Raw genomic sequence first — 144,179 nt, 5'->3', positions numbered from 1 at the left:
AGAAGATCCTTAATATAATTGAGGCCCTTTCATTAATTTTTGGTTTTGTTGCAATTGCTTTTGGTGTCTTTGTCATGAGATCTTTGCCAGGGCTAATGTCCAGAATGGTATTTATTCAGTTTACTTCTAATGTTTTAATAGTTTTAGGTTTTACATTTAAGTCTTTCATCCATCTTGAGTTGAATTTTGTATATAGTAAAAGGAAGGGGTCCAATTTCAAACTTCTGCATATGGCCAGGCAATTATTTCAGCACCATTTATTGAATAAGATATATTTTCCACATTGCTTATTTTTGTTGAATTCATGAAAGAGCAGATATTTGTGGGTGTGTGGCTTTGTTTCTGGGTTCTCTAACCTGTTCCATTGGTCTCTTTGTCCATTTGGGGCCAATATCATGCTGTTTTGGGTTACTATCACCTTGTAGTATAGTTTGAAGTTGGGTAGTGTGATGTCTCTGTCTTTGTTCTTTTTGCTTAGGATGGCTTTGGTGATTCTGGCTCTTTTTGGATTCCATCTGAATCTTAGAATAGTTTTTTCTAATTTGGTAAGAAATAACATCTGTAGTTTGATAGAAATAGCACTAAATCTGTAAATTGCTTTGGGCAGTATGGCCATTTTAACAATATCAATTCTTCCTACCCATAAGCATGGAATATTTTTAGATTTGTTTGTATTTTCTCTGATGTCCAGCAAAATTTTATAGATCTTGTTGTAGGTCTTTTACCTCCCTGGTAAGCTATATTCCTAGGTATTTATATATGGTGTGTGTGTGTCTGTGTGTGTGTGTGTGTGTGTGTGTGTGTGTGTATTGTAGATGGGACTGCATTATTGATTCAGCTTTTAGCTTGGAAGTTATTGGTGTATATGAATGTTATTGATTTTTCTACATTGATTTTGTATCCTGAAACTTTGCTGAAGTCATTTGTTGGATTCAGGAGCTTTTTGCAGAGACTATGGGGTTTTTTAGGTATAAAATTACATCATATACAAAGAGAGATAACTTGAATCTCTCCCATTCTATTTGCATATATTTTATTACTTTTTCATGTTTGATTGCTCTGCCTAAGATTTTTCATACCATGTTAAATAGGGGTGGTGAGAGTAGACATTCTTCTCTTGTTCCAGTTCTCCAGGGGAATACTTCTAGTTTTTGCCCATCCAGTACAATGTTGGCTGTGGGTTTGTGATAGATGGCTCTTATTATTTTGAGGCACATTCTTTTGATTTCTACTTTGTTGAGGGTTTTTTAACATTAAGGGATGTTGAGTTTTAACAAAATATATTTTTTGCATTTGTTAAGATGATCATGTGTGGGTTTTTTAGTGGTTTATGTGATGATCTGATTAATCCCATCATTGATTTAATGTGATAATAAAGTTATCTTTTTTCCTAGGATGCAAGGTTTATTCAACATGCACCAATCAATAAATGTAATTTGATTCATCACATTTATTGATTGGTGCATGTTGAATGAACCTTCCAACCCAGGAATAAAGCCAACTTGTTTGTGGTAAATTAGCTTTCTGATGTGCTGCTGGATTCAGTTTGCTATTATTTTATTGAGTATTTTTGCATCTATATTCGATAAGGATATTGTTCTGAAGTTTTCTTATGGGATTTTCTTCGTTGTGTCTCTGCCAGGTTTTGGTATAAGAATAATGTTGGCCTAATGGAATGAGTTATGCAGGAGACCCTCCTCCTCAACTTTTTGAAATAGTAACAGTGGAATTGATACCAGATCTTCTTTAAACATCTGATAGACTTCATCTGTGAACCCCTCTGGTCCAGTGTCTTTAGTGGTTGGAGGCTTTTTATTATAGAATCAATTTTGGAACTAATTATTGGTCTGTTCAAGGTTTCTATTTCTTCCTGGCAAAACCTTGGGGAGATTCTGTTTCCAGGAATTTAGCTATCTCTTTTAGATTTCTAGTTTGTATGCATTCAGGTGTTCATACTAGTCTCTGGGTTTTTTTTTTTTTAATGTATTTCTGTGGGGCCAGTGATTTCTGCTTTTGTTTATTTGTATCTTCTTTCCTTTTTTAAATTAGACTAGCTAATTGTATATAAATCTTATTTATTCTTTCAAAGAACCAAATTTTGGTTTTGTTTATATTTTGTGTGGATTTTTTGCATCTTAATTGCATTTAGTTCATCTCTAGTTATTTATTTTCTTCTGCTAGCTTCATAGTTGGTTTGCTCTTGTTTCTCTAGTTCCTCTAGGTGTGATGTTAGGTTGTTAGTTTGAGATCTTTCTAATTTGTTGATGTGGGTATTGAGTGCTATAAACTTTCCTCTTAATAAACTTAAGTTTATTATTATTAACTGCTTAATAAAGCAGTTAACTGTTTTAACTGTGTCCCAGAGATTCTGATCTTTGTTTTTATTAGTTTCAAAAAATTTCTTGATTTATACCGTAATTTTATTATTTACCCAAAAGTCATTCATGAGCCAGTTGTTTAACTTTTATGTAATAGTATAGTTTTGAGATATCTTCTTAGTATTTACTTCTATTTTTATTGTGCTGTGGTCCTAGACTGTGATAGGTATAATTTTAGTTTTGTTGAATATTTTGTGAATTATTTTATGGCCAATCATATGGTCAATTTTAGAGTATACTGCAAGTGCAGACGCAAAGAATATATATTCCGTTGTTGTTGAGTGGACTGTTATGTAGATGTTTGTTATGTCAATTTGCTGAAATGTTGAGTTTAGGTCCTGAATATCTTTGTTAGTTTTTCTGCTTCAAGGCATTCAAGTTCTTCTGTTTACTGTTTGTTTGGTTTTTTTTCCCCAAACCAGGAAACAACAGCAGGGCAATGAGTTAGTTCTAGTGCCCTATTTTAGTTCTGGTACTCACTATAAATCTTTCTAGAAATAAATAGCAGATTAGACTCTAAGTTCTGATACTAAGCAGTGAAGGTGCAATGTCACCAAAGAACACTTGAAAAAACTGGAAGAGGTGGCTGTCTCCTTAGATGTACGGCGTCCATATAAAGATGCAAGGAATACGAAAACTTGGGGAAATATGACACCATCAAATCTCCAGCATTGGAACCAGAAGAATTGAAGATCTATGAAATGTGAGACAGATAATTCAGAATCATCCTCTTTAAAAAGTTCATGGAGTCACAAGAAAATACAGACAGAAAACTAAGTAAAATTGAGAAAACAATCCAGGAACAATAAGAAATTTGCCCAAGTAAACGAGTTCAACCACTTTGGAACACAGTGTGGCGATTCCTCAGGGATCTAGAACTAGAAATACCATTTGACCCAGCCATCCCATTACTGGGTATGTACCCAAAGGATTATAAGTCATGCTGCTATAAAGACACATGCACACGTATGTTTATTGCAGCACTATTCACAATAGCAAAGTCTTGGAACCAAGCCAAATGTCCATCAATGATAGACTGGATTAAGAAAACATGGCACATATACATAATGGAATACTATGCAGCCATTAAAAATGATAAGTTCATGTCCTTTGTAGGGACATGGATGAAGCTGGAAACCATCATTCTCAGCAAACTATCACAAGGACAAAAAAACAAACACCGCGTGTTCTCACTCATAGGTGGGAATTGAACAATGAGAACACTTGGACACAGGAAGGGGAATATCACACACTGGGGCATGTTGTGGGGTTGGGGGAGGGGGGAGGGATAGCATTAGGAGATATACCTAACGGAAATGACAAGTTAATGGGTGCAGCACACCAACATGGCACATGTATACATATGTAACAAACCTGCACGTTGTGCACATGTACCCTAGAACTTAAAGTATAATAATAAAAAAATAAAATAAATGAATAAATAAAAATAATTCAAGAGAACAGTGAAAAAAAGAAAAAGAAATTTGCCCAATAACTAAGTGCAATTTTCAAAAACCAAATAAAAATTTTAGGAATAAAAAATGCAATAACTGAACAGAAAGATTCATTAGAATTTCAACAGATGACTTGATAAAACAGAGAAAATAATTAACAAGCCTCAAAGTAAAATATAAAATTAATCAGAGGGGAAAAAAGAAAAAACATATAAAATAGAGTTAAGAAAACCTACAAGACTCATGGGACGCCATCAAGCAAACTGATAGGGTTTGGCTTTTGTCCCCAGCCAAATCTCATCTTGAATTGTAATCCCCAAATCCCCACATGTCATGGGAGGGATCTGGTGGGAAGTAATTGAATCATGGGGGTGGTTTTCACCATGCTATTCTTGTAATAGCGAGTGAGTTTTCACGAGATCTGATGGTTTTTTAACCAGCTTACCCCTTTGCTTGGCTTGCATTCTTCTCTCTTCTGACACCATGTGAAAAAGGATGTGTTTGCTTCCCCTTCTGCAATGATTGTAAGTTTCTTGAGGCTTCTCTAGCCATGCAGACCTGTGAGTTAATTAGACCTTTTTCCTTTATATATTACCTAGTCTCAGGTATGTCCTTATAGCAGCATGAGAATGAACTAATACAATAAATTGGTACTGGTACCACAGAGAGTGGGGTGCTGCTGTAAAAATACAGGAAAATGTGGCAGCGACTTTGGAACTGGGTAACAGGCTCTGCCTCTGTTGGAACAGTTTGGAGGCCTCAGAAGAAGACAGGAAAATGTGGTAAAGTTTAGAACTTCCTAGAGACTTGTTGAATGGCTTTGACCAAAATGCCAATACTGATAGGAACAATCAAGTCCAGGCTGAGGTGATCTAGGATGCAAATGAGAAACTTGTTGAGAGCTGGAGTAATGGTGACTCTTGCTATGCAAAGAGACTGGTGGCATTTTGACCCTACCCTAGAGATCCATGGAACTTTGAACTTGAGAGAGATAATTTAGGTGAATTCTGGTGAAAATTTCTAAGTGGCATAGCATTCAAGAGGAAGTAGAGCGTTAAAGTTTGGAAAATTTAAAGCCTTATAATTTGATAGAAAACAAGACCACATTTTCTGGGGTTAAATTCAAGCCAGCTGCAGACATTTTTATAAGTAATGAGGAGCTGAATGCTAATTACCGAGACAATGGGGAAAATGTCTCAAGGCATGTCAGGGACCTTTACAGCAACCCCTCCCATCACAGGCCCAGAGACTTAGAAGGGAAAAATGATTTTGTGGGCAGGCCCAGGATTCCCCAGCTCTATGCAGCCTTGGGACATGGTGCCCTGCATCCCAGCTGCTTCAGCTCCAGATGTGGCTAAAAGGGGCCAACATACAGCTCAGGTTGTTGCTTCAGAGGGTGCAAGCTCCAAGACTTGGCAGCTTACATGTGGTGTTGGGCCTGCAGGCACACAGAAGTCAAGAATTGAGGTTTGGAAACCTCCACTGTCCTCCAGAGCCCCAAATAGTAGATCCACTGACAGCTTGTACTGTGCCCCTGGAAAAGCCACAGACACTCAATGCCAGCACATGAAAGCAGCTGAGAGAGGAGCTATACTCTGTAAAGCCAAAACGGTGGCACTGCCCAAGGCCATGGGAACCCACCTCTTGCATCAGTGTAACATGGATGTGAGCCATGGAGACAAAGGAGATCATTTTGGAACTTTAAGATTTACTGACTACCCTTTTGGATTTCAGAATTTCATGGGGCATCTAGCCCCTTTGTTTTGTCCAATTTCTTCCATTTGGATCAGGTGTATTTACCCAATGCCTGTAACCTCATTGTGTCTAGGAAGTAACTAAGTAGCTTTTGATTTTTTTTTTCTTTTTTTTTTTTTTAGAAGGAGTCTCACTCTGTCACCAGGCTGGAGTGCAGTGGTGCGATCTCGGCTCACTGCAACCTCCCACTCCCTGGTTCAAGTGATTCTCCTGCCTCACCCTCCCGAGTAGCTGGGATTACAGGCATGTACCACCATGCCCAGCTAATTTTTGTACTTTTAGTAGAGATGGAGTTTCACCACGTTGGCCAGGATGGTCTCCATCTCCTGACCTTGTGATCCACCCACCTTGGCCTCTCAAAGTGCTGGGATTACAGTCATGTGCCACCACGCCCAGTCAGTTGCTTTTGATTTTATAGGCTCATAGGTGGAAGGGACTTGCTCTGTCTCAGATGAGACTTTGGACTTGGAATTTTTGGTTAATGCTGGAATGGGCTAAGATTTTGGAGGAGTGCTACAAATGGCATGGTTGTGTTTTGAAATGTGAAGACATGAGATTAGCGATGGGCCGGGGTCAGAATATGGTTTGGCTGTGTCCCCACCCAGATCTCATCTTGATTCATAATTTCATAATTCCCACGTGTCATGGGAGGGATCTGGTAGAAGGTAATTTAATCATGGGGACAGTTTCCCCATGCTGTTCTCATGATAGTAAGTTCTCACGAGATCCGATGGTTTTATAAGGGGATTCCCCCTTTGCTTGGCTCTCATTCTTTTCTTTCCTGCTGCCATGTGAAGAAGGACATATTTGCTTCCCATTCTGCCATGATTGCAAGTTTTCTGAAGCCTCACCAGCCATACAGAACTGTTTCCTTTATAAATTACCTAGTCCCAAGTATATCCTTATAGCAGCATGAGAATGGACCAATACACAGAATAACCTTCACATAATACAAATTTCTGAATGAGATGAGACAGAAAAGCATATTTAAGGAAATAATCGCTGAATGTTTCCCAAATCTGGATAAAGATGACACTATTCGGGTACAGAAGGCTCGGAGGTCACCAATTAAATTCAACCCACACACAAATCTCCAGGACACATTATAATCAAATTAGCAAAAAATTAAAGACAAAAAAGAATACTTGAAGGAGCAAAGCAAAGGAACATCACATTTAATGGAACTCCAACAGAGTTTTCAGTGGATTTCTCAGAAGAAACCCAGTAGCTGAGAAGAAACTGTAATGTTATATTCAAAATATTAAAGAAAAAAAGTCAATCAAAAATACTGTAGCCAGCAAAGCTAACCTTCATACACAGACAGATAAAGCCTTTCCAAGACAAACAAAAGCTGAGGGAATTCCTCAATACCAGACATGCCTTAGAAGAAAATGCTAAAGGGAGTTCTTTAATCTGAAATAAATGGACACTAACATTTAGCAAGAAAACAACTGAAGGTATTAGATTTACTGACAAAAGAAAGAAGAAAGAAAAATTCAGAATATCTTAATATTGCAATTGGGTAAGTAAATCATATATATTTAAAGTATGAAGACTGAAAGAAAAACCCATCAAAATCAATAACTATACCAATTAGTCAAGAGAGAGGCAATATAAAAAGATATAAATTGAAATATCCATAAGTCAAAATGTTGGGGAGATAATGTTATAATGTACAGTTTGATTTTATTACTTTGATTTGTGATCAAAATTAAGCTGTTATCAGTTAAAAATAACCTGTTATAACTATATTTTTTGTAAGCCTTATGTAACCACAAATCAAAAACTTCTAACAGATACACTTAAAATAAATAACATGAAATCAAAACATATGACTAGATAACATTGCTTAACACTAAGGAAGGTAGTAAGAGAGAAAAATAAAAGAAAGGATTTAAAAAACAAGTAACATAGTAGCAGTAGTACACCCTTACTTATCAATAACAACCTTGATTCTAAATCAAAGTTTGCTTGGATTAAATTTTCTAATTAACAGACAGAGTGACTGAATGAAAGTGAAAGACCAAATTAATGCTGTATTCAAGAAACTCGTAACACCAATAAAGATATGCATAAGCTGAAAGTGTAGAGATGTAAAAAGATATTGCATGCAAATTCAAACCAAAATAATCAGGCATAGCTATACTTAGAAAAAAGAGACTTTAAGTCAAGAATGGTAAAAAGAAAAGAAAAAGAATTCCATTACACAATTATAAAGAGATCAATATAGCAAGATAATATCACAATAGCTACAGAATACACATTTTTCTTAGCAGTACAATGAAACATTCTCCAAGACAGACCATATGTTCAGTGACAAAATAAGTCCTATCAAATTTGTTTTTTCTGAGATGAAGTCTCACTCTAATTATGACTCACTGCAGTCCTGAACTCCTGGACTCAAGCGAGCTTCCTGCTTCAGTTCACAAGTAGCTGGGACTGCAGCATGCAGCACTACATGTGACTAATATATATTTTTAAATTTTTTGTACAGATGGGATCTCTCTTCGTTGCCCAGGCTGGTCTCAAGCTTCTGACCTCAAGTGATTCTCCTAACTTGGCATCCCAAACTGTTGGGATTACAAGCATGAACCACCACACCCAGCCCAAATTTCAAAGAACATTCCATCCAGTAGCTGCAGAATACACATTTTTCTTAACAGCACAATGGAACATACTCCAAGACAGATCAGATGTTCAGTCACAAAATAAGTCCTATTACATTTGTTTTTTTTGTTCATTTGTTTTGTTTTGTTTTGTTTGAGATGAGATCTCACTCTGTTGTCCAGGCTGGAGCACAGTGGCATGATTATGGCTCATGGCAGTCCTGAATTACTGGGCTGGGATTACAAGCATGAGCTGCCACACCCAGCTCAAATTCTTTAAACATTGGAATTATGTCAAGTATCTGTTCTGACCACAATGGAATAAAACCAAAAATCAATAACAGAAGGAACGTTGGAAACTGTACAAATTCATAAAAATTAAATAACATGCTCCTGAACAATAAATGTGTCAATAAATAAATTAAAAATGAAATATAAAATTCTTTGAGACAAATGAAAGTGGAAATACAACATATCAAAACCTATGGGATAGAGCAAAAGTGATTCTAAGAGGAAAGTTTATAGCAAACAGAAACCTATATCAAAAAAGTAGAAAGACTTCAAATAAACAACATAACAATGCACTTCAAAGGATGAGAAAAGCAAGAATAAACCAAACCAAACCCAAAATTAGCAGAAGGAAAGCAAGTCTCAATGGAACATATCTGTAGTCTCAGCTACTCAGGAGCCTGAGGCAGGAAGATTGTGAGTTCAAGCTAAGCCTAGGCAAAATAGCAAGAAACTGACTCAAAAAAAAAAAAAAAAAAAAAAAAAACAGATATCAGGATAGATATATAAATAAAATAGAGACAAAAAAAGGTAAATAAAACAAAGTTTATTTTTTAAAAGATAAACAAAATTGAAAACTTTTAGGTAGACTATGGAAAAAAAGAATAAATAAAATTAGACCCAAAAAAGGAGATATTACAACTGATACCCAGAAATACAAAGGATTTTTAGAGACTACTATGAACAACTATACACCAATGAATTGGAAAATCTAGAAAAAATGGACAAATTTCTGTATACCTACAACCTACCAAGACTCAATTATAAAATAGAGAAAATCTGAATAGACCAATAGTGAGAAACAAGATTGGAATAGGAATAAAACATCTCTTCTCAGAGTAAAATACAGGAACTGATGGCTTCTGTATTAGTCTGTTTTCACACTGCTCTAAAGAACTACCTGAGACTGGGTAATTTATAAAGAAGAGTTTTAATTGAATCACAGTTCTGCATGACTGGGGATGCCTCAGGAAACTTACAATCATGGTGGAAGTCATAGGGGAAGCAAGGCACATCTTACATGGTGGCAGGAGAGAGAAAGAAATGGGGGAGCTACGATACACTTTTAAACCATCAGATCTCATGAGAACTCACTCACTATCATGAAAGTATCATGAGAAAAACTGCTGCCATAATCTAATCACCTCCCACCAGGTCCCTCCTTTGATATGTGGGGATTACAATTCAAGAAGAGATTTGTGGTGGGGACAGACAACCAAACTATATGAGTCATTCATGAATGCTATCAAACATTTAAAGAACTAATATAAATTCTACTCAAACTATTTCAAAAAATTGAAGGAAGAGGAGAGAATATTTGCAAACTTATTGTACGAGGCCAATATTACCCTCATACCAAAACCAGATAAGGACACAACAACAACAACAACAAAAACTATGGGGAAAAATCTCTGATGAACATAAATGCAAAAATCATCAACAGAATACTAGCGAACTGAATTCAACAATACATTAAAAAGATCATTTCATCATAATCAAGTGGGGTACATCCCAGGGATGCAATATGTTTCAACAAATGCAAATCAATTAATGAGATACATCACATTAACTAATTAAAACCCAAAAACTATGTGATCATTTCAATAGATGCTGAAAATGTGTCCAATAAAACTCAACATATTTTTATGATAAAAACTCTCAACAGATTGCGTATAGAAGGAACATACCTCAAAACAATAAATGCCATATGTTACAAACCCACAGCTAACATCATATTGAATGGGGAAAAATGGAAAGCCTTTAAGATATGGAAAAAAATAAGGATGCCCACTTTTACCACTTTCATTCAACATTGTGTGGGAAGTCTTAGCCAGAGCAATTGGGGAAGAGAAAGAAATAGAGGCATCCAAGTTGGAAAGAAAGAAGTCAAATTATCCTTATTTGCAGATGACATGATCCTATATTTAGAAAAACCTAAAGACTCCATCAAAAAAAAGTTAGAATTAATAAACAAATTCAGTAAACATTCAGGATACAAAATCAACATACAAATATCAGCAGCATTTCTATATCCCAACAGTAAACAATCTGAAAAACAAATCATGAAAGCAATTCCATTTATAATACTACAAAAATAAAATTAAATACCAAGGAATAAACTTAACCAAAGAAATGAAAGAAATCTACAATAAAAAACTATAAAACAATAATGAAAAAAATTCAAGAGAACATAAAAAAGTGAAAAGATAAACTATGCTCATTGTTTAAAAGAATTAATATTGTTTAAATGTGCATAGTGCCCAAAGCAATCTACAGGTTTCATGCAATTCGTATTAAAATACAAATGGTATTTTTCACAGATGTAGGAAACAAATCCTAAAATTTTAATGGAACCAAAAAGATCCTGAATAGCCAGAGGAAATCTTAGCAAAAAGAACAAATCTGGAGGAATCACACTACCAGACTTGAAATATACTACAGAGCTATAGTAACCAAAACAGCATGGTATTGGTACAGAAACAGACATATTGACGAATGGAGCAACATAGAGAACCTGGAAATAAATCCACAAATTTACAGCCAACTCATTTTCAACAAAGGCATCAAGAACATACATTGGGGAAAGGATAGTCTCTTTAATAAATGGTAGTGGGAAACTAGCTAAATATCTATATGCAGAAAAATGTAACTAGATCCCTATTTCTCACCATTTACACAAATCAAATCAAAATGGATTAAAGACTTGAAACTCCTGGAAGAAAACATTAAGAAAGTATTTTAGGCAGTGGTCTGTTAAAAGACTATGTAAGTAAGGCTTCAAAAACACAGACAACAAAAGCAAAAATAGACAAATGGAATTACATCAAGTCAAAAAATGTCTATACAGCAAATGAAACAACTAACAGAATGAAGAGACAACCTACAGAATAGAAGAAAATATCTGCAAACTATTCTTCTGACTAGGCATTAATAAGAAGAATATATAACAAATTCAAACAACTCAATAGCAACAAAAATAAATAATCCAATAAAAATATGGTCAAGTAATCCGAATAGACATTTCACAAAAGAAAACATATATATTGCCAATGGGTATATGAAAAATGCTCAACATTACTAATCAACAGAGAAATGAAAATCAAAACCACAATGAGATGTTGTCTCACACATGTTAGAATGGCTGTTATCAAAAAGACAAGAGAAAAAGTACAAACAAGGATGTAGAATAAAGAAAACCTTATACACAATTGATGGGAAAGTAGATTGGTGCAGTCATTATAGAAATAAAATGGACACACTTACAAAAATTAAAAATAAAATTACTATATGATCTAGCAACTCCACTTCTTGGTACATATCCAAGAAATGGAAGACAGAACTGCAAAAAGATATCTGCATTCCCCTGTTCTTTGCAGCATTATTCAGAGTAGCCAAGACATGGAAACAGCCTCAATGTCTTTTGATGAATGAATATATAAATAAATGTGGTAAATATACACAATGGAATGTTATTTAGCCTTTCAAAGGAAGAATATAGTGCCATTTGCAACAGCATGGATGGACATGTAGGACATTATGCTAAGTGAAATAAGCAAGATACAAAAAAAAATACAGCAAAATCTCACTTACATGTAGAATCTAAAATAGTCAAACTCATAATAGCATAGAGAAGAGTAGTAGTTTCCAGGGTCTGGGTGCAGAGAGAGGAAATGGGATAATGTTGATCAAAATGTACAAAGTTCCAGTTATGTAAGATTAGTAAGTTCTGGAGACCTAATGCACAGCATGATGACAATAGTTAATACGGTATTGTATATTTGAAATTTTCTAAAAGAATAGATCTTAAATTAAATCTTGGCACACACAAATACACACACACATATGGTAATTGTAGAGGTGACAGACACATTAATTAACTGGATTTTGGTGTTCATTTCACATTATATCTGTATATCAAAGCATCAAGTTGTACACCTTAAATATATACAACTTTTTATATGTCAGTGATATCTCCATAGAGCTTTTTTTTTTAAAAAAAGAATTTATTGGTCTATATGTTGATATTTGTTTAAAATGGATAAGTGGTACAAAGGGGTTCAGTACACAATTATCCAGATTTTTGGTATATGCTTAACATTTTTCATAATAAGAAGATTGTTTGGAGATTTGCTTGGGATAGGAAAAGCATAGACCAAGATTTTAATAATATATCTTCTGGAATGTAAAATTGAGTAAGTTCATCTTCATTTCAGAGGCATATGCATTGCGGGAATTTATTTCAATAAATGTTATCAATTTTATAATTCAAAAAATGACAGATACACTTTAAATGTTGCCTATAATAGCGGGCTCCCTATAGGATGTGAGTTATTAGACTATAATTAAGGCTTTCTAACCCTGAGGACACACTAAATTAATGAGGGCAACTTTCATATAACAGCAGTTCAAGTCCCCCCGACTTTCAAAGATTAATTTAATCGCTCTGGATGGAACTCAGACATGGCATTTTTTTAAGTCCCGGAGGTGTTCCTTACATGGAACATAGACTGGGAATCATTGGTTTGTGTTGTCAGTCACCAGCTCCTCATTGTACATTACAATCATGTGAAAAGCTTTGGAAAATCTCCATTCCCTGGCCTCAAAACAGAGCAGTGTCATGAGAAAGTTTGGAGTTCCTCCAGGAAAACTTTTGGTTTCCTGTGATTAAATGACTCAAATACTTTGCCTTCCAAATTTTTGCAATCTCACTTCCTGCAATGCATTCATTACTGTTTCCTGTGCTCCAGTTTAGATAAGGGATGATCCTTATTCCTGAACTTTCCTTCAGTTAGAATGTAGGACGACACATGGCCTGAGGGACAGAGGCCGCAAGAAGAAACAAGGTAAAATAGAGGACATGGGTGCAGAATTTAAAGCCCGAGTAAAACTAGGAAAAATAGCAAATGTAATGAGAGCTATTATTCCTGATCATTTACTATGTGCCAACACAGTTCTAAGTATGTTACATGTATTATGTTATTTCAACATATCAACAGTCTACAATGTAGGTATTTTTGTTATATCCATTTTAGAGATTAAAACACCAATGCATAAAGAAAGAAAAGTACTCATGATGGGGGTTGGACAGAGCTAGCAGTCTGGCTCTCGAATCCTCAGTCAAACTCTGAAGTTTGGCACCAGATCCTGCTTTCTTAACCACTAGACTACTATCTAGAGCAGAATCTGCAATGTCAGAACTGTACTCATAATAATATTAGCATGCTATTTGCCTTTTTCATTCTCATAAGTATACAGTGGAATTTTTCACTGTATATTTAGAAGGTTGACATAATTCAGTGAACCAATATATTCCCCATATCCAATGCACAATGTTACAAAATCACACTTGAGTGAAAGATGGATTCAAAGTGCGAGATAGACCAATGGATTTTATTGAAACAAAGTACAAAAGTTCATTGATAAGAGTTGCAGATTCCACACTGCAATGAATCTTTAAGAATTTAGCATGCATTGAATTTTGATGTGAGATTAAAGAATATCCACAATTAATTGAAACAGCTATGGAAATGTTCTTTTCAATGTATTTAATTGTATGAGGATATTTAACTTTTTTATCAAAAATATTCCCAGATATTATGCTGCATAGAGATAACAGAAGATTTTTAACTTGGAGTTTCTTCTTTGGCCTTTAAAATAGCCAATGATAAAGATAAACATATTTTACTACTCTGTTTATTCCAGGAGTACTTACTCTGAAAGTCTTGGAAATATATAAATCCTTCATCCTTTGTGATGATAAAACATAATTTATGCTGCATTCTTTAAGGGTTATACTTTATTCCTACCCTTTGCTAGATTCCCTGTTAATGGGCTGATTGTGTGCTGCAGGTTCCTATGTGGAAGCCCTAAATTCCAGTATCTCAGAATGTGACTGCATTTGAAGATAGTGCCTTAAAAAAGGTGATTAATTTAAAATGAAGCCAGTAGAGTGGGCTCTAATCCAGTCTGACTGCTGAACTTATAAGAAGAGAAAATTTGGATGCAGAGATGAGGAGAGAGGCCTCAGAAGAAACCAAACCTGCCAAATCCTTGATCTTTGCTCCCAATCTCACCCATCACTGTAAGAAAAGAAATTCTGTTACTTAAGCCACCCAGTCTGTGGTATTTTGTTATGGCAGCCCTAGCAAATTAATATGCCAACCTAAAATATTTGATTGATATAAAATGTCTTATTTTCTAAAGAAAATTTGTGTGTGGTGGCGGGAGGGGTGCGGGGTGTACTTTCCACACTAGTATTCATGGCAGCTTTTATACTAGCATTTAATATCTCACAAGTTTACAACATATTTTTATAAACACCCGGGTTCCCCATATCAGCTTAAAAGTTAAGATATTACAAATACAAATGAAGTGTTGAACGGCTTTGACCAAAATGCTGATAGTGATATGAATAATGAAGTCCAGGCTGAGGTGGTCTCAGATGGAAATGAGAAACTTGTTGGGAACTGAGGTGAAGGTCACTCTTGCTATGCAAAGAGACTGGCGATATTTTTCCCCTGCCCTAGAGATTTTTGGAACTTTGAACTTGAGAGAGATGATTTAGGGTATCTGGTGGAAGAAATTTCTAAGTGGCAAAGCATTCAAGAGAAAGCAGAGTATAAAAGTTTGGAAAATTTGAAACCTGATGATGTGATAGAAAAAAAAAAACAAAAAACGTTTTCTGGGGAGAAATTCAAGCTGGCTGCAGAAATTTGCGTAAGTAACAAAGAGCCAAATGTTAACCACCAAGATGATGGGTAAAATGTCTCCAGGGTATGTAAGAGACCTTTATGGCAACCCCTCCCATCACAGGCCCAGAGGCCTCGGAGTAAAAAATTGTTTCTTGGGCTGGGCCCAGGGCCCCCCTACTCTATGCAGCCTAGGCACATGGTTCCCTGCATCCCAGCTGCTTCAGCTCCAGCTGTGGATAAAAGGGGCCAATATACAGCTCAGGCCATTGCTTCAGCAGGTGCAAGTCCCAGACTTTGGTGGCATACATGTGGTGCTGGGCCTGCAGGTACACAGAAGTCAAGAATTGAGATTTGGGTAACCTAGATTTCAGAGGGTGTGTGGAAATGCCTGAATGTCCAGGCAGAAGTTTGCTACAGAGGCAGGACCCTCATGGAGAACCTCTGCTATGGCAGTGTGCAAGGGAAAGGTAGGGTCAGAGTCCCCACGTAGAGTTCCCACTGGAGCACTGCCTATTGGAGCTGTGAGAAGAGGGCCACTGTCCTCCAGACCCCAGAATGGTAGATCCACTGATAGCTTGCACCATGCACCTGGAAAAGCTACAGTCAATGCCAGCCCATGAAAGCAGTTGAGAGGAAGCCTGTACCGTGCAAAGCAACAGGGGTAGAGCTGCCCAAGGCCATGGAAGTCCACCTCTTACATCAGTGTTACTTGGATGAGAGACATGGAGTCTAAAGAAATCATTTTGAAACTTTCAGGTTTAATGACTGCCCTATTGGATTTCAGACTTGCATAGGGCTGCAGCCTTTTTGTTTTTACCAATCTCTCCCATTTGGAACAGATATATTTACCCAATGCCTGTAACCATTGTATCTAGGAAGTAATTAACTTACTCTTGATTTTACAGGCTCATAGGCCAAAGGGACTTGCTTTGTCTCAGATGAGACTTTGGACTTGGACTTTTGAGTTAATGCTGGAATGAGTTAAGGCTTTGGGGGACTGTTGGAAAGGCATGATTGTGTTTTGAAATGTGAAGACACGAGGTTTGGGAGGGTCCAGGGGCTGAATGATATGGTTTGACTATGTCCCCACCCAAATCTCATCTTGAATTGTAGTTCCCATAATCCCCACATGTCTTGGGAGGTACCCAGTGGGAGGTAATTTAATTATTGAGGTGATTACCCTCATGCTGTTCTTGTCATAGTGACTGAGTTCTCACAAGATCTGATGGCGTTATAAGTGGCTTTCCCCCACCTTTGCTCAGCACTTCTCCTTCCTGCCATTACGTGAAAAACTACGTGTTTGCTTCCCATTCTGCCATTGTTGTAAGTTTTCTGAGGCATCCCCAGCCATGCAGAACTGTGAGTCAATCAAACCTGTTTCCTTTATAAATTACCCAGTCTCGGGTAGTTCTTTATAGCAGCATGAGAACAGACTAATACAAATGTCCTGGAGTTTTTCCCAATGTTTTCTTGCAGCAGTTTCATAGTTTGAGGTGTTAGATTCAAGTGTTTACTCCATTTTGACTTTACTTTTGTATATGGTGGGAGATACGTGTCTAGTTTCATTTTTCTGCTATGAATATTCAGTTTTCCCAGCACCATTTATTGAAGGGATTATCTTTTCCCCAGTGTATATTCTTGGCAACTTTGTCAAAAATTAATTCACTGCAGGTGTGAAGATTTGCTTCTTGGTTCTTTATTGTGTTACATAAGTCTATGTATCTGTTTTTATGCCTCTACTGTGCTGTTTTGGTTACTATAACTCTGTAGTATAATTTGAAATCAGGTGATGTGATTCCTCCAATTTTTTTCTTTTTGCTCAAGATAGCTTTGGCTATTCTGGGTCTTTTGTCATTTCTGTAAACTTCAGGATTTCTTTTTTATATTTCTGTGAAGAATGTCATTGGTATTTTGATAGAGATTACATTGAATCTGTAGATTGGGGTAGTATGAACATTTTAACAATATTTATTTTTCCAATTCATCAACATAAAATATTTTCGCATTTTTTCGTGTTTCTCTTCAGTTTCTTTCATCAGTGTTTTAGAGTTTTCATTGTGGAGGTCTTTTACTCCTTTGGTTAAGTTAACTCCTAGGTATTTAATTTTACATGTGGCTATTGTATATAGGATTACTTTTTGATTTCTTTTTCACATTGTTCCCTGTTGCCATATAGAAATGCTACTGATTTTTGCACTTTGATTTTGTATCCTGCAACTTTACTCAGTTTGTTTATCAGTTCTAATAATTTTCCTGTGAAGTCTTATAGGTTTTTTCCTAAAATAAGATCATATCTGCAAACAAGGATAATTTGATCTTCCTTTCCATTTAGGATGCCCTTCCTGTCTTTATGTTGTCTGAATGCTCTAGCTAGGACTTTTATTGACTCTCTGGCCATTCAGAAGCATAGTTTAAAATTTCCATGTATTTGTATAGTTTCCAAAATTTCTCTTGCTATTAATTTCTAGTTTTATTCCATGGTGATCAGAGAAGATGCTTGATATTATTTCATGTTTTTAAACGTTTTAAGACTTGCTTTGTGACCTAGTATATCATCTATCCTTGAAAATGATCCATGTGCTGAGGAAAATAATGTGTATTCTACAGGTCTTGGATGAAATGTTCCATAAATATCTATTAGATTCATTTGGTCTATAGTGCAGATCAAGTCTGATGTTTCTTTGTTGATTTTTTGTCTGGAAGATCTGTTCAATGTTAAATGTAAAATGTCTTCAGCTATTATTTTTTGGGGGCCTATCTTTCTCTTTAGCTCTAAAAATATTTCCTTTATATATCTGGGTGTTCCCATGTTGAGTGCATATATATTTAAAATTGTTATATCCTCTTACTGAATTGACCCCTTTGTCATTATATAGTGATGTTCTTTGTATCTTCTTAAATTTTTTGTCTTGAAATCTATTTTGTCTGATATATGTATAGTGACTCCTGCTTTCTTTTGGTTTCCATTGACATGGAATATCTTTTTCCATCCCTTTATTTTCAGTCTATGTGTGTCTTTATAGGTGAAGTGCTTTTCCTGTAGGCAACAGATAAATAGGTCTTGTTTTTTCCATGCATTTAGCCAGTCTGTATCTTTTGTTTAAAGAGTTTAGTCCATTTACATTGCAGTTATTCTTGATAAGAAGTACTCCTGCCATTTTGTTATTTGTTTTCTGGTTGTTGTGTGGTCTTCTCTTCCTTCTGTCTTTCCTTCGTGTCTTCCTTTAGTGAAGGTAATTTTCTCTGGTAACATGATTTAGTTTCTTCCTCTTTATTTTTCCTGTATCCATTGTATGTTTTTTGGCTTTAGGTTACCATGAGACTTGCAAATACTCTCTTATAACCCATTATTTTAATCTGATAACAACTTAATATTATTTGCATAAACAAACAAGTAAAAAGAAAACTAATAAAAACTCTATGCCTTAACTTTATTCCCCAACTTTTTAACTTTTCATTATTTATATTCATATCTTATTGTACTGACTATGTCTTGAAAAATGGTTGTAGCTGTTTATTACTATTTGTTCATGGTTTAGTCCTTCTACTTAGGATAAAAGTAGTTTATACACCACAGTTACAGTGTTATAATATGCTGTATTTTTCTGTGTACTTACTATCACTAATGAGTTTTGTAACTTCAGGTGATTATTTATTGCTCATTAATATTCTTTTCTTTCTGTTTGAAATATTCCCTTTAGCATTTCTTGTAGGACAGGTCTGGCATTGATGAAATCCCTCAGCTTTTTGTCTGGGAAAGTTTTTATTTCTCCTTCATGTTTGAAGGATGTTTTCACTGGATAAACTATTCTGGGGTAAAAGTTATTTTATTTTAGTACTTTAAATATGTCATGCCACTCTCTCCTGGCCTGTAAGGTTCCCACTGAAAAGTCTGTTGTCAGACATATTGGAGCACCATCATTTGTTATTTTTTTCTTCACTCTTGCTGTTTTTAGAACCCTTTCTTTATCCTTTACCTTTGGGAGTTTGATTATTAAATGCCTTGAGGTAGTCTTCTTCGAGTTTATTCTGCTTGGTGTTCTATAACCTTGTACTTGGATATTGATATCTTTCTCCATGTTTGGGAAGCTCTCTGTTATTATCACTTTAAAGCAACTTTCCACCCCTGTCTCTTTCTCTACTTCCTCTTTTAATCCAATAACTCTTAGATTTGCCCTTTTGAAGCTATTTTTTAGAAGCTGCAGGCAAACTTCATTGGTTTTCATTATTTTTTCTTTTGTCTCTGACTGTGTGTTTTCAGATAGCCTGTCTTCAAGCTCACTATTTTTTCTGCTTGATCCATTCTGCTAATAAAGGAATCTGAAGCATTTTTCAGTATGCCAGTTGTATTTTTCAGATCTAGAATTTATGATTGATTCTATTTCATTGTTTCAATCTCTTTGTTAAATTTATGTGATGGAATTCTGAATTCCTTCTCTATGTAATATTGAATTTCTTTGAGTTTCCTCAACACAGCTATTTTGAAATCTCTGTCTAAAAGGTGTCATATCTCTGTTTGTCCAAAATTGGTCCCTGGCAGCTTATTGAGTTCATTTGGTGAGGTCATGCTTTCCTGGGTGATGCTGATGCTAGTAGATGTTCTTCGGTGTCTGAGCATTGATGTTAGGTATTTACTGTAGCCTGCTCTATATGGGCTTATTTGTAGCCATCTTTCTTGGGAAGGCTTTCCAGATATTTAAAAGAACTTGGGTGTTACGATGTAAGCTTTATCTTTAGGGAACACCACAAGCCCAGTAAAGTTGTGGTTCTTGCTGACTTGTGGAAGTACCACCCTGATGGTCTAGGAGATCCAGAAGAATTCCCTGGAAAATCAGGTAGAGACTCTTGTTCTCTTCTATTACTTTCTCCCAAACATATAGAGTCTCTACCTCTGTTCTGAGCCACCTAAGGCTGGGGATGGAGCGACACAAGCACTCCTGTGACCACCACTACTATGACTGTGCTGGGTCAGACTTGATGCCAGCACAGTGCTGGGCCTCACCCAAGGTCTGCTAAACTACTCTCTGACTAGGGCTCCACAATCCACAGGTGGGAATGTCAGTCAGGCCTGTGTTCTTCCCTTCAGGGCTGTGAGGTCCCCCAGGCTCTGGTTAGATTCAGAAGTGCTGGCCAGGAGTCAGGGACTATAGTCAAAATCCATATATGTAAGTCTACCTGGTGTTCTATTGTATTGCAGCCAAGCTGGCACTGAAACCACAAGACGCAGTCCTTCACACACTTCCCTTCCTTTTCCAAAGGCAGAAGAGACTTACCCCATAGCCACTGTGCTAACCCAGGCCCAGGACTACTGCCAGCCTACCACTAATGTTCTTTTAAGCCCCAAAGACTCTTAAGTCAGCTTGTCTTAAATGCTGCCTGGCCTGGGACTCATTCTTCAGGACAGTGGACTCCTCTCTGGCCCATGGCTGGCCAGAAATGCCATCCAAGGGTCAAGTCCTGGAATTGGGGACCCCAAGTGCCCACTTGGCACTCTACCCCTCTGTGGCTGTGCTGGCACCTAAGGTGGAAAAAAAACCCCAAAAAACCTTTACTTTTTTTTTCTGCTTTTCTCAAGCAGAAGGAGTTTTTCCTCATAGCCACCACAGCTAGTAATGTGTGAGTCTCACCTGAAGCCAGCAAGTCTCAGAGGCTCACCCAAGGCCCTCGATGTAATACCTGGGCACAGCTACTGGTTATTCAGCATCCAAGGACCCTTCAGTTAGTAGGTGATTAATGCTGCCAGGACTGGGTCCTTTCCTTCATTGCAGTGGGTTCCCTTCTGGCCAGAGTGTGTCTACAAATGTTGTCTAGGAGCTAGGGCCTGGAATCCGGGCTCATGACTCTGACTGGTACCCTATCCTGCTGTGGCTGGGCTGGTATCCTAGATGCAAGACAAAGCCCTCCCCACTCTCTCCTCTGTTCTCCTCAAGCAGAAGGAAGGGGACTGTTTTGGAGCCATGAGCTGTGCAGCCTGGGGTCAGGGGAGGGGTGATGCCAGCACTCCCTTGGCTGCCCAAGCTGGTTAGTCACATGTCCCCTCAATGCAGTCTCTCTGGGCCTAGTTCAGCACTGGGACTCACCTAAGAGTTGCAGTCCTTATGGCCTAGACTACCTTTCAAGTTTACTTGGAGGCACAGAGTGCTATAGTCCTTGGTGGTGAGGTCTGTGAGCACTCAAGTTCAGACCATTGTGACTGGTAATTCCCATCTGACTAGGGCTGGTTTAAATGCTCCCTCCATGGGCCAGCATCAGCTGAGTTTAGTCTGGTTTTCCTTTCTGCTCTAACAAGACAACACTGAGTTCAATGCCTCACATTGCCATGTTCTCCCTCACCTAGAGCACAGAGATGCTCTCTGCACCACACCACTGCTGCCATGGGTAGGGGAAGAGGGTAGCACTGGAGATTTGGGGCTTTTTTCCTATCTCTTCAGTGCCTCTTTCAGCTATATGAAGTTAAAAACAGATACTCTGAATGCTCACCTGACTTTTGGTTCTTATGAAGGTGTTGTTAACTTGGTGTCCTTGCAGCGGGGATGATCTGTGGAGTTTTCTATTTTGCCATGTTGTTCTGCCTCTCCTGAGGCATATTTCTATATCATTGAATATTTAAGCTTTTAGTAGAAAAAGTTGGGAAAAAAATTAGAGGAATTGATTCATGGAACATGTTTTGTTTTAAAGTTATGTCCCATATAAACAGAGTCTAAAACATTAATATTTTACAAACAGTATTGGTATGCAGGTGAGATCTCTATTGTATAAGAGTTATTCATTTTCCTCAGGAGTTAAAAATATTAAATGAATTATTCACAAGAATGTAGAATGTGTTTGGGTAATGAAGGCTCCACCCTTATGAATGGATTAATGCCATTCTGAAAGGACTTGATTCTCCCAGCCTTTAGAAATGGAAGAAACAAATTTCTGATTATTATAAATTACCTTGTCTCAGGTATTTTATTATAGCAGTACAAATGGCCTGAGACAGGGGCAGAACCCAAGAAGGGTGTGTCCTAGATTTCATATCAGTTCAAGGTTAAGAATGTAGTGAGAATCGATGATGACTTCCATATATACATTCCTTGGAAAGCTGAACAAAATGAGTGAAAACTCTATACCATCATTCTCGTCGAACTGAGGTCCAGCAAAAAAAAAAAAAAAAAAAAAAAAAAAAAAAAAAAAAAGAATGTAGTGAGAGTATGGCCAATCTGGAGTAAGGTCTCAGTTACAGCTAAATCTATGCAAGCCCTGCTCCTACAGACCCTGCAACTGAGGCATCAACCACACCCTGCTGGTGTTATTATGGAAAATCTTTGAGAACTGAGGCCAAGAGTATTTAGAGCTGTAGCCAAATATGAACTAATTGTTTCTCCTTGGGAGGAGTTTGTTCCATGGATTAAGGGAGAAACAGCAAAGAAGGAATTTGCGATACGTCAAGTTTTTTGACCTGCATACTCAAAAGAGTTTGTAAGCTTCTTGTTTCTCCTGCTGCTGACTCAAGTCAGAACCAGTGTAGTTAATAAATCATGTCATGCATGTTCATTCTAGCCTGTTCCACCAAGTGGGAAAAAGGAGACCTGGGAAAAGATGGAAGTTTATTTCCTGGTAACTGTGATTAGAGCAGCCATAGCAGCCTTTAATTAGATTGCTTTCCTTGTCCTTTCTGTTTACCAGGAGCTTCAGTCACCTATAGGTTAGGTGGAAGGGGAACAGAAGGTCTTAGTTAATGCAGATCATTAAAGAGAAAAAAATAACTTGATTCTGATTTGGATAAATTGTGTTCATTGGGTCAATTTCCAATTTGAGGCTCAATAGTAAGTATATATACCCCGAAGATCTCATGTCTCAAGCAGCTCTGGCTGATTTCCTGCTTGTTTTTTAATTCACTATTATGTATACAATATCACCCTCTGCTTTCTTGAGAAAATAATGTCAGGCTCCCACAGAGAAACTCCTCATGTGGGTAGGAGCCAAATTGGAATAAAGTACCCCCCATGCTAAATCTCCCATCTGTGTGCTTGTATATCTTTGAGAGCTTTGTTTTAGGACTCATATTAATTAGTGAACTGAACCAGTTAACTCAGGCTCATGACTTATCTGCCACCTGAGACTATGAAAGTAAGAAAAATGCACAGGGCAGTGTAAGACATCAGGAAGTGATGGGGGAAGGCAGAGGAACTGACAGTGATGCCCAGTCTAATGTCTCTCAAAAACAATCAGACAAACAAACTACTTTGCTGGCCAAATCCTAAATTGTAGTTTGGCGTGATTAGACACAAAAGTCTCCATTTGCAGCCATATACAAATAGTGTTGTCTTCCCTATGTACTATTTTTTAGAGGCAAACATCTTCTTAATACAAATTAAGAACTTAAAACAATTTATTATAAGCAGAAGTATTTCATCGTGATCAAATTGGGAACTATGAAAACACTCAATTAGAGTTACATTCCAGCTCTGCCAATTATTAGCTCTGTACGTCATCTTTCTCTTACCAGGTCCATGTTTTGGGCAAGTTGTTTAAACTCCCTATACCGAGTTTTTCCATCTGTAAAATGGAAAAACTACTTACCTATATAAATTGTGAGAATTAAAAATTTATTATGTGTAAGGTGCTTAGAATTACACCTGGCATATAGAGAGCAAGCACTACAAATGTATTATTATTATATTACTTTTTCTTTTTAAATGAAAGTCTATTGTTAACTTGATATTTGAGATTTATATCAGACCTATATGATTCAATTTTTCAGAAGCTATTCAATTGCATTGCCTTTTAAAAAAATACTTAAAACATAATTCTATTTCAATTTTGAATTAACAGAAATAGAACAAACATATTCATTACAACTAACCCTTAAGCTAAGGATCTCCCACCGCAGTGATTGTCAAACTTAATTGTACATCAGAATCACCTGGAGCATTGTTCAACTACAAATTGCTGGGCCCATCCTCAGAGTTTCTCATGCAATATGCTGAGGGTAGAGCCCAAAATATTGTATTTCTAAGTATTTCAAATATAATATTAATGCTGCTGCTCTGAGGACCACTCTTGAAAACCATTGTCTTAGTAAATGAAATCTACTGTTTGTTGGGGAAATAATTTTGGAAATTTAAACAGTAAATTTATTCTGTGTATGCATGTCCATATATAAAGTGATTATTTAAAAGATGTGTAAAATTAATAATATGTAATTTGCTATATAGTTACAAGGTAAGATTTACCTTTACGTAAATAAAAATTATGTAAATACAAATATGTAGGAGGTTTAATATCCATGTAACACTTTTAATTACATGTTGAGTGATTTTAAAGCAACCAACAGAAAAATGATTCAACAAGCAGTTACAAATTGTCTTGAAACAGATGAAAAATAGTGAAACAGAAATAGAATTTAGTTAAAGGAAACAAATCAAAATGATAGATCTGAAAAATAACGTAAGATAAATTTTTAAAGCTTGCTAGATTGGCTCAGTCGTAGAATGCAGATGGCAGAGAATAGAATCGTTAAGTTCCAATCTGAATACTGATTTACAGATAGGAAGCAGTTATTCCAATCTGAATAAGAGAGAGAAAATAGACTGAAAAAAACAAATGAATAGAGCCTCAAGGACCTGTAGAATAATAAACCATCCAACATTTATGTCATTAGAGAGGAGAAAGAGAGGTAGGTTGAAAAAGCATTAAAAAATAATGATGTTTAAAACTTTCCAAATCTGGCAAAATATATAAGCCCACAGATTCAAAACACTGACATGTGTCTACATGGAAAATCCCAAGAAATCTACAGACCAAATAAACAAAACTTCTAAAACTAGTAAATGAGGTTAGCCAGGCCACATGACACATATCAAGGCATGAAAATCAATAGCATTTCTACTAACAATGAGAATGTAGAAAACAAATTTTAAAGTGCCGTAACATTTATAATCACTCCAAAGAAAATTAAATACTTAGGTATTCATTAAAAAGTCTTAATTTTAGGTAGAATTGTTTCTCTCATTCACTTAAACATGCACAGAATCTGTACGCTGAAAATTATAAAATTCTGGTTAGAGGAATGAAGGAATAAAGGAATGAAGGAAGATAGAAATATGATAATAATTCTTTCCAAACTGATTTCTAAGTTTAATGTAATTCCTGTAAAATCCTCAAAATTGTTTTCTGTAGACCTAGAGCTTATCAGAAAATTTACTTATCATAGAATTATCATAAAATTTATTCTAGGGGCACAGGCCCTAGAATAATTTTAAAAAATGAAAAAAAAAATTAAGAGAGATCTCAGTATACCCAACAGTAACATCTAAAAGTTACAATAATGAGCACTGTGTGATATTGATAGAGGCATAGACATAGAGGTCAATGGGAAAGAGTAGAAAAATAGACCTGCACAAACTTGTTCAACTGATTTTTGACAAAGGTACAAAAGCAATTTGATGAAGGAAAAATTGACTTTTCAACAAACGGTGTGGAAGTAATCAGACATCCAAGGCAAAATTATACATGGCTTAACCTCACACTTTACACAAAAAAGTTATATGCAAACACGTCAGATATATAAGTGTAAAACATAAAATTATAACAATTTTAGAAAAAAATAGGAGAAAATCTTCATGATCTAGGATTAAGCAAAGACTTTGTAAACTTGATAACAAAATCACAATACATAAAAGGAAAAATAATTTGACCTCAACAAAATTTAAAACTTTTTTTTACTCTGCAAAAGGTCCTCTGATGTGAATGAAAAGATAAGCTACAGATTAGGAGAAAATAATTGCCAATTGCATGTAAAAAGTACCCAGAATACAGAGATTATGGTCAAAATTCAATACCCAAACAAAGAACAACTGTGCATCTAGACTTCTTTATCAAGTGAAAATATGCTTAAACATTGAAGGTAATATAAAGATAATTTGAGGTAAATTAAAATAAAGAATTTGCCACCACCGTACCTGGACTACAAGTAATGCTAAAGAAAGCTTTTCAGGCTGAAGCAAAATTAGACCAACTGCAAACTTGTATGCCTATGAAGAAATAAAGACTTTTTTTCTATCTTAATTCCTTTTAATTTTTAAGGCAAAAATTATAGTACAATTATAAACAACAGGGTTTATAACATGTAAAGATGTGATATACATAAAAACTATAACACAATGATTGTACGTAGAGTAAATGGACCCATATATTTCAGTCTTTCTACTTTTATAATAACTGGTATAATACTACCTCTAATATGCTGTAAAACATTAAGGATTTATACTATAATCCAGAAAAAAAACCCACTAAAAATTATGTAAGCAGTACTGTAGAACAAATGGACTCAATAAATATTTACGTAACATTTCTTCCAAAGGCTGCAGTATACAGATTCTTCTCCTCAGCATATGGATTATTCTCAAGGATAGACTACATGTTACATCACAAAACAGATCTTAAAACATTCAAAAAATTGAAATAATATCAAGCATCTTCTCTGAACACAATGCAATAAAACTAGAAATCGAAGAATACTGGAAACTATACAAACACGGGAAGATTAAATATGCTCCTGAATGACCAGTGGGTCAATGAATAAATTAAAAAGAAAACTGAAAAATTTCTTCAAACAAATAATAATGGAAACATACTATTCCAAACCTATGGGATACAGCAAAAGTAGTACCAAGAGGGAAATTTATAGCTATAAGTGACGACATAAAAAAGAAGAAAAACTTGATAAATAATGATACATGTTAAAGAACTAGAAAAGCAAGAGCAAACTGATCATAAAATTAGTAGAAGAAAATAAATAATAAAGATTAGAGCAGAAATAAATGAATTTGAAATAAATAAAACAATACAAAATATCAGTGAAACAAAAAAATTGTTTTTTTGAAAATATCAACAAAATTCACAAACCTTTTATAAGACTAATGAAGAAAATAAGGGAGAAGACCAAAATAAATAAAATAAGAGATGAAAAGGGAGACATTACATTTGATACTGCAGAAATACAAAGGATAATTGGTGGCTATTAAGAGCGACTATATGCCAATAAATTGGAAAATGTGCAAGATATGGATACATTTCTAGACACATGCAACACACCAAGATTGAACCATGAAGAAATCCAAAACCTGAACAAACCAATAACAATTAATGAGATTAAAGCCATTAAATTAAAAAGTCTCTCAATAAAGAAAAGCCTGAGACCCAACTGGTTCACTGCTGAATTCTACCAAACATTTAAAGACGAACTAATACCAATCCTACCCAAACTATTTTTTAAAAAAGAGGATAAAAAAATACTTCCAAATTCATTTACAAGGCCATTGTTACCTTAATATTAAAACCAGACAGACATACCAAAAAAAGAAAACTATAGGCTAATATATCTGATGAATATTAATACAAAAGTTCTCAATAAAATACTAGCAAACCACATTGAACAATCCATTATAAAGATCGTTCATCATGACCAAGTGGGATTTATCCCAGTGATGTAAGAATGGTTCAACAAAAAAAAAATCAATCAACATGATACATCATATCAGTAGAATGAAGGAAAAAAGCCATATGATAATTTAAGTAGATGCTGAAAAGCATTTGATAAAATTCAACATCCCTTCATCATAAAAACCCTCAAAAAACTAGGTATAGAAGTGACATACCTCAACATAAAAAAAAAAAAAAAAACTGTATGACAGACCCACAGCTAGTATCATACTGACTGGGGGAAAACTGAAAACATTTCCTCTAAGCTCTTAGAAGATCTGAACGTTATTAATGAACCTAAGCTAATAGATATTTATAGAACACCACACCCAAGAACTATAGAATACATGTTATTTTCAGTTACAAACGGTATGTTCACTAAGATAAACCACATACTAGGCATTAAAACAAGTTTTCATAAATTTAAAAGAATTTGAATCAAGAGGGAGGTTCCAAGATGGCCAAATAGGTACAGCTCCAGTCTGCAGCTCCCAGCATGAGCAACACAGAAGACGGGTGATTTCTGCATTGCCAACTGAGGTACTGGGTTCATCTCACCAGGACTTGTCAGACAGTGGGTGCAGCCCACAGAGCAGGGCAGGGCATGACCTCACCCAGAAAGTGCAAGGGGTCAGGGAATTGCCTTTCCTAGTAAAGGGAAGCCATGACAGATGGTACCTGGAAAATCGGGACACTCCCACCCTAATACTGCATTTTTCCAACAGCCTTAGAAAATGGCACACCAGGAGATTATATCCCACGCATGGTTCAGAGGGTCCCATGCCCACGGAGCCTCACTCACTGCTAGCACAGCAGTCTGAGATGGAACTGCAAGGCGGCAGGAGGCTGGGGGAGGGGCGGCAGCGAGGCTGGGGGAGGGGCGTCAGCCATTGCTGAGACTTGAGTAGGTAAACAAAGCAGCCAGGAAGCTCCAACTGGGTGGAACCCAGTGCAGCTCAAGGAGGCCTGCCTGCCTCTGTAGATGCCACCTCTGAGTCAGGGCATAGCTGAACAAAATGCAGCAGAAACTTCTGCAAACTTAAACATCCCTGTCTGACAGCTCGGAAGAGAGTAGTGGTTCTCCTAGCACAGAGTTTGAGATCTGAGAACGGACAGACTGCCTCCTCAAATGGGTCCCTGACCCCCGAATAGCCTAATTGGGAGACACCTCCCAGTAGGGACTGACTGACACGTCATACCGCCGGGTGCCCCTCTGAGAAGAAACTTCCAGAGGAAGGATCAGGCAGCAACATCTGCCGTTTTGCAATATATGCTGTTCTGCAGCCTCTGCTGGTGATACCTAGGCAAACAGCCTCTGGAGTGGACCTCCAGCAAACTCCGACAGACCTGCAGCTGAGGGTCCTGACTGTTAGAAGGAAAACTAACAAACAGAAAGGACATCCACACCAAAACCCCATCTGTACGTCACCATTATCAAAGACCAAAGGTAGATAAAACCACAAAGATGGGGAGAAAGCAGAGCAGAAAAGCTGAAAATTCTAAAAATCGGAACACCTCTTCACCTCCAAAGGAACGCAGCTCCTCGCCAGCAATGGAACAAAGCTGGATGGAGAATGACTTTCACAAGTTGGGAGAAGAAGGCTTCAGATGATCAGTAATAACAAACTTCTCCGAGCTAAAGGAGGCTGTTCGAACCCATCGGAAAGAAACTAAATCCTTGAAAAAAGATTAGACGAATGGCTAACTAGAATAAACAGCATAGAGAAGTCCTTAAATGACCTGATGGGCTGAAAACCATGGCACAAGAACTATGTGACTCATGCACAAGCTTCAGTAGCCAATTTGATCAAGTGGAAGAAAAGGTATCAGTGATTGAAGATCAAATGAATGAAATGAAGCAAGAAGAGAAGTTTAGAGAAAAAAAGAGTAAAAAGAAATGAACAATGCCTCCAAGAAATATGGGACTATGTGAAAAGACCAAATCTACATCTAATTGGTGTACCTGAAAGTGACGGGGAGAATGGAACCAAGTTGAAAAACACTCTGCAGGATATTATCCAGGAGAACTTCCCCAACTTAGCAAGGCAGGCCAGCATTCAAATTCAGGAAATACAGAGAATTCCACAAAGATACTCCTCGAGAAGAGCAACTCCAAGACACATAGCTGTCAGATTCACCAAAGTTGAAATGAAGGAACAAAAGTTAAGGGCAGCCAGAGAGAAAGGTCAGGTTACCCACAAAGGGAAGCCCATCAGACTAACAGCAGATCTCTCGGCAGAAATTCTACAAGCCAGAAGAGAGTGGGGGCCAATATTCAACATTCTTAAAGAAAAGAATTTTCAACCCAGTAGTTCATATCCAGCCAAATTAAGCTTCATAAGTGAAGGAGAAATAAAATCCTTTACAGACAAGAAAATGCTGAGAGATTTTGTCACCACCAGGCCTGCCTTACAAGAGCTCCTGAAGGAGGCACTAAACATGGAAAGGAACATCTGGTACCTGCCACTGCAAAAACATGCCAAATTGTAAAGACCATCAATGCTAGGAAGAAACTGCATCAACTAACGAGCAAAATAACCAGCTAACATCATAATGACAGGATCAAATTCACACATAACAATATTAACCCTAAATGTAAATTGGCTAAATGCTCCAATGAAAAGACACAGACTGGCAAATTTGATAGAGAGTCAAGACCCATCAGTGTGCTGTATTCAGGAAACCCATCTCATGTGCAGGGACACACATAGGCTCAAAATAAAGGGATGGAGGAAGGTCTACCAAGCAAATGGAAAGCAAAACAAAGCATGGGTTGGAATCCTACTCTCTGATAAAACAGACTTTAAACAAACAAAGATCAAAAGAGACAAAGAAGGCCATTATTAATGGTAAAGGGATCAATTCAACAAGAAGAGCTAACTATCCTAAATATATATGAACCCAATACAGGAGCACCCAGATGCATAGAGCAAGTCCTTGGAGACCTACAAAGAGACTTAGACTCCCACACAATAATAGTGGGAGACTTTAACACCTCACTGTCAACATTAGACAGATCAACGAGACAGAAAGTTAACAAGGATACCCAGGAATTGAACTCAGCTCTGCACCAAGCAGACCTAATAGACATCTACAGGACGCTCCACCCCAAATCAACAGAATACACATTCTTCTCAGCACCACACCGCGCTTATTCCAAAATTGACCACATAGTTGGAAGTAAAGCACTCCTCAGCAAATGTAAAAGAACAGAAATTATAACAAACTGTCTCTCAGACCACAGTGCAATCAAACTAGAACTCAGGATTAAGAAACACTCAAAACTGCTCAACTACATGGAAACTGAACAACCTGCTCCTGAATGACTACTGGGTACATAACGAAATGAAGGCAGAAATAAAGATGTTCTTTCAAACCAATGAGATCAAAGACACAACATACCAGAATCTCTGGGACACATTCAAAGCAGTGTGTAGAGGGAAATTTATAGCACTAAATGCCCACCAGAGAAAGCAGAAAAGATCTAAAATTGATACCCTAACATCACAATTAAAAGAACTAGAGAAGCAAGAGCAAACACATTCAAAAGCTAGCAGAAGGCAAGAAATCATAAGATCAGAGCAGAACTGAGGGAGATAGAGACACAAAAAAACCCTTCAAAAAATCAATGAATCCAGGAGCTGGTTTTTTGAAAAGATCAACAAAATTGATAGACTGCTAGCAAGACTAATGAAGAAGAAAAGAGAGAAGAATCAAATAGACACAATAAAAAATGATAAAGGGGATATCACGACTGATCCCACAGAAATAAAAACTACCATCAGAGAATACTGTAAACACCTCTGCGCAAATAAACTAGAAAATCTAGAAGAAATAGATTAATTCCTGGACACATACACCCTCCTAAGACTAAACCAGGAAGAAGTTGAATCCCTGAATAGAACGATAATAGGTTATGAAATTGAGGCAATAAGTAATAGCCTACCAACCAAAAAAAGTCCAGGACCAGATGGATTCACAGCCAAAGTCTACCACAGGTACAAAGAGGAGCTGGTACCATTCCTTCTGAAACTATTCCAGTCAGTAGAGAAAGAGGGAATACTCTCTAACTCATTTTATGAGGCCAACATCATCCTGATTCCAAAGCCTGGCAGAGACACAACAAAAAAAGAGAATTTTAGACCAATATCCCTGATGAACATCGATGCAAAAATCCTCAATAAAATACTGGCAAACCGAATCCAGCAGCACATCAAAAAGCTTATCCACCATGATCAAGTCAGCTTCATCCCTGGGATGCAAGGCTGGTTCAACATATGCAAATCAATAAACATAATCCATCATATAAACAAAACCAAAGACAAAAACCACATGATTATCTCAATAGATGCAGAAAAGGCCTTCGACAAAATTCAATAGCCCTTCATGCTAAGAACTCTCAATAAACTAGATATTGATGGGACGTATCTCAAAATAATAAGAGCTATTTATGGCAAACCCACAGCCAATATCATACTGAATGGGCAAAAACTAGAAGCATTCCCTTTGAAAACTGGCACAAGACAGGGATGTCCTCTCTCACCACTCCTATTCAACATAGTGTTGGAAGTTTTGGCCAGGGCAATCCAGCAAGAGAAAGAAATAAAGAGTATTAAATTAGGAAAAGAGGAAGTCAAATTGTCCGTGTTTGCATATGACATGATTGTTTGTTTAGAAAACCCCATCGTCTCAGCCCAAAATCTCCTTAAGCTGATAAGCAACTTCAGCAAAGTCTCAGGATACAAAATCAATGTGCAAAAATCATAAGCATTCTTATACACCAATAACAGACAAACAGAGAGCCAAATCATGGGTGAACTCCCATTCACAATCGCTTCAAAGAGAATAAAATACCTAGGAATTCAACTCACAAGGGATGTGAAGGACCTCTTCAAGGAGAACTACAAACCACTGCTCAACGAAATAAAAGAGGACACAAACAAATGGAAGAACATTCAATGCTCGTGGATAGGAAGAATCAATATCATGAAAATGGCCATACTGCCCAAGGTAATTTATAGATTCAATGCCATCCCCATCAAGCTACCAATGACTTTCTTCACAGAATTGGAAAAAACTACTTTAAAGTTCATATGGAACCAAAAAAGAGCCTGCATTGCCAAGACAATCCTAAGCCAAAAGAACAAAGCTGGAGGCATCACGCTATCTGTCTTCAAACTATACTACAAGGCTACAGTAACCAAAACAGCATGGTACTGGTACCAAAACAGACATATAGACCAATGGATCAGAATGGAGCCCTCGGAAATAATACCACACATCTACAACCATCTGCTCTTTGAGAAACCTGACAAAAACAAGAAATGGGGAAAGGATTCCCTATTTAATAAATGGTGCTGGGAAAACTGGCTAGCCATATGTAGAAAGCTGAAACAGGATCCCTTCCTTACACCTTACACAAAAATTAATTAAAGATGCATTAAAGACATAAATGTTAGACCTAAAACCATAAAAACCCTAGAAGAAAACCTAGGCATTACCATTCAGGACATAGGCATGGGCAAGGACTTCATGACCAAAACACCAAAAGCAATGGCAACAAAAGCCAAAATTGACAAATGGGATCTAATTAAACTAAAGAGCTTCTGCACAACAAAAGAAACTACCATCAAAGTGAACAGGCAACCTACAGAATGGGAGAAAATTTTTACAATCTACTCATCTGACACAGGGCTAATATCCAGAATCTACAAATAACTCAAACAAATTTACCAGAAAAAATCAAACAACACCATCAAAAAATGGGTAAAGGATATGAACAGACACTTCTCAAAAGAAGACATTTATGCAGCCAACAGACATATGAAAAAATGCTCATAATTACTGGCCATCAGAGAAATGCAAATCAAAACCACAATGAGATACCATCTCACACCAGTTAGGAAGGCGATCATTAAAAAGTCAGGAAACAATAGGTGCTGGAGAGGATGTGGAGAAATAGGAACGCTTTTACACTGTTGGTGGGACTGTAAACTAGTTCAACCATTGTGGAAGACAGTGTGGCGATTCCTCAAGGATCTAGAACTAGAAATACCATTTGACCCAGCCATCCCATTACTGAGTATATACCCAAAGGATTATAAAAAAATCATGCTGCTATAAAGACACATGCACACGTATGTTTATTGCAGCACTATTCACAATAGCAAAGACTTGGAACCAACCCAAATGTCCATCAACGATAGACTGGATTAAGAAAATGTGGCACATATACACCATGGAATACTATGCAGCCATAAAAAATGATGAGTTCCTGTCCTTTGTAGGGACATGGATGAAGCTAGAAATCATCATTCTGGGCAAACTATTGCAAGGACGGAAAACCAAACACATGTTCTCACTCACTGGTGGGAACTGAACAATTAGAACACTTGGACACAGGAAGGGGAACATCACACACCGGGGCCTGTCATGGGTTGGGGTGGGGGGATGGAGGAGGGATAGCATTTAGAGATATACCTAATGTAAATGACGAGTTAATGGGTGCAGCACACCAACATGGCACATGTATACCTATGTACATATGTAACAAACCTGCACGTTGTACACATGTACCCTAAAACGTAAAGTATAAAAAAAAATAAAGAATTTGAATCATACAGAGTATGCTGCGTAATTACTATGGAATTAAGTTATAAATTAGTGATAATAAAATATTTTTAAATATTTGGAAATTAAACAACACATTTAATAATCTATGGACAAAATAAGATATCAAAAGAGAATTTGCAAAGAATAATAATGAAAGTACACAACATATCACAATTTGTGGCTGCATCTGAAGTAGTTCTAAAAGGAAAATTTCTTCCTTAAACCAAAGAAGAATAATGTTCTAAAATGAATCATTAGGGTTGCATCTAATAAATCATTAAAAAATCGAAATAAACCAAATGTATATATAAGAAAGAAAATAAATATAAGCAAAAAACTCAATGAAATATAAACCTCTATACAAAACATCAATAAAATTAATAAGCCTAGCTAGACTTACCAAGAAGAAAAATGGAGAAAAAATAAATTATAGTTATTAGGAATTGAATAAATAAGATAAAATAAATAAATTTACTGAAAGCACAATATGCAACTTGCCAAAAATCGATGCAAGATAAAACAGAAAACTAAATGGTCCTGTATCTAACACACTATTCAGTTTGCTGTCAAAATCCTATCCATATGGAAATCTCCAGGCCAAGTTTATTAACTAACAAATGAAATAAATAAATAGTACCGATATAACGAAAACTCTTTGACAAAATATAGAAGGAAGATGCACTTTATAATTGGTTTTACGATGCCGGTACAACTTTAATTTCAAAACCTAACAAAGATATTACTAAAAAAGGAAAATTATATAAACAAAGGAACAAAAAAGACTTTAACACAATACTAGCAATTTTACTATATATATAAGAAGAATACATCTCAATTAAAGGACTTATTCTAAGAATGCATGGCTGGTTTAACATTCACAAGCCAACCTATGTAAGTCACCATATTAACAAAATAAAAGACAGAAACAATGCAATCACTTAAAAAATTATGAAAATAACTTATAAAAATTTATTCACGATAACAATTCTCAGCAAACTAGGAATAGTAAGAAACTTTCTCAACCTGACAAAGGGTGTCTATGAAAAATCTGCTTAATGCAGAAACACTGAGAACTGTTCCTCTTAGATCTGAAAAAAAGCCAAGGATACCCACTTCTACCATTTATTTTGAATATTCTACTGAAGGTCCTTGCTAATTGCAGTAAGGGATTAAAAATATTTAGAAGACTAAAGTTATAAAAGAAATGAATAAAACTATGTCTATATATAGATGACATAATTTTTAACAGAAAATTGTAAGGAAAATACAATAAAGATACTGAAAATAATAAATAAGTTCACAGGATACAAGATTAAAATTTAAAACTCAATTGTATTTTCATATATTGACAGAGAAAAATTTAAAACTCAAATTAGAGAAATAATTTTACTTATAATGGCATTAAAAACATAAAATATTTTGAAATAAATTTGACACAAAGATATAAACGACATTCACATTGAAAACTATAATATATTGATGAAATGTTAAATAAAAAGGACCTAAATACATGAGGTTCATTTGATAAAGTTCATCAATTTGAAGACCTAATATTTTTAAGGCAAGAATCCACCCCAAATTGATCTATAGATACAATGCAATCCCAAACAGAATCCCAGCAGGTGATTTTGTAAAATTTGATTCTAAAATTTGTATGGAAATACAAAGGACCTAGAATATCTAAAGCAATTTTGAAAGACAAAAAAGAACAAATTTGGAAGACTTACATTATCTAACCCTAATATTTACTGTAAAGCTATAGTAATCAAGATAATGTGGTACTGGCATAGGTATTGATAAACAGATCAGCACAATAGAATAAAGTCCAGAAATATAAGCACACATTGATGGTAAATCAAGTTTTGAAAAAGATGCCAAAGGAATCCAATGGAAATAGAAAGTTTTTTCAATAACAGTTCGAGAACAACTGGATAGCTTTATGGGAATCATTAACTTCAAACACTATGTAATACTTTTAGCAAAATAAACATACAGACATAAACATTACAAACATACCTTTGTAATGAGGCTAAGCAAAAGTTCCCTAGACAGAATTAGAAAAGAGTAATCATAACAGAAAAAAGTCATAAATTGGACTTCACAAAATTAAAAATTTGTCACTGAAAGACAAAAAAATGAGTGGAAAAACTAGCAAGAAGTATTTGCAAACATATATCTGACAAACGACTTCTATCCTCAGTATACATATAAAAACTTATTATAACCAAACAGTTAAAAGACAAAATTAATTAAAAGTGAGCAAAATATTTTTACAGATATCTGACAAAGGAAGAGATACAAATAGCCAATAAAGTACACAAAAAACTGCTCAATGTCATTTGGTCAACACAAAAATTAAAGTTAGAAGAAGATACCCACATATGTCACCAGAATGGCTAAAATGAAAAACAATGACATCACTAAGCTTTGGGGAGAATGTAGACCAGTTCTAACTCTCCTACCTTGCTGAAGGGAGTATAATATGGTACAACCACATTGGAAAAACTCTGGCAATTTCTTATCAAACCAAACTTACATTAATTTTTGACATAGTAATTCAACTCCTAAGTATTCACTCAAAAGAAATGAAAACGCATATCCACAAAATCATTTGTAGAAGAATGTTTATAGCCATTTTACACTCAAGAGAAATGAAAACACATTTCCACAAAATAACTTGTAGAAGAATGTTTATAGCCATTTTATTCATAATGGCAAAGCCTACAAACAGTTCATTTTTCTATCAACAGGACAATGGATTTTTTAAAACTGCAGTATGTCATTCAATGGAACATTTCATAGCAGTACAAGTTCTCCAAAGAGTTCCACAGCCTTCATAAGGGTCATCATTCCCGGTGCAAAGGGCAGTGCAATTGAACCAGTTGACATCTGTTTCACATGCAAAGCTTGCAAGATAATTTTGAAAAATTGTCAATATTTCAAATAATATATAAACAGAGGAGTTTTCTTGTTTTGATTAGGTTCATTTAATTTAGATTCCATAGGTTTATAACCCACATGTCTCTTGAATCACTGTCCGAAGGTATTCCTTACTTCTAAGCAAGAGTCATCTTTGCTATTGTGCAGATGTTGGGAACACTAGTAAGGGAGTACTGCTTTCTTGGTTTTTATGCAAAAAAAAAAAAAAAAAAAAGAATGCTAAAATAAATGTGTTTACAACTGCACACACTTCCTGGTCGAATAGGTCCTGTTTACATATATTATCAGTGTGATAATGTATAGAGTGGTCTGGAATGTAATTTTGCCACCACATGAATAAATGTTGTAGATTATGACTTCGTGACTATGTATGTATCAGATTTACTTGACCATTCTAGATCCCCAGTGTTAGCCTAAGATGTTTGAAATCATCTGTGCAGACCTTCTTTAACTTCCTGTTAAGCCATCCACCAATACACTTATTTGAATTTACATTCATACTTTCTTTTTTTACTTGTCACAAAGAAAAAAGTGTCTTCCTTTCTTCCTGTCACAAAGACAACCAAACCACTGGTGCACTGGTTGCTTCCAGCCTCCCAAAGGACATTGCCTACTCAATTATCCCCTTGTTTTCCTTTATCTCTTATCTCCCTTTCCAGAGCAGAGTGTTACTCAAATGTGGCTTTGAGTCAGTGACATTAACATCATCTGGGAACTTCTACAATAGGGAAATTCATGGGTCCAACTCTAGACCTACTGGATCAGAAACTCTGGAAATGGGACATAGCAATCTGTGTTGGGAAAAAGCCTTATGGGGTGCTTGTATAAACTGGCCATAAAAATATGGAACAATAAGTTGTGTAAAGCCACAGGAGGCCTCTGAGTAGGAAAGCCTCCTTATTGCCATCATGTTCCCATGATCAGAACGTGACCTGCTCTTATCTATAAACACTGTGCTCAAGGGGAAAGATACTCCTTTGAAGCATTGGAATGTGGCCAGACATACCAGCTCCTAGTTAAGCCCACTCCCCACAGCTGCTCTCCAATAAGTTAAAGAATAACCAACACCAATCTGTGTAATTTAAATTGTCACTGAAGTGTGAGAAACACTATAATTTAACGCAGTGATTCTCAAACTTAGCTGCACATTGGACCAGCTTTAAAAAAAACAATTGGGACCTTTAAAAAACTATTGATGTTTTGTTGTAGGTGACAGATGTATGGAGGTTAACTATAATGTATTTCAACTTTTCCATATATTTGGGAAAAGTCAGTATATTGGTCTCATTAGTTATCATTTGCACGTTTATTTCATTAGTCAAGTTGAGCACAATCTTCAAAGTAAATTTGATCAAAGAGAACACAGGAGATTTTATTTTTCTTGAGATTTCCAATTTTTTCTTTTTTTCAAACTTTTCCCCACATTTTTAATATTGTCTCACTGAACTATAGCTATATTTGTTGGCATTATAATTTGCTTAGTTCTGTTTGTTATACAATGGTGGTTATTACATGTGAAATGCAGAGTTGGGAAGAGATATTTGTAATTGACTTTTGTTAGCCTGTGCAAACTGACTACAGCACACCCCTGTTCTGACCTCATAAAACAGGTTGGGAATCATGATTTTTCTTTGAAAGTATTGGTGTAAGATTGGTATTACTGTTTCCTCTTTAAATTTTCTTTAGCATTCACAGAGTTTTGATTGATGGATTTGAACACTGGTGCTATTATTGCTCTTGAAAATCGTATATCCTCAACTAAAAAAAAAAAAAAATCGTCTTTTTCTGTGAGGAGTGTGGCCCCAATCACATTGTCTTTCAAGAGACACTCTTATTTAAAATGTGACATATTCCAGAAAAAATAAAATCCAACTAAAAAAAAAAAAGAAAAAGAAAATGAAAAGGCAAAAAGAACCTCATGATTCTACTACCTGACAAGAACATTTGTAGTTGGCTAGATAATTAGCAGCAGTTTTGTCAAATGCTATTGAAGAAGGATTTATGCTAATAGTAGTTCACTTAATCTTCTACTAAAACATTAATTTAATCAGTGGCTTACTTTCTCTTTAGCTAAAGCATTAGCTAAATTGCATTGGGAAAATAAAGCTTAGAGGCAGAAACTAATTGGAAACATTGCTTTTAGGTAATGAAGGACTTACGCATCTATTTTGGAGATTCATTTAGTTTTAGTTTTAGGAAGCTTCACGTAACTCACCTGAAAAGCACATAATTTTAATGGAAATATATAAATGCCAAAGTCATTGAATACAGGCAGAGTTCTGTCATTCCATTTTGTTTAACTTCACCAAACACTTCATCAAAATTTTCCAAAATTTTGGTGGCCCAAGAAGATGATCAAGGCAATATTCCACTACTTAAAGAGGTTAGTAGAGGAGCAATACATATAAACCTCTACCAGGTGATGGGGGAATTAAAGAACTTCATATACGCCATTACAGAAATGAAATGAGAGAGCAATACAATCTTTACAGGTAGGATATAAATACATTCTTTTTCTATAACAAAGTCTATAGACATTGTTATTCTCACTCCCTCTCCCTCTCTCTCTTTTTCTCCCTGCCTTCTTCATTCTCTCTCTTCTTCCCTTCTTCTATCAATTCCCACTTGTCTCTCATTTTGAAGATAAATTCTGAGAAGGTTCAAAGTATCCTTTCAGGATTTTAGAAGTCACATTTGTTCCATGTCCTGTGGCTTGCTAGGAGGTGTGCTCAAGCCTAACAAAGAGCATTCTAGACAGCTACAGAAAGACCCAGTGGGGTATCTTCTTTTGGAGAACTCCAGAAGACATCACCATGGATGGAGAGCACTTCAGCAAGTGAGCATGCTGATCCCAGGGTTGTCCAGGAACAATTTTACTAGTTGCTTACTCTATATTTTTATCACACTGATTACAAACACAGAGACTATTTAAAGAATTGTCTGTATCTTTTCCAGAAATAGGACTGGCTACATAATTCAGTGAGCCCAGGGCAGACTAAAAATGCTGAGCCCCTTTTAAAAAAATATTAATATCTTCAAGATGAAGATGTAACACATTAAGCCACATGCAACTGCACAACTCCTAGGCCCACAAAGCCAGCCCTGTCCAGAAGGTAATGTCACTTTAAATATTGAAGCCAGCTAAATCTCTCCTATTCTGTCTAGTACTGGATACCATAGGCATTAGAATATAGCAAGTTCAGGTCAGAATCCTAGCTCTATCACATATCAACTATTGGATTTGGGACAAGTTATTTTGAGTTTCATTACTGAAATATAGTTATGCAAATTAAACTTTCATTCACATGCCAACATCACATATAAATTATACCTGTAAGTTCTATTCTTACGAATTTACAAATGTTATGTATTATAAAATAAGAATGTATAAAAATTTGTGGCTTCAAAATTTTGGTATTTGTTTTAGAGTAGTAATTACAGATGGCCGTTCATATCCACAGGTTCGTCATCTGTGGATTCAACCAACCATGGATTGAAAATAATCAGAAAAATTAAAATGGATGATTGAGTTTGTACTGAACATGTAGATTTTTTGTCATGATTCCCTAATCAATACAGTAATACAACTATTTATATGGCATTTAAATTGTATTAGGCATTATAAATAATCTAGAGATGATTTAAAGTACATGGGAGGATGTGCATAGGTTATATGCAAGTACAGCATGAATGTTGTTTTGTTGTAACGTTGAAGAGAAAAAAAATCAATTCTTGGCCTGGACCACGTCTGTGTTGAGTTTGCACGTTCTCTCCATGTCTGTGTGGATTTTCTCCAGGCATTCGAATTTCCTCTCACATTCCAAAGATGTGCATGTTAGTTTAACTGGCATATCAAAATGGTCACATTCTAAGTGAGTGTGGGTGTGTGTGCCTAATTGCTCCCAGCAATGGAATGGTGTCAGCCTTGGCCCTGGGCTGCTGGGATAGGCTCCAGCTACCCGGGATCCTGAACTGGAATAGCTGGATAAACATTTATCTGATTTGTTTTTTTGAGCCTTTCTTAAAGGTATATATAGCTCACATTTATTTCACTATTGAATATCAGAAGTGTTTTGGTCTTTAATTAGAAGTTTGGTGATGTTTTTGTGACAAGAAATATGCCATAAGAACTTAATTCTTATTTATGTCAATTAGCCTATGATTAAATAGATTTTGTTATACATTGTTTTACTTAAAGTTGCAGTTTCCAAGTACTTATCAATGATAATGAGAACTTATTGTGCTACAACTTTTTTATATGAGGAGCTTGAGCATCCATAGATTTTGGTAGGGATTCTGGAACCAATCACCCATGGATTCCAAGGGACAACTGTATACTAATTAAAACAGTCTTTTGGAGTTTTTTTTCTTGCCCTCTTGGCTATCAATTTTATCGCATTCTCAGTTGTGAGCTACTAATCAAAAGTTTGATTCATGATTAAAAATATTTTTAGATTTTTTAATATTTAAGTAAAAGTTATAAATTTAGGATCAAGAACATAATATAATGCATTATATATGTTGTATATTGTATTCTTCATTATAATCATTCAAAATTACTTTTTGATACTTATAGGTACATCCATTTAAATTACATCATGCTTAATAATTTTAAAGATTCATTTATTTATGTTTTGTCTTTTAGTCTTATACAGAAAAGCAGGAGTGCTAATTTTGGACTGTGAAGCTCTCTCTCTGGGTGGCTTGGCAACTTTTTTCATTGTCTTCCAGTGCTAGAGAACTGGCTTTTTAAAGTACATCATTAAGAAACTGGCCCCAAAACTGAAAGTGTCTATTTCCCTGAGCAAGATCATTGTTATGCTTATTCCATTAAAAAAAAACAAAAAAGGCAGCGAGGGGCAGAATATCTCTGCCAGAACCCAGCTCCATGGTCCAATCACAACTCTCTAGCATATTACAAAAACAAGAGACCCTCATTCCTGCTGACCCTCTGCCTGTGAGTTCTTACCTACATTACGTGATGCTTGCTGCTGTGTGCTGCTCCCGGTCTTTGGAAGAGAAATCTTAGTAAGTCATTGTGGAATAACTGAGGCAAAATTGTAGCTTTAAAAAAAAAACTGTGGCAAGAACAGTTAATGAGATCTACCTTCTAAACAAACGTGTAAGTTTTAATACAGTATTGTTAATTTTAAGCACAATTTTGTACAGCAGATCTAACATCCGTCTTACAAAATTGAAACGTTATGCCCATTGAATTGCCATTCCTATTATTATAAATAGGGAATAGCAACTCCCTATTTCCCCCTCCATCTAGCCCCTGGCAACCATTCTAATCTCTGCTACTATGAGTTGACTATTTTAGTTACCTTATATAAGTGGAATCAGGTCATTGAGCTTCTGTCGCTGTCTTATTTCGCTTAGCAAAATGTCCTCAGGAATTCTTAATCTTATTTACCAGAGAGAAACATAAAGATGGGTGAAGTGAAATTACCAAGGTCACAAATCTAGTGATCAGCATTAATTGTCATTTGACTTTCCTATTCCAAGATAAATCATCAGTGATGCAGGCTTCTTGAGGGTGGAGGGGAAGCTAACATATTACTTACAGAGCCTCTCACAAGCACTTTTTATGTATTGACATATTTAATTCCAAAACAAACCTCTAGGACAGGTACCAATATTACCCCTTTTTTACTGTGGAAGAAACTGAGGCAAAAGGAAGTTTGATAACTTCCTGGAAGTCATCTCCCCTTTAGTGAGTTGTAAAGCTCAAGTTCAAATCCAGATATCCTGGGGCCAGAGTCCATTTTCTTACTCTCTAGCTGTATTGAAAGTCACATATTGGCTCAGGAACCCTTTCCTACTGCTAGGAATGCTGTCCAAACATAGCCATTCTGGGTAAAATAACCAGTTCTTTCCCTGAGGCAGGGAAAGGGAAGAATCTCTCCACTGGGAGTCAGGTTGTTGTGCAGGGCATCCGCAGGTAAGCAGAGCCAAGGTTGTGACCCAAGTCACTGGTTGGGGTAGGATAAGGCCAAAGGCAACAGAAATGCAGGGAGATGATGGGATAAATCAATAATCTTAAATCCATCAGATGACAGTTGATGACATATTTTTTCATGTCACCCATTAGGGATTCAAAATCATCAAAATCACCAACACACTTTTTGTGCAGGACTGCTCTATGTATTGCAGGAGGCCTAATATCTCTGTACATTGTCCTTTCAATGCTAATCAAAGTGGCACCTACAAATGCTCCCTCACACACATTCTCCCATTTCCAATATGAATTCTATGACTTGGTTTGTCCTATGCTGAGAATCACCATGTGAAGCCCTGGGGGGTGATCTAGAATCAGGAGTCCCAGGCAAATTATCTGTACCCCACTGCGATGTACCTTGTATCTTAATTTGCTTGGCTTTGCAGTAATTCCCAATTCCTGAGGACATGCCCTAAATTTCTCCCAAACGAGACCTCTACTTTTCCTTCATCTTCAAGAGAGAGTCTGAGTTCATCCATGTGTCTATAGCTTCATCAAGACTGAGTCCAAAGAAACAAAAATTGGAAGCAAAATGTTTGAATGACTTCCTGATGGGAAAACAATCATCTGACTAGAGTGGCAATATCCATGGGTAGATTCTCAGAGAACAAGTAAGGCAGAAGAACTTCCAGAGGTGACCAAAATGAAAGCTCTGGTGAACAATTCTAAGTCAAAGTCCTTAAAAGACCGTCATTAATTAGAGACAAGAGACAAATGCCAAGTCTCCAGGGCAGAAGCAAGTGTTAAACAAAAAATAAAGGATCAAAAGTCAGGGAACTGATGGAGATGGAACTTAAGAATTAGCAGGCCAGGAACATAAGAGTTGGAATGGTCTGGGATGACAGCCAGACTATTGTGTGTCTCGGGCCAGTTATTATTACTCAATGGTAAAGCTTGCACAATTCTGTGAATATAACAAAAACCACTGTATTTACAGTGTGAAAAGGTGAACTTTACACTATATAAATTATGTATCAATAAAGCTGTTATTTTTTACAAGTATATGGTTAGTTGAGATAAATGATAAATCAAGAAGACAGAATGTGGCAGTAATCTGTGAACCTAGTAGTCTCAAGACCTTTAAACTCAAAATCTTTGTGGATATATAGAACTGAGAGAAGCTGAAATACAAATCTCAGCCATGGCTATTAGCAGTCAAAAGTTGTGAGATTAAGATATCATAGATTTGAGAAAGTGACAGAGGGATTAAATTAGTTTTCTTGATCTGAACAGCATCCTCTGGTATGTGAATGTAAACTTATTTTCTATTCTGAGGTATTCGGAGTTACCAGGAATATAAAAGACATTTCCGAAGTATTATATCTTATGAACTTATTAATAGGATTCATATAAAATATTTTCTTTAAACCTTTTTTTTTTAGAGACAAGGTCTCAGTCTGTCTCTCAAGCCAGAATACAGTGGTGCAATCATAGCAATCATAGCTCACTAAAACCTCAAACTCCTGGGCTAAAGCAATCCTCCTGTCTTAGCATCCCAAGTAACTGGGACTACAGACATGCGTAACCTTGCCTGGCTAATTTTTAACTTTTTTTTATATATAGAGAGAGGGGGTCTCCCTACATTGCCTAGGCTGGTCTCAAACTCTTGGCCTCAGGTGACACTTCTGCCTGAGACACCCAAAGCGCTGAGATTATAGGCATGAGCCACCATGTCAGGCCTTTCTTTAAATCTTTATTGAAAAGTATTCTTGTTTTATAATTATTTTTATATGTGTATGTATTGTAGTTGACAACACATCTTTGTTTTCTTTTACCAATATGAAGCTCAGTCACATCTTGATTTATCCAAAGATTTAAATTAATCACTTAAGGCTTGGCTTACACCTAGCATAACAAAATAAATATTAAAATGTAAAATAAACATCTAATGGATATTATTGGACCATGTCTGGCTCATGGCTAATTTAGGGGTAGATGTAATAACATTTAACTTATTTGTTCCTATATCCAAAAACATTCTAATTTTGTTGAAAACCCCCTTAGTGCAAAGGATAGGAATGTATAAACTTGGTTAAATAAAACAATAGTTTTACCTCCCTCTTTGGATGTGTACAATAGTAATGGGAAAAAAATACTATACCAATTGCCATTGGAAGATTTAATTTAAGAAATATGTGTTTAGTGATTGTTAGCTTTCAGGATGTAATTAAAAATATTCTTGGATTTTAATATAATTAAAACAAGGTGAAAATTAGAAAAATGGAACAAACAATATGTCCTTGGTAACAATGTCTGTGCTACTTTTTATTTAATTAACACTCACTAAGTGAATCTTCCAGAATTCTAGTAAAAGATACAATGCCAAGATAGGTGTTGAGGCTGGGCATGATTGCTCATGCCTGTAATCCCAGCACTTTGAGAGGCCGAGGTAGGAGGATCACTTGAGGCCAGGAGTTCAAGACCAGCCTGGGCAACACAGTGAGACCTTATCTTTATTTTCAAAAAGAAAAAGTTATATATTGAATTCAACCACTATATCTTAGCCACTATGCTAAGAACTGGGGTTTTATAGTTACCAACATAGATGTCATCTTTACTATAGTTTATAGGGAAGATAAACACATACATATACCTACAAAGCTGATTGTACATACCATGTGAGAATGATGATAGGGAGAGCCACTGGTGAACCCATAGAAATATTATTTAACCCAATGGGATGAAGGAAAGATAGTGTATTTATTAGTCCGTTTTCACACGGCTGATAAAGACATACTGAGACTGGGCAATTTACAAAAGAAAGGGGTTTAATTGGACTCACAGTTCCAGGTGGCTGGGAAGGCCTCACAATCACGGCGGAAGGCAAGCAGGAACAAGCCACATCTTAGGTGGATGGTGGCAGGCTAAAAAAAGAGTGTGCTTGTGCAGGGAAACTCCACCTTATAAAGTTATAAAACTCTGCCTTATGAGACTTATTCACGATCATGAGAACAGCACGGGAAAGACCTGCCTCCATGATTCAATTACCTCCCACCAGGTCCTTCCCACAACACGTGGGGAATTCAAAATGAGATTTGGGTGGGGATATAGCCATACCATATCAGATAGCAAAAAAGAAAGGGTCAGAAAAGCTTTGGGAGCAAGGCCTAAGCCAAGTCTTATAATAGGAGTTACACAGGTAAAGGGCAGAAATAGGGACTACAAGTAGAAGGGGATTCGAGAAAGAGGAGATGACATGAGCAAAGAAAGAGATACGACAAACAGCATGGGGCATGGGGCATTTGCTAGCAACTGGGTTTTGATGAACACAGTGTTAGGAAATGTTGAGAGAGAAGGTGACAGACAAGCAGAGGGGCCGCATATACATTCTAAGAGGTTGGGCTTTATCCTGTAGGTGCCAGTGAGACACTGAAGGATTTATTCAGGGTACTAAGTGGTTAGAATTGTATTTTGATTATATCATTATGACTGTCTATAAGATGAAGACAGTTTAAATACCTTAGTGGTATTAAGATGATAAAAGAGGAAAATAATTTGAGAAATATTTGGGAGACAAAATCTATACATATATAAGAATTGATTAGAAGTGGTTAGTAAAGTACAGAGAAGTTTGGGGGAAGAATCCTGGTTTCTAGCTAAGTGGATTACGGTTCTGCCAATCAAGACAAAGAACATACATTAATATATCTGGAATAAAATCAGTTTGTTTCTGAAACTGTTGAATTTAGAATGTCATGTGATAACCAGAAGGAAATGTCCAGTAGCTGGCTGGATTTGTGAGTCTGTAGCTGAGGACAGACATATATGTGGGAATGAGAGGTCTGGGAATTTTTAATATCTGGGTAATCACTGAAAACATTTAAAAAGATGAGATTATCCAGTAGGGGTTTGCCAAGTAATGCATCCTGCAGAACATAAACATTTAAAGGTTGTGTAGAAAAGATGTCATGAAAGAGGCAAAGAATTCCAAAAGTATGAGAACCAGAAGGGTATGATGTCAGGGAACAGAGAGCCAGGAAGAGTAAAATAAAGTCTGAATTGTTTCCACTGAGTTTGGAAATTTAGAGGTCACTGGAGAACTATGTCAGAATCATTTCCACAGAAAAATAAGAGAGCAAGCCAGATTGTAAATAGCTGAGAAATGAATGGGAGATTAAATACAGTAATAATCTTGGTAGGGAAGAAGAGAAGAAATAAGATGAAATTTTGAATGTAGGGAGAAGTGGATACAATAGATGAATTATTTTGGATGGGAGAGATAGGCCTTAATTTTGGCTAAGGGAGGAAAACAAAAGACAGCAAGTTCAAGATACAGGAGGTAAACATTTCAAAGGGATAGAAGGGACAGAGGGACTGCCAGGACAAAAGAGAAGGGACATAGAAGGAAGCAGATACTTCCTTGTGCATGTTCTCAATCCACAAATGCAACATCTGTCTGCCCAGGGCCCAAAGGTTGGCACAATATGCTGGTACAGGGTGGTTAATTGAAATGGAGTCGACTCGACCAGGTTGTCATGTCCAACTTTCACATACTGCCAGAATGGGCTTGTATGTTTTGTATTAGACAAATACAATCTTGAAATTAAGAATAAACTGAACTTTCTATCATGTTCTATATTCAAGAAAAGGTTCAAGTGTGTGTGTTTTCACCTGGCAGACCAACTCCCTCTTTTCTGTGCTGTTTGAATTTTCATAAATCATTTTCACAATCAGGAAATATATTGAGTGCTTTGTTTAGTTGTGTTGTGTTTTTTGAGACAGAGTCTCACTCACTCTGTCGCTCATGCTAGAGTGCAGTGGCGCGATCTCAGCTTGCTGCAACCTCCGCCTCCCAGGTTCAATGAATTATCTTGCCTCACCCTCCCCAGCTGGGACTACAGGCGCATGCCACCACACTTGGCTAAATTTTTTTTGTAGTTTTAGTAGAGACGGAGTTTCACCATGTTGCCCAGACTGGTCTCAAATTCCTGACTTCAAGTGATCTGCCCTCCTTGGTCTCCCAAAATGCTGGGATTACAGGTGTGAACCATTATGCCCAGCTAGGAAAAATATTGATATTTTCATTGTGACCCTAACAAGGTCAATGGGTTAGGTTAGGAAACAGCTGACTAAATTCAATGAATGGGAAATGAATGGAGGATTTTGTTTTGTTTTTTGTTGTTTTTGTAACATTAGTCCAGAAATCATTACATTCAGAAGGTAATATTTATTTACTCAGAAAAAAAGATATACAAACATTGAAAACAAATTAATTCTATATATTTGCTGGAAGTAACAGACTCATTTTTTAAATGCTCTATAATTTTGCATTGTTTATTTTTGGGTCTGTAGACCAACAAATTTCTACTAGTCCTATTTCTCTAAGATTTTACATTCATCATAGTATAATTAGAAAAGGAAGAAATACTATGACAGTCAGACCAGAAAAAGTAAAAAATAGTTTAACAAAACTTTTTTTTCACTCCTTATGTAGCTATTCATTACACAAATGTTTGAATTAAGAATATAGGTGTGTGGTACAAATAATTAATATTTAGGAAGAGGTTTCAAAACGACATACCTTGTTATATTTGTGATATTCTTCCATACCATTAATATTACATATTTACTCACTATAAATCTCCATTATTCTTATAGGGAGCTAGGGACTATATGTGAAATAGAGGTAACAGCAGGAAACATCCTAATCATAGCAACATGGATTAGCAAAACTTTTGATAATTTTCATATATTTGTGAATATAGAGCACTAAGTTGCTGACAAAGAAATTAAGTTTTTAAAGCTAATGGACATGGTTTGCAAAATTATTTTTGTATTGAGTTATTGTAAAATAATATTTAGTGGCCCTGTTACTGTGTAAAATGTAAAATTTTGTATGTAAAATTACACTTCCAATATTTTTAAATTATTCTTGGGCATTTATTTTCCCCCATATATTTGATGATCCTTTTAGTCAATTTTTTGAAAGTTAGGGGTTTTGCAGATTAAAGTAATATGTTAATTACTATGTATTGATTTTTAATATCTTGGGTATTCTCATCTAAAAGCATTGCCTACATGACCTAGATTTTACAGTATTTATTGATATTTTAGTCTCCTTCATGAAGGCCTAATACATTTTTTACTAAATTTATTTTTAAATTGTAAAATTGTCTCCGCTGTGGGTAGGTTTTTTTACTCTATTATTTTCTATAACTATTGGAGATAATATTGGTTGGGAGAAGCAGAAAATAAATTTAATAAATGCATTCATCAATATATGCATTTTAAATGAGAAAATCACATATTATTTGAGAAAGAGGGTACAATAATTGCAGAGATCCTGAGATAGGAGAGTAGTCTTGAAGTTTAAGAAACAGAAAGATGCCAGTGTGGCTGGAGTAAAAGCAAGAGAATAAGAGAGGAATGGGAGATGAGGTCAGAGCTACCAAATCATGCAGGTCGATATGAGGACTTCGGGTTCTACTCTGAAAAGACTGATGATAGAATAAAAACAAGCAAGCCAGCTGTTTTTTTCGGAGATACCTGAAGAAAACTCCTCATGATGCAGTCAAATATGCAAATACTCCTATTCGCCTATGCTCTGTAGAAAGGATCTGTGTATGCTTCAGTTTCTTCTTGGCTTCAATATGTGAATCCTGGCTTTCAGGGTCTCATCCAGTCTGAGTCCATGGTTCTGCATCAGTTGCTCACACCATGGCCACCATAGAACACAGTGCCTCACTTGCACACAGACACCCATGGACATTAATATCCATTTTACTTAGGACTAGCAGACACATACGAGTTAGTGATGAAGGGCAGGGTGACCTTGCAGTCACCACCTTTCTAAAGACTCCTGCTACAAAAACCAAAACTATACACACACACAGACCTCTCCCTGCCCCCCACACACATGTAAGTATAGACATATATACATACACCTTGGTTTAATTCCGCAGTGCTCTCTTCATTTCCACCTTCTCATATCTCAAAGAAAATAATAAAATAAAAAGTCACCAATTAAAATGAAGATATTTCTATATTCCAATAGATAACATTGATGACGTGTATTTATTTCATTTTTTTAAACAATGAACTTTGTGTGATGATGATATTCTTCAAGAAACCATAGTTTAATGTAGACAACTGGCAAAATAGCAACCCCAAAAGTCTTGGCTGGGTACAAAGAAGCTGCAGTTGGGCTGTTTCACAGAGCTACCCTTGATTGTGGATTCACACTTGCTTGAAACAAGCAGCATACATATAATTTTAAAAATCAACACTTAATATTTTTCCAGCACTTAATATTTACCATGTATTGTGCTAAACTTTTCATATATATATGGTTATCTCCATTCTCAGAACAACTGAGTGTAGTAAACATTACTGATATTTTACTATTCCAGAAGAGGACATGTACAGGGGCACACACATGTCAAGGGAAAGAGCTGGTCTTGTCTGACTCCAAATCCAGGAGACCTAACATCTACTCTCTGTTTACAGAACCACCCCAAAGAGTGAAAATATCCAACCTAAAGAATATAAAGCCTTTGCAAAGATGTAAAGCTATGTTACAAAATCCCCAGTTCCAGTTGACCTGTTGAGCAATTGAAAATGTGCTTTAGTCAGCATCATAAGGGTTTCAGCAGAGAGAGTTGTGAAGGAACAGCTGTCTATTCTAACCTGAATGCTGCAGGATAAGAGTTACAACTTTAGCTCCAGGTCACTCTCTCCCTTAAAGATGTGGCTTCTAAACTGAGGACATTAACTGAAACCTCTGCCTTTTAGTCTGTCTCTTGAACACCAAAGGGTATTTTGAAATAATGAAATGTGTTATACTAATTTCAACTACTCAAAAAGAAGAGGGAGAAAGAGAAAGAGAGTAAATGTACTGTACTCAGCCTCTCAAATGTGAAATTTCATGATTGATATAACTTACCTACATCATCATAACCATTTGTAGACAAGCTCTTTCCATGATTACGCTATTGGGTAGGATCTCTTGCGCCAAAAACTGAACCCCTCCATTCTTCCCTTCTCCGGTTAAATTGCTGATGGCTGGGTAGGAACCATGCAGTCTGGAGCCTTCTGTACAATGTATTTCACAGGAGCACTTTGTGTCTGCATGAGGTAGCCCTTTAAAGCTTCTGAAGAGTTCTAATAGTTAGAAAGTAGTATATTAAATGGAAACTGTTGTCCTCGCCTAAAAATTACATTCCTTGTTCTTAGCTCTGACGCATTGACATGCAAAGTTGCTTTCGAATAGTTCTTCAAGTACTTCATGACAACTAACCCCCTCATCCTCCTTGCTAAATCTTTATTTTTCTGGGCTAAACACGTCCATATCCCCCGTTTCAGCTGTTTTTCAAATGAAGCCATATCCACATGCTCTCTTGCTAGAATGGCCATTCTTTAAGATATTTTTAACTTTTTACAACTTCATTTGAGACAAGGCCCAGGAACTAAATGATATTCCAGACATGTTCTTAGCATTGCAGAATATAGTAAAAAGATGTGACCTTCTTTTCTTGGACACTAGACATTTACTAACATAGATTAAGTTGGCATCAATTTGTTTCACAGTTGCATGAGATAGCTGAATCATACTGGGCATGAAGCTAATGGACTCATTTTTATTTTTTTATTTATGTTCATTTTTCATGAATATTAGCAGTTTCCTATTTAAGGTGTTGTTCTTTTTAATGGACATCACATTATGTAGTGAAAAGGGAATTGGACTTAAAGTCAGAATATGTAGGTTGAATCTCTACAATAACATTCATAAATTCATTCAACAACATTCGACAAACTCATAAACTTATTTAACCTCTCACAATTTTTGTTTACACATCTTTACTTGATAAAATTTGTTTACTCATGTTGGCTTTAATAAATATTAAAGATAAGTATGTCAAAAGGAGTTTGTAAAGGCCAGTGTGTTATCATTAATTATTGTTTTTTAATAAACCTAAATGAAAATGTTTTCATTAATTACTTTTAATAACATGTGAGATTTACCCAACTATTTCTGTGCCAAGACACTTTTGCTAAGAAATTGAGTTAGAAATTTAAGATATACCAAATCAGTATGTGTGTGTATATACCAAAAGGTTGGACTATATTAATTATGCTGATCACTAAAAGTGATTGCGATGGTTAATACTGAGTGTCAACTTGATTGAATTGAGGGATGCAAAGTATTGATCCTGAGTGTGTCTGTGAGGGTGTTGCCAAAGGAGATTAACATTTGAGTCAGTGGGCTGGGGAAGGCAGACCCACCCTTAATCTGGGTGGGCACCATCTAATCAGCTGCCAGCAAATATAAAGCACGCAGAAAAATGTGAAAAAGCTAGACTGGCCTAGACTCCTAGCCCACATCTTTCTCCCGTGCTGGATGCTTTCTGCTCTCAAACATTGGACTCCAAGTTCTTCAGTTTGGGACTCGGACTGGCTGTCCTTGCTCCTCAGCTTGCAGACAGCTCGTTGTGGGACCTTGTGATCATGTGAGTTAATACTTAGTAAGCTTCCCTTTATATATAATATATAAAATATATATATCCTGTTAATTCTGTCCCTCTAGAGAACCCTGACTAATACAGTGACTGATGTCTTTGTCATCAAGAAGTAAAGTTGCTTCTTTGTAAACTGTCGTGATAATATAGTTTATTTCTATGTCAGTTGTGGAAGAGAGCAATTATCCTGTTTTAGGGGGAAAGGTGGGACGGGTACCTGTTTTAGTCTGGACTACTATAATACAGTACCATAGACTGAGAGGTTTAAAAAACCAACATTTATTTCTCACAACTCTTAAGGCTGGAAGTCCAAGATCAGGGTTTCAACATGGTCAGGTTCTTGGTGAAGGTCCTCTTCTTGGTTTACAGATGCCTGTCTTCTCTTTGTGTCCTCACATGGCAGAGAACAGAGGCAGAAGAAGTTTTCTTGTCTCTTCTTATAAGGACACTAACCCCATTTGTGTGGCTCCACCCTCATGACTTAATTACCTCCCAAAGGCCCCAGCTCCTCACACCATCATATTGGGAGTTAGGATTCCAACATATGAATTTGGGTGGGTTGAAAGGACACAAACGTTAAGTCAATAACACTGACTTTTTAAACAAAAATGCTTCAAAAACAGTTGACGTTTCTTAAGTAAAAATTGATGGAGGGAGGAGTGAGTGAAGGTGTGCCAAACTTGCTCAAAGTTTCAAAGTGTTGTTATCTTCAAAGGGCTGTGATTCTTTTTACCAGTGCATACTGTTCATCATAGCGAAACCCAGTTGTTTTGAGAAGCAGGGACTTGCTGGGAGTGCTAATCTCCTGGGACATGACTACTGCTACCATATCTCAGCATAGGCCACACTGAAGCCAAGGTGAGCATTTTTCCAATGTTCTCAGGAAGCTGCAATTGTGAAAGGGATACTGCTAAAGCCCTCCCTTCTTTGACAAAGCCCGTTAGCAGCGGGATGAATGAAGAGATGTAGAGGACAAAGTTCTTGTGGTAGCAAAGAAAACCAGATTATGAATTTTTTCTAACTAGACAAGTTGTACCTTCAGAAGCCTTAAAAATAAAAACTTGACTGCATTTGTAATGATGGGTGAAAAATAAAGAACAACTAGTTTCAAGAACATAGGGTGGAAGGGGATTAGATTCAGAGTCACAGAGACATCAATAACAAAGCTGATGAAATTCTTGCTTAAAAATTAGCAGGTCCACTCTTTGACCTTAGAAAAGATTTGGGCTTGGTCCATGCTGTACCAGGTCATCAGAAAAGAAAGTCATGTCTCTTTACCATCACCTAACACTCCCACGTCCCCTCCTCCCCACTCCTCTACTGCCTCCCCATGCCCTTCATCAGGCTATTCAACAGCCAAACAGGATCAGGAGCCTAATGCCTGGCACAGAGTGGTGGGTGTATGTGCATAGCAGAAGAAACAAATGCATTCATTAAAAATAATAAATACAATTTAGTCAGCTTAAAGTAAACATAAGAGTTTCATTAGTAAAAATTCAGTTTACCTATCGAATCAAAAATGTAATTAGAGAAGTTTTGTTGAAGTGTTCTGTTTCACATGTCAACATAAGAAGTTAAAGATTCAAGATAGTTTCTCTATTACTGAACACCAATATTACCTTCTCTGAACCTTTTCTGGAAACTGGTGATCTACCATACCCTATATCTTTGTCTACATGTTACTACAAAAGCATTTATGCTTTTACAAGATGATCACCTTTTCTACACACAGTCAATTGGTTCATGGGTTCAGGGACTATTTTCTGTGATGTGAAATCCAAAGCAGAAAACAGCCTTTAATTAATGAACAAACAACAACAATAAAAAATGTAATATATAAAGGTAAGAGATGGAGAGAGATAATTAACTTGGTTGTTGCCAAATACTAGAGCTGGACCCAGTCCTTTGTTTTTGAGCCCCATGCTGTAGCAATTAAACCAGAATCTCTCAGTATGGAACTCACACACTAGTATTTTTCAAAATCTTGCCACATTAGTCTCCAGGACAGCCAGTTTTGAGAACCATGTTTCTAGATAGTTGCTGAGCCCCAAGTGCATTTGCAGTGTGGGGCTTGAAAGACAATTTCAGTATCTATCCATTAAATTACTCTGGGTTAATGTAGTTTGTCTGCCAGAATTTTAGAACACATCATGAGTGTCACCCAGAGACATGGCAAAGCAAATAATATTTTAAAAAAGCAGAAATATACCAGTTTAGTGCCATTTTACATTTTGATGAGATAGTTCAAAAAGAAATTCATAGCATATTCTTGAAATACAATTCTTTTTTTACCAGAGTCGTCTTTAAAAAGAGGAAAAAAGGTAAAGGCCTTTAGTTCCACTGTTAAAATACGAAAGACCCTTGGTATCCGTGGAAAATTGGTTCCAGAACCTCCTCCAGGTTTCACACACGCTCAAGTCCTTTATGTACAATGGCATAGTATTTGCATATAATGTACACACATCCTCCTGTGTACTTTAAATCATCTCTAAATTACTTATAATACCAAATACAATGTAATGCTATGTAGATAGTTATTATACTGTATTGTTTTGAGAATAATGACAATAGAAGAAAGTCTGTCCATGTTCAGTACAGATGCAATTTTTTAAAAGAATATTTTCAACCCAAAATTGGTTGATTCCACAGATGCGAAACCCATGGATACAGATGGCTGAGTGTATATGTAATGGCATGGGTTTAATAGTGTCAGTTCCATGCTTTTCAACATTGAGTATAAGAAATTGAAATATTTCCCAGGCTTCTTCCATCAGAGATCAATGCCCACAGTTGCTTCCTAAATGGGATCAGCATTTCCAGATGTTCATGACATGATATTTCTAGCATCTCCATCTGTATTTTTAAAGTAGGAAAAACTGATAAATCTTCTATATTGGAAAGTAGACACGAGGAATTTATGAAATTTTTATCTTTTTTTTCATCAAAAGTACAATCTTCAAAGTGTTGATTTAGTCAGATTTTCTTGAAAACTTCTTTGGCTCCCTTCCCCCACATCCTTCAAACCCTGGGCCAAATTTGCATTGCTTTTCTCATTCTTGATGAGCTTTTGCATTTTTCTTCTGGCATTTGATCCAGATTTTTACATACATTTCATAGCTAGAATATTCATCCTGGTTTTGACATAATTTATTTTTAATTTTATTTCTGTAAACCACCTTTATTTAACTTGTTACTTAATTCTCAATGTCCAAATTAAAAAAAAAAGCAGTTATATCACTCAGCTTTGTTATCTTATTGTCTTTCTAGATCTGCTGTTGAGGAAGAAATATATTTGTAAAAAGCATCTTCACATAGTTTAGATTGTGCTTGTTATGTCCAGAAATTTTCTTGGTCACAGAGTAAACATAGGTATAGGAAATCCAAATAATATAATCCAAACGATAATGAAATATCCAAACTATAATAAAATATCACTATGCTTCCATTCTGAGATGCTGTTGTCCATTTTCCTTATATTCACACAGGATTCACTGTGGAGGCCCACTGTGACTGTGTTTCTGACCACCTGTGTAGCTTAGCAGGTGGTCAGATACACACTTACTCATGCTTAGTACCTACTTAGCAGGTGGTCCTACATACTTGTTATACCTTGAAGTCAGAGTCACAGTTAGTGGCTTTCTTCTTGAAGTGTTATTTTTGCACTTCTTGTTGGTTTGCTAGATTGGTTGGTTGTTTTTGTACAGTATATATCAATTCTGTGTAATCTGCCATAATTATAGCAATCAAAATTTGTTCACTCAGATCCCAAGATTTGTTTAGAACTAAACAAGTATGGTTATACAAAATTTTACTTCTCTGACCAAAATGTTCTTTCAGTGTACCCTCCTTAGCCTTTGGGTTTTGCCAATATTGTGTCTATTTACCTCATCCTAATTGTTTGTATCACCACATTTATCTCATTTTTCTCTTCCCTCTCTCTTAACTCTGTCTTGCTCTCCATTAGCTGAAATTTTTCTTTTGATGCCATTTAATGTTACAGAAACTTTATAATTATTTGCAAAACTTTCATTTTTTTTCTTCAAGAGATAGAGAACACATTGCTGAAAAGGTGAATAATTCTTTCATTCTAGATTCACTGTTTACAAATAGCCTAGAAGAAGAATGTATTCAAAGTTTAGAGCAAAGAATGTTTTAATGTGCTTTCCTATTGGGAGAAATGTTTTGTGAAAATTTGCAGAAACTGTTGTTCCTATCAGTTCAGAAATGATGGCCAGGTATGAAAAAGTAAAACAAATCATTAATCAAACTGGCAAACTAGAAAGATCAAAGAAAAAAGTATTGTTTACAAAGTTATTAAGAAAGCTTCATTTGAATAAGTATTCAATTGCTCAATGTACAGTAAGTACTTATTAATCACCTACTGTGCCAGGACTGTAATAATCCTTGAGGATTCGGAAGTAAAGACTGCTACTCTCATGGAACTCAGTCTTATCTCTTTTGATCATCAAAAAGATTCTTTGAAGCATTACAGTTGGCATTATTATGCCAACAGTAGATAAGAATGAAGATTCAATGGCTTGTCTTGGTTCAAACAGAAACTTGAATCTCTGTATTCCTTTTTTGCTTGTTTGTTTTTAAACTTGTAATAACTGTAATTTTAAAAAATATTATCAAGACAGTACATAAAATTTAAAAAATAAATTTAAGAAAAAATTTAGGTAGTACCATTCACTTACTGTTCTTTTTAGCTCGAATACTTTATATAGTTGAAATTAATGTAACCTGGTTGCTTATTTCTTAGCAAACTCTACACAAACAAGAGGTCCCATTTTAGCTATGGCTGCTCCTCCTTACTTCTTTACTTGGATTCATTCCTTAATTCTGCACATAATTTAGGGCTAGTTATGTCTCAGGCACTATGCTTGGCTTTTCTCGAACTTCTTCCAAGTTAATGAAAAAAATCAGTACAGACTTTCTGGTGCACAATTTGTTATTTTTTCCATTAAACCTGCTGCCCTTGTTTTTATCTTTTGATGCATCTGACAGATGAAGTCCATTCTAACTGAGCTGAGTAGCATGAGCAATTTTGGATCTACTTTTATTAAACTGTTGTGTTTCTGCTTTTGTGGCATTGTTTTACTTCTCATGCATTAGAATATCTCAATTCTTTCTATTAATATACATTTCTTATCTCAGCTCCACTGTAAAATCATATTTTATTCTCTCCAAAGTCTTTCTCACAAAGTCCAATTAATACATCCATGCACTCACTTAAGTCTCATCAATGAGACTTGCTTTCCTAAAATTGTGTTCTATAATTACATTTCTATGTAAACATAGCCCCGTAGACACTTAACAACTATATACAGCTGGAAAAACTTAAACATTCTTCAGGCTACCCTGTCTCACTCTGTCCCTCCATTCCTTGCCCTTCCTCTTTCCTTCTCTACCCAAAGTGTAGAAAGATTAAGGTATTACTGAGAAATGACAGGTAACAGTAATTACAACTCTTTTTTTAGTTTTCCTTTCACAGGTCAAGGATTTCTTTGTTTCTAGTTATAATGTATTTTTTCAATTTCTGCATCCTAATAGGTAGGTGAAAAAGTGTTAATATGGAAGAGATAAGATACTGGGACTGCTAATGAGTGTGAATAGCATCCTGTGATAGGTAGGCAGTAATTACATCATTAAGGTCATAAGGAGAATGTCTATCACCTGTACCCACCCCAGAGTTTCTTTTACACATGGCTTCACAGATATAAGACAGAGACCACATGCTTCTGAGTCAGTTTATGTTATTCCTTTTGCTTTTTATAGATGCAAGTAAATAACATGTTTTTGGGGTTGTTTTGTGCTTTCAAATGGATGCTGTATTTCACTATTTGTTCCTTATTTTTATTCCCAAGGAATCCAAATAGATAGCTCAGGGTAGATAAGTACTTTAAAAATATCTGTTGAATGAAATAACATAATGCTGTTTTTATGTGTGTTTCAACCCCCTCATCATGTTAAGCTCCAAAGCTAGAATTTACTAGCTTTCCAAATTATGAAAACTGGCTGATATTCTTCTCTGTATAAATTTAGCTTCAAACCTTATTCAAATTTGTTAGGTTTCTAGTTCTAGATTGTTCCTCCTTGCAAAACACCCTGTGGATGCAGCTGAAATTATTTGCATCTCTTATAATTGTATCATGGCCTTATTATGTGTAATAACAACATTTCAGAAAATATCTAGTTGAAATATATATTGAATATAAATCATTATATATCCAGACCCAGTTTAAATTTAAATATATAGGCCACAATTACAAAAGTAATCTGCAGAGAGTAATATCACTTTGGGAATTCCTATGCCAGTAATTAGTTTTATGGGTAAATACAACAGAATTAGGAAGGGCTAGGCAACGAGTTGCATGGAGAAACATATAAAAGGGGTTGAAATAAAAATAAAATGAATTCATGAACTACATATTATTCTCATGCCACTCTCTCTCCTGCTCCGGCACCACCTATTTTTGTTTTGTTTTGTATTGTTTTGTTCTGTCAGCATACAATATTCCTCCCTCAGGATCTCTATGCTAGTTGTTCTCTATTTCTGGAATACTAGTAAACACCATATGTTTGCCTAGTTGTTTTTTTCTAATCATTTGGCATGAATGTCACTTTCTCCAGTGACCAAGATGCCTTTCCTGAACACTATTTGTAATGTAGTCCCACCTCACCATCTTCCATATCATCTTGCTTTATTACTTCCAAACTACTTTTCATGCTCTAAAATTATTTTGCAATCCACTTCGTTGCTTATTGGCTCTGATCTGACAAGAATGTAAGTTCTAGGAGGGCAGAAACCCTGTCTTATTTTCTACTGAATCTCCAGCACCTAGTATAGAACCAGCTCAAAGTACTCAGCAAATCAGAGTGGAGAGGTCATGGAAGGATTCCCAAAGTGGGTGATATTTAAAATGAGTCTGGGAGAATGAATGGAATGTAGCCAGATGGAGAAATGAGGATAAAGCAGTGGCAAAATATTTATGAAGTCATAAACCTCACAGTGTCATGAACCAACACAATACAATGGTGAATTTATATAGATATAGATATAGATATAGATATAGATATATGTATATAGATAGATAGATATAGTATCTAGCATATCACTAGAACATGGAAAACAGGGAAGTGCTACATGGTGAAGCAAAAAAAAAAAAATTAAGCAAATGCAAGAAAATTAGGGCTTTATATTCTACAATACATATTAAGAGTTTTCTTGAAAACTGTAGGCTTTAAAATGAAAAATCTTTCCTGAAAAATGAAAGACTTTAACCTGGAAGTGAAATTATCAGCTTTGTATTTCAGAAGTCTTGAGCAATTTTGTAGAAAAAATAGACTCTTTTCATTACATGTTTAAGACTTTAGTAAATTTTTTAACATTCATTATTTTAAATCACTGACACATACTCGAATAACTCACATTCCTAAATATATACATAAAATGTCAGTAGGTCTGATTCAGCCAAAATTCTTTAAATCAGCAAATAATTCACTTTGCATATAGACACTATACAAAAAGAATTTATTTATCAACATTTAAGGACAATGGCAAACTTGTATGTCTTTAATCACAACTTAAACATTCATACCATTGAATTAAATGCCCTGATGTTATAATAATTATGCAGATTGTGACATACGAGGCTGCTGTGTACAAAATTTGAATTTAAAATACTCTTTTCATCGATGTATAGTTAAATTACTTGCCTGACTTCAATAAATATTTCCTTTTTCTCATTTTTGCTTTTGGGAATGCCAGCCTCAAAAATTTTCTAGTTCCTCAAATTTTTGTTGAACTGCATTAACCATTTTAGGATTTTGTAAAAATATATAAATACGTAATGATCACATGGCCTAGCCATTAGTAAAGTAAGTATAAATACTCTAAATTTAAAATAGTTTTAGACATTTCACAGATATATTTGTATTAATCTGTCTGAAGTATACCTAAGATAAAATATTGTTAAATTAAAAAGTAAGATTTAAATATATCTCTATGAATAGACAGAAAAGTTGGTTAATATGCTTTGTGAAAGGAAAAAGGAGATACCCTATAATTAAATTTCAAGGAACAGAGCACGCTTTTGAAAAAGATTGTTTTACTGTCTCTTTCTACATTGAATTGAATATCATAACATTTTTAACAAAGTTTATGACAGTAAGCTTTAGATTCAATACAGATTTTGGTTCAGATCTCAGCTCCATCACTTGTTGGGTCAAGTTACTTATCCTCTCAAGCCACAGTTTTCTCATTTTTTTCCTCTTTCCACTACTGCCACACCCCAGATAACCCATATTTATAAAAGTAGTTTGTTCTTCCATTTTTCCCCATGCTTATATAATCACATGTAAGCATATCTAGTGTATGCATACATATAAGCATGGCGTATATATCTATATCCATATATGTAAGTATATATAAAGTTTTTTCCAACAAAATTTAACCATTGTGTTTTTAGAGCAATTTTACTTCAGAAAGATTTAAGATCCTTTTCCATTTTTAAGCAATCATTTCTAAATATGCTTCTCGATGTATTTAAATGATAATTGATAGAAGTTCCGTATGTTCCCCCAAATACTTCAGTTGCTCTTTTACATTCTTTATTCTTGTGTTCTTGGAGATGCAACTCACTTTCTACTCCATGTATCAAGGTCAATTTGACCCAGATAGCATAAATGAGTTCAAGCTTTTAAAATCATATAAACTATAGCCATGGGGACAAAAATCATGAAAATATTGTATTGAAATCACTCTCAATTTTCTTTTCAACATCACAGAATGTGTGAAGATTCAGAAAACTAGTAAAAAGCAAATTGTGTCCCAATTTTCAAGAAAAGAAAATATTGACTTGTAGAAATTACACACAGAAACACTCACACATTTTGTAACAGTTTCCTAGTAATGCCTTAAAAAATTACCACACACGAGATCATTTAAAACAACAGAATTTTATTTTCTCTCAGTTGTGAAGGCCAGAAAACTGAAAATATATATATATATGTTGGTAGGGTTATTTCCTTCTTGCAGACTCAGAAAGAATTTGTTTCATGCCTCTCTCTTAGACTCTAGTGGTTGCTGGCAATCCTTGGTGCTCCTTATCTAGACGCATCACTCTAATCTCTGTCTTTATTGTCACATGGGTTCTCTCTGTGTGTCTGTCTCTGTATCCAAATTCCTCTCTTCTTATAAGGCCACAGTTATTGGATTAGGGTGCACCCTAATACGGTATTGGTTTTATTTTATTTTGATTACATCTATACAGACAATTTCTAAATAAAATCACATCAAAATATCTTTTTGGGGGAAACAACTCAACTAACAACGCATTGTAATGTCAGTTTCAGGCAAATTTATAGTACAGAAGTTGTAAATAATAGCATTTGAGCATTTAACAAAGGCAATATTGTGTTCTCAATCAAATCTTATAAAATGGACTCATTTCCCCTTCCCTCCTGACTGGTGGAGTAGAGAGATCATGAGCATGTCATAATAAACACTGTTTTTAACACATTAAGCAGAGATTTTAATATTCATTGCTGTGAGCAAGACATTTTAAAATGTGGATTATGTAAAAGGAAAGTCTAAATGGATTTTTAGCTGGTTGAACAATTACAGAAGGTATTGATTATTGAATTTCTGTCATCCTAGAGGTTAATCTCAGAAATGACCTAATGGATTCTTTTTTTGTTGTTGTTTTGTTTTGTTTTTTTATTGATCATTCTTGGGTGTTTCTCGCAGAGGGGGATTTGGCAGGGTCATAGGACAATAGTGGAGGGAAGGTCAGCAGATAAACAAGTGAACAAAGGTCTCTGGTTTTCCTAGGCAGAGGACCCTGCGGCCTTCCGCAGTGTTTGTGTCCCTGGGTACTTGAGATTAGGGAGTGGTGATGACTCTTAACGAGCATGCTGCCTTCAAGCATCTGTTTAACAAAGCACATCTTGCACCGCCCTTAATCCATTTAACCCTGAGTGGACACAGCACATGTTTCAGAGAGCACAGGGTTGGGGGTAAGGTCACAGATCAACAGGATCCCAAGGCAGAAGAATTTTTCTTAGTACAGAACAAAATGAAAAATCTCCCATGTCTACTTCTTTCTACACAGACACGGCAACCATCCGATTTCTCAGTCTTTTCCCCACCTTTCCCCCCTTTCTATTCCACAAAACCTCCATTGTCATCATGGCCCGTTCTCAATGAGCTGTTGGGTACACCTCCCAGACGGGGTGGTGGCCGGGCAGAGGGGCTCCTCACTTGCCTGTAGGGGTGGCCGGGCAGAGGCACTCCTCACCTCCCGGACGGGGCAGCTGGCCGGGCGGGGGGCTGACGCCCCCACCTCCCTCCCGGACGGGGCGGCTGGCCGGGCGGGGGGCTGACCCCCCCACCTCCCTCCCGGACAGGGCGGCTGGCCGGGTGGGGGGCTGACCCCCCCACCTCCCTCCCGGACGGGGCGGCTGGCCGGGTGGGGGGCTGACCCCCCAACCTCCCTCCCGGACGGGGCGGCTGGCCGGGCAAAGGGGCTCCTCACTTCCCAGTAGGGGCGGCCGGGCAGAGGCGCCCCTCACCTCCCGGACGGGCTGGCTGGCCGGGCAGGGGGCTGACCCCCCCACCTCCCTCCCGGACGGGGCGGCTGGCCGGGCGGGGAGCTGACCCCCCCACCTCCCTCCTGGACGGGGCGGCTGGCCGGGCGGGGGGCTGACCTCCCACCTCCCTCCCGGATGGGGTGGCTGGCCTGGCGGGGGGCTGACCCCACCACCTCCCTCCCAGACGGGGTGGCTGCCGGGCGGAGACGCTCCTCACTTCCCAGACGGGGTGGCTGCCGGGCGGAGGGGCTCCTCACTTCTCAGACGGGGCGGCTGCCGGCCGGAGGGGCTCCTCACTTCTCAGACGGGGCAGTTGCCAGGCAGAGGGTCTCCTCACTTGTCAGAAGGGGCGGCTGGGCAGAGACGCTCCTCACCTCCCAGACGGGGTCGCAGCCGGGCAGAGGCGCTCCTCACATCCCATACAGGGTGGCGGGGCAGAGGCACTCCCCACATCTCAGACGATGGGCGGCAGGGCAGAGATGCTCCTCACTTCCTAGATGTGATGGCGGCCGGGAAGAGGCGCTCCTCACTTCCTAGATGGGATGGCGGCAGGGCAGAGATGCTCCTCACTTCCTAGATGGGATGGCGGCCAGGAAAAGGCGCTCCTCATTTTCCAGACTGGGCAGCCAGGCAGAGGGGCTCCTCACATCCCAGACAATGGGCGGCCAGGCAGAGACGCTCCTCACTTCCCAGACGGGGTGGTGGCTGGGCAGAGGCTGCAATCTCGGCACTTTGGGAGGCCAAGGCAGGCGGCTGGGAGGTGGAGGTTGTAGCGAGCTGAGATCACACCACTGCACTCCAGCCTGGGCACCATTGAGCACTGAGTGAACGATACTCCGTCTGCAATCCCGGCACCTCGGGAGGCCGAGGCTGGCAGATCACTCACGGTTAGGAGCTAGAGACCGGCCCAGCCAACACAGCGAAACCCCGTCTCCACCAAAAAAATACAAAAACCAGTCAGGCATGGCGGCGCGTGCCTGCAATGGCAGGCTGAGGCAGGAGAATCAGGCAGGGAGGTTGCAGTGAGCCGAGATGGCAGCAGTACAGTCCAGCTTCGGCTCGGCATCAGAGGGAGACCGTGGAAAGAGAGGGAGAGGGAGACCGTGGGGAGAGGGCGAGGGCGAGGGCGAGGGAGCCTAATGGATTCTTTATCTAACCCAACATTTGTTTCAGTGACATAAATTTAGACATAAAGAAAAAGATTATCAAATTCCATGTGACAAAATCTAAGAAAATGGCTAACATGATAGGTAAACATAATACAGATTCAATTATTAACCTTAATATGCTACATCTGATTTTAATCACAAGGCTGAGAAGCCAAATGGGCTTAATAAGGAAGATAAAATTATATAGGCACAGTGTGAGTTTCTATTTCTAAAATCAAAAATCAGCTATCCACACAATAACCATATCTGCAGTTTTAAAAAGCTGGTTAGATGAGAGCCTTCTAAACATGGCTAATCTGATTGTGTTCTTAACTCCCATAACATTTATGTCAAATCCATCTATGAAGAGGATCTGATAATGAGAAACTATATCCTGAAACACATTGTTGCTGGTGTCCCGTTCCTATCTAATGCTGCACACAAATAGAAATGTTTCCCATTTTTCAAATATTTTTCTCACACTGATTGGTCAGAGGGCAAATTTATTATCTTGGCCTATGTGAAAAGGTATAAAAATTGTGAAACCAATGAAGCACTTTAAATCAAAAAATCATGAGGATAGTATTGAAAACAGTGGACAATTTGCTTTATATTGTTTACTGGCAAAACCACCAAGCCATTACTTCAGGTGCTAGAAAGAGCCTTTCTCTCACTATACTCCTCTACCTCCACCCACAACATCAGCCGTGGGCTCATTTCTTAACACGTTTGCGTACTTTTTTATTAAAATTATTTGGTTTCCATATCTCTTATCCTTTGCATGTAGAACTTATTGGACTAAAGAATTGAGCTCAGGAAATAAAAGCTCATCTATCAGATATTAACAATGATAATATTCTTTCTAGTACACAATGAAAAGACTGACTCTAGGGTAATAATGTTAGGGTTTAATGAACCACAAATATAGTATTACTTATAATACTAGGAGTAAATAATATGCCAATAAAACTAATGCAATTAGGCCTCATTAATAGAGACCTATTGATATCTTATTGTATTATCTAAACATCAGATCAAATATTAGAAGGCAATGAATAAACCTAAGGAAGGTAGTCTCAATGTAAGGGATCTGCAATAATGACAAATAGAGACAGCAAAAGGAAATAAGGCTGTTTGGTCTTAGGAAGAAAATACTTAAGGAAAAGTTAATAGCTATTTACAACAATTTACAGGGTTATTATATTAAATAAGTAAGAAAAATATTCTCTTTTGGGATAAAGGATACATGTACATTTAGTTTAATAAAAAAATTTCTAACAGTTCGGCATGTCTGAAAATAAATTGCTTTCAAAAGTTATGAATTTGTGAGAGTTGGAGCTCCAATGATGATAAGTTAGCTTGGATTGCAATAATCTTTCCCTAGATAACAATAATAAACTCTGGGAAAAATATAAAATAAAAACTATTTGAAGGCACTGGAGAACAATCAAAAGCTGACAGAAATTGTAAGGCATCTGACTGGTAATATTGTTTGGATATCTGTCCTCTCCAAATCTCATGTTGAAATGCGATTCCCAATGTTGAAAGTAGGGCTTAGTCGGTGATGATTGGATCATGAGGGTGGGTCGAGGGTAGGTCCCACCTCCTCATGAATGGTTTAGCACCATCTCCTTGATAAGTGTGTACTTACTCAGTTATTTCACATGAGATCTGGTTGTTTAAAAGAGTACGGGACTTCCCCCTTCTCTCTCTTGTTCCCTCATTCACCGTGTGATGTGTCTGCCCCCGCTTTGCCTTTTGCCATGAGAAAAGGCTCTGGAGGCCTCACCAGAAGCCAAGAAGATGCAGGCACCATGTTTCCTGTACAGCCTGCAGAACTATGAGCCAATTAAATATCTTTTCTTTATAATTCAGCCAGCTTCAGATATGTCTTTGGAGCAACACGAAAACATCATGTTGATACAGACTATTGGTCCCAGGAGTGCAGTGTTGCTATAAAGATACCTGAAAATGTGGAAATGGCTTTGGAACTAGGTAATGGGCAGAGGCTGGAAGAGTTTAGAGGGTTCAGAACAAGACAGAAAGATGAGGGGAAGTTTGGAACTTCTTAAATGGTGAAATGGCTGTGATCAAAATGCTGATTAAAATATGGACAGTGAAGTCCAGACTGAGGAGGTCTCAGATGGAAAGGAGGAATTTATTGGGAACAGGAGTGAAGGTAGCCCCTGTTATGCCCTCGCAAAGAACTTAGCTGCAGTGTGTCCATGACTTAGGGTTCGGTGGAAGTTTGAACTCAAGAGTAATGACCTAGGATATCTGGTGGAAGAAATTTCTAAGCAGCAAAGCATTCAAGATGTGGTCTGGCTGCTTCTAACAGTTTACCATCAGGTACTGGAGCAAAGAAGTGACTTAAAGTTGGAACTTAAATATAAAAGGGAAGCAAAGTTTAAAAATTTGGAAAATTCAGAACCTGGCCATGTGGCTAAAAAGGGAAACACATTTTCAAGAGAGAAATATATGCAGGTTGCAGAGCAGCAACTTGTTAGAGTGATTAGCATGACTAAAAGGGAACCAAGTGCTAATATCCAAGACAATGAGGAAAAGATCTAGCAGGCATTTGAGAAATCTCTAAGGTAGACCCTCCCATCAAAGGTTCAGAGGCCCAGGCAGAAAAAATTTTTTAGTGGAGCAGGCTCATGGCCCTGCTGCCCTGTGCAACCTCTGGACATTGTTCCCCAAATCCTGGCCTCTCCAGCTGCTAGAGTTCAAAGAGCCTCTGGCATAGCTTGAGCCACTGCTTTGGAGGGGATAAGCCATAAGTCTTGGCAGCATCCATGTGGTGTTAAGTATGCAGGCCCATAGTATGCAAGTTTGAAGAAGACTTGGCAGCTTTCCACTTGATTTCAGAGGATGTATAAGAAAGCTTGGCTGTCCTGGCAGGAGCCTGCTATAGGGGCAGAGTCCTCACAGAGAATCTCTACTAGGACAGCACAGAGGGGAAATGTGGGGTTGGAGCCCCAACACAGAGTCCCCACGAGGGCACTACCTAATGGAGCTGTGGGGAGGGGGCTGCCAGCCTTCAGACCCCAGAATGGTAGAGCCACTGACAGCTTGCAACCTCATCCTGGAACCAAAACAGGCAACCAACTCCAACCTATGAGAGTAGCCATGGGGGCTACACCCTGGAATGCCACAGGGGTGTAGCTGCCCAAGGTGTTGGGAGCCCACTACTTGCATCAGTGTGCCCTGGATGTGGGACATGGAGTCAAAGGAGATTTTGGAGCTTTGAGATTCAATGACTGCTCTGTTGGGATGCAGACTTGTGTGGGGCCTATTGCCCCTTTCGTTTGGCCAATTTCTCCCTTTTGGAATGGGAATGTTTACCCAATGCCTGTACCACCACAGTATCTTGTAGGTAAATAACTTGATTTTAATCTCACTGTCATAGGTGGAAAAAAAAAAATCTCCATATGAAACTTTGGACTTGTGACTTGGAATTTGGGACTTTTGAGTAATACTGGAAAAAGTTATAACTTTGGGGAACTATTGTGAAGGCAATATTGTATTTTAAAATTTGAAAAGGACATAAGTTTTGAGGGGCAAGGAGTAGAATGATATGGTTTGGATGTTTGTCCCCTCAAAATCTCCTGTTGAAACGTGATTCCCAATATTAGAGGTGGGGCCTGGTGGGAGGTGATTACATGATGAGGATGGATCCCTGATGAATGGTTTAGACCAGCCCCTTAGTGATAACTGAGTTTTTGCTCAATTAATTCATGTGAGAGCTGAAAGACTTTAAAAGAGTCTGGGACCTTTCCCTTTTCCCTCTTGCTCTCTCTCTTCCCATGTGACATGCCTACTCCTCCTTTGCCTTCTTCCATGAGTAAGAACTCCCTGAGTCCTCCCCAGAAGCAGACCAGATTTAGGTGCTTCCTGTATAAGCTGCAGAACTGCGAGCCAACTAAATCACTATTCTTTTAAATTATCCAGCCTCAGGTGTTTTTTTGTGGTGATGCAAAAATGTCTTAATTCAACTAGTAAAGAAGGGAATTACAATGACTGAGACCCATGCTTATAGACACTTTCCCAGTGGGTATTCCCAGTTCTCAGATGTAACGTCGCTAGAACTCAAGTAGGATGCATCAGAATTACTGATTTGTGATATCGGTGTAGAGATTTCAGGCTACCAGGGTGCTTATAAATGAAGAGTAATCCCAGAAAGTAGGGAGACACAGAGACAATAATATTAATACCTGCCAATTAAAAGTCCTCAAATCCTTGACTGACCGTGGAACTGTGTGTCTATTGGGGACGCTCCAATGATGCCAGCAGAAAGCAGAAGGCAGCAGCTGAAAGGACTGGACAGAGATTTCAATTGCTGTATACAGCAAATTAAATACTGTTTGGAATCTGAGTAACACAAAGGATAGAGGAGCCTAGTAAAATCTTCAGGTATTCAATAGTCATGCCTTAAAGTATAAACCAATGGCTCCGGATGTTAAAGGTGATCAGCCCTCAAATGCCTGCCAGAGAATGCTTTCTCCTTAGAGGAAGAAGACATAACTCAGATATATTATTTGCAATGCCCTGTGCATAATAAAAAAGTAATATCCATTGTAAGAAAAAGAAAATCATGACTCATCGTCCAAAAAAAAAAAAAAAAAAACCAGCCCATAGAAATACATGACAAGGTGAAACACATGTTGATATAAAGTAGTAAAACAGTTATGTTAGGGTGTTCTTGCATTGCTATAAAGGAATACTTGAGACTGGGTAATTTATAAAGAAAAGAGGTTTAATTGGCTCTGCAGGCTGTACAGGTTTAAATGGTTCTGCAGGCTGCACAGGAAGCACAGTGATACCATCTGCCTCTAGTGAGGCATCAAGAAGCTTACAATCATGGCAGAAAGCAAACGGGGAGCAGGTGTATTAATGGCAAGAGCTGGAGTGAGAGAGAGAGGGGAGAGGACACACTCTTTTAAATAACCAGATCTCACAGGAACTACCAGAGCAAGAACACACTCATCACTAAGGCAATGGCACTAAGCCATTCACAGGAGATTCTCCCTTATAATCCAAACACCTCCCAAGAGGCCACCTTTAACACTGGGGATTACATTTCAACATGAAATTTGGGAGGGACACAGATCCAAACCTTATCAAACAGTTATTATAAGTTAAAAAGTTAAGAAAATGATGGTCTTAGTGAATGAACAGATGTGAAATCTCATCAAAAGACATGGAAGCTGCACAAATGAACCAAATAGAAATACTAGCACTGAAAAGTGTTAATACTGTAATGGACTTAACAGTAGATTGAAATACGGGTCAGCATATTTTTGAGAGGGATCCATAGAAATTATTTAACTTAAAGAGAAAAAAATCAAAAAAATGTAAATAAAGTCTTGGTGAGCTGTGAGTCAGTATCATATGGTCCAACATAAATTGAACTGAATTTCCAGAAGGAGAAGAGAGAGAAATGGGTATGGTGCAGTAAAGAAATAATGACTGAAAGTTTTTCAAATTTTGTGAATAATATCTACTTATGTATCTGTGAAACTCAGAAAACCACAGTAGAATACAGAAAGAAGCATACATCATAGACTAACTGCAGAAAAACCAATGATAAAAGTTATTCTTAAAACCAACAATATGCATTCTGTCAGATAAAAATGGAGGTCAAAATTGTTGGGAAATAAAATAAAAAAAATCTGTACACCCAGAATTCTATAACCAGTAAAAATATCATTACAAAATTCATACAAAATAAAAACATTTTTAGATTTAAAAATCTAAAAAGATTTTGTCTGTAGCTGTTCTGCACTACAAGAAATACTAAAGGGACTAGGTATAGTGGCTCACACCTGTATCCCAGCACTTTGGTAGGTCAAGGCAGGCAGACTGCTTGAATCCAGGAGTTTTAGACCGGTCCATGTAACAAAGCCAAATCTCGTCTCCCAAAAAAACAACAAAAAAAATTAGCTGGGCATGGTGGCATGTGCCTGTAATCTCAGCTACTTGGGACGCTGAGGTGGAAGAATCACCTGAGCCCAGGAGGTCGAGGCTGCAGTGGGCTGAGGTTGTGCCACTGTACTCCAGCCTAGGCAACCAGAGTGAGACCCTATCTCAAAAATAACAAGAACTACTAAAGGAAAGTCTCTAGCCTGAAGGTAAGTGATAATAGGTGAAACTAAGATCTACAAGAAAAAAAATGAGGAGCACAGGAAATTGTGTATATGTGGAAATATAGAAAAGCTATTTTCTTCTTTTAATTTCTGTAAAAGACAATGCACTAGTTAAGCAAAACTTAAAACATTTTGTTGTGTAAAGTCTATAATTAATGGGTATGTAAAATCTGATAGCATTTGCACCTACAATTGAGGAACTGTAAAGTAATTACAAATTTCTTAACTTTATGTGAAGTGGTACATTATTAACTCTAAGTAGACTGTGGTAATGTAAGAACAACCAGTGAAAAGGAAGTAACACGAAGAAATACACTTGGAGCAACAGAGCAACTAAAATGGGATTAGTATAAAAAGTAGTTAATTTGTCATCCCTCGAAATGTCCAGGTTGGAAAGTCATCAGATCAGGAAATTTCAGAAAAACAGGAAATTGAGTTCTTCTTCCCCTAGAAAGTTGTGATTTGGGGTATATGACATACTTGATTTTATTTTAATCCCTCAAAGCAATATGTTTCACAAGACATGTTTTGCTCTTGAAATTTTTGGTATCTTTCATGTGGCCACTGTGGATGTTTACATTCATAAGCTCAATTACTTGGCCTCTTTCATAAATTTTAAACAAAGGTAACATGCCGAGACCAGCTCAGTCGGGGAGACCCTAACCCAGCTGCGCTAGAGGAATTAAAGACACACACACAGAAATATAGAGGTGTGAAGTGGGAAATCAGGGGTGTCATAGCCTTCAGAGCTGACACCCCCGAACAGAGATTTACCCACGTATTAACAGCAAACCAGTCATTAGCATTGTTTCTATAGATGTTAAATTAACTAAAAGTATCCCTTAAGGGAAACAAAGGGCTGGGCCGGATTAACTGCAGCAGGAACACACCCTTAAGACACAGACCGCTCATGCTAATTGTTTGTGGCTTAACAATGCCTTTAAGCGGTTTTCGCCCTGAGCGAGCCAGGTGTTCCTCACCCTCATTCCCTAAACCCACAACCTTCCAGCTTGGGCGTTAGGGCCATTATGAACATGTTACAGTGCTGCAGAGATTTTGTTTATGGCCAGTCTTGGGGCCAGTTTATGGCCAGATTTTGGGGGGCTTGCTCCCAACAGTAACACATGCTATTATAATTTAGTTTCACCACCAGTTTCTTTGTTTTATGCTTTCGGTAAAACACTATGTCTGCATCTGAGAAATGTTCTGTGCAATTATTACTGAGAAGAACAATATGAATTTTTTAATCTATTCTCACATGAATGTTAACAAATAACACACATACAAAGAAAAATATAAAATTCCAGAACTCCACTCCCACATCCCTTCCCCTATCCAACCTTCTCCCACAATGGGGTTCTGCCAAGTACTCCTCAGAGCTTAATCAAACTTACTTCTGTCCAGTTCTGATTCTTTATAAGGTCAGAGGACCTTCAGTTCTCCCACTTCCTGTCAGTGTATTGTGCTTCTCTCCAAGCACCACCACAGAACTGAATCCCATTGGTCTGAAAGAAGTATTTGTGCCTAACAGTAATAAGCAAATGGCATTTTTCTCCCAATGTCAGAAAACATGGGCAACCTGCTCCCTTTCCCCTTTATTGGCGTCTCTCCCGCCTTCCCTCCAAGATCAAATTGGCCTCCCCCAATTCTGTGGAAAAGAAAACAGAATTTCTGGGCCCCATGCCCAAGTGTTTCCAGCCAGCACGGCATCGCCAAGGCTAAATCACCAAGCCAAGGACCTGGGGGTGGGCGCAAATGCAAATCAAAAAGGCTCTTGAGGCCGGGTGCAGTGGCTCACGCCTGTAATCCCAGCACTTTTGGAGGCCGAGGCGGGCGGATCACGAGGTCAGGAGATCGAGACCATCCTGGCTAACACGGTGAAACCCCGTCTCTAGTAAAAAATACAAAAAATTAGCCGGGCCTGGTGGCGGGCGCCTGTAGTCCCAGCTGCTAGGGAGGCTGAGGCAGGAGAATGGCGTGAACCTGGGAGGCGGAGCTTGCAGTGAGCCGAGATCGCGCCACTGCACTCCAGCCTGGGCGACAGAGTGAGACTCGGTATCAAAAATAAAAATAAAATAAAAAAAAGGCTCTTGAGAAAGAGGGGTTTCTTCATTTTCTCTCTAGGCGCAGTAATCTATGAACAAAGCTCCTTTTCCCAGGCCCTGCAACCTGCCCCTCTGATTGGAAGTGACCGTGGGCTGGCTTTTATCTTTTCTTTCACCTCTTATTAGAGTAGTGACAACTTGTTTTCTTCATTTCTTCCTCCCCCTAGGCTTTTAGGTTTCAGCGGACTTCAGGGTGCCCCACCTCTTCCAGGAAGACGCTCCCCCGGGCTGGCGGCTCTCCCAGTGCGGGGCGGGGTCCTAGACGGGGCAGCCGCGCGCGGGGAAGGAGGGTCCAGGCGTGCCGGACCCGCCCCCAGACCCCGCGCCTAGCCCTCCCTTCCGCGCGCTTACTTTGTTTATAACTTGAAAAATCCTCTCCGTCTCCCTTCCCTGCCTCCTCTCCTTTCCCTTTCCTCTGCCAGTGCAACTAGACCCGGCGTCTGGCGTCGCCGGTGCCCAGCATTCTGCGGGGCAGGCGGTGAGTGGGGCTGGACAGGCGGGCGCAGAGCAGGACAGGGTGGCGCGGGCGCCCGGGCTGCGGGGCCGAGGGCGTCGTCAGGGGAGGCCCGAGGCCGCGGTGCCTGCGGGCAGGCGCGGAGGTTGCGTGGCGTCCTGCGCTAGCGGTTCCCGGACACTGCGCTCGCGTCGCATCCTCAGGTGGTTGCAGAAGTTTCGTGGTGTCGGGCGTGCGTCTGCACTGCTGACGCGGAGGGTTTGGGAGCGACCAGTTTCCTGCCCAGGGATGGGGGTCCCGGCTGCACTTCACGGGGGCGGCCCTTTCGTTTCGCTCTGCGTGACAGGTCTCGCTTGATTGGGTTTCTCATGGGTCTCTGACTGGCGTTTCTACGGCGCGGCTCTCACGGACTCAGGCCAGGCCACTCGCAGGTAAAAACGCTATTTATAGTAACTTTTTAATTGCTCGGCGAGTGGAGGCGGTGACAGGAGAGAATCCCTCTCTCATATTTTCAATTCTGGCAAACTGGGGCGATTTGGGGCTGTGCTAGATTTGTTTTTAAAAACGTTCATATTTAAAGACTTAGGATTTTATTTTGTGGCCTTATCTTCTCTTAGGATCTACAATTTAGTTTTTAATTTTATACTGCATTTAGAATGGAGCCACCAAAATAAGTACTTGTGAAGATATAATGCACCAAACTTGATACTGCTTAAAGGGGAATGGATTGCCTAATTTAAATTGCATTCTCCTGTAATAGAACACAACCTCCATCTGTCTATCTGCTCTCATGGATAGCTGTGAAATACTAGCAGCATTTCCATTAAATTTGAAAAAGACAAGAATGCTAATCATTACACTCTGTGACATGGTTGTGAATTCTATGGGCGACTGACAACAGGTAGGGGAACATATTATCACTTTATGCATGATGTGAGTGTATACCTTAATGTCCATAGGAAACACTGAAATTTGATGGGAAGCATAAGTGAATTTATCAAAGTTTCCAATTGCATCATACTTAATTTATAGAAATCAATTGATGTTTATACATAAACTAGATAATACAGTAAAATAAAGTAAAATTCAGTTTGGCATGAAATAACACACAATTGAGAAATTATTTTTAAGAAGATATAAAAAGGTATGTATGAGAATCCAATAAAATACATAACATTCTTCTAGGTAAAGATATCATTTCTCTAAAACAACGTATAAGTAGAATCCTAACTGAATATTTTTGTTACTGTTTTTAACTGTACTGTTTAGCTCATGTGGAAGAACAAACATATTAATGTTATGTATAATATATTACAAATAATAAAATACAAAATATATAATTGTCTTATTTTATATATTATATATGATTTTAACATTTAATATTATACATACACACATATATATAGTGGAGACTTCTTCATATAATAAAAGGTGTTACAAAACTGTGGTGATTAAAAGACAGTGCAGTAGACCTACTACCAGATGTATAAGTGAAACTGAAGAGATATGGAAGAATAAAAGGAAAGCTGGCATTTGATAAGCATACATTTTAAATCACTGGGTGGGAAGAAGAAATAACATTTAATTGAATGTGCTTGGACAAGCAGGAATTTGTTTGGGAAACCTAATAATAAAACTGGAACTTTTCCTCACTGTTAATAGACAAATGTAGTCTAGATGGCTTACTAGTTTAAATCTAAACATACGCAGCCTAAAAAGGGAAAAAGAAAGCCTGAATAGATATTTGTGCACATTGCATGTGGGAAAAGCATTTCTAAGCATAATACAAAAACCTAGACCCATTTAGGGACATGATTTTTATTAACATTTGCATCCCCCAAAAAAGATACAAACTGGGGACATTGTTAATAGAAAAAAAAAGATAATTTTGCTAATATACCTAGAAATCTTATTAATGACCTTCAAAATCAATGACCCAGTTAAGGATAAAAAGAGTCAACTCAAAGCAAAAGAAATGCAAATAATAAGCAGAGTGAATACTGTTAGCCACACTAATTATCCAAAACATATATGAAGTAAGACATCAATTTTTGCATTAATTTTACAAATTTTGAAAGTCTGATAACTTTAGGTGTTGTTGAAAATGCAATGAGGAAAATATAATTTTACAAACTTTTAGTGGAAATGTGAATTGGTGAAGCTGTTTTAGGGTTAAAGCTGTTCAAATTTACAAATGTTCATTTACTTAACTGGAATTTATCCAGCAAAACATGCTCCCAAGTGTACAAATAAAAATCTCTGTCAAAGATGTTTAAAGTAGGATTGTTTACAATGTAGAAAACATGGATACAGCTCTGTAGCCATTGATTGGGAATTGGTTACATAATGTATGGTATATTCAAAGGTGGAATAATATACAGTTTAAAACATTGTAGCTCTAAATGTTCTAACTTGGAAATATGTCCAAAACATAAGTTAAAGTTAAAACACAAAGTGAAACAACAAGTTGAAACACTGTGTGTGTGTGTGTGTGTGTGTGTGTGTCTGTGTGTGTGTAGTGTAGTAATTATATTTTTGTAAATAATTTGGAATATAGGCTGAATTATATTATGAGTAGTGATGTTTTACACATGGCTGAATTATATTATTATGAGTAGTGATGTTGTTTTACACATTTCTATAATGTATGTGTGTGTATAAGGAAAAATTGATAGTGATTAGTAATTTATACAGAACATTGCCTTCTTGAATATATTAGCTGTCATTTACTACAGAAGAAATATATTTCACAAAACCTTTCATATTGTCTCATTTTTTTCTTTTATAAGTGTCCTCTTTCAGCTGCTTCCTTTAAAATCCCCTTCCTTAATATTGATGTTTATGATGTTTATTGCAAGCACAGCAGTGAAGAATTTTGCTTGAGGGATTTCACAACCAGTTAACTTTTATAAACAAAAAATACAGCAATGTTCATACTCATATGTTCACCACCATTGTACTAAAATTCATTTTTATAGTACTCATTCTTCAGGATGAAAGAGATAGATATGCTAGTACTATCTAAAAGTAAAAGTTTTTCTAAAAGAAAAACATCTAAAGTTGGAAAAAAATTGTTTTTAATTGCATGGTAAGGCTGGGTGGCGGTGGCTCATGCCCATCATCACAGTACTTTGAGAGGCAGGGGTGGGCAGATTGTTTTAGCCCAGGAGTTTGAGAGCAGCCTGGGAAACATGGCGAAACCCCACCTCTAAAAAAATTTAAACATTAGCCAGGCATGGTGGCACCCACCTGTAGTGCCAGCTGCTCAGGAGGCTGAGGCAGGACAACTGATTGAGCCTGGGAGGTCAAGGCTGCAGTGAGCCATTATCATGCCACTGCACTCCAGCATGGGCAACAGAAAGAGACCCTGCCTCAAAAATAAAATTGCATGACAAAAATGCAGTGAAGACAAACGATAAGTTTTGAAAAGATAATTTTAATATAAAATTTTAATACCTTTAATATAAAGAAGACAAATGAAAAGCTAACAAAAATGAACAAATGACAAACAGGCAGTTCACAGAAATAGAGTTGCAAATTGCTTTCAAACAAATAATAAAAAATGGCTCAGCCTCCTCATTATGAGATATATGGAAAATAAAACCATTTTTTTTTGTACATATCAGATTGACTACTACAAAAATGTTGATAAAATACTGTATTAGGAACGTAACTTTTTGTCTGGGGTCTAAATTTGATTCAAATTCTTTAGAGTGCAGTTTGATAGTATCTTTAAAAATGTACAAAACTTTGATCCATCAATTCTGCTTCCAATAATTTAATGCACAGATCCACAGGAAGAAAATATTTTTTTCAGCATTTTTGGTAATAGCCTAAATTTGGAAACGATTTAACTTGTTGTCATTAGGCAGCCAGTTAAATACATTGTGTTGCAGCCATTAAAAAGAATGAGGTTATATGGACTGAAATGTAATTAACATCAAGACATTTTAATAAATGAAAAGAAAAAGACACAGAAAAGTATATAGATGATTGCCATTTTATAAAAACTATGTGTATTAGTTTATATATACTTAGAAAATCTCTTGGAAGAAAAAAATCTAATGTCTGTGGTTGCCTTTACAAATGGGAAATGGGAATTGGAGTAGGTGGGATTTTTTTGTATAAATGTATTGTGTAAATGTATGCACTGCTGACTCCTTGAATTATATTTGTGTTTGTTTGCACATAACATCTGTCTTTTAAAAGTCTGTTTTCATAAATGTAAAGTTTCTTATCAAAGTGACTTAACTGTATGCAACATGACATCTTGTTTTACTACAATTTTAAATACTAAAAGACTAGCTGTAAAATGACACAATGAGGCGTTCTTGGTGATCATAGTTGGCATGGTAATGTTTCCCTAATGTCTTATATAAACATCATGAAAATATTGTTCTGATATTTTTGTACTCTAAATAACAAAAACGTTTCCCTCTTGAAAGCTAAGAAGGAGACACCTAATATTCTCTTTAAACAATTTGAACTAAATTAATATATTTAATAAAGGTTATGTATGGACTGTGGCTATCAATTTGCTTTCATTTAATCTTATCTTTTATTTTATATTAAAGCCAAATAGCTAACCTCCAAGATCCTTCACACTTGCTAAAAAGAATGAAATATTCTACCGTACACTTTTTCTTTTGAAGGAGTCATGATGTTAATAAAATAATAAATATATTGATATAGGTTATAAAAACAACACTATAAAAATCTTAGGTTTTGCCCTTTTAATTTGTTGAACATTAATCACTCCCTAAGTTTCTTCTAGAATTGATTTTATGCAAAGATACAATTAAATACATATATGTTAACATGTAATTATAATGAAGATACTGTGTATCTATGGGACATTCCTGCTGCAGCATATTTTATCAACATGGACCTAGGTTTATCTTTTGTGCAAGCCTGGAATTCGTTTCTCCAATTTCAGCCCATGTGACAGAAACTTATTAAGTTTACAAGATGTCTACAGAAATGACTGAATCCTTCAGTCATTGGACTTTAATCCACTCATATTGAGCCCACTGAACTATCCAGTTCCCTATAGCCAAGAAACCCATAAAAGTAATTAACACAGTCCACCATAGGAGCCAAGAAATTTGGCTTAAAGTCTATAAAGAGGATCGTACTTGGAAAGGTGTGCATAATATTTCATCTTTGATGAACATGCAGGTCTTTTTAGTTACAGATTCACTACAAGAGAGTACATTGTCAGGTTTTAAAAATTATTTTAAAAACTCAGTTTATATAATCTATTATACATTTATTGTAGAAAATTTAAAGAGGAAATGTTTATATCTTAGCATGTTTCCTCCAGTTTCCATATTTTTAAAAAACATTGCTATCATTATACTTATCCAGATTATATGTTTAACATTTGAATGTAAACATTTAATGATTTTTACAAAACTGTTACTATATTTTTAAAGGAAAATTATTTTATCATAATGTTTCACGATAATGTGTTTACTTAACAATTGTGCTTGATATTTATGTAGTTTACAATCACTACTATTTTCGTTTTGCATTCCTTCTGTGAAAATGAGAATGTATCACTTAAAAATATTATATGGCATATTTTGGATTTATTTTGAATTTGGTATAGAGGAAATTTACTTGGGTTTACAAATGAGATTTGAGAAAAAATAGATATGTCTTATATTGGTAAACTGAACATTTGATTGAATGTATTATGATTCCTACAGCAGATAGGTTTTTATCTGAATGGGGTAAAATTTCATAGATCTGTAACTGAGGGGTTGTGTGTTGGGGCCAGGGGGGGATATATTAAAATCATCTGGGAAATGGCTTCCATTTTCTTTCCTTATCCATAGAAGCAATGATCTTTTTAAGCTTTATCATGAGACTGCAACAATTCGGTAACATCTTCATGCTTCACTTCTAACTCTTAGTTCTCTTGCTATTCTCTCACATCTGCAGGTACTTCATCCAATGAAGTCTTGAGCCACGCAAAATCATCCAGGAGGGTTGGAATCAACTTCTTCCAAGCTCCTGTTAATATTTATATTTTGACTTCCTCCCATGAATAACAAAAGTTCTTAATGGTATCTAAAATGGTGAATCCTTTTTAGAAAGTTTTCAATTTACGTTGCCTAGATTCATCAGAGGAATCTAGGCCTAGCTTTTGGCCTGTCTTTGCTTTCAGCATGCCTTCCTCATTAAGCTTAATCTTTTCCAGCTTTTTGACTTAAAGTGAGAGATGCACGAACCTTCTTTTCACTTGAATATTTAGAGGCATTTGTAGGCTTATTAATTGGCCTAATTTCAATATTGTTTTGTCTCAGGGAATAGGGAGGTCCTAGAATAAGGGGAGAGATGGGAGAATAGTTGCTCTGTGGAGCAGTCACAACAACACTTACTAAGTTCACCATCTTATATAGGCATGGTTCATGGGGTCCCAAAACAATTATAATAGTAACATCAAAGATCACTGATCATAGATACCATAACAGATTGTTATGAAAAAGTCTGAAATATTGTGAGAATTACCAAAATGTGACAAAGAGACAAACTGAGAACTTGCTGTTCTACAAAATGGCACTGATAGACTCCTTGATACAAGGATGCCACACACCCTCAATTTGTTTAAAAAAATGGAGTATCTGTGAATCACAGTATAGCAAATCACAGTAAAACAAGGCATGCATGTACATAATGAGGTATCTTGAGAATGGGACCCAAGTAAACATGAAATTCATGTTCCATTATGTTTTAAACACATAGCCTGAAGATAATTTTATACAATATTTTTGATAATGTTGTGTATGAAACGTTTACGTACATTGAACCATCAGAAAGCAAAGGTATCAGTATCTCAATCACCCATGTGGACAATCTGTGGTTATTTGACGTCACCATCATTCCTGACTCTAAATTCATTATGCTACTGATAAGTAATCATTTTCTTACATTACTCACAAATAAGTGCTTAACAGTAAAAAATAGGATGTATCATTAGTACAGTGAAAAGAGAATGCGTTCAGGGTAACTAAGCAGCACAGTAGTATCTCCAGAATGCCTGTGTCAGAAAGCCACCAATAAGCAATGGCAGGCTTTCATTCTTTACCTACAATGCCGTATTTTGATTACAAGGTTATCCTTCACTGAATTTTATTATTTTAAGTGAGAAGAAATATCAGAAGTAGCCAAGTGACCAGCAAGTGTTTTCTCTACAAATGAGGAAGCATTCTGATGGATGACTTTTCAGAATGTTTCCTCTGGAGTCCTCTGTCTCATTAACAATTGTTTTTGTCTTAGAAGTCTCTGTTGATTTTACAAACTGACACAATTTCTTATTCTGTGATGAATGAATGCTCTTAGAGTCCTTCAGTAAACCCATCACATATTTTCACCATGTCATCTGTAGGCACTTTGCAGTTTTAACAGTGTCCTCATCATCTTTCACTTGTGACATCATGTTGGTGCTGAAAGTTTTGGATTTTTAAGCATTTCAGATTTTGGACTTTTGGATTAGGGATGCTTAGTCTATACAGCATTTTATGTGCCCGAACTCTGCATGAATATTATAATCTTGTCTTAAAGTTAGAGATTGGTTCATCCTTTTTGTTCATTTCTTTGTTTTCAAGAATAAATGACAAAACAGTTTTTGTTTTGCTTTCTATTTTTTTGTTTTTCAAGAGTTTTGGAGCATAGTCAGGATCATGATGATAAGAAAGAGATGTATATATGTAACAAACCTGCATGTTGTGCACATATACCCTAAAACTTAAAGTATAATAAAAAAAAAAAGAGATGTATACAGTTGGTAGAGCATATTGTTAGCAGGAGTTTGAGAAGAGGGGTTTCAGTCAATTGAGAGATTCCCATGGAAGAAGCAGGATGAAATACAGATAACAGAACTAATTCTTACAAATTTTTTTTCTGAAAATGGTCCAAGTGTCAATTAGGAACTTTCCAGGTTTGATTTGAAACCCCCACCACAGAATTTGTTTTTCCTCCCTGAGAGATTGATGGGTTACTGTTTTGGGATTAAAGCCTTTGGGGGCTTCCTCTAGTGGAGAAATAGTTCAGACAAAAGGTAGTGGATCCATTAGATGGCTAATATAAAAGTGGACAATGTATTTTCTAGTTGCATGAGTGTTTACCATAAAGGCAGACATCTTGGGGCATAGGGTTCTTTATTTTGGGATCCTCTTGGGCCCTGTAGCCTTTACAACTGTAAAGACATAAACCTGTTTGCCTTTCGTAAGGAATTTTCCCACTGTAGCCATTCTAAGTTACTTTTGCTAAGGTTCTCCCATTCGTCTCCAAAAGCACAGGTTCTGGGTCTCTGGTTTTTATACAAGAAGTTGGCTAGAATTCCAGAGGGCGAAGCTCTAGCAACCTTTGACCAGATAAACCCATGATTCCATGTCTTTTATTAACCTTTCCTACCTACTAACTGAGTTGAGTTTATGTCTGACCCAGTCAAATACCTGAGGCCTCCCTACTGGGCCCAGTCCTGTTTTTGGCATGACTTTGAAACCCAGTGTAGATCAAAAATGCTCAAACTCAGCTCAAATCAGAAGTTCATGAAGCTTAGATTCAAAAATCTCACCCATGACCCCAGTTGCTGCGAAAGAGCAGTGAGTACACTGGGCATGCTGGGTACCTTAACTTGGTCACTCAGTGCTCCTGGGATCACTGGAAGTTTGCTTCAAGATCTGACTTCTCATGTGAAACTCTTAAAATAAAAACTTTAGGCAAATTCAGCAGAGTTTATCTGAGCGAAAAACGATTCATGAATCAGGCAGCCCTCAGAACCAGAAGAGTTTCAGAGAGCTCCACCGAGTAACATGGGCAGGCAGTATTCATAAACAGAGGAAAGAAGTGACGTACATAAATCAGTTGATTGGATCCAGCCTGGTATTTGCTTTATTTGGTCATGGTGTGATGCGGCATTTGCCTTCAACGGACATGGTCTGATCAGTTGACAGCCTGTGATTGGCTGAAGCTCCACTACCATCATTGGCTGAGACTCAGCTACTTGTTACAAGAATACAACCTCAAATCAAGTTGCAGTCTGCTATTTACAGAGGCAGCTTTAGGCCCAATTTAATTTATCAGGTTATGATTTAGATTACTAGAAATGTGTTGTTTTATTTTTATGTGGTTAGAGAATTTCCTGTTATCTTGCGGTTAGTAATTCCTAGCTCATTACATTATGGTCAGAGAACAAGCTGTATGATTTTAATTTTTTTGTAATGTTTTAAGATTTGTTTTATGAGCCAGAATGTGGTCTGTCTGGGTGAATGTTCTGTATGTTGAAAATAATGGTTATTCTAATGCTGTTGGGTGGGTGTCCTACAAATGTCAGTGTTGGTTGATGATGCTGTCTAGTTGTGCCAATATCATTGCTGATTTTTCCTCTGCTTGTTCTTGTAGATTACTAAGAATGGAGTGTAAAAGTCCTCAACTATAACTGTGGATTTCTCTTTATTTTTTTCAATTTTGCCAGTTTTTCCTTCATGTATTTTGAAGCTCCATTGTTAGGATCAGTCATGCTTAGGATTGCTGTATCTTGTTAAGAAATTGTCTCTTACTTTTAAGTGATAGCCCTTCTTATCTCTGGTAATTTTCTTTGCTCTGAAATCTACTTGTGAGATATTAGTATAACCACTCCAGCTTTCTTTTTCTCTGTAATGACTTTGTTGAGACATAATGCACATACCATAAAATTCACCCATTCAAAGTGTACAGTTGAGTGAGTTTTAGTATATTCAGAGTTGTGAAGCTATCACCACAATCTGATGTTAGAATAATTTCGTAATTCCAAAAAGAAACCCATGCCCAATAACAGTCATTTCCCATCTTCTTGAAACCACAAATCTACTTTATGCCTTTATAAACTTGCCTATTCTGGATAGTTCACATCAGTAGAATCATGTACTATATGGTTTTTTTGGTGACTGACTTCTTTCTAGTAGTGTAATGTTTTCAAGGTTCGTCCAGGATGTAGCATGTATAGCCATACAAAATTACTTTGTATGGCTGAGTCATATTTCATTGTAGGGATATTTAAAAATTGATCAGTTTACCAATTGATGGATATTTGAGTTGTTTCTATTTGTTGGCTATTATGTGTAACGCTATTATGGACATGTTTTTGTGAAGGCATTTATTTTCATTTCTCTTAGGTATATACCTAGAAAGAAATTACTAGAGGACATGGTTAACTGTATTAACCATAATGAAACTCTATGTTTAATCTTTTGAGGAACTGCCAGACTGATTTTCAAAGCAGCTTTAACATTTTACATTCCTCAGCAACATATGAAGGTTTCGATATCTACATATCTTTCCTAAAACGTGTTGTTATATTTTTTATTATAGTCATCCTACTAGGTGTGAAGAGTATCTAATTGTAGTTTTGTTGTTATTTTTTAAGAGACAGGATCTTGCTCTGTCACCCAGGCCAGTGTGCAGACACAGTCATAGCTCAGTGCAGCCTCGAACTCCTGGTCTCAAGAAATCCTCCCACCTCAGCCTCTCCTGTAGCTGGGACTACGGGTACATGCCACCTTGCTCAGCTAATGTTTATTTTTTCATAGAGATGGGGTCTCATGATGTTAGCCAGGGTTTCTAACTCCTAACCTTAAGGAATCCTCCCACCTTGGCCTCCCAAAGTGTTGAGATTACAGGCATGAGCCACTATGCCCGGCCTTAATGCCTTAATTAGTTTTGATCCACATTTTTTTAATGATCAGTAATATTGAGAATATTTTTATGTGCTTATTGGCTATTCATATATCTTCTTTGGAGAAATGTGCAAATTCTTTGGCCATTTTTCAATTGAGATGTCTTTATTTTTGAGTTGGAGTATTCTTTATTCGGGACAAAAGTCTCTCAGATAAATGGTTTGAAAATATTTTATCTCATTCTGTGGGTTCTGTTTTCATTTTCTTGATGATGTCCTTTGAATTACAAACCTTTTACATTTTTATGAGTCCAATTTATTTATTTATTTATTTTTGTTGCTTTTAGTATTGGTGTCATATCAATGAAACCATTGCCTAACCCAATGTCATGAAGATTTACTCCTGTGTTTTCTTCTAACATTTATTAGCTTTATCTTTTGCATTTAAGTATTTTTTTTTTCTTTTTTTGAGACAGAGTTTCACTCTTGTTGCCCAGGCTGGAGTGCAATGGTGCAATCTCGGCTCAGAGCAACCCCCACCTCCCGGGTTCAAGTGATTCTCCTGCCTCAGCCTCCCAAGTAGCTGGGATTACAGGCATGTGGCACCATGCCCTGCTGTTTTTGTATTTTTAGTAGAAGTGGGGTTTCTCCATGTTGGTCAGGCTGGTCTCGAACTCCCAACCTCAGGTGATCCTCCCGCCTTGGCCTCCCAAAGTGCTGGGATTACAGGCATTAGCCACCGCATCTGGCCTGCATTTAAGTTTATAATATACTTTGATTAATTATTTGTATTGGGTATTGTAGGTGTCCAAGTTTTTTTTTTTTTTTGGTATGTGGATGTACAGTTGTCTCAGCACTATTTGTTGAAAAGACATTTCTTTCCCCTGTTGGTATCCTTGTCAAAAATCAATTACCCATAAATGCAAAGATTTGTTTCTGGATTCTCATTTCTGTTCCTTTGCTCTATATGTCTATTCTTTGGACCAATGCCATACTGTTTTGATTGCAGTACATTTGTAGTAAGTTTTGAAAGCAGGAAGTCTGAGTTTTCCATTTTTCATTTGCTTCCAAGATTGTTTTGGCCTTTATGGGACCCTTTTATTTCTATAAGAACTTTGTATTCAGCTTGTTAGTTTCTGGAAAAAGGCAACTTGTATTTTGATAGTGATTTTGTTTCATCTGTAGATAAATTTGGGGAGTATTGCTATCTTAATATTAAGATGAACTTGGGATATCTTTTATTTAGATCTTCTTTAATTCTTTCAACATTTCATGGTTTTCAGCGTACAAGCCTTGCACTTTTTAATTAAATTTATTTCTAGGTGTTTTATTATTTTTGATACTATTATAAATGTAATTGATTTCCTGCATTGTTCATTGCCAGGGTATAGAAATACAATTGATCTTTGTATAATGGTCTTGTATCCTGCTGCATTGATGAACTTGTTTATGCTTCCTTTTTAATGAATTCCTTAGAAGCTTTGATATGACTTTGAAAATGTCACATTTCTTTATTTCTATTTCAGATGGCTTTATTTCTTTTTTCTAACCTAATCACTCTGGCTAGAACATCCAGTACAATGTTGAAAAGAAATAGTAACAGCACATACTCTTGTGTTGTTTTGGTCTTAAGGGAAAGCATTCAGTCTTTCTCTGTTGAATATGACATTAGCTGTGGAGTGCTTCACAAGTTTCTTACCAGATTAAGAAAGTTCTATATTTCTAGATTGTTGAGTGTTTATTCTTTTTATCAATAAAGAGTACTGGATTCTTTTGAATATTTTTTCTGTCATCTATTGAGATTACATAGTTTTTGTCCTTTATTTTATTACCATGATATATTCATTGATTGAGGTTTTTTTTTGTTTAATAAACCATTTTATTACTACAATAAATCCCACTTGGTCATGGTGTATTGTGGTATATTGTGGATTCAGTTTTCAGTATTTTGTTGAGAATTTTTATGTCAGTATTCTTCATGGTTGTTAGTGTAGTTTTGTTGTGTTGTCTTTACCTGATTTTGATATAAGGGTCATACTGAAATAAAATAAGTTTTAGAAGAGTTTGCAAAGGGTTGATATTCATTCCTTATTAAGTATTTGGTAGAATGTACAAGTAAATCATCTGTACCTGGGTTTTTTTTTTGTGGGAAGTTTTTTTGGTTACTAATTTAGCCTCTTATTACAGTTCTATTCAGGTTTCCTGTTTCTTCTTGAGTCAGTTTTGGTAGTGTCTGTCTTCTAGGAATTTGTCCATTTCATCTACTGTATCTAATTGGCATATGGTAGTTTGTAGTATTCCCCTATAATCCTTTTTTCTTTTAAATGTAAGGTTAGTATTAATATGGCTCTTTTCATTCATTATTTTGGTAATTTGAATCTTTTCTCTTTTTCTTTATTAGTGTATCCAAAAGTTTGTCAGTTTTGATCTTTTCAAAGCAACAATTTTTAGCTTTTTTGATTTTCTTTTTTATTCTCTATTTTGTTTATTCCTACTCTAATCTTTCTTTCTTTCCTTTTTCTTGCTTTGGTTTTAATTTGCTCTTTAAGACATATTTTACAGAGGAAGATTACGTTATTTATTTAAGAGCTTTATTCTTTAAAATTATTTTTATTTACAACTATAAATTTGCCTCAAAACATTGCTTTGGCTGTACTCCATAAGTTTGTGGCCTTTTGTCTTTTCATTGTGAATTTTCATTGTGATTTTTTTGCCGACCCATTGCTTATTAAAGAGACTGTTGTTTAATATCCACATATTTTGAATTTCCTCACCTTTTTTCTATTGTTGATTTATAATTTAGTTTTCCATTGTGTTCAGATAATATTTTATATGATTTTAGTTTTTAAAAATTTATTGAGGCTCATGTTATAGCCTAATGAATGTTATATCTTGGAGAATGTTTCATATGCACTTGAAAATAAGGTATTCTGCTATCGTCAGTTACAGTGTTACATGGATAATTATAGATCTAATTGGTTCATAATGTATGTGTATTTCCCATCAATTTCATCAGTTTTTGATTGTGTATTTTCAGGCTGTATTGTGATGTGCACATAAATGTATAATTGTTATATCTTCCTGATAGATTAATTTTTTCTTCTCTTTATGAAATATTATTCTTAGTCTTCAGTAATAGTTTTTGTCTTAAAGTTTTATTTGTATAAGATTAGTATAGCCACTGCAGCTCTTCTTTGGTTAACACAAAGTACACCTCTTTCCTTTTTCGACCTGTTTGTCTTTATAAATTGTGTCTCTTGTATATGACATATAGTTGGATCATGTTTTCTCTCTTTTTTTTTCTTCAATCCATTCTGCCAGTCTCTACCTTTTGATTGGATTGTTTAATCCATTTACATTTAAGGTAATTACTGGTAAGGTAGGAACTATATCAGATGTTTTGCTACTTGTTTTCTATGTGTCTTACATTCTTTCTTCTTATTAGTGGATACATGGTATATCTTTCTTATCCTTTCTTCTTTAACCCTTTTCTCTTTCATCTTTTTCTACCTTATCATTTCATTTGAAGTTAGTTTCTTTTAGAGAGCATGTAATTGAGTCTGTATTAGTCCATTTTCACGCTGCTGATAAAGACATAGCTGAGATGGGGCAATTTACAAAAGAAAGCGGTTTAACGGACTTATGGTTCCACATGACTGGGGAGACCTCGCAATCATGGTGAAGGCAAGGAGGAGCAAGTCACATCTTATGTGGATGGTGGCAGGCCAAGAGAAGAGCTTGTGCAGGGAAACTTCCCCTTATGAAACCATCAAATCTCAAAAGACTTACTCATTATCAGAAAAGCAGCACAGAAAAGACCTGCCCCCACAATTCAGTTACCTCCCACTGGGTCCCTCCCACAACACCTGGGAATTCAAGATGAGATTTCGGTGGGGACACAGCCAAACAATATCAGAGTCATTTAAAAAAATATGCATTTAACTATTCTGTTAACCTCAGTCTCTTTGTTTATATGCTTAGTACATGATTTTAAATGTAAATATTGATATGTTTGAATTTTTGCATGCTTGCTCTCCTTTCTGTTCTTCTTTATCTCATTTTGATTTTATTGATGACTCTGGGGATCTCCTAAACCTCCAGTCCTATGATGGAAGGTGCTGCCTCAAAGGTCTCTGAGATGCCTTCAAGGCATTTTTTCCCATTGTCTTGGCTAGTAGCAATTTCCTTCCTTCTAGTTATGAAATTTCTCAAGATTGCTTGAATTCCTCCCCTGAAAATGGGGTTTTTTTTTCTACCACATGGCTGGGCTGCAAATTTTCCAAACTTTCATGCTCTGCTTCCCTTTTAAATATAAGTTCCAGTTTTAGGTCATTTCTTTGCTCACACATATGAGCACAGGTTATTAGAAGCAGCCAGGCCACTTCTTGATGTTTTGCTGCTTAGAAATTTCTTCTGCCAGTTACCCGAAATCATCATTCCCGAGTTCAAAGTCTCACAGATCTCTAGGGCAGGGGCACAGTGCAGCCAATTGCTTTGTTAAGGAACAGAAGTACCTTTGCTCTAGTTCCCAATAAGAAGTCTGTCATTTCCCTCTGAGACTGCATCATCCTGGACTTCATTGTCCATATCACTATCAACAATTTGGTCACAACAATTTAACAAGTCTCTAGGAAGTTTCAATATTTCCCTCATCTTCCTCTTTTCTTCTGAGCCCTCCAAGCTGTTTCAACCTCTGCCTGTTACCCAGTTCCAAAGCTGCTTACACATTTTCAGGTATCTTTATAGCAGTGCCCCACTCCTCAGTACCAATTTTCTGTATTAGTCCATTCTTGCACTGCTGTAAAAAAATACCTGAGACTGGGTAATTTACAAAGAAAAAGAGTTTAATTGGTTCACACTTCCACAAGCTGTACAGGAAACATGATGCTGGCAATCTGCTTGTCTTCTGGGGAGGCCTCAGGAAACTTACAGTCATGGCAGAAGGCAAATGGGGAGCCAGAACTTCACATGGCTGGAGCAGGTGGAAAAGAGAGATGGGAGAGGTACCATACACTTTTAAACAACTAGATGTCACGATAACTCATCACAAGAACAGCACTACGGAGATGGTGCTAAACCATTAGAAAGCACCCCCATCACCCAATCACCTCCCACCAGGCCCAACCTCCAGCATTGAGGATGACATTTCAACATGAGATTTGGGTAGGGACACAGAGCTGAACCATATCATCATCTTCGGATTTTCTTTTTCCACATCAGTGGAGGTTTTTCTGGTTCTTTTTGAACTATAATTTTATATTGTGTTGTAGTCATTTTGCATATTATTTTATGAGATTCTGAGTCTTACCGAAATGCCGTGGAGCTAATTGATTTTCTTATTGTTTTGGCAGGCAGTTGATCCACTTGGATTGAGGCCAAAAGTTCTGGCCAGCCTTTTGTGAGTTATGATTTCAATGTCAGTTAGTTTAATATTCAAAGTCTTTGCCATGATATTTAGATCTCTTTAGTGTGTGCACAACCCTTGGCCAGTCTGAGACCTGAGCAGTCATCTATTTTGTATCAGTTCTAAAGTCTTTGTTAGGATCAGATGCTTAGGATCAGATCCATGCATTCATTTCTCCTGGATTAGCTGAGGAGTTCATAAACAACTTTATAGGGAAAATCCCAAGCTGCATCTTCTCCATGACCTCCTTGCTATTTACCCATTTTCTGGGTCTCTCCTATTTTGTTTTTCAGCCAGAAAAAAAATGAGGTTTTATTTACCCTTTTCATCTCTGTGTGTCCCCCAAATTCATTTGCATTCAAGGCCAAGTCACAGGAAGGCAGAGAGAGAAAAAAGGGAACAGGGTGCACCCCATTCTTTTGGAGCCACAGCTCCTTGTGTCAAGAGGTAGATTTCTTTCCTTTAGTGTTTTCCACACCTGTGGGCCTTCTCTGATAAAATTACTGCTTTCTCCACAGTGAGACTTCCAGGATCTGGGACATGACAGAATGGAGAAAATAAAAAAAATTTTTTTAAAACTGTGAATTTTCCAACTGTTTTTGAGCTTTAGGGATGCTCATTCCCCTGCTGAAGCCAGAAGTAGAGGGCTTCTCCTGGAGCTGTCTCTGCATCTAGTGTCTACTACTATATTTCAGGATGCCTTGAACCAGTATTGGGCCAGGGATACCAGAGAAAAATGTGAAGCTTACTCTGGTTTGATTGTACTTTTTCTGGTCTTCTGTTTCATGTTCTTTCTACTTTTTAATTTCCAGGGTCTTCAAATAGCTGTTCATTCATTCTGTTTAGGTTAATTAATTGTATTTAGTGGGAGAGACAAGTTGGTATCAGTTTACTGCATGTTATCCATAACTGGAACATATGACCTATTATGTTTTTTGGGTTTTTTAGTTCATGGGTAATTTCTCTTCAAACTATAAATGTATTTCAAAACCCTTACGGAGTGGAATTTGAAAAAGAACACAGCAGAACAGCCTACTTTCCCATTATAGGGTATAGGAGTGAGGTGTGCTTGATAGTTTGAAAGCAACAGGAGGGTGATGGGGTATGAAGGAGAAGGCAGCAACTATATAGAAGGTAATTTTCAGTAGGGTTTGTTTTGTAGAATACTAAGTTGGCCTCTGATGCTGGTTTTTTGAACTGTAGTTTCCAGGTTATAGAGCTATAACCTTGAACAGGTTGCTTAAACTCTGTGGGCTTCTGTTTCCTGGCCTGTATAATGAAACCATAATATTCACCTCTGTCAGCATATATGAAGTTCCTGACACATCATAGATGTTTACTAATTCATATCTAAAACTTAAAGAAACTGAGAGTTTAAAATATAGCAGGTCATTTGGAGTCATAATCAGTAGGTAATCCTTAACATCTTTATAGCCAGCTGCTCCTTTAAAAAATGCCTTAAAACTTCTCTAAAAAATATTAGAAATTTTCATTTATAAGAATCCCCATTTTCCGTTGGGCCCCATTCAAGTTAGCTTTAAATTGAAATGTAACAACAGTTATCTGTTCAAAAATTTTGAAATATGACTGTTTTACCTACCTCTTCTAGTGTTGTGGTTTGGTGATATGTTAAAAATAATTTAACATACTAAATAACATTGTGATATGTTAAAAATAATTTAACATATCCAGTTATTTCTACATAGCAGGGTTCCCAATATAGTATGTGGCCGAGAGAATTATATTTTGTAATCTATATTATTAGCAGAACAATGAAATAATATAGATAAATGCAAAAGTGACAAAATTTGTAAATTCAAAGGAACTGTCTCCCATGTAAATTCACTAACGATAAAAAAGCTTTTAAATAATTGAAACTTAAAAATATAAAGCATTGTTTTTGTCAAAGAAATTGATGTATGTAAACTTCATCAGTCTTGTGGTACATCATCATCCAGAATTTATAGGTAGTCAAATACAGGGAAACAAAAGTATGTCCAGAGATGTGGAAGCATAATTCAAGCTTGTAATGTAGATTTTCTTAAAGGATGTAGCATAAGTTTGCACACAGTAAAAAACCTCATTAGGCAATGTTTATTGGGTACCTACCATATGCAGACATGACTCTATGTACTCCAAATTGGAAGAGAGGAAGTCAAACTATCTTCACAGATCATATGATTCGGTACCTAGAAACTGCCACGGTCTTTGCCCAAAGGCTCCTAGAACTGATAAACAACTTCAGTAAAGTTTCAGGATACAAAATCAGTGTAAAACAATCAGTAGCATTTCTGTACACCAGTAATGGCCAAACCAGGAACCAAATCAAGAATGCAATACCATTCACAATAGCTACAAAAAGAACAAAATATCTAGGAATACAGCTAACCGCGGAGGTGAAAGATTTCTGCAGTGAGAATTACAAAACACTGCTGAAAGAAATCAGAGATAACATAAAAACATGGAGAAACATTCCATGCCCATGGATAGGAAGAATCAATACCATTAAAATGGCCCTACTGCCCAAAGCAATGTACAGATTCAATGGTATTCCTATCAAACTACCAATGTCATTTTTCACAGAATTAGAAAGACATGATTCTGAAATTCATATGGAACAAAAGGAGTGCAAATAGCCAAAGCGATCCTAAACAAAAAGAAGAAAGCCAGAGGCGTCACACTATCTGACTTCAAACTGTATTATAAAGCCACAGTAACTAAAACAACATGGTACTAGTACAAAAACAGACATATAGAACAACAGAATAGAAATAAAGCTGCACACTTACAACCATCTGATTTTTAACAAAGTCAACAATACCAAGCAATGGGGAAAGACTTCCTGTTCAATAAAAGGTGCAGGGATAACTGGCTAGCCATATGCAGAAGACTGTAACTGGACACCGTCCTTTCATCATATACAAAAATCAACTCAAAATGGATTAAAGACTTAAATGTAAGACCTAAAACTATAAAATCCCTAGAAGAAAACCTAGGACATACCATTCTGGACGTAGGCCTTGGCAAACATTTTGTGATTAAGTCTCCAAAAGCAATTGCAACTAAAACAAAAATAGACAAGTGGCACCTAATTAAACTAAAGAGCTTTCACAGAGTAAAATAAACTATCAACAGAGTAAATAGACAACCTACAGAATAGGAGAAAATATTCACAAACTGCACATCTGACAAAGGTTGAATATTCGGAATCTGTAAGGAATTTAAACAAATCAACAAGTGAAAAACAACCCCATTAAAAATGGGCAAAGGTTATTTTTTAAAAGAAGACATAATGTGGTCAACAGGCATAAGAAAACAGGGTCAACATCAGTAATCATCAGAGAAATGCAAATCAAAACCACAATGATATACTATCTCATAGCAGTCAGAATGGCTATTATTAAAATGTCAGAAAATAATAGATGTTGGTGAAGTTACAGAGAAAAAGGAATGCTTATATACTGCCGGTGGGAATGTCAGTTAGTTCATCCACTATGGAAAGCAGTTTGGAGATTCTAATAGAATTGAAAACAGAACTAGCATTTGACCCAGAAGTCCCATTACTGGGTACATACCAAAAGGAATGTAAATTGTTCTACCAAAAAGATACATACACTTCTATATTCATTGCAGCACAATAGCAACAACATGAAATCAACCTAGTTACCCATCAGTGATGTACTGGATAAAGAATATATCGTACATATACTCCATGGAATACTATGCAGCCTTAAAAAAGAAGGGAATCATGTCCTATATAGCAACATGGATGCAGTTGGAGGCCATCATCCTAAGGGAATTAACACAAGAACAGAAAACCAAATACTGTATCTTCTCATTTATAGTGGGAGCTAAACATTGAGTACACATGGATACAATGAGGAGAACAATAGACATCAATGCCTTCTTGAGGGCAGAAGGTGGGAGGAGGGTAAGGGTTAAAAAACTACCTGTCAGTTACTGTGCTCATTACATGGGTGATGAAGTCATTTGTACACCAAACCCTATTGACACGTAATTTAGCCATGTTACAAACCTGCACTTGTTCACCCTGAACCTAAAATAAAAGTTAAAAAAGGAAAAATAATAACAAAAGACTACACCATTAAAACATGTCTTAAATTTCTTCCTTTATGGAGCTTATCTTCTAGCTGAAGCATCCATCCAGTTTAATTCTCTTTAAGGTTCTTACCTCTTTAAAACTGTTTACTCTTTTACTGCTGCGAATTTTCTTCCTCCTGTCCCTCTCCTTTCCCTCTCTCATTGTCCTTACTAGGAGGCTCCCTCTCCACTTTCCCACCTCTTCTGCTCCTCCTCGCTCTCTCTGTTACACAGCAACATGTCCAAGCAACAAAGAGATAATAGTATTTCCTTTTTGGTCCAGTGACTTTGTTGGGCCATAGTAGGATGGCAAAGACCCCAACACTCCCTTTCATAAATATGATCTCCCCTTGAGCCACTTTCCAGGGAGGAATGTGATCAGTTCACAATATGTTTTTAAGAATTTTTATTATTATCCCTGCATGCATACACACAGAAACGCAAACCTGCACAGACACACATAGGAAATCCACCAAAATTTTAAGAATAGTTATTTTGAGAAAGTTGAATTAAGGGTATAGTCACATTTTTATACTTTTATTTCTTGATTTTCTAAAAAGGAAAACATACTACTTTTGTAATCAGAAATATGTATGTATGTGTGTGTACCATTGTAACCATTACACAATTACTATTATTATTTTTTAGCAATCTAAGTACAGTATTGCAATTCAGTCTGACTCTAAACACCCAGAATTTACAACTCCACAGGCTTAGGGGCCTACTTCCTAACAAGACTGCCTTCACTTCAGACAGGTTTGAGGATTTCCAGGCCACCCACACTTCTGACGAACTAGCTACAACTTCAGATGTTCTCATCAACCCCTCAGGTATGATCATTTCCTAGAATGACTCACAGAACTCAAGAAAGTGCTCTACTTACAATTAACATTTTATTATAAAGGATAAAAATTGGCTAGGCGCAGTGGCTCATGCCTGTAATCCCAGCACTTTGGGAGGCTGAGGCGGGTGGATCACGAGGTCAGGAGATCGAGACCATCCTGGCTAACATGGTGAAACCCCATCTCTACTAAATATGCAAAAAATTAGCCAGGCGTGGTGGCGGGCGCCTGTAGTCCCAGCTACTTGGGAGGCTGAGGCAGGAGAATGGTGTGGACCCGGGAGGTGGAGCTTGCAGTGAGCCAAGATTGCACCACTGCACTCCAGCCTGGGTGACAGAGCGAGACTCCATCTCAAAAATAAATAAATAAATAAATGAAAAATAAAAATAAAATGATAAAAATCAGGACCAGTCAGTGGTGGAGATCCATGGGATGAGGCCTAGGAGGGTCATGAGCACAAAGCTTTCATGCCTTCTCTCTGTGGGGTTAGGATTCATCACATTCCCAGCACATTGATGTGTTTAACAACCAGGAAGCTAACTAGAGTCAGGTTTTTTATTGGGATTTCATTACACTGGCATGACTACTTGAATTATTGGCTTCATGGATTGAACTCAGTCTCAAGGCCCCCACCTCCCTGGAGGTCAGGCAAATATGATGTTACTCAAAGCTCCAATTCTCTAATCACGTCATGATTCTTTCTGGCATGATCGGCCTCCCTATTATGTTGTCACCTTAGCAAAATCTCAGGTATGGTCCAAAGGCCCACCAAGGAAAACAGAAACACTGCTATTACTTGCAAATTCTGAGTTTAGAAATTGCTTTCCCAGAACCCAGGGCAAAGACCAGAATAATTCTCTTTTATGCAATACTAAGTTATATGTAACAACTAAAATTGATTAGCTTTCACTTTCTATGGAGATAGAAGAAAATAATTAATACATCAGACATTTAGGAGCATCTAGTAGATACCTCTTTTTAAAGCAAGGTGTATACATTTTCTTAGACCTATTAGCACTTATATTCACCCAGCCTAGGTACTTGTGATATATTAGAGGGTTTATAAAATTTAAACATTTAAAGAATATATTTTTATTTAATTTCATAAAGACTTTCTTATAAATAAAATGTTTTATTCTAATCACTTATATTAGTTCAGTTGCATCTTATACCATGAAGTACTGTACTAATATAGACAAATACTCAATTTTTGTAGTACAAAATTATGAAAAAACCCAATACTTATATGTTGATAGAATGAACACTATATTCTTTTTATTTTTGGAATATGTCATTAATATAATCTTAATTTTCTGATCTTTTTAAAGTTTACTACAAGATACATCCATCATCTGAATAATATAAGTAATGTCACTATCCTGAACTGAAAGCAAATTTTTTAGCCTCTTAAGGTGTACCCTAGCTCATTTGTCTTTCATTTAGCTGCAAATAGGAAAAGCCCTTTGGCAATGTCTCCATTTTTTTTTTCTCCCCACTCCTTCCACTTTGAAATTCATACAGACAATGCTCATGAAATCCCATTTGCTAGAACATTACTGGATATAGAAGATGGGAATTAGTGGTGTCAGCTCAGAACCCAGAGTAGAATCTTACATATGGATGCTCAGTAATACATGCTGAGTTGCTGACTGGCAGACAGCTTTTTAAAAATACTGCTGTTAAACACACACATTTATTCTTGGCCTCTTCATCAGTTAGTATGTCTTACTAGTGAAATAGTAGTAATAATGCAAGTTTATTGAGGATTTTTTATATGGAAGGCACTGTTTTAAGTGCTATACAAATGTAATTGTTTTAGTCTTCACAGTATTTCTATGAGGTTGATCCAGCCATCATCATCCCCATGATTAACAGGATAACCTAAGAACACACCAGTCATTCAGGATTACACAGCCATCAGAGAAAGACCTGAGATTTGAACCCACACTCTGGACCACTGTCCATACTGTCTGAAGTGTGTCAGAATACACTATTTAATAGTCACACAATCTTCTGCTTTTCTCCAGGTATTCTTAAAGGAAGATTAAGATGGACAAAGAATATAATCTCCTATCAGTTACATAATAAACACAAAAGGGATATCATGGTAGCTGGTATAGGATTTTGCAGGAGCGAGCTATTTTTCTTGTCCCTGCTAAGAAGCAGAAGGAATTGTTCATTGACCTGCTTTCTGTTCTCTTCTCTCAGGGTTAAAGGCACTGGAGACAGACAGGACCCAGAGTTTTAGAATGTATATGCTGCTTCCAAGCCTTGTGCCTGGAGATTCTCACTGCCCAGAGCTTCCCTTGTGGAGAGGCCAGGATAGCTTCCAGTAAATACTCTACTGTAAGGAGCTAATCCTCTTGAGTTTTGTGATTGAATTTCCAAATATCCCTGGTGTGAGTTCTAGAATTTGTGGTTTTATCAGCTTCTGAGAGTTTGTCACTGTTTACAGTGGTGAAATTGAAAAGCTTGCGTATAACACAGCTGCGCTTGTTGGGTGCTGCGGTGATATCCATATAATAGCATATAATAAGATACAGCATTCTTGCTGTAGGATGCAATTTAAGATAACAGGGCTGCCTTGCAAGGCAGCAAACCTCAATCTCAGCAACCTTGTCCTGTCTAGCCCATGTCTCCTTTCTCTCTTAATTACATTCCAGGCAGCCCAGATTCCCCTGTATGCATATCATGCCCCCAAAATACCAAGGCCTCTGCAATTAACAGCTCTCCAGACTTTGTAATACTAACCTGTTATGGAGACACAGCTCAGTTTTCCAATCTGGTTTCTGACAGATATGAAGCCAAAAATCAATTTTTTCAAGATAAGGCACTTTTTGCTGTTGCTAAGTGATAGGGAAATCTGAAGCAGTTCACTGAATATTAAAGGAGGATTAAGTTAACAACATTCATGCTTCTACTAACTGAAAATTATCCTGCCTTGCACAATATTTTGGCTAAAACTATATTGTAGAATTTTATAAGAAAGGGAATAGAATATAGGGTAGTGAGACAAAACTAGCAGCTCAAAGGAGATGGAAGGTAAACAGACTTCGAGTATCTGAAACTTGTGAGGCAATATGTAGCTAGTTTTCTTTTCTTTAAACTCATTGAGATTAGTTGCTTTGTAATACTTTAAATATTTCTAAAATTTTATTTATTTTTTCAAGTTATCATTCAATTACTTGAATTAGATTTGAACGCTTAATAATGCCTGGCATGGTTGAGAACTGTTACTTTTCTTTACATTGAATTAGTCTCAGACATGCCTGATAATAAGGATCACCTGGAACTGTGTTAAAAGTAGAGATTTCCAGGCCTGGACCCCAGAGGTGCTACTTCAGGTTTGGAGTCCAGAATTCTGTATTTTTTCCAAGTTTTATTTTGAAATTAAATATTTAAAAATTAATATTCAAATTTATTTCTGCACTGAGATTCAGCAGTTGTTAAAAGTTTGCCACTATAGATAGCTAGATAGATGATAGGTGGACAGACACATAGATATAATAATTTGGCCTCTTTTCACTAAGACATTAAATAATCTGTTGTAATTAGTTTCCACTGTGGCTCCTTGATAGTTTGCAATCCCAAGAACTTAACATATAATCTAACAACAGACCATTAGTTAGAAGAAGGTCACACTCAACATGTAACTGTCAAATGGTTCTTGTTTATTGTGAAATAATGCCATGCATATAAATATGCATATTTAAACATGTACATACCTTTTAAAAACTAATGACAAGACATAAGCCTTGTTCTTATCACCCTAATAGAATTTTAATGTTGGCAGGAACTTAGGGTTCCTTGTGGGCCACAGCTAAACAGCCACCCCTCATCACTTCTTTACACATAACCCTTTTCTGAAATTTTGTGTTTTTAATTCCCTAGCATTTCTTTAAAGCTTTCCTCTATATATTTATCAGATGAAGTATTTTGTTTAGAATTCCTGCTACTGAACATTCTTATGTGGAATCATACTGCGAGGTGACAGCGTGCTGGCAGTCCTCAGAGCCCTCGCTGTCGGCACCTCCTCTGCCTGGGCTCCCACTTTGGCGGCATTTGAGGAGCCCTTCAGCCCACCACTGCACTGTGGGAGCCCCTTTCTGGGCTGGCCAAGGCTGGAGCCCACTCCCTCAGCTTGCAGGGAGGTGTGGAGGGAGAGGCGCCAGCGGCAACCGCGTGCGGCGCTTGCGGGCCAGCTGGAGTTCCGGGTGGGCGTCGGCTTTGCGGGCCCCGCACTCGGAGCAGTCGGCCAGCCCTGCTGGCCCCGGGCAATGAGGGACTTAGCTCCCGGGCCAGTGGCTGCGGAGGGTGTACTGAGTCCTCCAGCAGTGCCAGCCCACCGGCGCTGTGCTCGATTTCTCACCGAGCCTTAGCTGCCTTCCTGCGGGGCGGGGCTCGGGACCTGCAGCCTGCCATGCCTGAGCCTCCCACCCCCTCCATGGGCTCCTGTGCGGCCGGAGCCTCCCCGACGAGCACCACCCCCTGCTCCACGGCACCCAGTCCCATCGACCACCCAAAGGCTGAGGAGTGCGAGTGCGAGCGCATGGCGCGGGACTGGCAGGCAGCTCCACCTGCAGCCCTGCTGCGGGATCCACTAGGTGAAGCCCGCTGGGCTCCTGAGTCTGGTGGGGAGGTGGAGAGTCTTTATGTCTAGCTCAGGGATTATAAATACATCAATCAGCACCCTGTGTTTAGCTCAAGGTTTGTGAGTGCACCAATCAACACTGTATCTAGCTGCTCTGGTGGGGCCTTGGAGAACCTTTATGTCTAGCTCAGGGATTGTAAATACACCAATTGGCACTCTGTATCTAGCTCAAGGTTTGTAAATACATCAATCAGCACCCTGTGTTTAGCTCAAGGTTTGTGAGTGCACCAATCGACACTCTGTATCTAGCTGCCCTGGTGGGGCCTTGGAGTACCTTTGTGTGGATACTCCGTATCTAACTAATCTGATGGGGACGTGGAGAACCTTTGTATCTAGCTCAGGGATTGTAAATGCACCAATCAGTACCCTGTCAAAACAGGCCACTGGGCTCTACCAATCAGCAGGGTGTGGGTGGGGCCAGATAAGAGAATAAAAGCAGGCTGCCCGAGCCAGCATTGGCAACGCGCTTGGGTCCCCTTCCACATTGTGGAAGCTTTGTTCTTTTGCTGTTTGCAATAAATCTTGCTGCTGCTCACTGTTTGGGTCCACACTGCTTTTATGAGCTGTAACACTCACCGCGAAAGTCTGCAGCCTCACTCTTGAAGCCAGCTAGCCCATGAGCACGCTGGGAAGAATGAAGAACTCCAGATGCGCCGCCTTAAGAGCTGTAACACCGCGAAGGTCTGCAGCTTCACTCCTGAGCCAGCGAGACCACGAACCCACCAGGAGGAAGAAACTCCGAATACATCGGAACATAAGAAGGAACAAACTCCAGATGCGCCACCTTAAGAGTTGTAACACTCACCATGAGGGTCCGCGGCTTCATTCTTGAAGTCAGTGAGACCAAGAACCCATCAATTCTGGACACAATACTACATGTATTCTCCAGTGATTTGCTTTTTCTGTTGTGCTGTAATTTTGAGATACATCTCTGTCCACGTGCACAGCTATAATTTGTTGTCACTACAGGATATTATTGTATCATGTGAATGTACCAGAATTTATTTATTCAGTCTACCATTGATGGACATTAGGCAAGTTTTCATTCTTTTTAATATGAATAGTGTTATCAAGAACATTCTTGTCTATATCCTGTGTGCATGTGCAAGAGTCACTTCCAGGTGCATAACTAGGAGTGTCTAAAATTCTAGAAAGCTGTAGTCATTTTCCTTAACAACAGGGATTACCATCATTAAGGAATATGACTAACCCCTTGAACTCCTTTGACTGGCCCAGAATTGGGTCTGACTTTTTGGTATGCCCCAGAATAAATAAATAAATATATATTTATTATTTATAATTATTATATATTTGTATTATTTTATATTTAAATATTAACATATTTAAATATAAATGTAAAAATATATTATATATTAAATATATAAAACATTTTTACATAATATATCATATAAAAATATATATGTTTTAAAATATATATTTTTTTTAAGCTTCGAGACACATAGGGCACCGTACAACAAACTCCAGCTCCAGAGGTGAGTGGAGATGGTCCAAGACTGGTTAAACTTTCACCCGTCTTGGAAAGACAATCATTTCAGCTGGGAATCTGCATACTGGCTCGTACCATGGCAGTTTTCATTGAGTCAGCTCAGTGTCCATATTGATGACTCACTAATACGTTGTTTGAATGCTTTTTTGACCTACTCTAACTTGATACTTTTTTACTCCACTTGGACAATGCAAATGACTGTATTCTTATGAACATGATCACATATTGAAAAGTACATAGGCTTAGGATTTAGAAGCACTTGCCTTTAGCAGGGTTGGCCATTTACACATTAGAGAGTTGTTATAATCAGAGATATATGAAAAGCGTTGGGCCCTTTGCCTAACACTTGATAAGCATTCAGTAAATTATAGCCTTTGTTGATACTCTTTTTGTTATTTGTCATTACTCAGAACTCAGAAATTCAGATATATTGAAATTCCCTTCTCAAATAATAGCCTTTTCTTTGCCTGACTGAATTCAGAAAATTTTACCTTCACCCTCATTCCTTGTTTCAAATCTCATCTCAACTTCTAGTCTCCTTCTCTGAGTTATTCTCATAATGTTCCCATACATATTTTTAATTTAAATATTTAACTTCTTTTAGTCTCTTCTTAAACATAACATGCCCCAGTCTAAACTTTCAATTCTTACCCTCCTCCATCCCCACTATTCCCCCACTATCCTCCTCTCTAGTTTTGTTAATAGGATCACCATCAACTCAGTTACCTTGGGCTATGACTCAGAACCCTCTTCCACTCCTCTCTTTACCTTAGTCCATCAGCGACTCCTGGAGGCCCTGCTTCCAACCCGTATCATGCCTCTGAACACTCCTAACCTGCAGTGTCACCTCTCCCATCTAAGCTGGTGTCAGCTCTCACCTGGATTGCTGCTGCCATCCCTCACTGCTCCCTGCTTCTACTCTTGCTCTCATTGTATGGTGTCGGTCAGATCTGATCACTCCACCGACTGAATCCTCCAGACTTCCCAGTTGCAAATACCAAAAATGCCAAACCCCTTGCCATGGCCTTCAGATGAGATCAGACCTTTATCTGCATGTCTTACCTCAGTTCACTTCACTCACTGTGGCCCAGTCACTCCTAAACCACTTTCTCTTTTCCTCCCTTCAGTATCCCAAGCTCACTGCCATCTCTGACCCTTTGCACTAATTTCCTACCTTCCTGGAACTCTCTTCCCACAATTGTAGTGTGATGTTTATTTTTCATAGTTCAAACAGCTCAAAGGTCACTTCCTGAGACAGGCTTTCCCTGACTCTCCTAGAACTTACCATACGTGTTTCTCTTAAGCTTGTTACATTGTTTTCCTCATAACTGTACTATCTAAAGTTAAACTTTAACATTTCTTGACTTTTTTAAAATCTCATTCTACTACAATATAAACTGCAGCACAGTAGGTGGCAGAGTGTCTGTCTGCTTCATTGCTGTACTCTCAACATCTGTATTAGTGCCTCGTACATAATAGGTGCTCAATAAGTATTTTTTTAATTAATGAAGGGACAAATGTAAGGTAACTGGAGGTTAAAAAAATTACAGAAATCCTTACCTGTGTCACTGAGTAGTAATACTATTTATTATGTATATTTTAAAGGCATTAATATTTTTTATTTTTCAGGATTAATTGGAATTCTTCAAAATGTCGGGTAAGTTTTTGTGAATAAATTTGAATATGCTTTATTTTCAAATGTGAATTTTGTGATTATTTTCCCTAAAGGGGGACTTTATTTCATTTTGATTTTTTTTTGGTTTAACATTTGGCAAATATAAATACGTGTGTGTGTTTGCGTATATATATGTATGTATATATTTATTATTTATGTATATAGACATTCCTATCATTGTCAGAAAAAGATTAAAAAGGGACTTACAGTGGGACACATATCTACTGAATAATCTTTGAAGTTTGTGGGGAAAATTAGGTAATAAAAAAAGCAAGATTAGCAAAGCAGTTCTGCAAAGAGAGGTTGTAGTAATAAAGAGCCTGTGGCAAGGTCCTGCCTTGGTAGAGGAGGATGAAAGTAGGCCTTGTATTTTCTAGTAACTTACATAAAGAGAGAAAAACCACATTTATGGGATTTTTGTTTGCTAGGAGATAAAGTCAACTGGTTGTTTAGGAAACTCAGCTTTTTTTTGTAGTAAGCAGAGAGAGAAATTAGTCTCTAATCTCAATAAGAAGACAAGGTACGACATCATGAAACTGACTTCATTACCTCCCTTGCAGCAATTACTGTGACCTAGATTGCTTTTAGAAAGAATACAGTGAAAATGTGAGTCACTGGAGATGTAGACTAAACTATTGCTAATTCAGTTGTGTGTGACACCACTGTTTATTAAACCATTATGTGTTTATGGTGTTATGTTGTGAATCTTTTTAGACAGCACTTTCCAAAAATAATTAGGAAAAAAAATCAACTTCACTCTATAAATGCTTGTGTTCTCCATATTATGTAATGGGAAAAATAATTTTTGCTATTATGCCAGGAATTTACTTTGTAGATAAGAGTTAGCATCGGGGCAGTTGAACCACTAGTATGAAAGCTCATTGCTTTGATCACAAGCATAATATAATTGTTTAGTTCTATTTTTAAATCTATGTTCAGTTTGAAAATTCATGAAATTTATTAATAGTGTCTAATATATGATGAATTCTTTCTTTAAAAAATATAGGAGTGTATTTTCCAGTTGATTATATTTCTTGATGCATTCCAATAAGAAAGAAAAAAGAATACATTTTGTCATTATATTATTGTTTCCTTTGTAAGTCATGTTCCCTGTCTTCCCCTGAAGGTGTGGTACCCACAGCCCCTGAACAGCCTGCAGGTGAAATGGAAAATCAAACAAAACCACCAGATCCAAGGCCTGATGCTCCTCCTGAATACAATTCTCATTTTTTACCAGGTGGGTTAAATATTCATAAAAGATATTCTCCTTTCCTAAAAACCATACTAATGATTAAAATTGCTTTTTAAGTTAACAAATTAATTGACTGATTTAATAAGTAAATAAATATTGGATGCCGATAGGGTGCCACATAGTTTACTATATGTCAGTTAGAATATATTCCTGTGGCCATAGGATTTACAGGCTTTTAGATGGAAGTTGTGCAAATATTGATGACATTCTCTCCATTCTATATGGAGATATGAAGAGAGTGTTGTAAGGACACAGAAGACAGTATTTGACATTGCCAGGGATTTGAGGAAAGCCCTGACTAAGGAGGTCAAGTTTTGCTGTCATGATAAAAATTTCACAAGCAAAGAAAAGGGGGAAAGGACTATCCTTAGCAGAAAGAATCATATGTCCATAAGTACAGGGTCATGAAAATCTGGTATGAGGCATGCATGAGACACATGGCAGATGTGCAGAGAAATGGAAGTGAATGGCCATGGGTGCTGATTAAGGAGCTTATCTTTCTGGCAAATATTTTTGTAAGTCTGAGTGCACTACTGGTGATGTCTTAGGAGAAAGAATACTTTATACAGTGCTAGTGTGAATTTGAGATATTATGATTGTTAGAAAACAATTTGGCCAAGTTTAAAATTTTAAAAATTAAAAGTGCCCTTACTTTTGGCCAAGGAAATAGTTAGTATTGTCTTTAAACACATTTTAATGACTTACATAATGATGTAGACACTGTAGTAATATTTTTAAAAAATACATATTTAAGCATATATTTAGAAGTAGAAACCACTGTGTTATGCTCTGAAGGGGGAAAAGAAACCCTGCTATGTACAAGATAATGGCACAAGATAATGGCAAAAGTTTTTTTTTTGAGATGGAGTTTCAGTCTTGTTGCCCAGGCTGGAGTGCAATGGTGCGATCTCGGCTCACCACAACCTCCACCTCCCAGGTTCAAGTGATTCTCCTGCATCAGCTTTCGGAGTAGCTGGGATCACAGGCATGCGCCACCACGCCCGGCTAATTTTTGTTTTTTATTTTTTGTTCTTTGTTTTTTGTTTGTAGAGACAAGGTTTTTCCATGTTGGTCAGGCTGGTCTCAAAGTCCCGACCTCAGGTGATCCATCCGCCTCAGTGTCCCAAAGTGCTGGGATTACAGGTGTGAGCCACCGTGCCCAGCCAAAGGTTTTTTTTTGGCTCTAGGCATATGATCCATACAGCTCAGGTGGCTTCTGCACCTACAGTGTTTTCTGAAAGCATCAGGATTTCCTTTTTTCTCTTTTCCTAATGTGTATGTGTGTTATGAGGATAAAATGCATTATAACATACTGCATTAATAGCGCAACCTTTCCTAAATCCAAGGTATTAAAAATTAAATTATTAAATTATAATCATGCTTTATCTATCGTTTCTCTATATGTTACTTCAGTGACTTCCAACATGATATACAAGATCTATCTTATATTTACCAATTACTCTATATCCAAAAACCTAGACCCTACTAGAATAGAAACTTCACCATTTCTGAGAAAAACCTTGGTTATACATCATGTTCTCATCTGATAAAGCATATGTCTATTCTTCTCTATATCAATAATTCAGCAAGAGAGTAGGCTACATCCTTCAAATTAAATGACAAGGTAAGTTGTAAAAATTATTATAGTGCAGACCACACAACTAATGAATTTTCAGTTATAAAATATAGCAAAATTTCGCTCTGATCGCCACCTGGTGGCTGGACTATAAACTTACGAAGACTGACAAAAATTGTCGCTGTGACTCAAATTAAGAATCTTGAAATCTGTACTTGAATTATGTAGTGTTAATGAATTTATCCCAATTTCTTTACATAATTCCAATTTGCATTATGGTGTTGGATATGTGTTCCCACAAAAATAATTTTATCCACTATTCTTGTTTAAGAGAATAGTTAATAAAGAAACCTTTGTTATGTTTAGTATATTTAAAGAGAAAATGGCATGATTTCCTGATGTTCAAAATAACTAAGAAAACTCAAATCCTATCAGACAGTGTTTCTTACACCAGTATTGGTAGGACAACGCTCCGTAACAGAAGTCTTTATTTACGTAAGTCTGAGATGCTATAGTTACACAAAGTTAAACATATTTTGTTTTGTTTTGCTTTGTTTTCCTGCAGAAGCAATCAGAACTCTTATGAAAACTTCAAAGCTTAGAAGAAAGTATAATATACCAATTTCCCACATATAATTTCATCATATGTTTTCCTTCTTTTATCTCTGGATAATACATACTTATAACAAAAATCGTTCAATTACATAAATGTGTATTTAATTTTAAAATAAATATAAATTTAATTTTAAAAAATATAATCTCTATACGAATAGCCTCAAAATCTAAATGGCAATTTTTTTCTGATTTATTGATCTTCAAGTTTTATAACATGAGGTGCTTTTATATTAAAAGTACATGGTAAATTAATCATTAACTCATTGAAGTGATATAATGATTAATATTCTTGAGATAATTCATATAATTTTTAGTTACATTGTTATTTTTAATAATAGTTAAAAAAAGAAGGTATGGATATCTGATTTCTAGTCCAATTCAGGTACTCTTAAATATAATTCTTAAAGGAATTAAAGTATATTCTTCATAACAAACTTAAATACATACTTACCTTCACTTTTTTCCAAATACGTTATACTTTTTTTCTCACTTAACTCTCATTTGACATTGCTTCCTGTTACCATTATTTTCCCTTTAGTCTGCTTACTCTCAGTTTCTGTCAAAAACTGTGTCCCTACTCTTAAAAAGTGCTGTTCTCAAAATTATTTGGTCTACTCCCCTGGTTTTTCCTGCCCTTCCCCATCTCCTTCTCTCTCCTCTCCCAGTCACCCTTCCTTTTACACACTCTTCTAAGTGATCTTGTTAATACTGAAGGTTTCCTTTTCCTTCATCACTTATGAAATACATATCCACAGATCATGTCAGTCTGATAGTCTCTAAACTTGCACTTCCAACCACCTATAGACTGCTTCTCATGAAAGACCATTGAATCTCAAACTCAATGATCACCAGCCCAACTTTGTTATCTTGCTTCTAAACTCTATTTTCTTTCTCCATTCTTCCCATACACTGGAGGCCTGTAGGATCCCAAGCCAGAAACTTGAGAATCTTTTCTCATATCCAGTCCACTTCAAAGTCAATGTTGTATCTTAAATGTCAATTACCATTTCTCCACTCTCTGCTCCTTTCACCAAAATCAGCCTTCCTTGCCTTCTAGCCAGACCCTTGCAAGTACTTCCTGCCTAATCTGACCTCATATATAAAGAATTCTAAATGTAAAACGAATCACTTTACTTTCCATTTGATTGGCATAAAGTTCAAGGTCTTTCATAATCTTCATCCTATCTTTCTAGCCTTGTCTGCTAAATCTCCACACACAGCAGTTCGTCCTGCAGTAGTGAGCCTCCTCTATGCACCTGCTTGTTCTTGTCCATTTGCCTGTAAAACCTTTCCCCATCATGGAGATGCTGGCTAGGTCTAGTGTGTTAGCATCTATATCGTAGTATACCTTCTCTGCATAGGTTAGGTACCCCTCCTGTCTAATCCCTTAACATGCTATGCATCTACCTATGATTATGTCAATTACTTGCTTCGTGACAACCATTCACCTTTTCTTATACATCTTTGTAGCCTGCACAGAACTTGCTGCCCTTGGAGACAGGCATGAATTTGAATGTCTTTCTGTCTTATATTTCTAGCAGCAAGCACAGAAGCTGGTCCTTGAAATGGGCTTGAGGAATATTTCATAGATAAAAGAATCTTTGATTTATCTCATGGCCTTGTTTTCGGATAGTATTAGGAGAATTTCATGATTCATGACTATTATGAGTGGCATTTTTATGAGTAACCAAAATGTCTTAGACTTCATCACCTTCAAAGGTGACTGGCTTTTGCAATATTGGTTGACCCCAGACCACTGCATTGTCCCATGATGTCCCATGGAGGTGAAAGGGTAGAACTTAAGGACTTAAAAATAGCTGCTAGCTAGAGATGCCAATCCAGTGTATAGGCCCAAAGCCCTCCATAGAATCACGCCTGGGGTGCTCTTCTTCCTTGTCTCTGATCTAGGGGGAGTATTAACATGATGTATTTAAGGACGTTTCTGCAGTCAGAATGCTGGAATTCTAATTCTACTCCTGATATGTCAGCTAATGACTTTCACCAAGTTACTTAACCTCCTTATGCCTCAGTTTTCTTCTCTATAAATTAAGGATAATAATAGTATCTACTATATATGGTTGATGTAAAGATTACAAGATTTAGTACTTGTAATGTTGTTAGAGTAAGGGCTGGAATATGATGAGAGCTCAATAAGTTTTAGTTATTATCTTTCTTTTTTTTTTTTTTTAGTCAACATAGCTTTCTCTAACAGGACTTTCTTCCAGATCTGGGTGGTATCCAGGACCCAGTTATTTGGGGGCTCTGAGGGAGACCATAATCTCTACCTTATCAGATTTAAGTGAATTTTTCATTATGCAAGAGTGACCTTTTCAAAAACTGGCTGCCTATGGGACTGTCTACATTTTTGTTTGTTTGTTTGTTTGTTTGTTTTTGAGACAGAATGCTGCTGTGTTGCCCAGGCTGGAGTACAGTGGTGCAATCTCGGCTAACTGTAACCTCTGCTTCCCGGGTTCTAAATGATTCTCCTGCATCAGCCTTCAGAGTAGCTGGGATTACAGGCATGCACCACCTCGCCCGGATAATTTTGTATTTTCGGTAGAGACGGGGTTTCACCATGTTGGCCAGGCTGGTCTCAAACTCCTGACCTCAGGTGATCCACTCATCTCGGCCTCCTAAAATGCTGGGATTACAGGCGTGAGCCACGGCGCCCAGCCGGGACTGTCTACATTTTTCAGGAGATGTCAATCCCTTCCCTACAAAGCTATGTGGCATTGCTCTTTGATTACAAAAGACAGAAAATTCGCTAGTCCTGTAGACCTACAGTTCCCAAAACTGAGTTTACTTAGGGAGACATAACACCATTTGTGGAGCTTTAACAACACAGCCCAAATTGGGCTTCTACTGTTCTAGTCTTGTTCATTTTTGCACACTTATGTGGACATGAGGTGAATCTCAGCTTCTAACATCTTTCAGCTGTCATCTGAACTGAAAATCCAACAATTTTTGGGCAGAGACACAAAAAAACACATATACATACATATACACACATTACAAGGAAAAGCAGTAATTTTCAGAAAGAAACTACAGTTTAACCTATATTTAGGTAAAAATTATTTTTTTCTTCAAGGTGGAAATCTACAGAGAAAAATCTGCAACCATAGTAAAAACAAGAATTTATATGATTATACATTGCAGTATTGCAACATTGATTCCATCTTTTTCATTTCAGAATAGAATCTTTGCTGTCCTTATATTAGTTAAATAAAAGGATCTTTAAATCATTGGCTTTCAAATATTCTTGATGATAATCTAATATAACACATAGTGAATAATACATACATATATATTCAATATATTTATATATAAGTAACACGAGTTTCACCAGACAATACTGAATATAAAGTGAGTAGATAGTATACTAATAATACAGTTTCATATTTTCTATTTTATTCTTCTCTAGTTGACTATATTTTCAAAAATTAATATTTGAATTATTAAATTGATTTTAATACTCTGAATATATCTTCAGTTTGTAAAATGCTGTATCAAAACAGAGTTTCTCAAACTTAGTAGTTGATAAGAATTGATGAAATATCAGACAAAACATACTTTGAGGAAAAAATTATTACTAGAGATAATGGTCATTTTATAATAATAAAAATGTCAGTCATCAAGAAGACAGAATGAGTATATTCATATATACACATAAAAACAATGCTCCAAAATATATGAAGTAAAACTGGTAGAATTGAAGGGTGAAATAGATAATACAATAAATAATAGTTGGAGACTGTTATACCCCACTTACAATAATAGATAGAACAACTAAGCAGAAGATCATAAAGGAAAGATCTGAACAACACTATAAACCAAACTGGGCACAACAGACAATCTACAACAGACACTCTAGACATAATAGCATAATAGAACACTCTACCCAACAACAGCATAATACACATTCTTCTTGAAACATATGGCACTCTACAGTATTGTGGTTAGGTCATGAAACAAGTCTCAACAAATTCAAAACAATTAAAATCATGTAGAGTATATTCTTCTACCCCAGTGGTAGAAGAATACTTTTAAATGACAGTAGGGGCAAAAAAAAATCACACACAGGGAAATTAGAACATACTTTGAGATCAATGAAAACGAAACACAGTATACCAAAACATGAGCTAAAGAAGTGCTTAGAGGAAAATTTATAGCTATAAACACCTCCATAAAAAGAAAAGGAAGCTATCAAATCAGTAATCAAACTTTCCACCTTAAGGGAAAACCAAGCCAAGAGGTAGGAAATAATAAAGATTAGAGCAGAAATAAATGAAATAGAAAAAAGAACAATAAACAAAATCAACAAAACCAAAAATTTGTTATTTGAGAGGATCAACAAAATTAAGAAACCTTAAGTCAAACTAACCAAAAATAAAAATAAAACACCTCATATTACTAAAATCAGGAATGAAAGTGAGGCTTTTACCATAGAGAAATTGAAAAGTATCTTAAGGGAATAATATGAACAATTGTGTGTACAATTTATTGTATGCCAATAGGAAACCTAGATGAATGGACAAGTTCCTAGAAAGATACAAACAATTGAAATAGACTCAAGAAGAAACAGAAACCTTAACAGACATATAACAAGTAAAGAGATTAAATTCGTCATTTAAAACTTTTCCACAAAATAAAGCTAAGGCCCAAATGGCTTCAATAGTGAATTTTGGCCGGGTGCTGTGGTTCACGCCTGTAATCCCAGCACTTTGGGAATCCGAGGCGGGTGGATCACCTGAGGTCAGGAATTTGAGACCAGCCTGACCAACATGGCGAAATCCCATCTCTACTAAAAATACAAAAATTAGCTGACAGGTGCCTATAATCCCAGCTACTTGGGAGGCTGAGACAGGAGAATGGCTTGATCCCAGGGTGCAGAAGTTGCAGTAAGGAAAGATCACACCACTGTACTCCAGCCTGGGTGACAGTTGAGACTACATCACACACACAAAAAAAGGAAATTTTACTAAATGCTGCATGAAGGTTTTAATACCAGTCATTTACAATGTCTTCCATAGAAATGAAAGAAGAGTGAATTCTTCCTAGCTAATTCTAGAGGCCAGTATTACCCAATTAGCAAAATCTGACATAGATGTTACAAGAAAAGAAAACTAAAGATCATATCCCTAATAAATATAGAATCAGACTTTCTCAACAAATTACTAGCAAACCAGATTTAGGAACATAAAAAAGGATTAAACACCATGACCAAGTGGGATTTATCCCGTGGATAAAAGATTGGTTTATCACATTAAATATCATATTAAAACACATCAATGTATGTACTATATTAATAAAATATAGTACAAACACCACATGACCACATCAGTAAGCACAGAAATCACACTTGACAAAATACAACATCCTCCATGATAAAAACACTTAAGAAACTAGAAATAGGAGGAACTCCCTCAATCTGATAAAAGAGTACCTATGAAAAACTCACACCAAACATTATATTTAGGAGTAAAGACTGAAAACATTCATTTCATCTAAGATCAAGAATGAGACAGGGTATCTTTCTTGCCACTTCTATTCAGCATTGTACTGGAAGTTCTAGCCAGAGCAATTAGTCAAGAAAAAGAAAGAAAATTCATCCAGATTGAAAGAAAGAAACAAAACCATCTCCATTTGCAGAAGACATGATCCTATATATGTAAAAAGTCTAAGCTGGGTGCAGTGGTACACTCCTGTACTCCTGTAGTCCCAGTTACTTGGAGGCTAGGGTAGAAGGATCGATTGAGTCCAGGGATTTGAGACTGCAGTGAACTATGATCATACTACTGCACTTCAGCCTGGGTGACAGACTGAGACCCTGTCTAAAAAAAAAAAAAAAACCCAAAAAACAAAAAAAACAAAAAAAAAAACCCGTATATACCCACAAACAGCACAATAAACAAGTTCAGCAGTGTGTTAGGATATAAGATCATAATACAGAAATCCAAAAGTATTTCTATATATTAACAATGAACAATGTAAAAAGAAATTAAAATTATAATTCAACATACAATAACATTAAAAATAACATACCCAGAAGTAACTTTAATAAAAGGAGTAAAATATCTTTCATATTGAAAACTATAAAACATTGTTGAAAGAAATTAAAGAAGACTACGTAAGTGGAAAGGCATTTTACAGATTTGAAAAGTAAATATTGTTAAATGGAAATGCTCCTTAAATTGATTTACAGATTCAACACGATTCTTATCACAGTGGAATTTTTAAATTGACAGGCTATTCCTCAAATACATATGGAAATGTAAAGGATTCAGAATAGCCTAAACAATCTTGAAAAAAAATTGGAGGACTCACAATTCCCAATTTCCAATTTACTATAAAGCTACAGAAGTCAGTACCACAGTACTAGCATAAAGATAGACATATAGACCAATGAGATAGAATTGAGAGTCTAAGAAATAAACCCAAACATCTGTAGCCAACTGATTTTTTACAAGCATGTCAAAATAATTCAATAGGGAAAGAATACTCTTTTCAACAAAGGATCTGAGACAAATGAATATCAACATACAAAAGAATGATTTGAAACTGTCTCACCCTAAACACAAAAACTCTAAATGAATCAAAGATCTATGTGTTTGAAAGACCTATGTCTAAGAGTGAAAACTATAAAACTTTTACAAGATATAGATGTAAGTATTTATGTCCTTGGATTAGGCAATAGTTTCTTAGATATGATGTGACACTCTAAAGCACAAACAACCAACAAAAAATAAATTGGACTTCATAACAATTAAAAAGTTTTGTATATCTAAGGACACTATCAAAGAGAAAAGACAACCTACACAATGAGAGAAAACACTTGCAAACTATCTGGCAAGAGACTTTTATCTTGAATATATAAAGAACATTTATAATGCAACAATAAAAATACAAATGATTCAGTTTTAGAGTAGGCAAAAGATTTAATAGATAGTTCTCCAAAGGAGATATACAAATGGCCAATAAGCACATGAAAAGATGCTGAACATCATTAGTAATCAGAAAAATGCAAATAAAAATCACAATAAGATACAACTTCATACCCACTAAGATGACTAAAATAAAAACAGACAATAACAAGTATTGGTGGAGGATGTGGAGAAAGTAGAACTCTCATATTTGCAAGTGGACATGAAATTGTAAAGCCACTTTGGAAAACAGTTTGGCAGTTAATAATGGAGTTACCAAACATTTCAGCTAATTTCACTCTTAGCTAGAGAACTGAAAACATATGTCCACACTAAAACTTGTACATGGAGGATCACAGCAGCGTTATTTATAATAGCCCAGAGTGAAAACAACCTAAATGTCCATTGACTGATTAAAGAATACCTAAAATGTGATATATCCACACAATAGAATACTACTCAGCCATAAAATGGAATTAAGTACTTATATGTGCTACAACATGGATGAACCTTGAAAACATGCCAAGTGTAAAAAAAAAAAACAGACATAAAGTCCTATTGTATGTTTTCATTTACATGAAAAATGTAGATTAGGCAAATCCACAGATAGTAGTGGTTTTCAGGGACTGTGGGGAAGAGGAGATGGAAATTGCTGCTAATGGATATGGGTGTTCTTTCTGGTATGATGAAAATTCTGGGTTTAGGTAGCAGTGATGGTTGCACAACTTTGAGAATATACTTAAAACCACTACATTGTACATTTTTAAAAAAGGACCAATGAAATAAAATGTTTTGTTAATCTCAAGTTTTGCCATAGAGATCCTGTTGCAATAGATTGGAATGAGGCCCAGAATCTGGAATTTTACTAAGAACTCCAGATTATCTTGAAGGACTTGGTATATTGAGCCACAATTTAAGAAACAATATGTTGAGGTGATTTTTTTCTCTAAATTTAAACATCTGCCTTTGAAAATCTGAAAAATCTAGTTCCGTTTTTAAAAATTGCCTTCATGTCTTGTCACTAAGGCTTCAGATTTTACAGTTCAAGTCTTAGCTGGTATTCCCTGCTCATAAAAAGTTGTTTTTATTTAATTTAAACTAAAATAGATCCACAGTTGGACCCCTATATTTGTGAATTCTTCATCCATGGATTCAAAAAAGTGTGGATTAAAAATATTTTAAAAGCACAATTAAAAATGACAATAAAAATTATACAATAAAAATAACACAAAAACAATTTATATTAGCATTTACATTGTATTAGCTATTGTAAGTAATCTAGACATCATTTAAAGTATATGGGAGGCTGTGAGTAGGTTACATGTAAATACTACACCATTTTATATAAGGGACTTAAGCATTTGTAGGTTTTGGTATTTGAGGGAGTCCTGGAACCAATCCTTTATGAATATCAAGGGACGACTATACTGAAATCTTAACATAAAATATCTTGACTTACATAATTTATTTTGTTTTCAACCACAGGACATTATTCCTTAAATTCTCTATTAAAGGAGAAAAACCTTTCTTTATCTGAGCCTGGCCTTCCTGACAGTTCAGACAACATCACTTGTGGGCTGCTTGTGGCTCCACTACTCACAGGATTTCAGTTAGAGCTACAAGACCTTAGCAATAATTTAGGGTCTGTTGCATATTTCTGGGTAGACAACCAAGACCCAGTTATTTATAAATTTTAATTAATTAATCTTAAAAACTTGGAAAGTGAAACAAAAATAAATTAGTAATGATCAAAGTTATTCAAAAAATTCCTGGTAACCAGGCCTAGATATGCAGTAATGGCATTCTCATACTTATTGTTGGCAATTCTTTGACTTTAAAAAAACATAGTGAAATGCAAAGTTACCACTGCTTATCTTAAGAGACCTTGATAAAAAAATTCCTAAAGTCAAACATTAGCTGTTGTGTACTTATTCATTTTTATGAGTACTCTTTTTAAAAAATATTTTATTTCCATAGGATTTTGGGGAACAGGTGGTATTTGGTTATATGAGTAAGTTCTTTAGTGGTGATTTTTTGTGAGATTCTAGTGCACCCACCACCCAAGCAGTATACATTGAACCCAATTTGTAGCCTTTTATCCCTCACCCCCTTCCCATCATTACCCCTGAGCCCCCAAAGTCCATTCCATTGTATCATTTCTATGCCTTTGCATCCTCATAGCTTAGCTCCCACTTACATGTGAGAACATACGATGTTTGGTTTTCCATTCCTGAATTACTTTCCTTAGAATAATAGTCTCCAATCGCATCCAGGTTGCTGTGAATGCCATTAATTCATTCCTTTTTATGGCTGAGTAGTATTCCATCATATATATATATGTAATCTCACATTTTTCTTTATCCACTCGTTGATTGATGGGCATTTGGGCTAGTTCCGTATTATAGCAGTGAATTGTGCTGCTATAAACATGCATATGCAAGTATCTTTTTTTGACTTCTTTTCCCCTGGATAAATACCCCAGTAGTGGGATTGCTGGATCAAATGGTAGTTCTACTTTTAGTTCTTTAAGGAATCTCCACACTGTTTTCCATAGTGGCTATACTAGTTTACATTCCCACCAGCAGGGTAGAAGTGTTCCCTGTTCTCCGTATCCATGTCAACATCTGTTATTTTTTGAGTTTTTGATTATGGCCATTCTTGCAGGAATAAGGTGTTATTACATTGTGGTTTTGATTTACATTTCCCTGATCATTAGTGATGCTGAGTATTTTTTCATACGATTATTGGCCATTTGTGTATCTTCTTTTGAGAATTGTCTATTCATGTCCTTATCCCACTTTTTGATGGGATTGTTTGTATTTTCTTGCTAATTTGTTTGAGTTCGTTACAGATTCTGGATATTAGTCCTTTGTCAGATGTATAGATTGTGAAGATTTTCTCACACTTTGGGTTGTCTGTTTACTCTGCTGACTGTTGTTTTTGCTGTGCAAAAGCTCTTTAGTTTAATTAAGTCCCACCTACTTATCATTGCTTTTGTTGCATTTGCTTTTGGGTTTTTGGTCATGAAGTCTTTGCCTAAGCCAATATCTAGAAGGGTTTTTCTGATATTATATTCTAGAATTTTTATAGTTTCAGGTCTTAGATTTAAGTCCTTGATCCATCTTGTGTTGATTTTTGTATAAGGTGAGAGATGAGCATCCAGTTTCATTCTCATACATGTGGCTAGCCAATTATCCCAGTACCATTTATTGAATAGGGTGTCCTTTCCCCACTTTGTGTTTTGTTTGCTTTGTCAAAGATCAGTTGGCTGTATTTGGGTTTATTTTTGGGTTCCCTATTCTGTTCCATTGGTCTATGTGCCTATTTTTATACCAGTACCATCTTGTTTTGGTGACTATGTCCTTATAGTATCATTTGAAATCAAGTAATGTGATGCCTCCAGATTTGTTCTTTTCACTTACTTAGTTTTGCTTTGGCTATGCAGGCTCTTTTTTGGTTGCATATGAATTTTAGGATTGTTTTTTCTAGTTCTGTGAAGAACGGTGATAGTATTTTGATGGGAATTGCATTGAATATGTAGACTGTGCTCTTAAAGTGTGATAAAATCTCGTATCCGTTTAAGGAAATCTAGGTTCCTTGATGGACTTATAATGACAAAGATAATTCATCAGATCTCTGATTGAAGGTGGAATGGGGAGAAATGATAGAGGGATAAGTGCTGTGGGCTGAATGTTTATATCCCTCCCAAATTCACATATTGAAGTCCCATTTCCCAATGTGATGTTACTTGGAAGTGGGGCCTTTCAGAGAAAATTAAATCAAAAGAGTGGAGCCCTCATGATGGCACTCATACCCTATAAGAGGAGACATGAGAGGGATTTTGTCTTTCTGTCTCTCTCTCTCCTCCTTCACTCTGTGAGCATATAGCAAGAAGGTGAACATCTGCAAACCAGGAAAGGCTCTCACCAGGTTTGACCATGCTAACATTTATCTTTGAACTTCCCAGCCTCCAGAACTATAAGAAAGAAATGCTTGTTGTTTAAGCCACTCAGTTTGTGGTATTTTGTTACAGCAGCACAACTACTAAGAAAATAACTTTAAGAAATTGAATCTAAAAGAGGTCAGGATTGGGGACCAGTCTGAGAACTCGATGATGAAGATATGTACAAGTGATTGGATCAAGGCAACCTAAAATATTCATTAAAAGCACTCCTTTGAAATGAAGTAGACATTATTTATGTAACCATAAACAATAACAATAGACATAATAACAAAAATTTGCAGGAGTAATTATATGTTAGTAATTATACGTTAGTAATTAATACGTTAGTAATTAATCCCACTACAACCTCATTAGGTAAGTTTATTATCTCCAAGGAGGAACCTAATTTATTAAGAAGCTAACATGTTTCTTCTAATGTTTCAAAACTTATTTTTGTACCATTGAAATGGGAATAATTATAAGGTTTAAGAGGATTAAATGAATTAATATGTAAATAAGTCTCCCTAATACATCGTTGGGTCATATGCAACCATGATCTGCATAAAGTGTGAATCAAAAATGGAACAAGTTGTTATATTTAAGTGGATGTCATGTGATCTATTTCATCGCATGTAAAAAGTTATGCTAACTTATAGTGTTAATAATATATAACACTTTGATTTCTTTTGAACACAGGACCCCCTGGAACAGCTGTCCCTCCACCTACTGGCTACCCAGGAGGCTTGCCTATGGGATACTACAGTCCACAGCAACCCAGTACCTTCCCTTTGTACCAGCCAGTTGGTGGTACCCATCCTGTCCGGTATCAGCCTGGCAAATATCCTATGCCAAATCAGTCTGTTCCAATAACATGGATGCCAGGGCCAACTCCTATGGCAAACTGCCCTCCTGGTCTGGAATACTTAGTTCAGGTACTCCATGAAAATACAAATTATTTTCTTACGAAATGTGACCATAGGGATCCAACAAAAAGAGAAAAAAAGCAGAACAGAGTGAATAAAGGAGATGGGTCAGTGATGACAGAGGCCATTTGTGAAACTATAAGAACAGTGATACCAGTTTCAGAAATATGAAGGGGAAACAGCAAGTACAAGGATGTTTATAGTGGGATGAGTATGTTTTTCATAAGGATTTATGTTGAACTTCAAGGCATTCAAGATGTTTTCTTGAAAGAATTGTACAAATGGAAATAGAAAAACTATCATAGAGGATAGTTGTGTTATTTGCTTAGAAGTAAACAGTTAGCATCAAAAAAAGCACAAAAGAGAACAAAACACAATACAGTGGGTAAATTACTGAGTGCCTTAGCCCATTGCTTTTTACCACCACCCATCATTTTCATTAGCTACTCTTGTCACCCCCAAAAACAAACAATATAAATAAAAATAATGGACCCTACAAAGAATATTGCTTCAGGCCAAGTTCCAGAGACCCCCTTCATACAACACAATAACTCCCTAATTAACATCTATATAGATATTCTGCTGCCACCAGGACATCCAGATCAAAAACTGGGGTAATATGGGAAGTTTGTGCACAAATAGTTCTGTTTAAAAACCCATGTCTGAAACTAAAAAACCTGCTTAATGAAAATAAGATAAAGCTGGCAGAGTAGACGCCTTTTATTTGTGGCGTTGATTCCTGCGGTTTCAGTTACCAATGGTCAACCAGGTTCCAAAAATATTAAATGGAAAATTCTAGAAATAAACCATTCATAAATTTTAAATGTATTCTGAGTAGCATGATGAAATCTTGCACAGTCCTGCTGTGTTCTGCCTGGCACATATATCATTCCTTTGTCCAGTGTATCCATGCTGTAGATGTTATCCATAGTATACAGACCCAGAGTCACATCTTGGTTATCAGATTGACTTACAGTATCACAGTGCTTGCATTGAAGTAACTTATTTTACTTAATTATGTCTCCAAAGCACAAGAGTAGTAATGCTGGGAATTTGGATATGTCAAGGAAAGACCAAAGAGAGGCCATAAGGTCTTCCTTTCCATGTAAAGGTGAAGGTTTTTTACTTAATAATAAAAAAATTTCTATGCTAAGGTTACTAAGATCTATAGTAAAATTAATATGTCCATGAAATTGTAAAGAAGAAAAGAAAAATTTGTGCGTAGTATATACAGGATTTGGTACAATCTGTGGTTTCAGGTATCCACTGAGGGCTTGGAAAGTATCCCCTGAGGATAAGAGGGAGACTACTTTATTGGAGATTCCATAGAACCTTCTGAATCTTTTTTGTTGTTGTTTATAGAAAAGGGAAGTGCTGAAATACATTATAAAGAAGAAACTTCCCAATTTAATACTTACCTCACCAGGTCAACAGCCAAGTATTTCCTGGAGTTCTGTCATTTCTCTTTTCAATTCTGTATATTGACAGGGACCCTGATAATCTTATGTGCTGAAAACTATTTGTATAATATTATAACATTGGTGTATAGAAGTCAATACAGTTGGATCAGGAAAATTTGGATTTTACAAAAGCCAAAATTTATCCTAAATTATTATTTGGACAAAATTTTGACAAAATGCAAAGCCACTCATTCAGGTGAAGTGCTAGAGTAAACATCTACATTATTTCAGAAGATAATAAAATGTTTGTAGCTTATCAAGTTTAGAAAGTCTCATTTCTATACTTGGTGATAAGTACAGAAGTTGTTCTTGGGAATCTAACATCTTCTACAGTCAATTCTCTTTTCAAATTGTATAGCTTTGTTTATTTAAATATTAAAAACTTGTTTCTTAATTTCTTTTATGATTCTGACAGAGGTTAATTTAACGTATTTTGTGAGTTTTCCCTTTTAGGAATATTTAGAGTTAAAGAAATAAGTGAAAAAATAAACAAAACACAGGTTTGGACCCAGGCAAACTTGGTTTTTTAATTCTGTCCTACTCTCTAGTAACTCAAAAACTTTGACAAAATTTCTAACCTCTTGCTGCTTGAATTTTATCATCTAAGATAAAATAGTATTATCAATACCTACCTTACCAGATTGTTAGGAGAATTTTTAATGATATAAGGGTCACAATGTGCCTAATATTTTTGACATAAAGGGCCGTCCCAAAGGATGAAAGCTATGTGGCTGTTATTAGCTGAAATACCTTCTTACGTGTGAATGCAAGACATAGAGCCAATCTTTTTCCTCTATCTACCCTAGTCTTTTTGAGATCTCACATGAAGATTACATGAATCTTTATCAAGGTTACCAAGAGTCCTAAAACATCCAAATTAGCACGATTATATTATTTCCAGAGTCTTGGCTTTGCCAGTGACTTTACCAATTTGTCAAAGAACTGCCCCTTAACAGACACATATTATTGAGTTCCAAGGAGGGACACAATAATATTGAAATTAGGCCAGTTAATAATCCTGTGATGGCCTCTGAGTGTTCAAGTGAAAGAAACAATTGCACATCTCTCACTGTAAATAAGAAAGCTGGAAATGATTTAGCTTAATGAGGAAGGCATGTTGAAAGTTGAGATAGGCCAAAAGCTAGTCTTCTAGCACCAGTTAGCCAAGCTGTAAATGCAAAGGAAAAGTTCTTGAAGGAAATTGAAAGTGATATTACTCCAATGAACATATGAATGGTGAAAAGTAAAAGAGCCTAATTGCTGATATGGAGAAAGTTTTAGTGGTCTAGAAAGAAGATCAAACCAGTCACAAATTTCCTTAAGCCAAAGCATAATTCAGAGCAAAGCCCTATCTCTCCTAAATTCTATGTAGGCTGAGAAAGGTGAGGAAGCTACAGAAAAAAAAAGTTTGAAGCTGGCAGAGGTTGGCTCACAAGGCTTAACGGGGGGAAAAAGGCACTTTTGTAACATAGAAGTGCAAGGTGAAGCAGCAAGTCCTGATGTAGAAGCTGCAGTAAGTTTTTCAGAAAATCCTAACTATAACAAGATCATTGATGAAGGTGACTCTACTAAACAACAGATTTTGAATATAGATGCAACAGCCTTCTGTTGGAAGAAGATGCCTTCTAGGACTTTCATAGCTAAAAAGGAGAAGTCAACGCCTGACATGAAAACTTCAAAGGACAGACTGACTTCCCTGTTAGGGTCTCTTGCAAAACATTACTGCTCACTGACAACACATCTGGTCACCCAAGAGCTCTGATGGAGACGTATAAGGAGATTAATGTTGTTTTAATGCCTGCTAACACAACATCCATTCTGCAGCCCATGGGTCAAAGTATAATTTCGATTTACAAGTCTTATTGTTAAAAAAATGAATTTCGTTAGGCTATAGTTGCCATAGATGGTGTCATTTCTCAGACAGATCTGGGCAAAATAAATTGAAAACCATGTGGAAAGGATTCATCATTCTAGATGCCAATAAGGACATTCATGATTCATGGGAAGAGGTCAAAATATCAGCATTAACAGGTGTTTGGGAGAAGCTGATTGCCGCTTTTATGATGATTTTGAAGGGTTCAAGATTTCAGTGGAGGAAGTAACTTCAGATATGATGGAAACAGCAAGAGAACTAGAATTTGAAGTGGAACCTGCAGATGTGACTGAATCACTGCAACTCATGATACAACTTTAACAGATGAGCACTTGCTTCTTATGTATAAGCAAAGAAAGTGCTTCCTTGAGATGAAATTTACTCCTGGTGAGAATTCTGTGAACATTGTTGAAATGACAAAGGTTTTAGAATACTACACAAATATAATTGATAAAGCAGTGGCAGTTTTTAGGTGGATTGACTCCAATTTTGAAGGAAGTTCTACTGCGGTAAAATACTACAAAGAACATCATGTGCTACAAGGAGATCTTTCATGCGGAGAAGAATCAGTCAATTGATATGGCAAACTTCATTATCTTTTGTTAAGAAATTGCTGCTGCCAACCTGGACTTCAGCAATCACCACCCTGACCATTTAGCAGTCATTAACATAGAGACAAGACCCTCTACCAGCAAGAGGATTGTGACTAGCTGAAGTCTCAGATGATTGTTAGCAGTTTTTAGCAATAAAGTTTTTTAAAATTAAGATATATACTTCTTTTAGATTAATACTCTTACACACACTGTAGACTACATTATAGTGTAAACATAATTTTAGATTCAATAAGAAAATAAAACATTCATGTCACTCACTTTCTTACAATAATTGCTTTATTGCATTGGTCTGGAACCAAACTTGTAGCATCTTCAGAGTATGCCTGTAGTTTATATTTTTACTTTTCACTTCTAGATTTTAATACCCTACTTTTCTAAAATGGACTATAAACCATTTTAGTAGCCACTTTTGGTATTTTATGAGGCATATTTATGTCTCCTTATGTCATTGTGTTTTTATATAAGAAAAAGGTTTTAATTAAGCATAGATTGTGCCCTTTGTACCGTCCTGTAATTAATCACACCATAAAACATTCATGTTTAGGTACATTATTTTAATTTCATGTATTACTGCATTCATATATTCTTCATTAATTAATGTACTTAACCAATGTTTGGTGAAATATGGCACTTCAGGCAGTGTTCTGGGTTCAGGGATTAGGAATGGTCTAATGGTCTAAATGATGTAAAATTATACAAATATAATCAGTGTGTCCTCAAGAAGGTTTCTTTTCTTCTGCTAGAATGTTCTCACATGTAACAGATAATGTGCCCATCAAACTGCTCATCTTTAGAATGATTCCTAAGATAGAAATTTCTCTAGTGGTATATACCCAGCCGTCCTTTTCATGGGTTGCCATCTAACAATGTTTCCTTTCTCTTCCCCTAATCCTATTCACATGCTTCCTGGTGTCATAGACCCTTCCCTTATTAAAGTGTGCACTTGGGGAAGACCCTGGCATTTGTAGATCAAGTGAATGCAAGTCAGTTTATAAACCTCTGCTGGAGGTACCTGTAAAATAATATAAAATGGGGACACTCCATGTGAGGTTCACCCTGGCTTGTTTGTTCTCCTTAAGCCACTGAGAGACTTCCCTTCTCTATGGCTGGTCCATGTTAATCGTTCTGAACTTAACTAAACAACTACAGGCTATGGATGACATGTAGAGAGACCAGTGAGTAGGGACTTATCTAGGAACAATCTATAAGCACAGCTTCTTCTGATGTGATTACTACAGCAAGTAGATGTTTTGTTTTTCTGATATAGCAGACAACTTTTTAAAGTGGTACTGAAAGAAAGTGTTTTTCTAATATGGACAACTCTGCTAATATCCATCCAATCAGATGCAGATAAGCTATTTCAGTTGGTAAAATTTTTTTGATTCTATTGACTTTCAAAAATATATTTTGGTATCAATTGATGCATTTTAATATCTATTTCATCAGTTTATTTTACAGTGGTATTTTAGTTCTGTTATTTCTGTCTTCTAATTGCTTTGTTTTATCCCAACAGTTGGACAACATACATGTTCTTCAGCATTTTGAGCCTCTGGAAAGTATGTATAATTTTTGTAGTGCTCAGCAGTATTTTAATCAGATGGAAATTTGCATTATCCAATATCTAGTTCCTTCTTTATATTGATCATGTTTTAGTGGCTCAAAGAAAAAAAACTGCTGTATTACCCTATCTTCAAGAAAGTAATAAAGTGAATTATTTTGTATAATTTTATCCTTCTATACATCATATAATCATAAGCTCTTAGATTTGAAAAGGGCTTACATTTTATCTGGTCAATAGCCCTACACTTTACCCATTGTTCCTACTCCACATTTACCTTTCAAAGATGAGTAAAAAAAGGAGGCAAGAGACTAAATGAGTTAGCCAGGGACACCACAGTCAGCTAATCACCTCCAGATCAGGAAATAGCATTTAAACCACAGTCAGCTAATCAGTGGCAGAGCTGGAAATAGAATCCAAATCTGCCAAATCGTAGTCCAGTGCCCTCGCTTTGGAAGTAAGAAGAAAAGATCTCAGTCAAAATGATGCCTGTTCTCAGTTCATCCTACAAGAGTACTGACCCTCACTAAACCAGCTGTGCACATTCGTTTGGCCACCACATAGGGCCTTTGACTTTTCTTGGTTTGTTCTCTTGTTTGTAATTAGTAATGACCCTACTCCTCCAAGCATGTTTCGTGAACTGATTAATTAATGGTCAAATGTATAATTTTTTTAAATGGTTTTATAATTAAAGTTTTCTGAATTCAGATACTCCAGGAATTGAAACAAAAGGGTTGTTTCAATCTTTTCTTTTATGTAAAATTTTTTTAATGTTTACACTGAACTTCTTAAAAGAAATGTTTTAAATTTTCACAATTGCTTAAATACTTTTAGATAATATGATTTTTGGAGTACTCTAATCAATTCTACATATTTCACCTGAAACTTTAAAAAAGCTATGTTGCTTTAAGCCCTTAAGAAATACTAAACAAGGACTTTCTGAGGCCCATTTTAAATGTTTCTAATATAGACTTACTCATTTTATTTTTTAGTGATGACATGTTTTGAAACTAATAATAGATATGATATTAAAAACAACTCAGACCAGATGGTTTACATTGTAACCGAAGACACAGATGACTTTACCAGGAATGCCTATCGGACACTAAGGCCCTTCGTCCTCCGTGTCACTGATTGTATGGGCCGAGAAATCATGACAATGCAGAGACCCTTCAGATGCACCTGCTGTTGCTTCTGTTGCCCCTCTGCCAGACAAGAGGTCAGAGAATGGAAGTCTGATCCACAGCTTGCTTCTGATCCAACTCTTCATGGCATAGTGTGCTCCTTCCACTACATGGGGAGGATATTCCCTGGCCCTGCCAGCCAGAATGGAAGAAGATAGTGGGGAGGGAGGAAACCAAATTGTCTCACCTAAGGAAAATCATAGAGGATTTTTTCTTTTTGGTTACTACTTTTTAGTGCTTAAATAAGTGGGTCAAGCACAATTGACATACGTGTAGTCAATAATTATGATTCCATCAGTTGCATCTACTGAATTAGAAATTTACCTACCACATTTATCTAAATGTACGTACCTATCACTAGATAAAGCAATGCTAAAGATAAACATATGCTTTTAGAATTGGAAGGGACTTAAATATGTTTAGAGTACCCATCACAACGCATACCTTGCCACAGATAAAGAGTGGCTCAAAATTACTAAACGGCTGAGGTGTTACATTTGGCTAAGGACAGGGCTGGAACTAGAATACAGATGTGCTGAGTTACAGTGTGGTTACTCATTATCTTGCATTTCTAAGCAAGTTATTTTCTGTAGGGAAAAGAGAAGCAGTTTTGGAGAGAAACCAAACAGAGTCTGAATTCTAGATATGTCACCTACTTAAATCTGTAAAATTTAATTAACCTGTTTGAGCCTTAGTGTTCTTATACATAAACTGGGTAGTATAATACATCATAGGATTACTGGAATACTTAAATGATCTGTTAAATAACATCCTTTACTAAATATTAATTTTTTACAACCGTCTCCAGGCCTTATTTACCTGTAAAATGGAAATATTAATAGTACCTATCGGATAGGATGATCATTTTAGGGATTAAGTCAATTCCTCTGCACAGTTGCTAGCAAATAGTATAGTACTCAATGAATATTTTCTCTTTTCCGAAATCTTACTCCTTTGTTATTATTGACTTTGTGATAACAGCCTTATATCTGAAGTGAATACCTATTATCCTTGATCCTTTTGGATATAGTAGGCATTTATCTTCATATTTATGAGTTAGATTTTTTTTAATTAAAGCCTATAGATACAGCCTTCTGAAATTATAGGAAGCCAGAATAAAGGAAAGCAAATCAAAATTACAGCTGGGCAGGATGGTTTACACCTGTAATTCCAACACTTTGAGAGGCTGAGGTGGGAGGATCACTTGAGGCCAGGAGGTTGAGATCAGCCTGGGCAACATAGTAAAACCCCATCTCTACAAAAATAAAAAATAAAAAAAATTAGCCAGGCCTGGTGATGTGTGTCTGTGGTCCCAGCTACTTGGGTGACTAAGGTAGGAGGATCACTTGAGCCCAGGATGTCGAGGCTGCAGTGACTTGTGATTACACCACTTCACTCCAGCCTGGGTGACAGAGAAAGACCCTTACTCCTAAAAAAAATTACAAGCCTAGTCCAATTTATGACACTTTTGTCTCATAACTTTACCCAGGTTTTTTCTTCAGATTTCTCCAGTTTTACTTGTATTAATTTGTGTGTGTGTGTGTGTGTGTGTGTGTGTGTGTGTATACATTTAGTTTATGCAGTTTTATCATTTGTGTAGATTCCTGTTTCCATCAGCACAATACAAATCCCAAACAGTTCCATCATCACCAAAGTCCTCTTTTATTACCATATCCACCTTCCTCCCTCCTCTTTGTCCCTAGCCCTTCATAACCACTAATCTGTTCTCTATGTTTATAGTCTTGTCATTTCGAGAGTGTTATTTTAACAGAATCATATAGTATGTAACTTTTCAGGATTGGTCTTTTTCATCCACGGTAATTAACTGGAGATTCATACAAGCTGTTACCACTAGTTCATTCCCTTTTATGGCTGAGTAGTATACCATGGTATGAATTTTTAAGGAATTTATTTTTGTACATTTTTATTTTTATCTCATAGGTTTAAACTTATATGAGATAGCTCTATGATACTCTCAAATTTATATATTTGTATATAGGTGTGAATTTATACATATGAACAATAATACCTTAATTTAATAATGTATGAAACTGTGCAGTCCTGTTCCATGTCCTGGGTAATCCTTTCCCCAAATTCTTATGAAAGTACATGTAACACCAGAGAAATAGTCAATAAAATTTTCACTTTGGGCTTTTACCAAATAATTTAATCTTTATGACTCATTATTATTAAACAGGAAGATCTTAATTATTCACAAAATAATATTGTTGAAGATAAATAGCTAAAAACAGGGTAGTGGACAATATTTTAAAACTTTTAAAAAATGGCTTTATAAACCCATGTACACATTTTGTTGTTTTCACAATATATAATTTTCAAAATGCCTCTTTTCTCTTTTGTTTTCTGTTATAATTTTCATGTCTGAGATTTGATTTTACCCAATTTCAAATCTAAAAAGTCAGCTTAACTGCTAGACTGAGTCAGAAGAAATGAGACTCCTAGGAAGGAGACAGGACCGTTTTACAGCACAGCAAGCAGCATAAGTGTGTAGGTTCCCCTCATCTCCAAGTTCTGAGGTTGACTTGGAGAAGCCCATTGCTTCCTCATTGTAAGCCTTTTATTTTTGACTTATCCTGAGAAAATTGTTCTTTCTGATGGAGAAGCAGTGTAGTGTAGTATCAACAATAAGCCTTGAAACCAAGCCAACTTATCTCTGTGCCACTTCCTAGTTCCACATTTTAGAAAGTGTTTAACACTTGCAAGCCTCAGTTTCCTCATCTGTAAAATGGAGATTAAAATACTTATATTTTTCAGAGTTATAAATATCAGCTGTTTATGCAGCTTGCCAACACTGAACTTGGACAACTGGCCATTACGTAACAAGCCCTAATTAAGCCTGCTGTCTATCCCAGAGGCAAACATGACCTCATCCGTTAAAGCTTTTCACTGAAATACAACCTGAAGAATGGCCTGGGTGAGATGGAAGGCTGTCACTCCCAACAATAATTCCCCTAGTCTTTGAATGAGTGAGGACACATCTAGGTTGCGTATGTGCGTATGTGTAAGTGTATGTGTATGCATGTAGCATCCTAACTTCTGTCACTGTTTTGTTTGCAGCTGGAGGTGCAGTGTCCTCCTGGTGTCACCATTGGCTTTGTTGCGGAACATTGGAACCTGTGCAGGGCGGTGTACAGCATCCAAAATGAGAAGAAAGAAAATGTGATGAGAGTTCGTGGGCCATGCTCAACCTATGGCTGTGGTTCAGATTCTGTTTTTGAGGTGAAACTATGTAAAAATAGTGTTTCTGATATTTTTCCTACTCATATTAACAGACCATGGAAAGATCTGGTTGTAGACATTTTTTTTAATGTGAATGAATAACATAGTGTTAGGAAAGAGTTAATTAACCAGTTGACATCAAAAGATTTTAAAGTTATTGTGAGTAGATTGAGGTTTTCCAAAATGAAAGCTTTTTTTATGACTTCAGTGCTTGATAAAAATAAAAAGAAATCATTTAATACATTAAATATTCTGAGAGTAAATAGCTTGACCTAATTCATCTATTCTATTGTTGGCTATATGTAATTAACCATTTTTTTCCCTAGATTTCTAGGCTGGGAATATAGGCTCTAAGTAATGCAAGTGCCCAACATGTCACAGAACATACCGAGTACTCCTTAGGCTGTGGAAATACTTATTTGCAGGATACAAGTCTGTCAGCATCCTCAAGAAATCGGATAACACTAACAATATGGATAAAACTTATAATAGTTTTAACATTTTTTTCAATAAAAAGAAAAATTATTTTGTTTTGCCTTTATCTCACTGGCTACAAAATGCTGGTTCATTACCCTACGAGTCTGACACAGGAAATTCCTAGAAATATTTCCTAGGCTTCTCAAAGAATATTTTTTGAATGCCTTGCAATTAGGCAAGATTCATCATCTTCAAAACTGCTTGCTCATATGTTTCCTATGATACTCAAGAAACTTTCCTTAGTTCTTATTTTCTATTACTGTGTCGTTAAGCATTGCTTATTTATTAAAAGAGCAATGTAGATAAGCCAGATTGCTAGGGCAGGGTGTGTGTGATCATTCCCATTGCCAAGTGACATTAGAAGTTAGTATTTGGATATTTTCCCTGTGACAAGTGCCAGGTTTCCCCTTTTAGGAACTGAAGCTCGTTGGTATCTGGCCGTATATTAAGAAGACAAGGTGAATTTCGCTCACAAAAACTTAAGTGATGTGAAGTGCACAGTACTTGTTTCCCGGTTTTTGCTCATAGGTTTCCCTAGATTGGAAGTGACTCTCTCTCAATTCCCACCCTTTACTATGTTGAGAAGAATTTCATAATCAGTTCAAATCATACCTCTTCTTAAAAGGTCCCTTAATAACTCATTTGAAGATGAAGAAAGAGCAGCAGTCTGAGACTTTTAAGAATACCCTAGCTCAGTTATTAACCAGTTGCAAGGCAGTTAACCCTTTTTGGCCATTATTTTCTCATTTCAAATTATATAATTACATAGTCTTTTTCTGCATTGTATTTATGTTATCTGAACATAAGCAGAACATTAAAACGTGCTTCAATGCGTTTCAATCATCATAAAGGCACATTCTTGTCATTCCAGGTCAAATCCCTTGATGGTGTATCCAACATCGGCAGTATTATCCGGAAGTGGAATGGTTTGTTATCAGCAATGGCAGATGCTGACCATTTTGACATTCACTTCCCACTAGACCTGGATGTGAAGATGAAAGCCATGATTTTTGGAGCTTGCTTCCTCATTGTAAGCCTTCTATTTTTGAGTTATCCTGAGAGAGTTGTTCTTTCTGATGGAGAAGCAGTATAGTGTAGTATAAAGAATAAGCCTTGAAACCAATCCAACTTATCTCTGTGCCACTTACTAGTTACATGGTTTAGAAAGTGTTTACACTTGAAAACCTCAGTTTCCTCATCTGTAAAATGGAGATTAAAATACTTATAATTTTCAGGGTTATGAATGTTAGCTATCATGGTAAAATGACCAGGGGAGTACTTAGATAACTTTAGGTATCCATTGGGTATAATTATCATCATTGCATGTTATTTGTCATTGTCACTACTTAAAAATGCCTAGCCTATGATTTCTTAGTGAAATAACTCTAAAGTAGATATCCCATTCCTCCTTCCTTTCTGCCTGTCACTGTACTCTTTGGGGTTGTCCAATCCTGAGATTATGAAGTTTTTCCTCTTTTTAATGATGAGATTCAGTTAATTGGCACTTCAAATGGAAAACTAACAGTTCCAAATTTGTAACTGCTGCTCTTCACAGTAGGTGCTCTTCATAAATATTTCCCTAAGTTTATGTATTTTAACTGGAATGGGGGAATCCCCTAATAAATTACAAAGGATAATACTGCATGCATTATACCTAATTATCTATATATCTACATATAATTCTTTTTCCAATTTCAGGACTTCATGTATTTTGAAAGATCTCCACCACAACGTTCAAGATAGAGAGACACAGCAAGCCATCAACTATGGTTAATTTTGAAAAATGGAAAAGTTGGATTGGGCTTACAGTCAGCACTCAGTTATTTGCAAGTGTATTTCTTTGCTTTGTAGAGTATTTTTATTGGGTGTTAACTTTGACAGCTGAGAGTGGGCTTGCAAGAACACAGTCTAAAAGTGTGTTTCAATTGAGTATCTCTCTAGTAGAGTAGGAGTTCATCCTAAAAAGCTGTGACTCATTAACCCAGTAAACATATACAAAGTAAGCTTAAAACACTATAAACATGAGATAAGGGAAAATGAATCCAGAGTTCTCAATATGAGTGAATAGGTAGTGAAATAATAAGGCTTTTTAGAGCAGACTTTGTTGGGATAAAAAAACCTGGCTTCTATCCCTAACCCTTTCCTACCTTTCCTCTCCATCAACATGTCCTCATACTGAAGACAAACTTGTTTCAATGATAGTCTTCATTTTTAAAAACAAAAAGGCAGGCAGACAGAAATAATGATGTTTTCTTGTACTAAGAAGGTACTACTTGTACACATATATCAAAACCTCATTCTGCAAAGTTTTTGAAGGTTTCAATGGGAAATTTGATTTTATTACAAAATAAAACATTTTTTAATGTTAAAGTTTATATATTCCATGCTTGTTTTCTCATTCACTGGCATGGATGATCAGGAGCTGCCTATATATGAAGGCAGAATCAGACTATCAGGAAAGGAGCTGGCCAGGGCCACAGCCAATGAAGATCTCTGAGCAACTTAGAGACATTGGTGTCATTATATGAAGCTTGCATTTAATACATTTATACATAATACATTTGTACATTTAATTCATAACGTCTCTTGGTCACAGATGCCTTATATATAAAATAAGTTGCCAAATCTCTAAGATTGCCTAGTACACCTTTGTATTTCATTTGATGTGATACCCAGAAGAGATCATTGTTTTTTGTTTTTGTTTTTGTTTTTTTCAAGAAGATCCTTCGTGATCACCATGCTGTTCTCATGGTAAGAACTGGAGTTATGTTTTTAAATTTGGAAATATGACATTTTATGTAGCACTTTATAAAAAGTGAAAGCGACAAATTCCACCGCTGCTTAATACTGCTTTGCTTCTTTTTATTGACGTGATAGATAAATATGTATCTACACAGAGTAATAATAATAAAACACAGCAAACATTCTATTTCTCTATGGTCTACAGCATGCCAGTAAATAATATGTCGGACCAATAATAAATTATCAATTACACATTTTTGTGTTGACTAATTAAAAGCATAGTGTATAAGTGAGTACACTCTAATTAACTTGCTTCTGTTGCACTTTAGTTTTCTACCTGCATATGGACTGCATTTTTTTTAACACAGTCAGTATGTAGAATGGGATGTATTATTCTGCTGCTGCTTATTAAATAAAGAAAGCCTGAGTGTTCTTCGATGGGGTTATTCTGAGATGAGGGTCTTAGCCTACAGTTCTTTTTGAAATGAAAGGTGCTTTGTTTTTTAATTATATTCATCTTTTCAGGGTAAATTTGTTTTTCTGAGTTTCTCATAATGCTCATTTTTACATGCTGCTACTAGCTTTTTTTTTTAAAAAAAAGTAAAAGTTGCTGCTTTCTAAAATATTAATTGCCTTCTATTTGAAAGTGCCATTTTAATCGTAAGTAGACTATGTATTTCCTATAATGATGTCTGATATTTAAATAGGAAATCAGACAAACAATATTCAGAAAGTTTAAGCATATAAACTTTTTATTTTTAACTTGCCTAAATCCCTGTATTCCAAAACCTGCTGCATCATAATAAATATATCTATATATATTTAGCATAAGACGTGATATTTTTAATTTCTTTTTTAAAAAATTATATTTGTGTCTCTTAGAGTTAAAATTTTCTTTATAAAATATTGTCATATGTCATAGTTATACAATTCACATGATTTCTATGTTTCTTAATGATATTTTGTTGTGTAAAATTGATCGGATTGATTAAAAAACAAATTCTCTGGAATTTGTGCATTCATGCTTTTTCGTATTCTTTATGGCTTTTAAATAAATATACAATGGTTAATAGTAAAACACTTATTTTTTGACTTTGAATCTTCAAATACTTTTTTCACAGGGATTTAGAAGTAATTTTTATTGATTATTAGGTTTATTCAAGGCCCTTGCTTTCTAATATAAATTTAATATTATTAAAGTCAGCCGGGCACGGTAGCTCACGCCTGTAATCCCAGCACTTTGGGAGGCCGAGGCGGGCGGATCACGAGGTCAGGAGATCGAGACCACGGTGAAACCCCGTCTCTACTAAAAAAAATACAAAAAAAATTAGCCGGGCGCGGTGGCGGGCGACTGTAGTCCCAGCTACTCGGGAGGCTGAGGCAGGAGAATGGCGTGAACCCAGGAGGCGGAGCTTGCAGTGAGCCAAGATCACGCCACTGCACTCCAGCCTGGGCGACAGAGCAAGACTCCGTCTCAAAAAAAATATATATATATATATGTATATATATATATAATTAAAGTCATTTCTGTAGTGTTGCTTAGTAGTAACTAGTTTTCTTATATGACCAAGTTATTTGTAAATGCTTATTTCTAATCCTCCTAAGATACATTTAAATTTCAAGTATAATTTCAATGTCAGTATATCATGAAGGAAAATTGCTAGAATTTGTAACCATCGGTGAAGAATGCATTTTAAACATTTTTTTCTAAATGACCATTTTTTCCAGAAATTATACAAAAATCAGGTTACAAGACTTATTTTTTCTGACCAACTAGATATTAAATCAAATTCAGGTATAGAATAATCAGAGTGATTCTAGAGTATGGTATATTGATCCTGTTGGAGCGGCTGGCTGCTTTTCAGTCTTTTTTTTCCCCAATGTTCAAGGTCAGATTTAATTTATATTGAAAGAAGCAAGCTTGGAAAACCCATAAGAAGTCTGGATTTAATAAACTAATATCAAACTCATCTGTTTGGCTAGTGATAGCTAATGTTAAAAATGGATCTTTTTCCATAACTTCACAGAATGCATTTCCCATTTTCCTCTAGGCCTCTTAAATTGTAAATCTCAAAAAAGAGAAAAGCAGAGTGATACACTCCAAAGTAGTCCAAGTGAGGCAGAATAATATACTATGTGATAATACTTGGCATGGTTAATAATAGCACATGGTAGGTATTTACTCAGTGTCTGCTAAATGAATTAAAATATAGTAAGTGGATATATATTTGAAATATTTGCTATAGTTGTCAGTAAAACTTCTTGTCATCCTTACCACTATTTCATTCCATCAATACTTTACTGAACATTTACTAAATTCAGACACTGAGCTATTTCTTAAGGCAGAGAGAAATACAAAGGTTAAAATATATAATTAATACTCTCAGGGGCTCACAGGCTAGTGGGCAAGATAGACTTTTAACTTTTTTTTTTTTTTTAGATGAAATCTAGCTCTCGTCCCCCAGGCTGGAGTGCAATGGTGCAATCTCAGCTCACTGCAACCTCCGCCTCCCGGGTTCAAGCGATTCTCCTGCCTCAGCCTCCTGAGTAGCTGGTATTACAGGGGCCCGCCCCACGCCCGGCTAATTTTTGTATTTTTAGTACAGACAGGGTTTCACCATGTTGGCCAGGCTGGTCTCGAACTCCTGACCTCAGGTGATGTGCCCGCTTCGGCCTCCCAAAGTGCTGGGATTACAGGCATGAGCCACCGCGCCCGGGCAGGATAGACTTTAAAACAAACAAAACACACATTTTTTTAGGACAACAATGAACACATACTCAGTGGAATGTTGGCACACTCAATAAAGGCCATGTCATTAGCACCATCTCAAGTGCTGCATAATATATTTTTGTCCCATTTAATGAGACAGTTAAGGCAGGCTGTTTGTGCCATATGCCCAGCAGAACTTCCTGTTCCTGCTGGAGGTAAGTAAGATGCACTTTATAGCTATGTCTGCAAGCTGAATGCATGGTGGGTGTAACTGAAAATGTCAGTCTTTCTAATTTCATCAAGCAAAGCAGGGATCGATTGCTTATTATGGTAAACCGTGAGTACAGGGCAGTGTCTGGTGTATCTAAGATGCTCAATAAATATTGGTGAATGAATGAAAAAAATTCAAATATGTGTATGACACGGTGCTAGGTGTTCAAGAAGATAGAAAGGAACATGCAGTCTATCCCTCAGTGAGAATAAAGCAAGTAGATAAATAATTGTAGCACAAAGCTAAGTAATTATTACATAAAATAAAGTGTTTTTTTTTTAAATGTGTATTACTGGATTCTCACAACTGTATCATGAGGTAAACATCAATCTCATTTTTCAGAGGAAGAGCAAACCTCATCAAGAGGTGATAGTACCAAGAAGATGAAATGCTATAAGGAGTCCCTGCTATAATTGTAATGAAAGAAAACCAAAGGGTTGGATAAAAGGTGAGATACGCGAAATCTCCTAGAGCTAGAGGAGCTACTTCCACCTAGCGGTGGAACTTAGTTAATGCAAGAATTTCTAGAGCTGCGCAGTCTCAAGGTTCCAACCAGAAATCTGATGAGGCCAATCGTCCTAATCCTGTGTCCCAGCTGCCCAGAGCAGGTTCGTGGTGAGTGTTCACTAGTGTGTGTAATGAGGGTGGGGAAGGTGCTAGAGCTGGGGAGATGGTAATGCCTTTGCACATAGTATCTAAACAAAAAACTTAAATTGCAAATTCTGAAAACATGTACTGCCATTAGCTAGCTTAATAGTTGCCTATTACATTTCTTGCCGTTCTTACTTGTACTGCTCCTCAGCAAAGAAGCCAGTTGTGAAATCATGTAATTTGGGGATATATAATTGCTATCTTTACCCAAAGATTTAACTCTAGGCCAGATGTTGGACATTCATCTGGGGCACATGGAGAAAAAGCAACCTCATCATGAGATAGGTGGGATGATGCAACTAACTATAATAACAATAGTGAAAATGATGAAGACTATAAAACCAGCCAGCTCTATTTAATGCTTGCTACAAACCAGACACTGTTCTAGTTCTAAAGACTTTCCATATATTAACCCATTTAATTCTCATAACCCTATGAGTTAGATTACTATAATGATTCCCATTTTACAAAATAGAAAATGAAGATTTAGGTATCTTGCACAAGGCCACTCAGCTAGCTGTATATCCACAAAGCCGTTATTTGACTGCCCAAAGCACTGAGAAGCAAAAAGAATAAAGCTGGAGGCATTACATAACCTGACTTCAAATTATATTACAAAGCTGTAGTAACCAAAACATCATAGTACCGGTATAAACATCCAGAGGCTACACTCCAAATTTTTATGCCCTGTTTTTCTTTCATCTCTGTGTAATATTTGGTTTCTTTGTCTGTTAACCCAGAAATACAGGGAAACAGAAATAGAGGAGAAAGGTGGCATGCTACTTCATGTGTTTTAAAATTTAGGACTATGACCGGGAAACGCAAGAGACTCAGAAGTCTTGTCTGAGGGTAGCTGTCTCCAGAGAGGCTTACCTTTGCTCCTATTGGTGCCTCAGTGGTGTTGCCAGCTGATGACCATTTTTTTATATTATTTCTTCAGTTTGGTGTTTCCCAAGTCATGTATGTATTTCAAATATGAACCCCTAAATGATGTGGACATATACTGGTTTATGAATTCTCAGGGAACAAATTTTCCCTACCTGTAGCAGAGGTCAAAACAATCAAGCTTTCTCTTAATTTTTATTTGCCAATTTTTCTATTTCACTTTTTACACTGGAGTGTGTCCCTTTGAGACTTTCCACTTTACTGGGGGTCTCTCTTCTAATATCAACCCTTGCCTAAACCCAAGACCTCACTTCCAGCCTCATGGTGGTGGGTAAAATCAAAGCCCCTTCCTAATAAACATTGGTGACTCCTTCCATTTGAGAAGCCAAAGAAAATGCCAGACTAAGCTTAATAGTCAGATGTTTCCAATTATTCTTTATTTTTAACTTCTGCTAAAATCTTGTACTCTCCCAAAATCTACACTTTGCATCTAAATGCCCTTTGGTTATATTTCAGCCACACTTTATATATTCTATGGAAAGAGGGGTTTTAAGATTATCTAGTTTGCAACATTGCTAGCAATGTGAGTGACCTATTTTTTTAAACTGCACATGATTTTTACGTGAAATATTCAGAGGAAAATTCTTTAACATAAATATAATCATATAATATTGAAACTTGCAACTTATTACTATTTGTTATACCTAACTTACAACTAAATATTTTCTCTTTGAGATGAGTTATCTATCATCGTATTATTGAGTTCCAGATTCTCTTAAAGTGTTTAATATTTCTAGTACTACTGTTAAGTAAAAGACATTTATTTAAAATTGTGTCAGCTCTTCTATGACCCAGGCTTAGGCAAATTTATTTTAGGAAATTATAGGAGCAATCTTTTCCTTAAACAGTTTTGAAAACATGTTGCTCAAATTGTCTTAGTTAACAATCACTAAACATAATTTACATGAGTTTTAACTTTTTTCATTATAACAGATAAAAGATAACATAGTTAGAAATCAAACCATTTTAAAACCTCTTGATTTTACAGAAATAAACAAGTAGAGAGTGCCAGGGAGAAGCGAGTGACAAAATATTTATCTGGCTTTGCTGCCTTTCCCCGCTCCGTGTCAGAAAGCTGAATAAAACAAGCTACAATAGGGGGCAGCACCAGCTCATGGATTTTTTTGTTAAACTATGCTCTTTTTAATCCAAGAATTTATCAGTACCAATCTATAAATTTTAATGAATAGTATCAGTGGATTTTAAAATCAGAAGAAGTATTAAGGACCATCTGCTCTACATTCTAATATACAAATGAAGGAAGTGGGAGAGGCCCAGATTATGTGTCTAAAATTACATTGAGAATTAACTAGTAATCAAACCAGAACTAAAAACACAGATCGCCATTTTAATTCCAGTTTCCGTGCCGCCACAGCAAAAATTTAGCAGAGATTTAAAACATTTTAAAGCAACATCTTTCATAACATTGAGATTTTAAGCATGAAAAAAATAAAACCCAGTTTCAAATTATTCTAATGTTCAAAATCTTTTTTAAGCACATACTCATGGTGTCTACCTCAATAAATCATTAATTTCAGAGGTTTTCTAACTATAAAGAGAAATGAAATTACTATGTTATAAAAACAACAACAAAACATTTAAAATGTGTATGTCCTAGGTAACATAGAGTATTTTTTATTTATTCCTCCACTCATACACTGATATACCTTTATCTTCTTCCGTAGTCACCATGCACATCTGAGTTCAATTTCTTTATTAAAATATGTATTTTTACATTTTTTGTTAAAAACTATTAATTGATAGATTTCCCTGCTTTGAAGGGATGTAATTGTTAGTTGAAATGAGAATGTCAGATGGGCATAGACAGAATCAAGCCATTATTTGAATAGGAAAAGGAAAATATGGCTAATGGGCATGGAATACAATCTGCCCACATATGACCCAGGCTGCCTACTGGCCTGATAGATGACATCGAATGGACCATATGGCTGGGGATGTGGGGATATTTTTTCAAAAGTCTGGCAAATCAGATGACAGCCATGAAGATTTTTCCTGGCCATGTTCAGGGTTCATTTTATTCCTTTGAATTACTTAGATATTACTGTTTTTTCTAATATTTATAACATTTCTATTTTTTTTTCTGTTTGTTGTGTTTGTGTATCTCTCTTAATTCTATATGGCTTTATGCATTTCTGTTTACAGAGTAGTCATGCTACCTGTTTGAGTTACAATCAGAGGGCCTGACTGGACATAGAAATCAGGGAGAGATTATATCGTTTACTTCAATGATAGCTCTGTAACTTTCAAAAGGAAACTATGTTTATATTGCTGGTATTTTGAGAGATTACTTTGTCAGTGAAATCCATTGAGAAATAGGTATCGGAGGAAAACAGAAATCATTTTTATCCTGATAAGGCTGTTATAAGGATATGCCATATATTCTGGCAACAATAGGTTTGCAGAATGATATAGAATCAGTTACCCTCTCTGTCTCAGGCAGAGGTGGAAAAACAGAGGGGTTCCTGGTAGAGGCTTGTCTCTCTAATACTACCCCATGGAGTAGGTAGGACTATGTGTGCCCTTCAGACAGGCTGCCTCCCCAAAGAGAGACAAAAAGAAGGAATTGAACTACTCATGCTCAGTTTTTTCTTTCAGAGGGCAGAGAATGGTCAGGAGTGTTCTGTAATGTCACTATCTCACATGGGAATGTCAGGAGTGGGGAATGATTGTGGGAGAGGTGTGCTTGTCTGTTGAAGTCTTCCCTAATGTTATAGCTTCTGATTTCATTGATTCACATTGAAGCCTGGAATAAACACAGTATTTCCTTTCAGCTAGGTGTGGAAACATGGCAAAGTTCTGGCCCATTAAAAGTGAAGTGTGGCAACTTCTTTAAAAGATAAGTGGTGTGTATCTTTTGCTGCTATTTATTCTTTCCTGCTTCTTGTGGACTCCAGTGTCAATGTGAAGGCTGGCAGCAAAACACCTTTCTTGGACCATGAGCTGATCTTGGGAATGTGAACCATGAATAGTAGAACAACAAGATAGAAGAAACTTGGGTTGCTGAGGATTTCTTAGATAAAGTAATGTCACCACAGAGCTGCCATATGATTCCTAGACTGTTTTCACTTAAGGAATAAAATGTTTAAATAAAATTTTTTGGAGGGGCCTCTTATCTGCATCTAAACCCAATAATAAAATACTTATCTCCCAACATACAAGCTTTTAAAATATGTAAGCCCTAAGTCAGATGTTCATTTTAAAAAATATATCTAAGGGTTGATAAATTTAACCTAATTGATTGTTACAATTTTTCTATCTATGACACATTCTTTTCAGAGTATAAGCATATAATTCTCCATATTTTGGTAAATAAATGATTAAAGATTTTGGTAAATGATTAAAAATAATTAAAAAGTTAAAAATAGGTCAAGGTTTTAATAGCAGATACCTCTAGAAAGTAGATTTTGGGAGTTCATATTTATTTTAGATTTTTCCGCATTGCTTGAATTTATAAGAAAAATATTAATTTCATAATTTAAAAAATTAAACTTTTTGAGATCTATTATAACTAGAAATGACATTTCTATACCTGGAAAGGCCATGGGATGCCATTTTTAGGCTACAATTTAGGGCTCTCTAATGAAGAAACATTAAAATTTACTGAAAACTTTATAGTAATAGCAATACAAGGGTCTTGCCTGTAGACATTGATTTAATTGTTCTTGGTGGGATCTGGGCATGGGTATACTTAAAAGTTCCCCAGATGTTTGTTACATGTAGGGAAAGTTAAGAAGCACTGGACATCAGTCACCAGCTCCTCACTGTTGTACATGAGTCACCTGGAATACTTTGAAAAAAATCCCACACCCTGGCAGAATTCCAGAGCCACTGCACTGGCATCTGGAGTTCTTCAGGTGATTCTAATGTCAAGAAAAGTTTGGGAACAGCTGTTACTGCCTGAAAGCCTCCAGGAAACTTTCCCTCAATTTGTATGTAAGCCAATAAAATAAACTCTCTTGCTTTTATCTGTGTTTTTAGCCAAGTTGCTAGATAAAATACAGGTCCTATTAAATGTGAATTTCAGACATCAATTTTTAGTAAAAGAATGTCATACTTTTAAGACACACAGAATTTAAGACACACAGAAAAATTATTCATTGTTTATTTGAATGTCCTTGAATGCGATCAAATTTAATTGGGGTGGGTACTTCCTGTATTTTCCAATATTTTTATGTGTCAAATCTGGCAACCCTACAAACAAAACACAGCAGTACTCTAAAAATCACTAAAGATCAATGTAAATTTTCTCTGTATGTAAAGGAGTGTTAAGGAGACTGAACACTGAAGAGAAAGCAAAGAGGAATCACCTTGCTAATGCCCAGTAATACCTCCTAGAAATCTTCATTCATCTCCTTTCCTGAATAGTCTTAAGCTTTATAACAACTGGCTTAGTTTCTTTGCGGTATGCCCTCACTCAATTCAATAAGTAGGCAACTCCCAAACTCCACTTTTATTACTTCCATCACTACCCTCACACTTTCCTCCTTTTGATCAATTCAACCTATTACAGTTTTTGCTAATATTTTTTTCCTGAACCACTCAGAAAGGTTGCAAATCAAGAAAATGCACATATAGGCTAGCTGGTATAGGTTTGCAGAACTACTGTGACCCTTTTCCATGTATCATACCACTTTTATTGATGTGGAAATGTAAGCTTTAGAGGATAGTGAAATTCAAGTAAATTTATCTCTTATGCAGAAGCTCTTTAGTTTAATTAGATCCCATTTGTCAATTTTGGCTTTTGTTGCCATTGTTTTTGGTGTTTTAGACATGAAGTCCTTGCCCATGCCTATGTCCTGAATGGTATTGCCTAGGTTTTCTTCTAGGGTTTTTATGGTTTTAGGTCTAACATGTAAGTCTTTAATCCATCTTGAATTAATTTTTGTATAAGGAGTAAGGAAGGGATCCAGTTTCAGCTTTCTACATATGGCTAGCCAGTTTTCTCAGCACCATTTATTAAATAGGGAATCCTTTCCCCATTTCTTGTGTTTGTCAGGTTTGTCAAAGATCAGATGGTCATAGATATGTGGCATTATTTCTGAGGGCTGTGTTCTGTTCCATTGATCTATATCTCTGTTTTGGTACCAGTACCATGCTGTTTTGGTTACTGTAGCCTTGTAGTATAGTTTGGAGTCAGGTAGCGTGATGCCTCCGGCTTTGTTCTTTTGGCTTAGGATTGACTTGGTGATGCGGGCTCTGTTTTGGTTCCATATGAACTTTAAAGTAGTTTTTTCCAATTCTGTGAAGAAAGTCATTGGTAGCTTGATGGGGATGGCATTGAATCTACAAATTACCTTGGGCAGTATGGCCATTTTCATGATATTGATTCTTCCTACCCATGAGCATGGAATGTTCTTCCATTTGTTTGTATCCTCTTTTATTTCATTGAGCAGTGGTTTGTAGTTCTCCTTGAAGAGGTCCTTCACATCCCTTGTAAGTTGGATTCCTAGGTAAGAGCTTCTGCACAGCAAAAGAAACCACCATCAGAGTGAACAGGCAACCTACAAAATGGGAGAAAATGTTCGCAACTTACTCATCTGACAAAGGGCTAATATCCAGAATCTGCAATGAACTCAAACAAATTTACAAGAATAAAACAAACAACCCCATCAAAAAGTGGGCGAAGGATATGAACAGACACTTCTGAAAAGAAGACATTTATGCAGCCAAAAGACACAGGAAAAAATGCTCATCATCACTGGCCATCAGAGAAATGCAAATCAAAACCACAATGATATACCATCTCACACCAGTTAGAATGGCGATCATTAAAAAGTCAGGAAACAACAGATGCTGGAGAGGATGTGGAGAAACAGGAACACTTTTACACTGTTGGTGGGACTGTAAACTAGTTCAACCATTGTGGAAGTCAGTGTGGCGATTCCTCAGGGATCTAGAACTAGAAATACCATTTGACCCAGCCATCCCATTACTGGGTATATACCCAAAGGATTATAAATCATGCTGCTATAAAGACACATGCACACGTATGTTTATTGCGGCACTATTCACAGTAGCAAAGACTTGGAACCAACCCAAATGTCCAACAACAATAGACTGCATTAAGAAAATGTGGCACATATACACCATGGAATACTATGCAGCCATAAAAAAGGATGAGTTCATGTCCTTTGTAGGGACATGGATGAAACTGGAAATCATCATTCTCAGCAAACTATCGCAAGGACAAAAAACCAAACACCGCATGTTCTCAGTCATAGGTGGGAATTGCACAATGAGAACACATGGACACAGGAAGGGGAACATCACACTCCAGGGACTGTTGTGGGGTCGGGGGAGGGGGGAGGGATAGCATTAGGAGATATGCCTAATGCTAAATGATGAGTTAATGGGTGCAGCACACCAACATGGCACATGTATACATATGTAACAAACCTGCACATTGTGCACATGTACCCTTAAACTTAAAGTATAATAATAATAAAACAAAATAAATTTATCTCCTGACTGCTGTTTTCAGTGCCATTTTCAAATATAAACTACAGAGTCTCTTTCCATAATAGTCTAGAGAGAGAAGGAAGGACTATTATCTCTAACAACTGTTACACTTCATTTTCTGGAATTCTCTATCAGCCACACAAACTGTGATGATAGATAACAAATATACAATAAGAGCACGTCAAACACTTAAGTTATAAGTGTCTAATACTCATCTTGGGGTAGGAAATAATATATAAAGTTTGAGATGTGTTCTACAGAAACATTGTGATGTATTAAACTGTACTAAATTTTGTGGGGCCCAGATGTTGGCTTGAGTATCGCAGCCAGCCTTACTAATAACCTTAGGCAGGACACGAAGCTCTGTGCTCTTCCACTTTTCCATCTGTAAATTAAAGCCATAATGCCTGAATTGTTTTGATAACAGTGTGATTGTGAGAACTAAAATGAGATAATATATGTGGATAAGGCTGGCCCTTGGAATCATTAGCATTTTTACTAAGTAAAAGCAAAGAAGGAAGAGTAGGAACTGGTCTAGTTTTGCTCTATACAAGGTAACTTAGGCTCTTGGATAGGCTTTTATGAGCTATCAAGGCAAATGGACCCAGAAATATCCTCAAGGGATAAAAGAAATGTTTGGTTAGAAGGCCACATGTAAGCAATGATTTTTTTTTTTTAAGTAGAAAGAAAAGATGAAAAATGCCAGGCCACAAGATTAGCCCTCTTAGAGGCTCCTGGCATCCTAACTGGGGATCATGGATATGTTAAATAATCATGTTCGCTTCCCTTGATTAGATGGAAGCATTAAGTCATCTGAAACTAAAACTGAGTCACAGAGAAACTTATGGGAAGATACCCAAAGTCTGAGTGGTAAAGTAAACGAAATGGTGAAAAAAATGTGTATGGATTCTATGTTTCCGTATGTCCATGTTAGCAAGACTTCCCCTAGTGAATCATGACCCATTTCTGTTTTTAGAGTGCAGGTGACTGCCTTACCTTGGGCCCCTCTGTTTGAATGTGATCATTTGGACAAACTCTAGACTCTATATGCCATTAAAGTTTTCATGAGGAATTTTTTAAAAAATCAAACATCATATTTAACCCTCCAAGAAAGAAAAGCAAAGCAATGTGAATAGCCAAGTTATCTAGCTACAGATAACTCATTTGTTTGGGTTTTAAACACACTAAATTGTTTGCAAACCTATCTGCCCTCGTGTGTGTGTGTAACAAAATATTCTTTGTCAGGACTTTAGTTGTGGTGAGAGCCTGGTGAGCATAATTTCCTAAGGTCTCTTTTGTTAACACAGTTTTGGAAATCATCTTTTAGAAATGACCCCCTATTCTGCAAACTACAAAACTGAATTCGTGTCATAAACTCTATGCTTCAGTTGAAACACTCACCATATTCACTCACTTGTGTTAAACCCATCTTTACCAAATTAAATTACTCCCTTCTGAAAACCACCAGTGGCTTTCCATTTACTCACAAAGCTTTGTTTCCCAGAAGGGTCCTAGATCATTCTTATGTCTTAAGGTAGCTTACCCCTTTTCTTCATGTCACCACCTCAGGAAGACATGCCCAGACCCATCCAGTCCCTCACGTCATTCTCTCTTCTTAGCAGGTAACACCATCAGAAATATTACTTGTTCTACTTTTAGTTCTTTAAGGAATTGCCAAACTGTTTTCCGCAGTGGCTGTGCTAGTTTACATTCCCACCAGCAGTAACGTGTTCCCTGTTCGCCGTCTCCACGCCAATATCTACTGTTTTTTATTTTTTGATTATGGCCATTCTTGCAAGAGTAAGGTGGTATCACATTGTGGTTTGATTTGCATTTCCCTGATCATTAGTGATGTTGAGCATTTTTTCATATGTTTGTTGACCATTTGTATATCTTATTTTCAGAATTGTCTATTTATGTCCTTAGCCAACTTTTTGATGGGATTGTTTCTTTCTTACTGATTTGTTTGATCCAGCAATCCCACTACTGGGTATCTACCCAGAAGAAAATAAGTCATTATTCAAAAAAGATACTTGCACATGTATGTTTATAGCAGCACAATTCACAATTGCAAAATTGTGGAACCAACCCAAATACCCATCAGTCAACGAGTGGATAAAGAAACCATGGTATGTATATACCATGGAATACTACACAGCCATAAAAAGAATGAATTAACAGCATTCGTGGTGACCTGGGTGAGATTGGAGACTATTATTCTAAGTGATGTAACTCAGGAATGGGAAGCCAAATATCATATATTCTCATTGATATGTGGGAGCTAAGCTATAAGGACACAAAGGCATAAGAATGATACGATGGACTTTAGGGACTTGGGGGGAAGAGTGGGAGGGGGACGAGGGATAAAAGACTACAAATATGGTACACTACACTGCTTGGGTGATGGGTGCACCAAAATCTCACAAATCACCAATAAAGAATTTACTCATGTAACCAAATGCCACCTATACCCCAATAACTTATGGAAAAAAAGAAATATAATTTTTTGCTTGTTTATAAGTTCTGAAAAGGCAGAGATACTGTGTGTTATGTTTACCCTATATCCTCACTGCCTATAACAGTAACTAACAAGAAGTAGGGACGAAATAAATGTTGAATAAATGCCATTGAGTATAAGCAAAATAATATGATCATCTCTATAAAGATAACTTCACATGACACATTTAAAAGGCTGTGGATAAGAATAGCATCATTAGAATTATTGTGTTCCCAGTCATGATAGTTACTTTAAAGCAGACACTAGTTATTTGGAAATATCCATTGGCCAAAAGAAAAAAAAAGGCATT

General features: G+C 36.6%; 1 protein-coding gene and 1 non-coding gene across 12 annotated transcripts; both read left to right on the top strand.

Moving 5' to 3' along the window:
* The first annotated feature begins 22,218 nt into the window (after positions 1 to 22,218).
* Positions 22,219 to 22,310, top strand: LOC112439446 (small nucleolar RNA SNORD116). Its single transcript, XR_003027723.3, has one exon. It is a non-coding gene; the product is annotated as a small nucleolar RNA SNORD116 (small nucleolar RNA).
* Positions 22,311 to 72,002: 49,692 nt separating this feature from the next.
* On the top strand, positions 72,003 to 141,381 carry PLSCR4 (phospholipid scramblase 4). Of its 11 annotated transcripts, none has more exons than XR_010111671.1 (12): positions 72,003 to 73,119; positions 73,442 to 73,526; positions 101,893 to 101,920; positions 103,065 to 103,175; positions 116,941 to 117,176; positions 122,628 to 122,670; positions 123,665 to 123,891; positions 126,935 to 127,096; positions 128,445 to 128,603; positions 129,272 to 130,324; positions 133,639 to 133,744; positions 137,685 to 141,381. XR_010111671.1 is itself a non-coding variant. In XM_008951903.5 (10 exons), exons 3-10 carry the CDS (start codon positions 101,914 to 101,916, stop codon positions 129,314 to 129,316), a joined length of 990 nt encoding a protein of 329 aa, XP_008950151.3. In that variant the 5' UTR covers positions 72,003 to 73,119; positions 73,442 to 73,526; positions 101,893 to 101,913; the 3' UTR covers positions 129,317 to 131,393. The 11 variants fall into 11 exon arrangements, 3 of the variants coding, with proteins under 3 accessions (XP_008950151.3, XP_063459038.1, XP_003826550.3); XR_010111669.1 differs by having other exon boundaries at positions 133,639 to 133,911; XR_010111667.1 differs by adding an exon at positions 132,367 to 132,486 and having other exon boundaries at positions 72,003 to 73,526.
* Positions 141,382 to 144,179: the final 2,798 nt, after the last annotated feature.

Source organism: Pan paniscus, chromosome 2, assembly GCF_029289425.2.
Source record: "Pan paniscus chromosome 2, NHGRI_mPanPan1-v2.0_pri, whole genome shotgun sequence".
In the NCBI taxonomy this organism is placed as follows: domain Eukaryota; kingdom Metazoa; phylum Chordata; class Mammalia; order Primates; family Hominidae; genus Pan; species Pan paniscus.
This window is presented reverse-complemented; position numbering and strand designations above follow the sequence as displayed.

What these genes read in the sequence shown, in the direction of transcription:
- PLSCR4 (XM_008951903.5), top strand. An exon ending in CAATTCTCATTTTTTACCAG is followed by an intron (nt 103,176 to 116,940) that starts GTGGGTTAAATA and finishes TTTTGAACACAG; the next exon opens with GACCCCCTGGAACAGCTGTC. An exon ending in GCCCCTCTGCCAGACAAGAG is followed by an intron (nt 123,892 to 126,934) that starts GTCAGAGAATGG and finishes TTTTGTTTGCAG; the next exon opens with CTGGAGGTGCAGTGTCCTCC.